Consider the following 120,330-nt stretch of genomic DNA (forward strand, 5'->3'; position numbering starts at 1 on the left):
TATATGTATGTGTGTGTGTGTGTGTGTGTGTGTGTATTTTTTTCAGGAATTAGCTCACAGAATTGTGGACGTTCAAGTCCAAAATCTGCAAGGTAGGTTATCAGGCTAAAACCCAGAGATACTTATAGTCCCAGTCCAAAGGCTGTCATCCGTCAGAATTCTTTCTTGCAAAAAGGAGGTCAGTCTTTGTCCTATTCAGGCCCTCCCACATTATGGAGAGTGATCTGCTTTACTCAAAATCTACCAATTTTTTTAAAGATTTCTTTATTTATTTTAGAAAGAGAGAGAGCAAGTGTTGGGGGGGCGGTGAGCTGGAGGGAAAGGAAGAGAGAGAATCTTTAAGTAGACTTTCTACTGAGCGGAGGAGCCTGATGCGTGGCTCGATCTCACGACCCTGAGATCATGACCTGAGCCAAAATCAAGATGGACACTCAACCAACTAAGCCACCCAGGTGCCCCCATAGCCCCCCAATTTAAATGTTAATATCATTTTTTTAAAAAATACCACTTTCACAGAAACAGCTAGAATATTTGACCAAATATTTGAGCATGGTGGCTTAGCCAAGTTGACACATAAAATCAGCCCTCATGGGGCACCTGGATGACTCAGTGGTCGAGTGTCTGCCTTCAGCCAAGGGTGTGATCCCGGGGTCCTTGGACCCCACATCCGGCTCCCTGTAGGGAGCCTGCTCCTCCCTCTGCCTATGTCTCTGTCTCTCTCTCTCTGTGTGTATTTCTCATGAATAAATAAAATCTTTAAAAAAAATTAGCCCTCACAACCTCTAAATGTACTTATCACTTGAGACCCAGTTACTGAATACCTGGGCAAAGGGCAACAACATCATTTTCAGAGAAAAGATAAAAGAGATTAAATAAATCTACAAATAAAAATGTTCTTCAAAGTCCCTGGGCCTGAAGAAAAGAAAGAAGTTATGGGATCAGTTAGAAAGAATGATTTCTTCACATAATAAAATCATTTTAACATTTCAACTTTTCTCACATTGGGCCAGGTGGATGATTATATGAGAAAAACAAAAGTTTCATAAACAAAATATTAGATTGAGCCCATGTATAATTGCATAATATTGTGTAATGGTTAACTTTATGTGTCAACTGAATTACACAATAGCATCCAACTGTTTGGTCAAACACCAGTCTAGAAGATCCTGCAAAGGTGTTTTTTATTTTATTTTTTTTTAAGATTTTATTTATTCGTTCATAGAGACACAGAGAGAGAGAGAGAGAGAGAGAGAAGCAGAGACACAGGCAGAGGGAGAAGCAGGCTCCATGCAGGGAGCCTGATGAGGGACTCTATCCCGGGTCTCCAGGATCACGCCCTGGGCTGCAGGCGGCGCTAAACCGCTGCGCCACCAAGGCTGCCCCAATGGTATTTTTTAGATGTGATTAAAACTTAAATCAGTAGACTTTGAGTAGAGCAGATCACCCTAAATAATGTGAGGTACCCTTCTTATGCAATCAGTTGAAGGCGTTAAGTTAAAAGACTGAGGTCCCCTGAGGAATCAGGAATCTGCTTCCAGACCTCAAACTCCACACTGCAGCATTGACTCCTCTGGGATTTGTAGTCCATCGCCTGCCCTGCACATTTCAGACTTACCAGTTCTCACAATTGCATGACTTGGGGGTTCTGTTTCTCTAAAGGACCCCGAAGCAGTGAGGGAGAGGCTTTTGACACAAATACACCCAGTATCTAAAATGCTGCTCTTCCAAAATAGGTGTGCTGATCTTTCAATAATCCTTCTATGTATTTTTTTAATGTATACATTAATGCTGATTTAATTTTGTGTTTACCTAAGACATTAAACTCACAATTGGCCAGTACAAAAGTCTGGAAGGAAGAAGATGTAAGAATGCCATAGATTAGTTTACTGTCTGGCACACAGTAGGCACTTAGTGACAAAAGTTCACCAATTAATCATATATTCTGTGGCATCTCAAGGAGAATGTTTTGTTGCCTCTACAATAGAACCCTGTATATGAAGAGGTTTCTATGCTCTTCAATGCCTCCAACAGGATGTGAGCTCTGTTTAAACACAAAATGGTAGATGGACAATATTCCTCAGCTGATAACCAAAAAAAAAAAGGAGACATTGTGAGTGGCTTTTACCAACCTCCAGCCACCCATGTCTCATACCCGGCAAGTCTTAAAGATTTTCAGAAAGCAAATTTTACTAACTTTCTTGGTAACTAATTCTGGAATACGTAAGGAAGAAACCTACCTGCATACTAGAAATGATGTTCGTTTGATGGCACAGAATATTAAAGTGAGTTTCTAACTCGGCTAACAATATGGTAAAATCAAATATATGCACATGCAAAATTATTAAAGATTTGTTTACACGGGACTCTGATATTTGCCATGAAAATTCCTACAATTAAAATTTGACTTAAAAAAAATAGGAGTTTTTTTCCCCCCTTTCAAAATCAGTTTCAAGAAACCCCTGATAGAATCAGCTAATTAATTCTTGGCTTCTTTAACTAACACCACAGTTGAAGTCACGTGCTATAAATCAGTTTCAGTTGAGATATTAAAATCAGATTATAACAGAAAAGCCTTGTAAATATTTGCCTCCAAATGAGTTTAAGAATAAATATATATTCAGTAATTCATCCATATTTAGCAGATATTAATAAGACAAAGCGTAGCTTTAAATTCACTTATCATTTAATACAAAGGAGGAAATAGGAAAAGGCCTGATTAGCTTGTTTATTCTTGGGCTTGGTAATACCTTATTAAAATTTGAAGTTCAAAATTGATATAATCAGTCAAATGTCAGCAGAAATATTTATTCTGTAAATGAAGCTTTAGTTAATAGAACTTTAATTTGGAGTATTTTACATTTTCTTCTCCACCATAAAGAAAAAGGAAAGCGGGGGTGGGGGAAGTCTTGATAGGAATGTGAAATGAACATGGAGGATTGAATTTTCCTTCTAGATCTGTGCTGACACTAGAGGTCAGCAACCTTCCAGAAATCATATATCAAATCTTCATTTACTCACTATAATTTACAATTTTGTGTGTGTGGCAGAAGAACCACAAAATTTTAGGTTAGGAAGTGGTCTTATGATTGACCTAATTTGCTGTTTTTTCAGAAGTAATGGGAGTGAGGTCTGGTGGGGCCCAGAGACTTGGCTGGTCTCAAGTTACACCGAGGTAGGACTGAACTCAGGACTCAAGACACTTTGAGTCAATCAATAATGCTTAGGGTTGGGGCTGCTGGCAGCCATCCATACCCTGTGTTCTATAATCGTGGCTCATTTTGTGCATTGATAATGTTGCAAGTCACAGAGGAAAGTGAGGATTAGTTGTAGGTTTAGAAGAACCACGATTCTTGGAGAAAAGACCAGGATGATAACCCAAAAAGTGTACAGACAGCTTAGGATGCCAATTTCAAGGTTCAACTAGGTCTTTCTTGGTCTAATCTCCATATGGGTCTGGGGGCTTGGACACTTGCTTCATTTCTTGCCAAATTTCAATGAATATTCTCACAGAGAAAGCTGCTCCACTTTCTAATTAATCCAGCTCTTTAATGGGTTCATAGCACTCAGAACTACCTCTTGAGATGCCCTTGGCATTGGGACCATCATGGCCTCAGGCCAAATAACTATGACCCTCCCTTCCCTTCCTTGTGGTGCAACCCATCAGAAATTAACCTCAATGGGAGGAAGTGTGGAGGAGTGGCTAAATGCTGGGCTTTGGGAAAGCACAGAGCCTTTTGGAATCCCCACCCTGGCAGTAGCTATGTAACTTTCGGCAAATTTCTTAGCTTCGCTAAACCTTAATTTTCTCATCTTGAAAATAGGAATTGTGTTAGTACTGGCCTCACAGGTTTTTATATGCATTAAGTTCAATATGGATAAAGGGCTTGTTTGTAAGTGAGGGATATTTGACCTATCTGATTAAAATAAAAGTAAATGGGACAATGCTGGGGAGGAAATCTCTAAATGTAGCTGCCAAGTCCAGGGTCTGCCCCTCTCACTAAAGTGGGCCAGTCTCACCATGTCCCCCTACTGAGCCTAGGAGAGGAAAGTGTCTGCTTCAGCATCCCCGGGTCAAGTAGTGATGACTCCTTAAATCTGCCCTTCTTACTATGGGCTCCTTCTCCCAGACAGCAATGAAGGGAAGGGGTGAAAGTCCCAAATGTACATGTCTGTGGTTGGTACGTGCTTAAAAGTTCAATAAATGTCACCTATTCTTATTGTTGCTGTCATTACTACTGTAAGTCACATTCACCCTTATCTTGCTTATTCCCAACAACATTTGAGCTTTTTACTGACAAAGGATTGGAGGTTCACAGAAGTTAAGAAATCTGCCCCCATGATTTGGGCTGAGCATTCATCCTTATACCATTCTCAATTTTCCCATTATCACCAGGCCCCATGTCCTGGTTTATCAATACATGGGACACATCAGGAATGGCTCAAAGGCTCCCCTGTGCTGAGAAGGCAGGTGAACCCGGAGAAATTGAATTAGCTATGACATTGAGATTGGTGCTGGGTCAGCATAAAACCAAAATAATTGGTTGATAATTTGTTTTAGTATGGAAAGAAACACTTTTTTTCAAATGACTAGGTTGTCTATAAGACATTGAATAATCAATTTGAATCTTATTGATAAATCCACATGATTTTGGACTTTCAGGACCACATCAGTCATGACTTCAGTATAACGATTTCGAAGAAAAATTAACCTCCGAATCTATTCCAATTCAGGTTCCTAAATATTTATTTATTCTAGAATAGGAAATGTTGAACCTCTGCCATAGGATGCTTTCAAAGCTTCCCCTCCATCAGGTTCGGCAGACATATTACATTAGTGAGACAAAGACCTCCTGATTTTGCTGAACTGGGAGAGGTTCAAACAGCCATTCTGTTTGTTTTGCTTTATTTTCTCCCCCTCTGGACAACTGTATTTTTTGAAAACACAGAAGAAAAACTTAAGTTATGACTACTCAAAAGTCAATTAGAAAATCAGTTTAAGTGGATATCTAAAACAATCTAAATGCTATAGTATCAAAATTAAATATTCAGCAATGATAATTTTTAAAAGAAAAATAATCACTGTCATAAGTAAATAAATACAAGTGAGGAAAACTAAGTACAAATTACTTTTGAATTTGAAAGGTGGATGAACTACATACTGGAAAACTCAAGTAATGAACTGCCACCCAAAATGATCCATTCACAATTCACACATTTCAGCATAGAAACTGACTTCTAGGGGGCTCAGTCAGTTGGGTGTCTGCTGTTGGCTTAGGTCATGATCTCAGGGTCCTGGGATGGAGTCCCACATCAGGCCCCTCTCCCTCTGCCTCTTCCCCCCTGCTTGTGTTCTCTCTCTGTCTGTCTGTCTCTCTCTCTCTCTCTCTTAAATAAATAAATAAATAAAATCTTCAAAAGAAAAAGAAGAAGAAACTACTGTCTCTCTCTCTCTCTCTCTTTTTTTAAGATTTATTTATTTGAGAGAGAGTGAGCAGTGGAAGAGGCAAAGGGAATGTAAGAGGGGGTCCCTGGGTGGCTCAGTGATTTAGCATCGCTTTCAGCCTGGGGCATGATCCTGGAGTTCCAGATGGAGTCCCACATCCGGCTCCCTGCATGGAGCCTGCTTCTCCCTATGCCTGTGTCTCTGCTTCTCTGGGTGTGTGTGTCTCTCATGAGTAAATAAATAGAATCTTTAAAAAAAGGGGGGGGGGGGAATGTAAGAGGAAGAATCCTCAAGCAGATTTCCCACTAAGTGCAGAGCTAGATGGGGGTCTCTATCCCAGTACCCTGCGATCATGACCTGAGCCAAAATCAAGAGTCGGATGCTTGACCAACTAAGCCACCCAAGCATCCCTGAACACTGTCTCTTAAGTATCTTTCCATTTTTTCCTGAGACACATACCAGACTACAAGAAGATAAGCTTGTTCAAATGAGATTGTTAGTCTTACCATGCATTCCTTCTTCTCAACCAAAAATGTAGAAATTGACTTCCATTTTGCTAAATTAATATAATTTATCAAAGGTAACAAGTTTTTCAGACCAAAATTTTTTAAAAGTGGTTTTCATATAATAAACTTATCAACATCTATTTTTAATTTTTACTCTCCTTTTTTCAATAATACTGTCATATAAATTTTCTTAAGTTTAAAGAAAAATTATGTTTCAATAAAAACAATGTATTTGTAGTATTATTAATGAGAAAAACAAGAATTATCATGAAGTAAATCTATGATATCTTACAAATAAAGATAACCAACTCTTAGATCCCATAATTCTACACATTATATTAACATTAGTACCAGGTATAATTCAACGTCTCTAGATCTATATCTTCACAAGTATGACAGTTATTAATACCCACTAGTTTTAATTTCCTTCATTTTGATTCAACAAACATTTTAAGAGTGCCTACACCACAAACAATATCCATTACCTAATTCCATTAAGTTGATGACAAAGAGAAGTTGGGGAGATTTTTGTTTTTAATATCTGTACTACTTTTTTTGAAAATGTGCACATGCAAGTTCTTGATAAGACATTACTATCACAGTGAGGATAATGGGATAAAACCCATTTCATATCACTTTGAAGACTGGTATTTGACCTATTAATAAGATTACAACCTCAGTTTTCAATACAGCTGTCTCTGATATTCACAAAACTTACCAAATTATTATGCTGAGTGATCCAACATGAAGCAAGTTAGATCACACAATGTCACAGTTGGGTAAAGTGGATTGAAGTAGAGCATTATGGTGATCTCAGTGTGTGTCAGTGAGGAAGGTTCTCAGGGGATGGAACAGACTCTAAGTGACACCTGTTGCTTGATGTCTTCTATATCACTAAATCCAACCAGTCATTTAAGATCTCACATTTGATATTTCTTGTATTACTCTTGCCCCAATCCACTTTCCTTCTCTAAATTCAAGTAACACTTTTTTTTTTCTTACCGCTTGCCTTTAAATGTAATACTACATGGAGTTATATTTTCATTTGGTTCCAGGGTAGAAAGGTGAGACATTTGCCTTGTCCTGCCCTTGAACCGAGACTTACACCATCATGCTGCCTAGTTCTCTGCCTTTGAAGTTGGGCTAGAATTACACTACAGACTTTTAAAGATCTCCAGCTTGCAGAGGGCAGATCATAGAACTTCTCAACCTCTAAAACTGCATGAGTCAATTCCTCATAATAAATCTATCTATTATCTATCTTCCCTAACTACATCTCCCTAGCCATATATCTCCTATTGGTTCTGTTTCTCTAGGAAATCCTGACTAATCAACTGGTCATCTTTTTTTTCCAACCTAATAAAGATGTTAGGTACATGTATTAGTTGGCTCAAGCTGCCATAACAAAATACCACAGGCTGGGTGGCTTAACTAACAGATAATCATTTTCTCACTGTTCTAGAAGCTAACAGTTTATAATCAAAGAGCCAGCAAATTCAATGTGGTGAGGGCCCTCTTTCTGGCCTGCAGATGGCCCTCTTCTCATTGTGTCCTCACATGGCCTATCCTCTGTGTGCATGTAGAGGGAGAGAGCTCTGGTCTCTCTCTCTCTCTTTTTCTTCCCCTAAAGATTTTATTTATTTATTCATGAGAGACACAGAGAGAGAGGCAAAGAACAGGCAGAGGGAGAAGCAGGCTTCCTGCGGGGAGCCTGATGTGGGACTCAATCCCAGGACCCTGGATTGAGCTGAAGGCAGATGCTCAACCACTGAGCCACCGAGGCACCCCTTTCTTCTTTTTCTTATAAGGACACCAATCCTATTGGATTAAGGCGCACCCTATTATGACCCCATTAAATATTAATTACCTTTCTAAAGGCTTCACATACCATCACATTAGGGTTAGAGCTTCAACATATGAATTTGGAGACAGCGGAGACACAATTGAGTCCCTAACGATACATGCCTGTTTAGTATAAAGACTACTTTTACCAACCTCTTTTGAAACTAGGTTACTAAATTCTCATCAATGAGATGGAAGTGTCATAAGAAAACTTCTGGGAACCAATTTAAGAAACAGCCCTTTGTTCCTGCTTCTTCATCCCTTCCTCCATTTGGAACATACAACAAAGACTATGGGGACAGTCATTCCCAGTCACACCCTGGGAATGACTGGAAAGAGCATGTGTCCCTGAGGGTGTTGGGGAGAGGAGTTGCTACCTCTGCCTAGTGTATCCCCTGACTTTGGTAAGTGTGAGAAATAAATTTCATTAAAGTCATTACTCTTTGAGATTTTTCTGCTACTTGCAGCCAAATGTAATCCTAATTAATATACTATATTTACATAGCTAGGGTGAAGTAGAGATGTTAGATAACCATCAAATGCCTAGAATTGATACTTTAAAGGGGGAAAAACTTTAGTTTATTTAACATACGGGTTTCCAAACTGTGGGTGCATTTGCTAAAACCAACATAACATTAACTATGAATTTTAACTCTCTTAAGAGCTCACATGTCTCCAGCTTGCCTCAGGCTCAAGCCCCCCATCATTAACACCAGGCTTGCTTTACACATTTCATTACCTGCCCAGCTTCTTACATATTTGAAATTGCAATGACTGATTTATCCTAATCCAAATCCTTTATTTTACATATGAAGGAGCAGAGACCAAGAAAAGCAAAGTAACCAGAGATTATAGAAAAAGAAATATTAGCATTCCAGGCTGCTGACTCCAGCCCAGGCATCTTTCCATTGTTTGGGCACAAATAATCAAACCCGTTTGAATCACCCTGGGAAGAAATGACCATTGGGGGACCATTCTCTCTGCATCCCAGCGGCTTCCCAATGGGGCTAATCCCTTCCCACCATAAGTTCCAGCAGGCGGGTCAGGGACAGAACACTTGTCCCCACAGTAGGAGTCCACGATAGATGAAGGTATCTCTACACCCGGCTACCTGCACCTTCCCTCCACATGCAGGCACTACTGGAGAGGCTTCATGTCTATTTTTTTGGCAGTTCTTTCAGCACTCAGTTTTTATCACACAGATTGAGGGACCAGTGTATTACAGTCTCAACTCTCTGTCATCTCATATCACATTAATGTGATATCATTTTTGTCTATTAGAGTGCCATACCAAAAAAAAAAAAAAAAAGAGGTGTTAGAGCATGACAGCACCTGTCAGAGGGTTGCAAATTTTCATTTGAAATATTGGATTAAACCAGTTTCATGTGACATTAGTAGTGGCAACTTGTCCCTGTAGAGTAAGTTCATTTATTTGTACTATGTAAATGAAGGTGTCGCATGCAGACTATCATTAAAGAAAATGTCCCATTACAGTTATAGAATCAAACAATTGTAGCATTGAGCAGAGTTTACAGGCCATGATATAGCATTCCTCTGCTTGGGTGGCTTGCTAGCTCCTCATTTTTCGGTGTTGACTTCACCAGTCACCGTGTCCACCAACACTTGCTAAGCTTCTCCAGCCATATGGGTGAACATTGATAATACTTTGGTTACCTTCAAATAGGGCTTTAGAAATATTACAGTCTGCTCTGTCATCTAGCTGCATCTGTATTTATGTTTCTTGACTGTGGATTGAAAGAGTAGGGATGATCTTGCCTGCTTCCTCTTCATCATAGCATCCATGATCAAGCTTTCTTCTTACCAAAATCATAGTTTTTACTGACTGATGATCTAGTACAATCTTTTTTTTAACTGAGACAAGTCAATAAAAAAATTATTCAATGAGACAAATTATTTTGTCATATTCTTCAAAGTGCATGCCCTTATTGTACAGAGTAACAGTCTCCCTCATGATTTATAAGCACATGATGCTGACCCTAAATGAAAATTTTTAAATTAGGACTTTAAATCTAAAAGTAGGATGCAAAGTTATCAATCTAGAATTTGAAGACTTTAGTTTACCATCACATGATATTACCATTTGGTTGAATACATAATATTATTTTCTTATGAAAGTAATATGAGCACTCAGTGGAATTACAACCACCTTCTTTTTTTTAAAGATTATTTATTTATTTATTCATGAGAGAGAGGGGGGCAGAGACACAGGCAGAGGGAGAAGCAGACTCCATGCAGGGAGCCCAATGTGGGACTCGATCCCAGGTCTCCAGGATCAGGCCCTAGGCTGAAGGCGGCACTAAACCGCTGAGCCACCTGGGCTGCCCACAACCAGCTTCTAATGTTGATAATTGTGCCAGCTTCTTTCCTCCTGGATTCCATTTTCTCTAATATGGGATATGACAAGCGGAGTAGAAGGAACTTTGAGGTCAGCTCAATTCTCTGGGGTTCAATGAGCAAAAATGACAAATTTAATAAATTCAAATAAATGTCATGATAAAAAAAATAGAAATATAGCATTTCCTTAGAAGCCCCATTCTTTCCCCATTGAAGGAGGCCACTACCCCAACTTACATGGAAATCACATCTTTGTTTTTCTTTGTACTTATACCATATGAGCATGCATATTCCTAAATATTATGGTTCGGTTTCACCTACTTTGGAACTTCTTTTGTTCAGCATTATGTTTGTGAGGTTCATCCATGTTTTGTTTTCAGCTGCAAGTTTGTTCATTTTCAGGGATGTGTATTACGCCACTATGTAAGTACAGTTTATCCATTTTATTGATAGTGGCAATGTAGGTTATTTTACTGTTTGAGATAATGCTCAGTATTCATAATACTGTTAAAAAGAATCTTGTATATACATACATAACGATAGCAATTATAAAATAAACAGTAAAGTTCCACAAAAAAGAAGTTGATTTTTATTGCAATTGCCTGACAGTCAAAATCAGTTTGGAAATAGTGACATATTTATGAAATTGGGCCTTGCAATCCACAAGCGTGGTATAGCCCTTCATTCATTTAGGTCTTCTTTTATTGCTCTTCGTAAGATTTTATAGTTTTTGGTGTAGAGGCCTTGGGCATCTTTCATCAGTTGTATTTTTAGGTATAATCATCATTCCAAATGGTATCTTTTTCATTTTAATTTTCTGATGATCTGTTGTTGACAAATAAAACTTCAATTTATTTATGAATATTTTGTATATTACATAAATACACTGTATATTTATATATTTGTATGGGGTTTTTTTTAAGATTTTATTATTTAAGAGAAATAGAGTATGTGAGCACAAGTGGCGGTGGAGAACAGAGGGACCAGCAGACTCCCCTCTGAGTGCAGAGCCTGACACAGAGCTCAGTCCCTGATCTGGAGATCATGACTTAGGCCAAAATCAGATGCTTAACTGAGCCACCCAGGTGCTCCTATTTGTATGTTTTATAGACTGAATGCTTGTGCTCCCCTCAAATTCATGGGCTGAAGCCCTAACCTCCAATGTGTTGGTATTCGGAGGTGAAAACTTTGGGAAGTAATTAGATTTAGATGAAGTCATGAGGATGGGACCTTCATGATGAGGTTAGTGACCTTATAAGAAAAGGACTAAAAGGACTAGATTTCTCTTTCTCCTCTTCCCTCCTTTCCATCCTCCTCTCTCCTTGTCTCATTCACTCTGTCTCTTTCTGTCTCCCTGTCTCTGTCTCTGTCTCTGTCTCTATGTTTCTCTCTGTGATCTCTCTGCCTCTCTCTGTCTCTGTCTCTGTCTCTTCCTCTCTCTCTTGTTCTGTCTCTCTGAGCCCACACGCCAAAGAAAGAAAGGCCATGTGAGCACACAGGCAGAAGGCACTGTATACAAGTCAGGAAGAGAGCTTTTGCCAAGAACCAAGTCTGCTGGCACTTTGATCTTGAACATCCCAGCCTCCAGAACTGTGAGAAATAAATGTCTGTTGTTTAATACTACCCTGTGGTATTTTGTTAGAGCAGCCTGGATTGACTCAGATACACTGGTCAGCCTTCTTGGTGAACTTATTAAGTCTAATTTATCTATGGATTCTTCTAAAATCCCTATATATGTAATCATACTTATATCATTTTGGCTTTTTAAAATGATTCCTTTTCCAATTATTAGGCTTATTTATTTTTCTTACCCAACTCCACTATTTGAGTACATCAAGTAAAAACTGAATGGAAATAGTGACAGCAAAACTCTTGTCATTTTCTGATCTCACAGAGAAAGCTTTCACATTTCATCCTAAATATGGTGTTTGCTATAGGCTTTTTATAGATCCTTTTCAAGTTAAGAAAGTTTTATTCTATTGCCAGTTTGCTGAGTTTTCCTAAAATTATAAATGCATGTCAAATTTTATTTTAAAATGTCTGCATGTCTGCAGATGATCATCTGATTTTTCTCCTTTATGCTGTTAATATGATGAATTACATTGATTGATTTCAAATGGTAAATCAACTTCACATTCCTGTAATATACCCAATTTGTCATAATGGATTATCTCTTTTATAATTTGCAGGATTAGATTTGATATTATTCTGTTTAGAAGTTTTACATCTCTGAGTAAGAAAGACCTGCAATTTTCCCTTCTCATGGTGTCCTTGCCAAGTTTGATATCAAGGTTACATTGGCATCTTGAAATTAATCCTGGAGTATTCTCTCTTTTTTCATCTGTGAAATATTGGTAATATTTATTTCTCAAAGGCTTGCTAAAATGCACTTTTTTTAAGTGGGCCCCATGTTGAGTTCCATGCTAAGCACTTGCTTAGCATGGAACCCACTTGCTTAGCACTTGCTTAGCACTTGCTTAGCACTTGCTTAGCATGGAACATGGGACTTGAACTCACAACCCTGTGATCAAGACCTGAACTGAAGTGAAGAGTCTGATGCTTAACCAACTGAGCCCCCCAGGTGCTTCAGTAAAATGCACTCTTAAGCCATTTGGATCCAAAGTTTTATTTATGGGAAGGTTTATAATTACTCTTCAAATTCTTTAAAAGTGAATTATACTTCTGCTTTATTTGTTTTGGCAACCTGTACTTTCCCACAAATTTAACCATTTCATAAAAACTTTCAAATATATTGAGATAAATTTGTTTATGATATTCTGCTCTGATATTTTTAATGATTAAAGGATTTTTACTGGAGCATCCTTTGATGTTCCTGTATTTGCTAATTGTGATTTCCCACTTTGTTTATAGATCTGCTTCACTGGTGTCTTTAAAGTTCTAAACCCTTTTCAATTAGCTACCTATTATTATATATTACTATTTCAATTATTTATGAATTATCCTATTTTTGTTTTCTTCTTTATATTTTCAGCTTATTTCTTTCTCCCACTTTGAGTATTTTTTTTATTTTTTGTTTTTAAGATTGATTGATTGATTGATTGATTGATTTAAGATAGAGAGTGAATTGGAAAGAGAGAACGAGCACAAGCAGGGTGGGGAGGGGCAGAGGGAGAAAGAGAAGCAGACTCCCTTCCAAGTGGGGAGCCTGATGAGAGGCTCAATCCCAGGACCCTGGGATCATAACCTGAGCTGAAGGCAGACACTCAACCGACTGAGCCACCCAGATGCCTCTCTTGCTTTGAGTTGCATTTGTTATTCTTTTTCAAATGTTTGGCTTCAAAGTTTAGTTCATGTATTTTTCAACTTTCTTCTTCTCTCACATAGGCTCTTACTGCTATAAATCTCTAAGTGTGGCTTTACAGTATCCCACAAGTTTGGTATATATAGTAAGTCTGTTACTCATTACCTAATTTTAATTGTGATTCCTTTGCTTTGATAGATTATTTTGGCTTTTTACTTCCAACTTATAAGAACTTTGTGAGGCATTCTGTTGTTGCTTTCTAGCTTAATGGTTGTGTGGTCAAAAATATAGGCTGCATGAATTTCAATCCCTTGAAATCTCTGCCCCTTGCTGTGGAAAACTGCATTGTTGCTTAGAATATGTACCGCCCCTTCCTCTGATGCTTCTCTTTGCAGTAGACTTACACACCTGCTACAACTGATGTCAGTGTAAAGCCATATAACCTGCTCTGTCCAACGATGTGTAAGTGGAAGTGGTGTCAGATACTTCTGAGATCTCTTTCCCCTCTGCCAAAAGATAGACAGAGGCAGCTGTGCCAGCATGAGTCATATAATGGAGACATGGAGAAGAGCTAGAGGCATTCTCAATCATGTTTTGGGCCATTTAGGACTATAGCATAATCTAGAGTGGTAGGCCAGGCAAGGGTAGCTTCCCATGGCCTCTACCTCCTGGAATCCATGCCCTTCTGTAAAATTCACCCTGATAATTTAAGGACTTCTTTTCTTTAAACAGAATACAGCAAAGATGATGGGATAGCACTTCTGAGATTAAGTTACAAAAAGACAATGGCTTCCACAATGGCTACCTTCTCCTAATCTCTGGTTCTCTCTCTCTCTTTCTTTGTCTCTCTCCTTTTTACTCTCCATCATTAGCAGCTGCCATGTCATGATGACACCCAGGCAGTCTATGCAGAGATCTGCATGGAAAGGAGCTGCCAGCAACTCCATAAGTCAGTCTGGAAGCAGATCTGAGGTAGGCACACAAGTGAGCTAGGAAGTGGATTATCTAGCCCCAGCTGAGACTTGAGATGATTGCAACTCCAGGAAACATCTTGACTACAGCCTCATGAGATTCTCTGAGCCAGAGCCACCCTGCCTAGCTATCCCTGGATCCCTGACCTACAGAACATATGAAATAATAAATGTTGATTTGAGACACTAAGTTTTGGGGTAATTTGTTATATAGCATTGGCTAAATAATACATATTTTGGTATCTGGAAATGGGATACTGCCATAAAAAAAAATACCTTAAGATATGGGAGTAGCTTTGGAACCAGACAGTTGGTAGATGCTGGAAGGATTTTTAGGAACATGTTAGAGAAGCATAAATTTCCTTGAACAGACTGTTGGTAGCACCCTAGATTTCGAGGACACCATGAGTGAGGACTTACAAGGAAATATGACAAACATATTTTTAGAAACTGGAGGAAGGGAGATCCTAGTTATATAGTGATGGAAAGGTTTGCAACATTATCACCTGCAGTAACATGGAAAGTAGAACATATGTCAAATGAACTGAGATTTCCAAGCAAGTTGTTGAAGGTACCAAATGGCTTCTTTTTGCTGCTTAAATGCAAAAGGAGAGAGATAAATTATGGGAAGGACTGTTAATCACAAAGGTGCCAGGATTTGAAAATTCTCAGACCTTCAAGATGACAAGTGATGCTAAAGCTAAGAAATGGCTTGTGAGTAAAGTTCAAATCCAGGGCACTGTCAGCAAAATATGGTCTAGGGATGGAGCTGAGTATGTATCATAAAATTTTCTGGTGAGACCTCAGAAAGATCAAAGTTGATGCCTCAGCATACTATTTGGCCACACAAAAGGCCCTTCAAAAAGACTGAAGATCTATCTCATAGATCCTCTCAACTGAACTTCTAAAAAGCTTGGTCTTATCTGAAAGGGATTTGGAGTTGTGGCCTTTGTTTAATGGAGCAAATCACAAAAAGATTCTAAGGTGGCCCACAAAATTGTTGAGAGATGTATGTTGGAAGAATTGTGATTGGCTTGTACTGTCAAGTAGAGTCAGAGATAATAGAGAATAAAAAGACATCACTCCCCATCCCTCAAATTCTATTGGCAGGAAGCAGGCTGAGAAACTACTCAGATGCAAACAAGTGCTACAGTTCATGAAAAAGAAGAATGATTTCAAGGATGGAATCAAGAGCCATGAAGAATTTTTTTCAGGTTTGAGACCTAATCAAGTAGCTTCCAAAATATATACCAACTAGATTTCAAAACTGCTATGGACCAACAACTTCTTCACGGCCCCAATTTTCCCCACTTTTGAACAAGAATATCTGTAGCAATTATCCTCTGCCTCTCCCACTACTGCATGTTGACTCTGTGGGAGGGCACATGAATTTTACTCTTGGTTTCACAGATTTCCAAATATAAAGAGCTCAACTTGAGGAGTTGTATTTAAAGAATTATTCTTGGGACTCCTGGGTGGCTCCATGGTTGTTGGCTCAGGTCATGATCCTAGGGTCCGGAGGTCAAGTCCCACATCGGGTTCCCCATAGGGAGTCTGCTTCTCCCTCTGCCTATGTCTCTGCCTCTCTCTGTGTCTCTCATGAATAAATACAATTATTTGAATCAGGTCTAGATATGACCACACCAGATATGGACCTGATTCAAATAATAGCATTCTGAATTTTAACCGAGGTTATAATAGGGTGAGAATTTTGTGGGCTTGAGAAGGTGGAGATGTATTTTATAGGTTAGAGGGATAAGAATAATTGGGGGCCAGAAGGAAGATGTTCCTGTAAGGTCTCCTCTTCCTGGTAAGCATGCCCTTGTATAATCCCTTCCCCTAGAGTGTGGACTGGATTTAGTGACTTGCTTCTACTGCATAGAATGTGACAGAGCTGATGAGATATCACTTCTGAAAGTACATTTCAGAAAAGATGGTGGCTTCCATCTCAAGCATGCTCTCTCATTCTCTTCGTGGCTTGCTATGAGGACATGGGCTGTCATGTGGGATGTGTACTATGGAGAGGCCCAATGGCAAAGTACTTATATTTGACCAAAAGCCAGAGAAAACCTGTGGTCCATCAATAGCTACATGAGTGATTTTGGAAGTGGATCCTTCCGTAGTAAAGTCTTGATATGATTGCAGTTCTGGCCAATACCTTGATGGCAGCCTTGTAAGAGACTTTGAGCCAGAGGCCCCCAGCTAAGCTATTCCTTGATTCTTGACCCACAGAAACCATACAGTAATGAATATTTGTTATTTATTTTAAAACTTAAGTTTTAGTGTGATTTCTTATAGGACAGTAGATAACTAATACACCTCATTCTAAATCAAGCTAAGTGATACTATTGTTTTATGACCAAGAGTATAGTAATTTTCATTAATGTTACATGCATGTTTAAGGCACACACACACACACACACACATTTCAGTTATTGAATGGCTTTTGAACTAGTAAAAAAAAAAACTCTCAGTCATCTCTTTAAATTTCGCTTCTGACCCATTTCCTCCTCCTTTTCCTATGGGATTCCAATTCCAACATTTACTAAAACTTCATAGTGTAAACTCTGTCTCTTAGCCTCTAATATTTCTAAATTTTTGTCTTTCTGTAGTTGCATCTGAGTGATTTCCTGTCAGATATCCCCCAGTTCATTCTTTCTCTCTTTAGCTGTGTCTAATCCCTTCATAAAACTGTCCATCAGGTTTCAAATTTCATTTATTTTATTCTTTAAATTCCATAATTTCTACTGGTCACTGACAACTCCAATATCCTGATCCCTGGTAGTCTGTTTTTTTTTCTTTGTTTTCATGTTCAGGCTGTCTTATATCTCCAAGTGTCAATCAGATAAGTTAATCAAATTTTTACCATTTTCTGGGTATTGTAGCTGCAAAATTACACATAGAAAGAAGTCTAAGCTTTCATAGTTGTTTAATGTTTGTTTTTTCCAGATACTTGGGATTCATTCCAGTTTCAGTGGTTGGGATGCTGTCCTCATAAAGATATTTCTCCTCTGTTGTAACAATAGATGGTCCAAATCCACAGTGGAAGAGGTTCACTAGAGTGCTCCCTCTTCTAGCAGGTCCTGGACACCAATCTGTTGTCTTAGTCCCAAGAGGTTGTCAAAAGCAATGCTCCAGTCTCTCCTGATTTCAGCCTCCTCATTATTATTCTTTACTTGTCCTTTGGAATAAGGATATCTAAAAGCCAATGTCAACCTTTAGACTTCTGTCCTTCCTTTAACCTTCAATCACAATATAAATGATTACATCATTACCAAAACTAACAAGAAGCTCATTTGAATCACAGAGGCAAGGGGAAAGGAACTAACATTTGTGAGCAACTATTAGATGCCCCGTGTTTACTATATGACATGTCATTTATTCATTACTTTTAAAAGTGATCTGTAAGGTAATTCTGTACCCTTATTTTTACACATGAAAAGCTGGGATTCATAGTAATTAATGACTGGCCTAGGATTTCAGTCACCAATGGCAGAAATATAATTTGCATTTGAAGTTTGTTTGGCTTCAAAAATTTAGTTTCTACTATGCTGTGATGTTGTGCATTATAAGGAATATATATTTGGTCTGGGGAGCCTGGGTGGCTTGGTCTATTAAATGTCTGCCTTTGGCTTGGGTCATGGTCCCAGAGTCCTAGGATCCAGCCTTGCATCAAACTCCCTATTCAGCAGGGAGTCTGCTTGTCCCACACCCTCTGCTCTACCCCCCACCCATCCTGTGCTCTCTCTCTCTCTTAAATAAATAAATAAAATCTTTATTTTAAAAAAAGAAATATACATTTGGTCATTCAGATGACCAAAATATATATCTCATATATATTTGGTCTTTGTCCATGGTTCCTGGTTCACAGCATCCAAAACCCTTAGAATTTCCTGGGAGGTAAGAGTCCAGGAGCATCTTTTGTTATAATAATTGGTCTCTTGTCTTCAGTTCCTGAAATTGTTTCAGAGTCATAAAGATGAAATGAGTGCCTTTTCCCCAATAACTGGGTTTATGTTAATAAAGTACTTTGGGAAGCATAGGAAGGATGGGGGCTGGTCATCAGGGGAACCAACCATGAACAGGACTTTCAGTCCCATCCCTTGATTTCTGGGGAGGAGAGAGGGGCTGGAGGTTAATCGACCACCAGTGGTAAACGATTTAATCAATCATACTCATGTAATGAAATCTCCATAAAAACCTCAAAGGAGGGGTTTGAAGAGCTTCTGGGTTAGGGAGTCAGAAAACCTCCACTTGTCACCATGCTGGGCCTCAGACTTCCATGAGGACAAAAGCTCCTTTGTTTGGGACCTCACCCTGTGCATCTCTTCATCTAGCTGTTGACTAGCATCCTTTAATATTCTTTGTAATGAACCAGTAATCTCATGAGTAAACCTGTTTGCTGGGTTCAGTGAGCTGCTCTAGCAAATTAATCAAACTCAAGAAATGGGTCTGATTTATAACCAGCTGGTCAGAGTATAGGGGTAGCAACCTGGGCTTGACATTGGCATCTGAAGTGGAGGGTGGTCTTGTGAGACTGAACCCTTAGCCTGCGGAATCTGATACTATCTCCAGGAAGATAGGGTTAGATTTGAGGTGAGCTGTAGGACACCCAGCTGATGTCCAGAGAATTGCTTGTTGGTGTGGAAACAACCCCCTCCACATACGTGTTGGAATTGGGTGCAGAACCTGTATATGTTCTTTATGCTGACCTCTCATTAGGCTTCCGTTAGTGTTAGAAAGGAGAAATATTCTTATTATTTCAGATGCAAAGAATGCAATAAGCAACAATCCATTCTGCGGGACATACACTACTTAACGTTTTCAACTTTAAAAATAATCATTTCTTTCATAGCTTAACATTATATACTGTTCCAGTAATACAGAGCCTCCAACAGACATTTCCATCTCTTCTGACGTGTGATATTCATAACAATAAAGAGAAAGACAAAGCCATTATTGTGGAATCTGGTCAAGAATAATCTATCCCTGTGCTACTCAAAGACTGCTCTGTAGACAGCCTGGGCTGTCACCCTCCGCTTGAGCAGAGGGTTTTACATTTTGCTGGGAGTTGCTGAGCTCCTGCACCGAGTCACAGGTGGCACAGCATGTGCTAGCCTGGCACAGTAGGACAGGAGTCCGTGAACCACTGGAAAGTTCTTAAAAGTATCTTTCACAGGGAAATAACTGGAAAAGCACTGATCATTTACTAGTGTCAGTATATGTGCTGTTCCAGGCTGGCGCCCCTGCTTTCCTCTCTCACTGGAGCCACCCTAGCAGTGCTGAATCCTGGACTGGTCACTCCTGCCACAAGCCTAGAGACCTAGGAGCTTGTGCGTGGTGCCACCGGCCACGCCTGCCCTTGGCCAGGATTGTATCCATGGAGGCTGGCCTCTCCAGAGGCTACCTGGATAAGAAGCTGATTTGACCAGAAGTAGGGGGAACATCCCCTGGAGTAGCAGGAATAAATTGCAGATGAGAGACTAGAGAGAGCTGGTAGAGAAATTTCTTTGCCTTCCAGTGAGCTGAGCTTGTTACATAGTGACAGCCAACTCATCAGCAAATAGCACACATCCTGCCGTCTGTTTGCCCTCTTTTCCTTCTTCCTGTTTCTTTTTTCCCCCTCACACCAGCTTCCCAGGGACTGCATAGCCCAATGTAAGTTTTTGTCTTAGGCTCTGTTTCTGCAGAAACAGAAGCAGACCAGCGTCATCTGTGAAACTGTTAGAAATGCCAATTCTTGGGTCCCGCTCCAGAACTAATAAGTCAGAAACTTTCGGGATGGGGCCCAGCGATCTGTTTTCGCAAGTCTTACAGATGATTCTCTTGCATGGGAGTTGAAGAACCACTGCTTCAAACTGGCAGTTAGAACTGGAAAACGTTTCTTCCTGTTTCAAAGTATAACAGTATGCTAGAAGCTTGACTCAAGGATAGACCTGGGTGGTGCAGCGGTTTGGCGCCTGCCTTTGGCCCAGGGCGCGATCCTGGAGACCCGGGATCGAATCCCACATCAGGCTCCCGGTGCATGGAGCCTACTTCTCCCTCTGCCTGTAGTCTCTGCCTCTCTCTCTCTCTCTGTGACTATAATAAATAAATAAAAATTTTAAAAAAAGAATTAAAAAAAAAGGATAGACCATTTCTTAGGTGATAGTCATGATGCTAATTTGACAATATCTTACGGGCATAGAATCTAGTAAGAAAATGTAACATTTGTCATAGCACCAGCACAATGGAAAAAAAGGAATGCTGCATATCACATTTGTCACGACTTCTGTTTTTGTTTTTTGTTTGTTTGTTTGTTTTTGTTTTTGTTTTTTGAATCGCCACTTTGTTTGGTCTCTTCATAACACAGACCAACATAAAGAAAACTCAGCCCTCTGGTCCATGCTCCAGCCTTTTTAGAACAAGACCTCCCTTCTGTTGTGCAATTTATTTATTTTCCCTCCCATCGCCGTCATTGCTTCTTGCTCTCCCTTCTGAGATAGCTATCTGCAATAAGAACAACTTCGTTTTAAACAAAGCATATTAAAACTAATTTTTAGACTTTTTCAACATTCCCGGAGATCCATAGAGCCCCCTGGGCTATTGACAACATGGAGAAACCCTGCTCTGGGAACAGGTTAGAATCACCTGGGGAGCTTACAAACCTCCTTGTGCATTGATCCCAGATCAAAGTAACTGATTTAGTTGGTCTAAGGGGGGGGGGACCTAGGTATTGTCCATTTCAAAAGCCTGGAGGGGGGATTCTAATTTGTGGCCAGGGGTGAGGGGCAGGGAAGCTTTGAGGCCAGTTCTTCTAACTTACAGTGTGCTTGTTTTTTGCTTCTTGACCTCACAAGCCCTGAGGCAAACACACTATTTTGTGTTTCTTTCTGCCTTTCAGAGGCAATTTATAAGGACAGCCCCCACTGCCAATACCGCATAATCATCATGAGGAGTTCTAGTAAAATCACATTCTAGAAGTTGACATCAGGGGACAAATCAGAGTCCATTTAAAATTACTCTCTAATTGCACCTTCATCAGATAGAAAGTTTTGTTTAAAAAAAAAAAAAAAAAACTTGTGGAATTATTAACTGCCCTGTTCCGCCTTGCTGTAGGAGGAAACCTGTTTTCAATAACCTCGGCCAAAGCCCGAGGCCTAGTGCTCTCCAAGGTAGATAGGTGGCAGTGTGGGAAGGGTCTCCACGCTCACCCAGAACCGGATGCATCCAGAGCCATAAAGCTCCTGGGTTCAGTCCCAGAGGGCTGGGGGCTAGGTCCTGGGAAGGTTTTGCAGACACAAGCACCCCTGAGCCAGCACCCCAGATTCCACACCGTAGCCTTCAGCCTTCTCCTGCGCAGTTGGTTGTGCTGAAATGTTTGTGTTTGATTCTCACCTTCTATTCCCTTAGTGAAAATCCCATTATCTCTAACATCTGTGTGTCAAGAAAAGACATGAATTTTGTGTAACAACAGAAGGATACCATACTTGTTTTTCCAGGTAGCCTTAGGCAAAACCATTTCATCTCACTTTCTTCGTTTATAATACAAAGACTTAAACTTGGTGCAGAAAGAGGGTAGATGCATTCGGGTGGGAAACTTTTGAAAGAAGGAATAAATCCCTATAGCACAGAAGGAAGTTTATAATGATATATTTAAAACAAAACAAAACAAAACAAGCAGCCTGGGCAAAAAAAAAAAAAAAGTACAAATTTGCCACTAAAATATTATTTGCAATTTATCATTTCTAGATAAATCCATAAAGTGAAAGAAAACTGGGAAGGTGACATACACTGCTTGTGTAAACCTTGAAATTGATTTCAGAGGCATCAGCGCTCACTACAAAAGAACTTCACAGTTTAATTAGGATGGCTCAAATCCAGCATCTATATTTAGGATAAGCTGGAAATTACAGTGTAGAAATGAGAATCATCCAGCAACAGTCTAAATGGGGGGTGGCGGGGGGGGGGGGAATTTATGGAAAAAACACCAGCTTTTCTCAGTTAACTATAAATTTCTTAACTTTTGTTTTTTGTTGGACACAAATTGAATAATCTGTAAGGATTTTACCTGTTCGGCTGAGGAAAAAGTTTTTACTCAAATTCTCTAAATATGAACTTTTAAATCGGCATCTGCAATCCATATTACCCAAATTCTCTTTAATACCTGTATGATCTGCTTAAGTACTGATAAATTTGGCATTTAACGTATAACATATCAAAGGCATCTCATTAAAATTCTGAATGTATATAAACATATTTCATACCATTAATATTTTGGCTTCTTTTTTAAAGTGGTTGGCAGAGTTCTCATGGCACTATATCATTAATTCCTTAAATATTCCTGTTTTCTTCTCATCATTGGTATATCAGCAAATAAATTAGTTCAAACTCAAAATGTGACAGAAAGAACCATATGATTGATTTTTTTTTGATTTTTTTTTTTTTTTACTTCAGGAAATGTTTTAACCGATTTAGTACAAATTATATTGGCTTAGCATCCAATAATTTATTAGAAGAGTACATGATTATTTATGACCCTAATTATGGTTTTTGGATGTCTAACAGGATGTTTTTCTTCTTCTTCCTTCTCTTCTTTACAGTGACCTGGGCCTGGGTTTAAATATGCTTGTCAGTAATTTCACTAAAAGCAGTTTAAATGCTCTAAATAATATATTCAAAATTGTTAAGAAAATAAATCACTTAAGTGAGCTGACCTCATCAACAAGGATGCTCTAATGCACAATGACTATACAGCCAGAATGATGCAGAAAGAAATTAGAATCACAGGAATCGAGTCTGAAATTCTTTCAAATTAAAGTTACTTGCCTTGGCTGAAGGTTTAATCTGAAATTACAAGGAAGGAAATACTCCAGGTAAAATAGCTCTTACTCAATTGTAACTAAAAAATAGATTGCAGATATCTGGGTTAGAGCTTGAGTGTGCACTAGTCACATAGTAGTGAACTCCCTTCTCCTCATTTATTAATTTTGCAATAGTTCAAACACTGGCCTACTCTCCTTCCAATGTCAGGCGTTTTATTCAGTGTGATCACTCAAATTTAAAAATGGCCTGAACTTCACCAAAATGTAATTCTGAAGACCTAATGAAGTTGAGTTTGCTTGTTTGTATGTTAATGTGAATTGACTGCAACTACTTGACAGGTACACCAATCAACTCATTTAATCCTCATAATGCCACTTAGGGATAGTTGTTCACATTCTCCAGATGAATAAACTGAGGTTAAATATGACTCAGCAATTTTGTGCCAAAACCTTCATGTTGAACTCACATCCAAGTCAACATTATTATTTACTGTCCTGTGCCTGTCACTGTTCTAAGAGTCTGATGAAGCAATTCTGGAAAGATATAGCCAATTTATCTAAGAGTTACTTGCTATTAAGATGAAAAAATGGGCACTTCTTATTTCCCTGAAACCGTCTTAGTAATCTAAGGTGAAACCAACAAAGCTGATTGTTCTCATTTGTAGGAAAAGCAAAGCAGAAAGGGGAGCTGCGTAAGGGGTCATGGCTGAAATAAACATCTTGGGCTGCCATGATTTTCTATCCAATTAGTTGAAACATCCTGAATGTTTCATTGCTTATTTTAACTCAAATTGAGAACCTTCAGTCTCAAAAAAACAAAAACAAAAACAAAAAAAAACACTTTCTTAAATAGACTTGAACTGACTTCAGAGGAGAGATGGTGATTTCTATGGCACGGCAGGCAAACCAGACTGGTCAGGTCTTCCCGGCCATCCTGACTACAGGCAAGGAGCAGACCCCAGGGACAGGGGCTGAGGACAAGATGAGCAGCCAGCTGGCTTGAAGCTATTCATTTTCATGTGCAGGTGCTGCTGTGGCTGGCTGGCATCAGGAAAATGCAAAGAACTCAGGTAGAGGAGGGGCAAGGTCAGTTAAAATGTGGAGACTCACTGCAGAAGGCAATGTTATGCCTAACACTGCCACCAGGTGGTCTTTCCTGGGAGAGGTTTATTACAATAAAAACAAAAACCTCCTCTGAGGTTTTCTTGCTAATGATCAGCATCTAATCAGGTCTCAGATCTAACATCAGTTTTCATGTCAAATGGCACTGGGGGATTCAATCAGCCAAATCCAGAATGCATGAGTCTTCAGGACAAATAACCCATTTTCTTCAACAAATTAATGGGAAGGAAAAAAAGAATGTAAGGGAGGTACTGGGAAGGCAGGAGGAGAGGGGAAATACTGCAAAAGATACTTAGGAGATATGTCAATAAAATGCACCCTGTGCGCATCTCATTTGGAGCTTGATTCAAACAAATCAACTGTAATTTTTTTTGAGCCAAGGGAAGATAAGTGGACATAGCCTGGATATCAGATGATATTAAGGAATTATTGTTAACTTTGCTGATAAAAATATTAAGGTTTATTTTTCAAAGAGAGGTGCATTAGCCAATAGATAGATAGCATCCACTGGTGATATAATATAGTATCAGGGATTGTTTTAAAATATTTCCAAAAAAAAAAAGTAAGTGAGGCTGGGAAAAGATGAAAGGAGACTGGAGGAAGGTTGATTATCTGTGGAACCCAGAGGTTTACCATACTGTTGTCTATACTTGTGTGTTTGAAATTATCTTTGATAAAAAGGTTTTTTTCCAAAAATATGCTAATTTACAGAGAAAATTATTGATCATTCTAAATTCAATATAACGCCATATAAAAATGTATGCTGTTTTTCTTAATACAGCCTGTGGCAAATATTCTTGAGCTTATCACTATTCTCTTCACACACAGATAAACATATTTCCTGTGTTAGTTTCTACTCCATGTCATATGTGTTGTTGTAAATACTACACATCAAATCCTACAAAAGAAAGTTAGTTTTTGAATCAACAACTTAATTAAGCAAAGTGTCCGCAATTCCACTTTAAAAATCGAACAATATTGGGAATCCATTTTGTCTTCTCTGGCTAAAGGCTTTTCTCAGTGAAACACTTGCAACTCCATAAGGTCTATATTCCCCCTCTTTATTCATTTCTATGACGTGAAAAGAGAGAAAACAAGCAAAGGGCTGTCTCTTTTTAAAATTCTCATTCCTTGAACACATCTGCATATACTTCTGGAGCACTTGGGGAAAAGCAACCATCTTTGATAACAATATAAGAGGATCTGAACTCTGAAAGTGAAATTCACATTTTGTAATTCAAATTTTATTTTATATTCAACTTGTTACACCCTTACAATAAACCCTCATTTACATGTCAGGAAATGAAACAAAACCAAAGCCTACTCATAAGTTTGGGTACTAGTTCTGGTTTGAATTTCATAAGAACAAGAACTACAACCATAGAGCAGTCACTGATTTACAAAAGGTTGTAAACAGATAGAGGTAATAAAGAGATTTTTTACACCGAATGTTAAAAATTCTACTAAAAACATACCTGCAAAAAATATTCTCTCCGAAAACATTTCTTTGTTTTTGCTGCTTTATTTCGGTTGGTGGTGGGCAGGGGTGGATCATAAGTAAACACAGGGAATGTGATCAGGGCAATAGTAAGCCTCCTCCTTAAGAAAGCTTTTACTGTTTCTAAACCAAAAAGACCACTTCAGGTAATTAAATGTGATAAAAAAAAAATCACTGGGTATATTTCAGTTTTCCCCAAATTGCCATTATCCTCAACCCAAGAGAGGGACTGTTCCTGCATCACAGCAGTCAGGAAGTCTCCATCTCTGATCGCATAACTCTGCAGAAGAATTTGCCAGCCCCTCTCTCTGGTCTCTTGCTGAACTGGGACTATCCTCACCCAGAAGACAGGGGCTCCACACCACAGCCTGGGTGCAAATCCCAAGTTGATCATCTACTAACTCGGTGAGCAGAGAAATTTCTTTTGTCTTCCATTTCCTGCTGCTCTAAAATGGATGTAAATCATACCATTGTTGTGAGGATCCAGGCAACTCTACACTATTTAAGTGCTCAGGGAAAACAAGAGCACAGAGCGCTCAGACTGTCTGCCCACCCAGGCTGGCCCGCCCAGGCGCACACGCACGAAGGTGACGTCCCCCTCAATATCTGAAAATTCTTGAATTTTCAATATGTATTGATGGATGAGAACAGGTGATTGAAAATGAAACACCCTGCATGGTAGACTGTAAGTTTCAACAGGGAAGGAAACTGTCTGCCCAGTTTCACCGCCACACTAGCGCGCTTGGCACATAGTAGGTTCTGAATAAGTATGCATAACAGGAATGTGCAGTCTCTGGAGAACATATCCAGTTTTATAGAAGCCTACTGGAAGGACATCCAGTGATCCTGTGGGAAAGGTGCTGGGAGGGAGGTGGGTGTTAGGAGAGGTTCCCGGGAAGAAGTGCCTTCTTTTAAATTAGCAGCCAGTTATAGATACTCATAGAGATGCAGAAAGATAAGGACAATACTGACCAAAATGTATTGATTGCTAACGATGCATCTGGTCATCTTGTGCTGCCTTTTTTTCTAATCCTTAAAGAAATCCCAAAGAATTAGGAATTACAATTATTCCCAGTTTACAGATGAGACCACTGAAATATAGAGGAGTTAAATGGAGGTGCAGGGTCACGCTCTAGTGAGCAGTGGAGCCATTCTGGACAAACCTGGGCAAATCGGTGACAGCTCACCTTTACCATGATGCCTCACTGCCCAACCTAGCATCTCCACCTCCATCTAGAGACATAAATTACAAGACACTCATGGAGGAAAAGTTCACATCTCCAGAACTATAACATAAGCACTTACTTTGGGGGGTATTTCTTTTGGCTTGTAGAACAAGGCTACATATTAATAGGTCTTCGATAAAGAATTGTTAAATGACCAAATAGAAGACTCTTACCGAACATGCTGCTAAACTGGTTCCTGAAATATCACTGCCAGATTTATATAACTACTAGCAAAGAGTTATTTGGTAAGCATATGTATAGGAGTACTCTTAAGAATTCTTATGATTCTTTCAAGAACACTTATAAAACTAGGAGCTGTGCAACTTTGGGCAGGTTACTTAACTTCTCTGTGCCTCAGTTTCTGTCACTGAGAAATGGGATCAATAAGACTACCTGCCTTGTGCGGTTTTGTGAAGGTTAAGTGAGAAAATCCAGTGAACACGTATGATCCTACACAATCATCACTCACTTTTGTATGCTCGTGCACTGCTACACTAGAGCTCCCAAGGACTGGGACACTGCCTGCAAGGGGAGCAGAGGAAGAGCATTAGAACACAACCCTCTGGCTCTCCGAGGAAGGTCAGTCTTTGAAGGTCACCTTTCAGGGCCACACTTCCTCTGCTCTCAGGACACAGGGAACCTATCCACCTATGGCTGCTTTCCTTCTCAGGGAAGAGGGGCTGCTGCATTCCCTCCAGTGACCAGACCAGTTGTAGCTGAGAAAAACTGGAGAGATCTCTGAACAAGAGAAACAAGGACACTCACAGCAGCAGCAGACAGGATGTACCTGCTACCCTGGAAAGTGACCAGAGGAGTGGGGACCCCCCCCCTTGCCCATTGGCCTCTGCGCAGCCTCCTTTCCCCCACTCCCTTGCCAATGGCCAACTTTTTGTCCTGCAAGACCAAGACTGAGATGTCAGCAGAAGGCAAGGCTGACTCACACAGGAGACAGCCACAAGGAAGAAAAGATGTTTGGCCCCAGGCACCGGCCTGGCTCCAGCTTGGAGTAACTGTCCCATCTCCCAGTCAGGAGGGTCTGGTAAGCAAATCAGGCCTCCCGCCTGGATGCAATTAGCTATCGACAGGCTCCTGGAATCTGTATGCAAATGTACCCATAATGCCACCTTAGTTATTTTCCAAAGCCATAATTTTGTTTTTAAAAAAACCTCATGCAGGGATAGAAATATCTGAGACAAGGTGGCCTCTGCTGACCACCAGGTCACCACAGAGGTTCCTGGTCACAAACCACTATCCATTAATCACCCTGACAGGGGCAATTACAAAGCGGACGTTCTACAAAGGGAATGTCGCGTTTCCCTGCTACAAGTGAACTGATGAGGGAATGGATAATTGGAAGCATTTTTGGAAAAACAAATACTATAATCCCCTGTTCCCTTTAATTATAAATATAAGCAGGTATGTATTTCCTCCACTCCGTCAATAAATACTTGTAAGACGTGGTATAGTAGGGGAGAAACATTTAAACAATAAGCACTTAGGGATAAGAGTAGTAGAGAAACATTTCAGCATAAGCATTTAAGAGAAAAACATTAAAAAACAAATTCAAGACTTGTGTTCTGCTTCCAAGTGGCTTGCAGCTAATTGGGAAGATGCATTAGTTGCAAGCAAGAAGAGAAATGGCAATCCCAACCCATATGTGATAAATGCTCAGTGAAGGGTTTATACCAGCAGTGGTCTAAGAGCGGAGGAATGGGATGTCCCTGAAGACCAAAGGAGTTTCAGGAAGGGGCTGGAGCATCAGGGCTTTGCGAGCCTTGAGTGACAGAGAGGAGAGGAAATTCCATGTAGAAAGGAGTGAAATTTATTAGGAGAGTCGCCTGGTTTTAGAGGAGAAATTTCTCAGGGAATTGTGAGTCGTAGCATGAATTAGGTAGGTTGGAACTCTATGGCGAACACACTGAACCTCCAACAGTGTATCAGATTACGCTCTGCCATTTGCTAACAAGAGAGATTGATTCTGAGTGACTTGAATAAAAGGAAAAACAGACTCTTTCTTGGGGTACCTCGGATTTCTTACGATGGGGTGGACATGCACAGTCAAGGCTCAGGATGGACAGAACCGGGCTCTGTCTGGCCACCTCAGCGTGGAGACTTATTATTACCCTTCTTGGGACTTAGTTTCCATACATCTGACCTCAATGACATTTCAGATTTCATATTCCTTGGAAATAGGATCTGTCTGCACACATTGGATCAGAAGCCCACACTCTTGTGCCAACAGCTGTCACCAAGGGGCAGTGCCCGTGGCCCTTCTATATATCAGGATAGTCTCTGAAGAAGGGAGCCTGGTCCTGCTCCAGGCATTCACTGAGAGGAGCTGATGGTAAGTGAATGTGTACTAGGTACAGGGCACTTTGCTAGGTAAGGATGTCACCTGACTATGAAACTAAGTCCATTCTCTTTGACATGGGAACTCATGAAGATGTGCAACTGCGAAGAAAAAAAATACAAATACGGTTTTAAGAAGAGCATTCTAGCAGTGAAGTGCACTTTGGATTTAAAGATAGAACCGACTCGAGGACCAAGATGTGCACAACAGTAAGCTGTCCCGAGTGCATGTCAAAGCCATGTCATCCTGAACCCTACACTCCGCACCTCTGATAGCAAGAATTGAGGATGGGGCTCTGGAAACAGTGTTTGGGGGAAGCTCATGAGCATACTCAGGAGCCACTGAGTGAGTAATCCTGCCAACAAGCATTGTGAAAGCTGCAGGTGGAGAAGATGGGGCAGCAACCAGAAATGGCAGTGCCAGGTCAGGAATCTATCAGGATCTGGAAGATGGCAACCAAGGAGAAGTTGAGGTGAACCCAGCAATTCAAACCTGTGTTCAAAAAAGGAGGAAAGGACAGTACCATGAAACAGAATTTAAAAAGCAGGAAGGGACGTTAGACCATATAGATAATGATTCTGTATTCATGTCCCAGCAGGACATCTGAGCAGAGACAGTCAAGAGGCAATGGAGCCCAAATGGGATAAGTTGGTTATCTTCCTGGAGGTTATAACTCATACATGGGTAATAATGTATGAACAGAATCTATTCAAAATGAAATTAAAATATTAAGATAATAATGAAATCTAAACAGCATTTCAATGATGCATCTGGATTCAGATTTAACTAACCGTACTAGGTGCTTTCATGAATGTTATTTTATTTAACCTTCACAATTACCCTGTCATGGAACTGAGCCTCAGAGCTCTAAATTATGTAAATTATTTGAGGTAACATACCCATGGGGATGAAGAAGTGAGAATCTATACCCAGATTTTGGGATCCCTGAGTTCTTTACGTGACATCAAGTTACCTCTCTCCCCAGTTAACAAACAAACCAGCAAAACTACCCATCCAGACAACCAGCAAATAGGACAAAAGTTGATGTTACTGGCACTGTGAACTGTAGATATCTATGTTTTTGATATCCATAAGGGTAAATGCCCTGCTTCTTAAAACCTGAAAATCCACATGAACTGCAAAGCTCAGAGACAAAAGTCAGGGCCTTAGCGGACCCTGCAGTCAGCGGAGAGAGTGTTTTTAGTCCTTCTGCCATTGCTATGTGGCCTATGGGCGATTTCGGTTCAAAGTATTTTTTATTTTGAAGTCTTCTTTCTTTTAATGGAAGGATAACGGACATACAATCTGTTAGTTTCAGGTGTACAGCATGGTGATTCGACCAATACCTGGCGAAATGCTGACCACCATAAGCGTGGTTAGCATCTGTCAGTTCAAGGTCTTTTATTTGGGGCTCGGCTCCCTAAAACACAGTTCCTTTCCTTTTTCTTATTTTAATAATTCCACAGTGACACCTGCTGGGGAGAAAGAACTGCTCAGCCCCGGGTCCCCCCAGAGGGACAGCTCGGTGGGGCCGAGGAGGGCCCTGTGCTTGCTGTGCAACCAGCTGCTGGTTCTCCCTGTCCGTCTGTCCTTTTCTGCAGAGCTGGTTGTGTCCGGCCTATGAGTGGAGGTCTTCTAGGATTAATAACCAGATTCTGGGGCAGCCTGGGTGGCCCAGCGGTTGAGCGTCTGCCTTAGACCCAGGGGGTGATCCTGGAGTCCCAGGATCGAGCCCCACATCGGGCTCCCTGCATGGGGCCTACTTCTCCCTCTGCCTGTGTCTCTGCCTCTCTCTCTATGTGTCTCATGAATAAATAAATAAATCTTCAAAAAATAAAAATAAAAAACCACCCGGGTTCAGGTTGCCCTTAAGCTGAGCGGGAGCTCTCACCAGGCCCCCAGCACCCAGGCCGCCGAGGGGGTGTCAAGTGGGGGGACATCCTTCGTTCCACTCTGGCTCCTTTTCCTGCCTCTGCTTGCAGCCCCAAGCTCCCCGCAGCACCGGGCCCTCAACACCACTGTCTGGCTCTCCATGGCTCTCCATGATACTGTTACTTAATAACAAAGCAAAATTGAAAAAAAAAAAAAAAAGTCCCCTGGCATAACTGAGGAGACGCCTTCCCCAGAAAGTGCCAAAATGTTTTAGAAATAGAGGCAGACAACAGAATCGTCGCGTATTTCACTAGGCAGGATAGTAATTTATGTAATGTATTTTTAACTGTGAGAAGTGATGGGGGAAACCACTTAAATATAATGTGAATTGAAGATTTGTCAGTTATGTAGTTCATGCGGTGGCAGATCTGGAAAATGTTATAAAAATTGAAGGATTACCAACAGAGAATGCCTAAAATCGGAGCTCATATTTGAGTGTTGACTCCCCCTATCGCTGGGAATTTTCTGCTTTCTGGGAATATTTTGCTTTCTGTGAAAGGAATTGCAGTTATATGCTGTCTGTCAAATGTTCTTTTTTTAAATCGCCTTTCTCCATTCTTGTTTTATCTCTCTGCTCTCTGCCTCAGCCTCTCTGGGATGCTGAGATGGCCCAGTGCCCTGTTATCTCCGAGCCCGAATGTCACTGACCTGACCCGACCCATTTGCTTTGGGTCCTGCCCTGTTTTAGGTGGGTGGGCCCTTGGGAACACAATGGGGTATCTGCCCCTATCTGGATCCTCTGCACAGAAGGGTTCATTGAAATAGTCTTTCATTTCTCCTGGAAAACAGGTGCTGTATGTGTCGAGGCCACAACAATCAGCAAAACACAACATCTTAAGCTGTGGCGAGCTCACACTTAGGCACACCCCTCCTTCCAGAGCTATCCAAAGATACAACTCTATCTCAGGACACCTCCGCCCCTTGAGATGTGTTCAAAAAAGCCCTTTGGAAAGTTCTTGGCTTTTCCACGTAGACTTCTTTATAGATGAAATGAGCCCTCTAGTGGCGATTTTTCAAGTTACAGCCTCTCTTTTTCGGACTTGGAGGATGCTGAATCAGAATGTTTCTCCTTTCTTCTAAAGATGCACCCAGGGCCAGTTTCCACTATGATGTGCATCTTGCTCCTTGTTACTGCTATTCCCTCAGCACAATTCTACATTTCCTTTTCCCAGTTTGCACATCCCTGAGCATCTTTCCTTTGTCTATTACAATCTGGGCCTCTCGCAGTCACTGGCCGGCTGCCAGCGGGTTGGTGTCACTAGAGCTCACTGCACTGTGGCCACGAGGACCCTCGGTCCCCACCTGCTCCTGTCCTAGAACTGCAGGCCTTCTGACTTCAGAAGCTGCGTGCTGACCGCGACAGCACCGCACTGGCAACCTGTCCTGGGGACTAATGAACAGAAACGTACTCAGACACGGGCCTCCTCGCAGAGGATGTGATTCACAGCTTGGCCACGAACTGTAGCTACATTACATTTGAGTTGCATGATGTTTCGATGTTTCAACAAGCCATATAGGCCTCCATGTCAGTCACATCTAACACCCACATTGCTGCCTGTATGGTGCTCCAAACAAGCTGAAAAGACACATTTTGACTGTTTAGGACAGGGTGCTAGCAAGTAGTGAAGACCTTCACGATGGTACGATGTGAAGTTGCTAAATGCAAAGAAATCAGAAATCAGCGCTAACTCAGATGTGCGCTGCAGTGGTTGTAAATTGCTCTGTCTCCTTCTAGTCTAAGTGTTTAAATCAACAGAGGAAAGCCACACAGCCTTTTAAACAGCTTTGATGTTCTCTTGAAATCCTAGTCAGTCAGAAAATGGTCCATATTTAGCACCGGCTGTTTATGCCCTATGAAACAAATACAGCTACAAGAGCAAAAAGAATATCCCAGGGACCAAAGTATTCATGATCAAGTGAGAAAAAGAGCAAAGCAAAGAGATGCACATTGATTGAGAACCTGTTTACCAGAAACATAAAAACATGAGCACAACTACTACTGGTCACCCGATGCTATTTGGGGTATTACTAACAGTGAATGCCTGTACTGGCTTCAAGAAAACAGTGGGTGCTTACCAGCTCTTGATTTTTCTCCTCCCTCCCTTGCTCATATCCACAATGTCTCTCAAATTCATCTTCTGGCCTCCCTTCCCCTGCCAATGGTTGGTTGCGGTCTCAGGGCCCTTCCACCCGAACAGCTGCGAGACCTTCATGGGTTGGGATCTCAGGTTGCTCAGGTGCGATCATCCATTCTCCACAAAGCCCTGGAACCACTTTTAAAATGTGCACCTGTCTCATCCCTGCTTTAAAAGTCATCGCTGACTTCCCGGTGACCTCTACCACAGTTTCCAAAGTGTTTTCAGGATTTTGATTTCTTGAGATGTTGCTACTGACAAATGAGAAGGGGTTATCTCCTTGGGGAATGGCAAATGTGCACTGTGTGTTACCAAGCTCGGCAGAGGGGACAGATGGGGACAGTACACAGGAGTTTCCGCCCTGGAGTCCTCTGGAAAGCCTTCCCTTAATTCATCTGCACATCCTGCACGTGTTAGACATACTTACCACATGGCATAACACTCGTGTAGTTATGCGCCTGTATGCCTCGTTCAAATAGGAGCCTTGAGAGAAAGAATCATGTCCAATTACATTTGTTGTCCACTGCACCAGGCAGTGGAACTAAAAAAAAAAAAAAAACCCAAAACCCCTTTCTTGAATCAAGCAAGTTAAACCCTAAGTTCACACGATAGCTGTCCAAAGTGATAACTGAGCTTCACTGTTTTCTGTTTTGACCCTTAAAACTTTTAAAATCCAAATCAAACTGGGAAAATGTAAACACAATGCCACCTATGGAGGCAGAATTGGATAATTAGGTTTATTAAGTAAAAGAGACTAAAACTTGGTGAATTTGTAAAAGGTCACTTGAAAATATTAACCAGTATGTCTTATTAATACTAATTTCACAGTGAAATGTAGCCCACAGGCCAATGAAATTCTACCAAGAATTTCTTCCTACTAAAATATAAGGAGCTGGGACCATGTGTCTTGTTTATTTTCACTTAATTTTATTTCTGATAAGATGGAGGTTTAGGTCAAGATAGAGGACTGTCTTTTACCTGCTACAGATTTGGTACGAAAGTGAGAGAAGAGGCCCACACTGGGGACAGGGTCAGCTTGGCAGGTGAGTGACAGAAACAGTCACACATGGCCCCACACTGGGACGCGTGCTTGGATTAGTGCTCTGCTCTTGAAATTCGTAATAATTTTTCAACAAGGAGCTCCTAATTTCACTTCTCACTGGGCCTGTAGACTGTGTAGCCCATCCAGAGTGGGGAGCGGTCAGAAGCCACTTGTTGCCTCCTTCACCTGGCAACCTCGCTGGAAGTTCCCTGCCCAGAGAGATAAAAATCAGCCTGCATCCTTGGGTCTCTAGAAAGTACGAGAGAACAGCTAGAACCAAATCCACAGGGGATACTAATAGCCCATCAGCCTCTCTTCTGCTACGGAGTCAAGTGTGCAGCTAGCCCGGCTGCTCTGTCACAGCTCATCATGGGTCTTTTGCTCTGGCCTCCACTACTGCCTTAGAAAAAACATCCCACAGTGGGTACTGGTGGTCCATCAAGGTGGCATTGCAATGGCTCCAGAGCGCAACAAAGCCATCTCACAGTATGACTACAGGAAAAAAAATCTGCAGGGCCTGCACTGGCCGTCAATGGTTAAGAGTCCTCTCACATTTTCAAGAGTGGAATCTCCATCCTATTAACAGCAGCAAATCATTCGATATCTGTGGGAGTTAGCCAACACTTTACTATCTGCATTTTTCTGTTCTCTAATTCAAGTTAAGAACAAATCATTTCTCCTATTTGTCTTAATGAGCAACTTTATAATTCTTGACATTTTTGGAATTACAACCCTCTAATTTGGAGAGGGAAAAAAAAAATCCACACACTTCACCTTCTTATGTCGAACATTTGTTTTTAAAACTGAATTGGGTTGGAACTAATGTTCTAAGAATTCTCTATTTCGTATGAAAAAATTAGAAACTCCACAGGGTACCATAGAACCGGGAATGGAAACTACCTACGAAGACAATTAACAGTGGAGGGAGGTACCGCAATAACCCAGAGCTCTCATCTGCGGCTGGCATTCATGCACGGGGTAGGTGACATATTTCAACTAGATAGCAAGGCGATGCTAGGTTTATGCGTTGCACTCAAGAGAGGTCCTCCATCTTTAATGTGAGCATGAAATTAAGTACATTTATAATAAGCACTGGATCTGAGAAGCTAGGAATAGCATCATCCATCAGGATTCCTCAGTATGAAGCCAAGGACTGCACATCTTATATCAGAGGCCGATCCTGACATGATTGACAGCTGAGTTGTGTGGTACAGAGGACAAGGCTGATAGGGAAGGGGTGTCTTCCTGTGTCTTACTCTAAATAGCCATAACTTCTAGTGAGTCCTTTTGCAGATCTCGAACCAACCTCCTCCTCCATAAAAGGAGGAGGTGAACATGCAGACCAGCTCCATATAGGAGCAGGCTTCACATTGTGAAGGAGTGCCTCTGAACACTTGGCTTTGTCCTTGCTACTTATGGGACCTTAGGCACGTTAGGTAACTTCTCTAAACTTTCCTTTACTTCTGTGTAAAACAGAAAGACAAAATCATAGCACTTTTCTCATCAGATTTTTGTAAAGATTAAATGAGATCATTGTTTATAGTGCTTCGCCCAGTGTTTGGCGCATATTAAGCACAACAGCTTTTAGCATAAAGAGATAGCACGACACACATATTAGAATGGCCACCACCCAGAAAACTGACAACACCAAATGCTGGAGGGGATGAGAGCAACAGGAACTCTCATTCATCGCCGGTGGTACAGCTATGCAGAAAACAGTACAGCCCCTGTGGAAGACAGTTTGGACGATTTGGAAAAGTTTCTTACAAAACTGAACATACCTTTACCATATGATCCAGCAATCGTGCTCCTTGATATTTACCCAAAGGAGCTGAAAACTTACATCCACCTGAAAACCTGCACCCAGATGTTTATAGCAGCTTTATTCACGATTGCCAAAGTTTGGATGCAACAAAGATGTCCTTCAGTAAGCGAATAGATAAAACAAACAAACAAATGGTGGTATGTCCACGCAATAGAGTAATATTCAGTGCTAAAAAGAAATGAGCTATCAAGTCATAAGAAGGCATAAAGGAACCTTAAGTGCATGTGATTAACGGAAAGCAGCCAATCTGAAAAGGCTACATGTATGATTCCCACGATATGACATTTCGCTTTATTTTTTTTTAAGATTTATTTATTTATCTTAGTGAGAGAGTGTGCACACATGCATATGCATGAGGGACGGGGGTAGGGGTAGAGGCCAGGGGAGAGAATCCTCAAGCATTTTCCCCACTGAGCAGGGAGCCCAACACGGGGCTCGATTCCAGGACCCCAAAGACCATGACATGAGCCGAAATCAAGAGTCAGAGGACACTTAACCAACTGAGCCACCCAGGCACCCCTTACAATATGACCTTCTGGGAAAGGCAAAACTGCGGAGGCAGAAAGAGATCAGTAGTTGCCAAGGATAAAGAAGGAAGGAGAAATGAATGGGCAAAGCCCAGAGGAATTTCAGGACAGTGAACTACCTTGTATGATATTGTAATGGTAGATACATGTCATATGTTTGCCCAAATCCACTGAATGTACGATAGTAAAAGTGAACCCCAATGTAAACTGCAGATTCTGGGTGATGACGGGTCAGTGGAGGTTCATCAGTACAGTTGCCACAAATGTACCATTCTGGTGGGGGGTGCTGATATGGGGAGGCTATCTGCATGTGTGCCTGTGTGTGGTGGGTGAGAAAACAAGGGGTGTGTGGGACATCTTTGTATCTCCAGCTTAATACTGCTGTGAACTTAAACTGCTCTAAAAAAAATAAAATCTATTAAAACAATTTTTAGCTGTGGCTATTTTTATCAATGATCCTTTCTAACTTCAGATTCTGATGGTGTATGTAACCAACACGTATTTGTTGAATAAAGCTAATCTTCACCCAGCATTTGTGTTATCCTGGCCTCTGGTGGTGAATTTGCAGAGATGTCATAATCCTCGCTACTGCATTTAGCATTTCCATAGCATTTTTCCCAGATTTTGGTTTTCCCTGAGCTATTACAATTATTGAGCCTTTCCCATCCCCCACCCTACACACTTGCTTTGTGTGCAGCTGATTACTATTATTATCCTGAGTTTCCAAAGAAGGAAACAGGCACAATGGGTCCTTATCTAGGAGGTGTTATTTGGGCATAAATAACACCTCGGTGAAACAGGTGAGGCACAATTTGCATCTTGGCATTAAATTAGAAATAGACCCCAGGAATATTTTATTCCTGAAATAACAGCCACCAAGTGGAAAAGCCAGAGTGATTAACTAATGTTCCTTGGCTTTTATAATAAGTTGATAATACATTCAGAGTTCAAGGCACCTGCTCATAGATTGGACTGCTCTGGACCCACCAGGGCCGAGCCTCTTTCGCAGGGTGAACTGAGTGTCAAGGCAGCTCAGTGCACTGAGCATGGGAGAACCTGGATCCTCTAACTCTGCACTGCTGTAGCCATATAAAGCAAGTCCTTGAGCTTTCATCGGTTTTCTGGTTTGTTTTGTTTTTTTAATTTGTGGAGTACTCTGACTTTTCTACCTCCCAGGGCTAAGGAGAAAAAAAAGATATGCGTGGCATATGCTGATAAAAAAGACAACTCCTAAGATGGTTCCTGGATGAGTGCTCCTTTCTTTAGGTGGACTGTTATTCATGAAGTTCATCAATGGACAATCCTTCAGCCTTAGAGCTAGGGCCTAGGCAAAGTGGGGTCAGGGGTTGAATCACAGATGGCTACAAATAGCCACAGTATTACCAGAAATGCATTTTTAAAAAGATCTTATTTATTTATTCATGAGAGACACAGAGAGAGGGTCAGAGATACAGGCAGAGAGAGAAGCAGGCTCCCCAGAGGGAGCCCAATGCAGGACTCGATCCCAGGACCCCAAGATCATGCCCAGAGCTGAAGGCAGGTGCTCAAACACTAAGCTACCCAGGTGTCCCAGAGATACATCGAGATCTATATACACCATGATGATCACAAACCATAGGGCAAGAAAATTAAGAATGTAAGCCCCATCAAGGATTCGAAGCTTCGAATTCTTGCTCAGTGCACATACATACTGTTCAGATTTCATGTATACTAAATTGTTAACATAGGGCTTGCTAGGTTCCTTTGCCAACTCAGGCCTTATTCACAAAAATGGAGTAAGTTATATGTCAATGACTTAGCAAACCCCATTTTGATTAAGGTTATCCTTACCAGTGATGGGATAGATTAATATCCTGTGCCTCATGATGCTCTGAGAAAGGTACATTGTCTCTGGGTATTCCTTCCCAAAATCCATAGCTCCAATATGTCAAAACATCAGACAAAACCAAAATGAGAGACATCTGACAAGGTGCTTGACTGGTACTCTTCCAAAGTGCCAAGGTCATGAAAGACAAGGAAAAACTAAGGAAAGGTCACAGACTGGAGGAGGTTAAGGAGACAGAGCAGTCAAATGCAAAGAGGGGTCCTGGATCAGATCCTGGAACAGGAAAAGACTACCAGAGGGAGGACAGAGGGAAGACCAGCGAGATGCAGAAAAGGTGCGTAGTTTTAGTTAGTGGTATCAAGGTTGCCAAGGTGGATTTCTTAAAAGTTACACTGTGGTTTTCTGAGATGTTAGCATTGGAGGAAGCAGGTGAAGATGTGTGGGGGAGTTCTCTATCTTCTCAACTGCAGCTACATTGTAAGTTTAAATTTATTTCAAATGAAAAAGTTTTTTGGTTTTTTTTTTAATGCATGGTGCTTGATTTTCCAGTCCCCATGCACACTTCCAGGGAGATGCCAGATCCAGGGCTGGATGTAGTGAGAGAGAGAAATGAGAGTTAAGCTGTTTAAATTGATGCAAGGGGTCAAAATTAACATGGCTGTTATTTCTACAAAGAGTAGGTCCATAATTGATTTATACTAGACTGTGAATGAATAACAGAATTAGTTTGATGAGCTCCTACCAGCAACTCTCGTATCCCTAATCCACCACTCCTCCTCCAACCTTCTACCTGCCTGCGAAAGAGGAGCTCCTCTGTGAAATCATCCCATGTTTCAATTTTTGTGTCAACCACTCCAAAGGCACCAGCCCTTTTTTTCTTCATTGTTCTCGTGAAGTATGCCGTTAGGGGCTTAGAATAATAAAGACCGCTGTCATAATTAAGCTCTGGGATGTATTTCAAAGACTCACAGACATTAGAAACGAGAAGGACCCAGCAGGTCATCCAAGCCTATCTTCCTGCCAGTGCAGGATGGCTGTGTGCAATTTGGCAGATCTGTTATCAGGCTATAAAAATTCTAAACTATTCAAAAAATCACCACATCGTATAAATTATGATAAAAAGTTTACCTTATTCCTGGGTGATTCTTGAGGGTGGGAGGGGGGGAAAGTAAGTCATGAATAGCTCCCTAAAAACAATTACTGTTCTATTTAGAAAATACTTTCCAAGGTGAAAACGTGGTTATTTTCTGTTCAATGTGACAGCCTATGCTTATTGTTATGCAAGAGTAGCCTCTCTGCATCTGATAATTCAGAATTTAGCACTGACCCCAGCTGTCCCTCAAATGATATTATAAATGTGGTTTGCAATAGTTCCAACTTCTTCTGGCTTATATTTAAGTGCTGTACTTGAACACAGTTGTATACGATTCTGTCTGTGGCTCCAACCTCCTCGTCCCAATGTCTACATTCCTTGAGAATGAATTCTAGAAAGAAACCCTCTAAAGACTCTCTGCAACCTCATCAAGTTAGGGGAGACCTTTCCCAATCAGAATCATGAATTGACTGTGATGTACATTCTGAATTATAATCCAGTAGAAAAAAGGCAACAACGACTACAATAATAATGAAAGAAGGAAGTATTTTCAATGCACGAAACTTGGAAGATTGAGGAGAATCACTGAAATGGAAGTGTTAATTCATGGCCCAGAAATACATCCTCGAAATATGTTTTGATTATGTACAAAGTGGAAACTTGGCAGAATAAAAGTTGTAGGCAGATACAGTCCAGTGAAAAATGCGACCACTGTATCCATCAAGACCAGATGTTTGTCTGTCATTCTTCCATATTGGGCATTGGGAAATCAGGGCTTGCCAACATGATATATGTCAATATTTTCCATTTTACTTGAGTTTCTTCTATTTGGTATATACAATTTGCCTTTGTTTAATGCATAGGAAAATATAGGTCTGTGTCTTTTGAAATAAAAGGACCATTGTGTCAAAACCTATGCCTAGTGTCCTTTACAAGTGTCCTTTACAAAAATATTTGTTGGGCACATCTTATCTCCGAGTCATGGCAGAAATTCACAGTTAGAAGCATGTAGAACCAGAAGTTCAACATTTGAAAGCCTTCTTCACTCTTCTTCTAACGTGACTGCATGTAAAATGTATGCAGATAGGATCCTGTTTATAAGTGGTTTGTGTTCCCAAAAATTTGTTTGTTGATTGGTCAAAAATTAGAATGCACTTTCCCAAAGTTCTAGCATTGTAAACTGTAGCTTACTTTCCACGGCAGCTCAAAAAAGATCTTGAACTCATTATTAGAGCTGCTATCCTGGGCTTGACCACCTCTATGGACAGAATGCTTAAAACTTAAGTGCTGAAAGTCCCACTAGTTCACACACCACTGGGGCTTAATGCCAGAAATATAAGTGCTTTTGAATCCTGAGTTCCTAGGCTATAGGGTATGATTGGTCATTTGTATGAAATGGTTGTCAAAAAATTGAGTGTTCTTTAAGCCTGAGGATTGTGACGGGGAGTGGGGGAGGTGGGGGCTGCCCGAGTGGCTCAGTGGTTGAGCATTTGCCTTTGGCTCAGGTCATGATCCCGGGGTCCTGGTATAGAGTCCCGCATCGGGCTCTCTGCAGGGAGCCTGCTTCTCCCCCTGCCTCTCTCTCTCTGTGTCTCTCATAAATAAATAAATCTTAAAAAAAAAAAGTCTGAGGATTGTGATGTTGAAAATAACGGGTAGTGGATTAGACACAAGAAATTAGCAATAGCCATAAGACATCTACATCACTAACACAAGAGGCATATTAGAAATCAAATATTCTGGGCAGCCCGGGTGGCTCAGTGATTTAGCATCACCTTCAGCCCAGGGTGTGATCCTGGAGTCCTGGGATCAAGTCCCACGTCAGGCTCCTTGCGTGGAGCCTGCTTCTCCCTCTGCCTGTGTCTCTCCCTCTGTGTGTGTGTGTGTCTCCCATGAATAAATAAATAAAATCTTTAAAAAATATATTCTGTGAGACATAAATGCTTAGATGGGATTGTATGAATAGCAAACCCTCAGCTACCATGGCTTTCTTGATTCCCTCAATGGTAGACAAGCAATATGAACATACTTTCTGTTTCTCTTCAACTATTACTTTTACAAGTAAAGTGGACATTGGCCTATTGGATGAGAAAACTGCCTCTAGGTTTTCCTTTCCTGTTTTGGTTGGCTTGCTGGGTTACCAGAATAGGGACACTCTCAGTCTAGTTTAAACGGAGGAGGGGAATGTTCAAGTAAAATACGTGGTGCAAGGAGGGAAAGTTTTACAAAAAAGGCCAAGGACGGGACACATAATGAGCTAGGCTGCCTAGAACCTGGATCCTGGCTCGGAGGGCCACAGTAGTAAAAGCCTCTGGATCTCATGGAAACCATTTGGTATTAATGGAACTCTTCTATGCTCTCCACGTGGATGTCTTTCTGAGCTGCTGGCAAAAATCTTCATGTGCTTTCTGATGGTCTCTGTCCCCCTAAGTCTTCTGACTAATCACTGTCTCTACTGTCCGCATTAACAACTGTTCATGTATCCTCCAGGCTTCTGCCTCTACTTCTTCCAAACACCTTTTGATATGTCCCAGTAAAAATTACTGGGAAAGCAGCAGTTGGGGGATTAGAGAAAAAGAAAGAAGGGGGTGAGGGAAAGAAGAATCCAATGGACCAGCATTTGCCCTGGACTATAGGTTAAACATCATGGGCAACTGGATCTGTCTGGACTGGCTGTCCTTGGACCAGACAACCCCACTTTGACACAATTAGCTTTACTGGTCCTGTGGCATAAACCAGGGGACTGCTTCCTAGAAAGTATAACAGGAGCCAGCTCTGTGACATTATTAGCACCTTTTTAAAATGAAGTATATTTCAGCAAAGTGCTCTAAGTAAATAAGAAATTCTTCATCCAGTAATGTTCAGTACAGGTGAAAGAGCTAGCACTACCTGGTGAGAAACTTCAGCTACCCCATAACCTCAGCCCTGCACTTAAACTTCTCCTGCTGGGAACTGAAGTAATAACCTGCTAATTAGTATATATGAAAAGAAAAAGAATCCAGTGTATTTGTTAACTTTTGCTCTGTCCTGACTCTTTAAAGGAATGACTTTTATTTTTCTAAATGACCATAAATGGGCCACAGAATATTGTTTAATATAAATATTTACATGCTGCTTCAATTTCTCCTAAGTGACCAGTAAAAGTGACCTTGCTCCGGGCCAAAATTTCAAGCAGCTTGATCCATTTATTCACCCAACTATTCAGCCATTGTTTATCGTTTGTTGTATATTGAGTCCTGTGGACACTGGGTCAGGGAGGAGTTAGCAACACTCCTTACCTTGGGGATCACTCCTAGAATTAACTACTAAGACCAACAGGTCACCTTGAGCCAGAATCAGGAGGGATGTCAAAATCATGACCAGTATTCCTGATGGCTCTTTTTTTTTTTTTTCAAAGATAATATGTGACAACCTAAGAAATGAGCCGGCTGCCTTGTTTTTCAAGCTCTCTAAAGGACTATTTATATTTCACAGGTAGAAAAAAGAAGTGATGCCTCTTCTAAGATTATGCCATGTATTAGCCATGAGTAAAAGCAGTGTCCTCATCCTCAATTTCCCATAAACAATAGCAATTCTATTGGTTTGCTCCACCAGGAATAACTCCATTCCATGTGACCTGAGACAAATGTGACCCTCTTTGATCATTCCTAGGTTAGGCATTTGATTTCTCTGGTTAATAGCTGCACAGAGCCATATCTCTTAACCAAGTCACATTCCCAAACATTTTTATTTCTCTAATCCTAAAAACACAAGTCACTGTTATCCAGTGTATGTACTAGTCAAATCTTTTTGGAAGTTGCTTGTTTGTCTTTCTTGGATATTATGCGAAATATAAATGCTGTATGATAATGAAGGTGAGGCTTGAATCTACTCTTCTATTACTGAACACTCAGCCGCACTTCCAAATCTTATCTGAGGCTGCTTAGGCAGGGGCAAAATGGTTTCTTTTCAAGAAACAATCTTCCAAGATCAATGCACAAAGTATTCGGTTCGAAGAGAAGAGAAGAGAGAAAAGCAAAGAAAAAAGCAGCTCAGACTGGAGGGCCTTGAAGCTGGGGAATTTTTTGAAGTTGTTCACAAATGCAGTATCTACCCTTGACAGGTCATTTCATTCCATTTAGCACTTTTTACTCTCCACGTTTAGAAGCTCTTAGGCAAATGTAGAAGGGAGGAAATCTCACATAGCCGATAAGACAGTATATCAGACTGACAACCTAACTGCATTTCCCCTGTGGTGCAAGCAAGACATCGTTCCAAAAAAGAAGTAACGCAAAAGAAAGAAAAAAGGATCCTAGAGATCACGCCTTCACATTTAGTTTCAGAGAAGAAGACCTGAAGTTGATTTCTGTTTAGATCAGTTGTGTACCAGTTGGAACATGGGTGCCTAGCACTGCCGTGCAGTAATATGATCTGTGCTTTAAATAGCTGCCAAATAGCCATGTGGTGGCTGGCAGCATGCTACGTGTTGCAATGAGAGCGATCTGTTTCAAAGTGAAGCCACATAACAAGGGGACAAGTAAAGCTGATGTGCAGGGGAGCCGTTTTTCATTATCTTGCTGCGTTTTCCTTTTATAGTTGTTTAAATGTATTCTCCATTTTAAAAGCACGCTAATTCAATTTGGACTTTTTTGGGGGGGGGGGGGGTGTTGGCCAACCACATATGGAAACCCACCCAAGTGATTTCTGAGCTAACTTCTCTTCTTTGGTGGTCTGTTTTCTCTAAAGGGAACATACTATTACAATTGTCACCCCTTCTTCCAAGTTTTTCCGGCTCTCATCACACTCTTGGGAAATCTTATATAAGCAGAAGGAGTGAGGTGGAAGATGTTCATAATATGAATATATAGGAATAAGGGCAGGGGGGCAAGAGGGTCCTGGAAAAAAATGGTATCCACTGATATTTGAAAAGTAAAAAAAAATCCTGGATCAGAAATTACAGAAGCATGGTAACTCAAAACTATGATTACAACCATAGAAAGACTACGCAAATTTATTAAGCACCTACTCTGTGAGAGGCACTATTTTAAACACCTTCCACACTCTACTGTCCTTACTTTGTGGGTGGGGAGACTGAGGCAGAGAAAAGTCTATAATTAATCAAGATCATGCCACTAATAGTGGAACTCGGATTCCAACCTTGGCCATCTTTCTCTGTCTCTTCAGAGCCCTCCTGCTTACCTGGAAGGTAATTCCTGCCACTGTAATTGGAGTTGAGTGGGAACTCTGTTAAAAGCCAGCTGCAGGGGGATCCCTGGGTGGCGCAGCGGTTTGGCGCCTGCCTTTGGCCCAGGGCACGATCCTGGAGACCTGGGATCGAATCCCACATCAGGCTCCTGGTGCATGGAGCCTGCTTCTCCCTCTGCCTGTGTCTCTGCCTCTCTCTGTGTGACTATCATAAATAAATAAGTTTAAAAAAATTAAAAATATTAAAAAAAATAAAGCCAGCTGCAGACTGGACATTGCACTGGGGGCTTTGCCCAATGATCTTGCTTGCTCAGTAACTTGCCTGAGGGTATACAGATAGGTTTTAGACTCAGAATTCCATTGTCTTTCTCCTATACATAGCTGGGTGTCCTCTCCAACACAGCAAGTGATAACTTTCAAGAATAAAACCAGGAAGCCATTTCTGCAAGGCAATATCTGCTTTCCACATAGCAGACTTCTATTTTGCCCCAAGAGGGGCAAGAGCCATCAAAGTGGCTTCAGACTCCTACTGCCTCATACCAGATTCTAGGCCACTGAGGTCATCGAGCATGTCACAGGGACCCTGACATACTGTAACCATCCCATTTAATGCTCGAAGCCCAAAGATTACATCAAAGTGAGTTGGTCAGTGGAGGATTTTAAAGTAGCTCACTTTGTGCAATTTGGTTTTTCATTCATGCAACTAATCCAACACATATCCATTCACAGAAATCTTTGTTTTTATTCAAATACATTCAAAATCACTTTCCAACCACTATTAAGGAGAAGCCAATTGGTATTAGAGAAAGAGCGTGGAGGTTCAAACACCTAAAAACACATCTCCCACCCTTCCTAGCTGTGTGGTGTTGGGCAAGTTCCATACCCTTTCTGTTTAGCTCCTTCAACTGCCCCAGTGTAATGACATCACAGACAATATACAAAAAACTACTGGCATACAGGATGTGCTCAAAAATCAGAGTAATCATCATTGTTAATCTTATCTTGATTTTCATTCAGTGGAAATTTAGAGAGCACTCTTTATTTTCCTAATATGAATTTTGATTGTCCACAATTATTTAACTCCTTATAACCTAGGTGGATGGTCGCTACTATTCCTCCATTGTAAACTATGTCCACATGGACAACAGCAAAGTGTCTCCAAAAACACACACTGGGTTAGCATGCTTTTGAGCTGCACTGGCTTGGCTGTAATTGAAAGAGTGTAATAAAGACACAAACATGTTCAAGCTATAGCTCTAAGTAAAATAAGTTTACAAAACTTTAATCTGTGTGACCCTCTTCTGGCTACCCATTATAACTATATACACCACTTGACTCTAGTGGTGGAATTATAGGTGAAATTTATGTCTTTCTTTCTGCTTATTTATGCTTTCTGAATTGTCTAATGAATATGTATTACTTTTGTAAAAGAAAACAGCTTGGAGAATTAAAAGATTTCTTTAACGACTTTTTTTTCCCCTTGTCCTATTGTGTCTGTGAATAGGCAGTAAACAGACCTTGGAAATTGCATTTTTCTGAAAGCTTGATAGGTAGTGAAACTGTAGGCTTTGGGGTTCACCATTTTATGATTAAGACAACAACAAATCATATTAATTTGGAAAATCTTTCTATCTATAAAAAAATAATGTGGACAGATGAAAGTATTGGAAATCATGAACTGTACTGGTGTAAAAAACTGTTGATCAATCAAAAACAATATTGATTAGTATAAGATATAGCCCGATTCCTGGGGGCTTGAGATGCCTTACTGCTTGTGCTCGTGATTAGTCAGGCCAATTACAAGAGTAGAGACTCTTCTTTACTTCCTTTAAAAATAAATGGGTGGCGGGCACTGAGGGGGGCACTTGACGGGATGAGCACTGGGTGTTATTCTGTATGTTGGCAAATTGAACACCAACAAAAAATAAATTTATTATTAAAAAAATAAAAATAAAAATAAACTCCCCTAATTTTATGACTGATGAATTAAGAAACACAAGAATTTCTTTGAATCCAAACGGAGTCAATTTTTAGAATCTGCCTTCTGATCATTTTATAAACCTTTCTTCATATTTTATACCTTTCCTTTTACCTTAAGGTATTTCCCCAGATCAGAAATGGACTACCTAAAACAACTAATGCAGAATTCAGATCCAGGTTCTAGTGCAATATCCAGTACATGTTTTATTATTCTTAAAACAGGAGGTCAAAGATTCCCATCCTGCTAGTGGAGGCTTTCTAACAGTCACAAGGATTCTTCTAGACTGAAATAAAACTAATGCCATCAGATATAAATAAGAAATCTCCTTCTCAAATACTTATCCAGAGACGCAAGTCAGGGAGCATCTAACTTTACCAGCGTGATGGAATCTTATGGATAAGCAGCAACATCCTGACATACTGATTCTGCTGTCATTTTCTATTCCCATTCAAAATATTAACAGATCTTTCAACTGTGTTGACTCCCTGGGGTCTTATTGATATGCTTGGTTGATAAGCAGTGAAGAGTATTACATTTGACCTATACAAGGTGATTTGCTCAATTTTCCATAACCCTGACACCTAATGTTGGAACTCGTACGTGATAAATGTACGACAGGATTTGGGTTGTGTTTGTGGGTTTTGTTTTGTTTTGTTTTGCCAAGTATAATATAGTGAGTGCTTTCCTCATCCTGAGTGTCTTCAAATACATGACCTTCTTTAAAGGGAGACAGGTACACTGTCCCTCCACACATACATCAGCCTACCCCATGACCCAACTCTTGTCATGGTCCTTTCCCACATCACCCTCTCCTCTGGACAGAATGACTTTCAAAATAGGCAAATTAACTCTTATTTTACCAGGTCTTAAGAATGCTTCCTCCAGACCTCACACCTTTTACTCCCCCAAGTCCCCAAGTCCATGACCCTTTAACTCTCCTTGAAGACAGTCTTCTAGAAGCTGCCCAGCATGTGTTCTCCACATTCACACCTCTCATCAACTCCTCACATAGATCAGATCCAGCTTCTTTCCTCATCACTACTCCAAGATTTCTGTCATCATTGTCACCAACAAACACCAAGCTTCCACAGCCAGAGGGCCCCTTTCTTTCCCCTCACTTAGCCATCTTCTCAGCAGTGTTGGTAAAGTTCAAAACTCAGTCCCTTCTCAAAACATTCTCCCCACTGGCCTTCCTCCATACCACATTTCCTATCCATCCTTCTTTGTCTCTTTCTGGCTTTTCTTCAGGCTTCACCTTCTCTTCACCCTATAAATGTTGGATTCTCCAATGCAAAGAGTTCCTCCTCTCTCTAGCCATCCTCCTTCGTGGCTTCATCTTTCCCATGACTTTAAATGTGGTGACTCTCAAATGTGAGTCTCCAGCTTAGATCGCTCCTCTGAGCTCCTGACTAGTGTTTCAACTTGAAGATTTCACAGACTTCTCAAACGTTACATCATCAAAGTGGACTATGGATTCCATTCCTTTCTCTCTCACACCTGTTTCCCTTTGCCTTTCCTATTCCAGATTTCTCCATCTACCCACTTACTTAAGCTAGAAATCTAAGAGTGATTTCTGACTTGTCCCTCTCTTCATCTCATATCTGATCCACCAGCAAGTTCTTTCCATTTTCTGCTTCAAAATATATTATAACAGCCTCAAGGGCTCTGAATGATTAGGCCTTTCTTCTCCAGCCTCATTATAGAACTCTCCCATTTATTGTCTAACCACACAAGCCACCTTGCTATCCTTAGAACACATCAAACTCTCCCACACTCAGACCTCTGCCACTAGGCCCCCTCCCTGAAAACTTCTCAGGCCATCATTCATTCAGATGGCCCCTTTCTACCTTTTATGCATCAGAATACTTGGTGTTCTCTCCAATTCAGAATTCTCTCCTTACAAAGAACCTCCCTGAATGTAATCATGGTTTATGTCATCATGTCTTGTTTATTTTTCCTTAGAGGATTTATCACAATTTATAAATCATAGTGGGTTTTTTATTCATTTGCTTGTTGTCTATATTATGTCCTTGAATCCTCGCTTGAAAAATGAAAATACCATGTCTGTCTTGTTTAGTAATATATACCCAATATGCAGCACCATTTGTGACATGTAGTATGCACACAATTAACTATTTACTGAGTAAACCGGTAAATATTTTAGATGAATATACTCAGCCAAAGTAAGGTGGCATAACTTGCCAAACCGTAAGTTTAAAATTCATGATTGGATTGCAGGTCTTCAGACTTAGATTTAAAACCTTTCCCACTACACCAGAGGATCCTCCCTACCAGCAACCCAAATAAAGAGTTCATAAGGCATCCAGCTGGCTTAACCTTTGAAGGAGGATTCAAAAAATGTATCAACTAAGGCATCTGCTTTAGAAAGGAATTATTTTATTTGGCAAAAATTTTACAATTAAATAAATATTCATTAACAGCCAGATATTAGTTGTTAGAAAATGTTCAAAAACAGGGTCATTGCCATTAGGCATGCATAGGGTCAGACACAACCAATCTACATGCATCATCACATTTGCCCTGGATCCAAGGAAGAGAGGCTAAGATGCTATTTACGGAGTTTCCCTTGTATGCCTCAGTCACCACTGGGATAAGTTTGCAATAATAGCATAAAGATAAAATATGCCGTCCCCTTCAGTAAGCCTAAAGAGCTCAGGTATATCCGAGACAGACAGATATTTGCAAGATGCTCATATAATATAAATACAGGCATTTATTATATACAAACGTGTATATATTATATATACAAAATGTTTTTAAAACATACATGTATTACATATATGTGTGTATTCAGACATGTCTATTAACAGATATATATGTAGTGTTACCCAAATCCACATATACACATGCATAAATGCCACACACGTACGTAAATATACATAGGTTTGTGGGTATATGTTTACAACACACACATACATACACAGAGGTTAATCAAACTTCTGTTTGACATTTCTCCAGGCTTTTACATGTACCCATAAAATTCTTGAGAAAAAAAAGACCTTTTATTTTGGGGGAATGAAGACAATATATCAATACTGCATATAGTGTCTATATATGCCACACCAAAATATGAGGCAACAAGCATTATTCTATATATAGCATTCTTTTTAAAGCTGTATTGTTCAACTACCTATTTGTTTAGATAGTTTACAATGACAATACAATCTATAAGCATTGATAAAATTTTTCAACAGTGGCAGTTTCTGTTTAGAATAAATGGAAAAAGAAATGCTAAAAAAAAAAACAAAATCAATTACCACATAAAAGGGGAACTATTTACATTTTTAGTGAATTATGTCACAATAACTCCCGGACTCCCAGAAGAATGGGAATATTAAAATTTTTGCTATATGTATACTTATTTTATCCCAGTGAGCCTTCTCTCCCCTAAATTATCTAGATAATCTCAGGATCAGTACGGGATGCCAATTACTCCAACCACACTTATTTCATAAAGCCAGCTTAAACTAGCCCTGTCATTTGTGTAAACCAAAAAAAAAATCATTACTTGAAGAATTCAAAATCATTCTAATTTATTTGCTTATAGATGTCTTACAAATAAAACAGAATGGTTAGACACACCGTACGATTCTCTATATCCAAAGGTGTATCATTTTATAAAGTTCAACCAGCCAATCGCCCCTTCAACTGTTCACAGTCAGAGTCACAGTAGTGGGAAAAAATGACCCTTCAGAAGCCAGAGTGGACTCTTAATACTCCTCCACTGTCATTTCAGATGTGTTTTTTCTTATATTTTCCACCCCTCAAGACCAATCTAGGCTGATCTTCATGTTCCTGAAGACAGAGGTCCTAGCACTTGCCTTGGTTAGCTAGCTCAGAAACTCTAAGTTCTAGCTGGATGTTTGCTCTGCCTTTTCTCTTACACTGCTAACAAAGTTAAATGTTTTTATGCTTGCTTTATGCTCATATGTTATAATATGATATAATATAATATAATATAATATAATATATATGATGTTTAATATTTCCCCACTCTCCTTGGATTTAATATCTAGTATACTGTCTTCCTAAGTTTTTGCTGGAATTTCTGTAACCTACCCTCAGTCATCACAGAGGAAATGTCTCTATGTATTTAATGCTTTCAAACAATCAACAAAAATGTAGTTTCTATTTCATCTCTGTTGTATGAGCCCCCTCATTCCTCATGGCATCCCACCAAAATCAAATTGGGGACTCATCCTCTTAATATATTTCTTTCCATGTAGCCCCAGCACTGTGGGTCTTTCCCTACAATTCTACCCTCCTGACGATGTATGTACAGCTTATTTTTACTAGCACCCCATATCTGTCTAATCCTATGACATTCTAAGCCTTTTTGTAAATCTAATTTGTTTTCTTTCACGAAACTATAAGTCAACTTATGTGTTCACCGAATTGACCATCAAAATTGAATTGACCATCATCAATTGAGTAAAAACGTTAAAATAGTACTTGGGGACATAAGCTCTATTTCTATCCCCCAAAAGAAACTCATTTTAAAATTTTTGTTTATCTCAATTATATTGATTTCTATCATTCACTTTATCTCTTTCTATTCAAATTTATAATTCTGGGTAGACACACATACACATACACAAGTATGTGTTGATGAAAGATACACAGGTATATAGACAAGAACCAAATACTGACACCTCATCCACCATACACCTTTATACGTGGATTTAATATTTAAAGTGAATAAGTACATTTCATATATTAGTCATAAAAGTGACTAAATGGCCAGTAATAGCATACCTGGTAGTTTTTTTTTTTATAAGTCTTACCCGCAACCTCCAAATTGAACACCATCATTCAGCCTTTCTGTATGGTTTGTCCAGCTGGTTCCACTGCGTATGCTACCTGCTGCCCAACCAAACTGAACTCCTTGAACAAGTACAATATGGAAAAATCATAGCTTTCTCCAAAGTCCGAGGGCATAACTAACTGTTCTTTTATTTTGCTCTTCCCAGAATGTCGCCAAAAAGACATCTTATTTGTTACATTGAAACTTGATGCAAAATCAACACTCTTAATAAAATTTTAACATGGTATTTGGAAGCTTCTGAAAATTAGTCAATACACTGAATAGAGACAAACATACTATCCTAAATAAGACATAAGGCTGTTACAAGAATATATGGCATATTTCTGCTATTTTAAAGTATATTACTTATTGACACAGCACAAACAACTCACCTTCCTTCCTTCCACGGATTGCTGGTAAGTAGATTGGGAAATGCATCTGAATTAATGTGACTGATATGCATTACAACTATGAAATACTTCCAAAGTATGTATCTGTGTAAAAGTGTCATACACATCAGATATTCAGCCAATTGCCTTATGATAAATATATGGTAGCCGCATAAGTGTATTAGAAAATGAAGATAACCATCTGAAATTTATAAATATTCAAACCTTTACTGAAAGCAGCTTGTATGTGAAATTTAAATGACATATAATACACCAGAAAAAAGGCTCCATTCCAAAATTCTACAAAAAGGAATTGTATTTACAGATGACATGAACTAATCAAATACATCTAGCATCGTCTGGAAAACTTAATGGCATGCCATAACTTAATATCACAGTAAATATGCATAACAGAACCCATAATTATTTTTCTAATAATCAAGCCAAAAGCAAAGAAGTAAATGGAGCAATATAAAAATGAAAACAGAAAAAGACAAAGGCAAGTAGCATAAAAAAACATTTATGATATAACTCAGATGGCTTGAGAAACCAGTTAAACCCCTGAAGCTATGTTTTTTTGTCTTGTATTTTTGTGTTTTTTTTGTTTTTATCACATGCTAGTCCTATCTGTCCCTAAACACTAAAATGCCCTCATGATTCTGCAGATACATCAGACTGTGGCTATTCCTCCAAAAATCCCTCCCACTGAAACAAGTTAATGGAAAGTACAGATGTGTCCATAAGACAGGCAATCTCTCCATCAGGAGAACTGCTGAATGGAAAGCAATCGCCCCTCTATCCCACAGCATCTTCTAGGTGGTCACTCTTAATTTGCCTCTGAGTCCTGCCCTAGGTATTCACAACAGCTGCAGAGTAAAACGTTGTGTCCAGAACAAAGCTCTCATACCATGCGGGTTCTCTGTTCCCTCACCAACACCAAACTGCTCCTTGGTGGAGGTTTCCAAAATGCAAATGCAAAGTGGGCTTCTCAGATGGATTTGATTTCAATCAAAATTAGTGCCAAACAAACATCTTTGATATGCAAAATGTCTGCATGTCTACACCAGCAAATAAAAAAGAATTATCCACCAAGCAGCACAAAGTTTTCTTCCAAGATGTTAAAGGAAATAGCAGATCTGTAAATGTTAAAATACCTGTTGTAAAGATGAAGAAACTAAGAGACAATAATTAAGGGAATCAAATGATCAGAAGAACTACAACCCATAAAGTCTTGGGAAAAGTTAATATTTCATAGTCTTTAATAAAGCAAGGCTATTATCATTTCATATGGAAATATTTTGAAAGTTTATAGCTAGTGCATATTAAAAGCACATTTCATCAATAAATTTTCACATGCTGAACATATTAGCATATAATTTTAAATAAGAATTTCAAAATATCAAACAGAACGAAGTACTAAGCTAAGGTGCTTGTTTTTTTTTTACATATTTTCAACCATATTACATATTACAATTAATCCACTGAGCTCCTAAAAGTCCAATCTGCTTTATGTGTAATTTGGTGTACAGATTTGCCACTTTTTTATTTTTATTTTTTTAGATTTGCCACTTTTAAACATAGTTTAAGGTTTCTGTAAGCGTACACAATTCAGTGAATTTAATTAGATAGCCAAACTCCTGTCGGTAAGAAAGTGGAATAAGTACACACTCTCAGTCTGGTTGTGGCCCATTGTAACTGATGTGTTTGCCTGGCTCTCGCCACAAGCACACTGCTATCTATTTTTAAGTCATAAATAATTGGCTTACAGGAGTCAGTGAATATGTATGTGGATATGCATGTGTGTGGAGAAAAGATGGAATAAGTTCTCTGACAACATTTGTTTTCCATTCTTAATTATTCTCCAAAGATTTTTTCGAAGTGAATGCCAAGAAGGAGACTTTAAATCAAAGCTTCCCTGGCCCAGGTAGTGGTGTTATGTCATTATCAGACCTTTGTGACCTGCATGACCCCTAACAGGTGCAATGAAAGGGAGACCCATGCTACCTGCTTCTTTGAGAATTAGGTTAGTGATGGCACCTACATAGGATGGAAACTTGTGGTTATCTGGAAAGATTCTAGGACCTTCTTATTGGAGGAAATCACAAGTAAAATGTAAAAGCAAAATTGAAATACCAACTAAAAAGCTCACAACTAATTCTATGCTGGGATCACCAAAACAAAATGAAAAAAAAAAAAGTTCTGTCTTAAAACCTCTCAAGAAAATGCTTGTGGCAATAGTTGGATTAGTGATGTATTTGAATATGCCGACCAATAACCAGAAATAGTAATCCAGCAAGCAAAGAAAAAAATATCCCCGCCGGGGCCAGAAAAAATGACCAGCCATACAGAACAGAAGGGGTGAACTCCAAGCAGTCTCTCATTTTCATGTTTTTGTAGCCTTCCATGTCAGCCACTGCCTGGACCCAGATGACATACAGCATCACCACCAAGGAAAACAGGATGCCTGAGAAGGACAAAACAAAAGACCTTTAGTCTTTCTGAAGAGGTTTTCCCAAGAATGCTAACCAATCATTTGCCTGATGATATGTCTCTAAAAATACCTTTCTAGCCAAATCACCTACTTTGTGTCATACCCTTTATTATGTGCTTTATATGCACACTGTTATCTTTAATTTTCATAGCATTGAGACAGGTTATGGCAACAAGTACAATGGCAACAGCTGACATGCATTTATTGAGTAGTTACTGTATGCCAGGCTCTGTATTAGGTGTTTGTGAACATAAGAGTCAAAGATCCTGCCTGGAATTTCTTCTAACACTTTCCATCTGTACTATATGCCTGATTTGGGGTGAACACTATAATACATTATAGTATTATACTATATATATATAACTATAAATATAATAAATATATACTAAATATATATAACTATATATTTAATATGTATTTCAATATATACAATGAATTGGCAAAATAGATACTAATGGCCCTCAGTTTTAAGTATGTGCAAACACAGCTACTAATTTTCAGATTTTCAGCTCAGGTCTTTCTGACTATTATTATATTATTATAACACAGCCAACTTGTGCTATGGATAATTTTGTCAATGAAAGAGAAGCCAAGGTAAGTACCAGACAAGAACAGAGATGAAAGCACTGAACTAATGTAAAAAAATAGACATGATTCCTTCAAATTGAAATATAGATGCTAAAGACTGACCTATAGCATAAAGGCAACATTGCCTGGAAAGAATGAGGAAAAAAATTAATGAAAAAATTCTGTGGAATGTAAAACCACAGGTTTAAGAGCAAGAGTCTTGGTAGACAAGAGAAAGAAACGAAAGGAGAACAGACGGAGGTAGGGAGGGAGCACTATGACAGAAGAGCTTTACAAATACTAAAATTTGAGAATATTGCTAAGCATATACTTTTCCATGTGGCTGTTACTGAAATAACAGAAGGGAGCAGCACCATGATGCTGAGCTACAACCCCAGGAAAGTCAGCCAAGCTGATTCATTGGTGAGTGAGTGACAGGTCTTGCATGCATTCAAACCACGCACCCTGAGGGATTCAAATTTATACCTGAGCAAAATATACTTGAGGTCATTTTCTAGTTGCCCAAAAGTTCAATCCAAACATGTCAAGGACCTATTATAGTCTTTGAATTAATGAATGGAACCATCATGCATAAAATCTCCATATTCTAATTGCAAGTCAGTCTGAAAGGTAAACATAACCCTGTGACTAGAAGCAGAGATGGAGACACATTGGCAGGACAGAGTATCTTTTAAGAGCCCAGCCATTAATCACCCTTCTCCAGTTAATTGTGCTCCAACAGTATTTGGGATGTCCTCTCTCTCTTGGGCCATCAATTGCATAAAGAATCCTGAGAAGTACACACAAAAGAAGAAGGGCTCATAAATATGCCGAGGTGAGTCTTAAACTTTCTCATAATCGTGATACGAACTATAGAGCAATGAAGAATCAACAGAGATGCTTCACTAATAAGAAACATTCTTCACACTGTGGTCTGTAATGTAAATGCAAATACTGGAGCACAGAAGAGTGCAATTTAACCACTGAACAACAGCTATGTCAGAGAGAAATAGTAAAGTCATAGCCGGCGAGCAAACTACTTGCAAAGCCGTACCTCAGATGTTGACAACAATATGGCAATGCCATGTGTTGTCGAGCAACTCTGTGCATTTCAATACATTTTTCTGCAAATATATAGACACTGTTCTCTCCTAATGTAAAGGTTTGGCTTAGTTATTTGCATACTATTTGCCTAATGCAAACACACTGCAAACCTTTGTTATTATCTGTTGCTATGTTTCTTATCTCTCTTCAATCATGTGAATCTCTCATGCTTTCAGATATTTTTATAAAAAATGAAAGTTGCTTTTGTGAAAAACCAGTTGCCTTATGCATATTTTCTTTCAAAAGTTGCAAAACCTATTACTGAATTGAGTATTTTAAAAAACGTATGGCAAGTAATCATGTGGATGATTCTTAATAAGGAAGAATTAACTTATATTTTAAAATTGCTGTTATTTGAAGAGCATTTACATCCTGAAAACAATGAAAATAGGCATTTCTATCACTACAATCTTTAATTGTTCACTAACAGAAGAAACTGTCCACTTAATTTATATCATATCAGTTTATAATTATATCTTCCCATGGGGTAAAAGAGTGTTTCCCTACCTATTAAATTGCCAGTATTTCATACCAGTGTGTATATGTGCATGTGTGCACTCACATGCAGAGAGAGAGAGATAGGCAGAAAGAAAATGAACTAACGGGCATTGGAAAGTATTTATACCAAAGGCCAAACGTTTAGCTGATGTGGCAGCAAGACTTTATGTTGGGGGCTTTACATAAGGCATTTGGCCAACAGAAGAGTCAGAAGACTGTTACATAGAGGTAGACTAATGAAACAAATAAATATATTGATTGAAATTAATTGGAGTCATGTTATTCACTGCCTAAAAAGGGAGTTACAAGTTTGAAAAGGAGGAAAACTAAAATAAAGCCTATGATGTTTGTTTGGAATTAAATCTATCAGTGTGAATTTATGGTGATAGATGGATAGATAGATATAGAAGTGTGTGTGTGTGTGTGTGTGTGCGTGTGTTAAGATACACTCGTGTATATATACAAATGCATATATGTCCTGGCTCCGTGTCCCGAGAGAATCTGAGAGCAATAACACCCCAGTTGCATGGAGCACATTAAGTGTCCATATCATGGCTTCTAAATACCAGGAACCAGGTATCTCAAAGACATAGGTGAATCCAGGCTGGAGTGGAAAGTACAAGGTAAATCTGGAATGGCAGATGTGCTCTAGGAATGGCGGGAGTGTTTCAGAAGCTAGCTGAGGGGCTTCCCTTAGCCAGTTCTGAGGCGATCAGACTATCAAACAAATAATGATAATGAAAAAAAAACAAATAATGATAATGACACATGATACCTTACTAAATAAAAGAAAAATCCATGAGCCCACCGTGATATAAATAAATGAATGAATAAATTAGGCAGGGAGAAGGGAAATCTTTTCCTTAGAGAATGCTAACTTATAAATGTAGAAGGAATATTTCAATTAGAAATTACTACTTGGCAATCATTTAGGTAATAATTCAGGCAAGAAACAAAAATGGATGCTAAAACTAGTAAACGAAATTCAGTTGAGAAATAAATACTACACAGGTTCAAAGTCTCTTCCCACAAGACACTTAACAATTGTAAAGGGAAAAACAGTAATTTCATACTGTAATTTTATAGTAAACAGTAAAATTATTGCAAACAGTAATTTTATATTGAAATATCACCAAAATATCCCCAAAAATGATCAAAGTGAACATCACCAGTGGCATGACATATTGATGTCACTAACTACCTTGTAAGATACAATGAGAATAACTGTGTTATTCATCACATCATTGCATCACTGCAATGATACAGCCAAAAATGAAGAGCGTAAATCCAACCAGAAGGAAATATCAGGCACACCAATTCAGGAACATTCTAGAAAATCACAGGCCTGTACTCTTGAAGAGTCAAGGTCATGAAGGTCTAAGTAGGACTTATTCTGGTCTGATGGAAATTCAGATGACATAACTACTAAATGCAAAGCATGTCTCAGGACTGGAGCCTTTTGCTGTAAATGACATTGAGATAGTGAAAGATGAATGGAATCTCTGGGTGGAAAGAGTTTCAACTTCTATGTAAATCTGAAAATATTTCAAAACAAAAAACAAAATGAATGAATAAAAAAAAGCATAGTGGGAATCTGTGGTTACGTGTATAGAAAGTGCATATCCTGGGAGGATGGGAGGAGAGTATGTGTGTTCATATATCCAGAAAGACACATCTTCTTTTGGTGGGCTATTATGACAATTAGTGAACAGTAATATTGCTGATTTGGCCCACCTACCAAGTGGAGAGTCCCATTTGGAGGAACACTAATGTTGGAGGAACACTAATTTGGAGGAACACTAATGGAAAATACTATAGAAAAATCTTGATTATTATCCCCTGATATCTTAAAGAATTCTCATTCATGAAAACATTAAATAATATCTGTCCTGAGTAACAAGTGAGTTACATTTCAAACCCATTTGCCATTATGATTTTAGCAGGGAGAGAAAATATTGCTAATATTTAGGTAATAACTTATTTTTAATTAAGTTATATTTAATTTTGGTCATATTTTGAAAGCATAATTTATTTCCAATTAAATTTTAAAATACCTAATTTTGAAGACCAAAAAAATTAATAAAACAGCTCACTGGAGGCATAATCAAAGTAAGGTACCAAATCCCAAGAAGATTTGTGATAATAAAACCATAGACCAATAATTAAGTCACAAGAATAATGTGTTGGTTCTCTTATTAATTAGCAGTATGGGAAAGAACCATTCGATTGTATGATTTTATATGGATCATCTTACCAAGTTGAAAACTTTTCCCTCTAAATATATGATTTCGATTTGGAAAGCATTTTCTCTGAAACAAAGTTCACATAGTCACTAAGGGCCATTAGGAACGCAATTGCTAATGATAAACAATAAGGAAATGTTCACAATGTGGAAAAAATACAAAAGAATTTACCCAACATCAAGTCACAGACTGAAAAATAAAACTGGATGTCCTCAATATTTCATGGAAACAAATATGGAAAAATAAGGCATAGCATAAAGATTTTGTATACTATATTATAAAAACCAGATTTAAAAACACATTCCTAGGGAAAAGTTAGCCACAGAAATGGAAACTCTTCAAAAAGACAGGCAAATGTCAAACCCCTATATTCTTGCTTAGAAATATATCTACAAACAAAAGCCTGGGCAGCCCCAGTGGCCCAGCAGTTTAGCACCGCCTTCAGCCCAGGGCGTGATCCTGGAGACCTGGGGTCAAGTCCCACATTGGGCTCCCTACATGGAGCCTGCTTCTCTCTTCTGCCTGTGTCTCTGCCTCTCTCTCTCTCTCTCTCTCTCTCTCTCTCTCATGAATAAATAAATACAATCTTTAAAAAAAACAAAACAAAAAACAAAAAAAAAAAAGCCTTTTGGAATAACTGAAAAATAATAAACATGATCCTTAACTGCTTAGGTATAAATTAACTGCCTTTGAAATGTGTTTTAACAACGTGAATCACAGGCAGCTATTGGAGTACTTAGGGAAGAATCATAAATTTAAGATGATTCCATTGGCCTCTTTTAGTCATGCTTGCACACAAATTCAGTGGCAACTCATTTTAGCTTTCAATGGGCACAGGAAAGGCCAAAGCATTCTGTAGTCAAGAAAATGCATTATGAAGGAAGTTAAAGTGAACAGTGAACAATACATTAGAATCAGAAAAAAAATTGCCTTTTCTCCCACTGTAGGCAGCATGTACTCTAGAGACAGGGCAATATCCAGCAAGCACATCTAGAAAAACAGAACTAGAAAGCAAGCTTCATAAAATTTTAGGGATGATAGCATCAGCTTACTCCTTGTGTCTATTTTCAGAGGATGGTATGAGGTCTGCAGTCCCAAGGTCAAACCATCCTGTGGCATAATTCAAAGGGATACCCTGATAACAGGTACAACACATTAGGATGAAGACAAATATATCTTATAGCAGGGTAAACATTCCAAGGAGGTGGAAGGAGACGAAGTTACTTTTCCAGGGGGAGATCCTGGGAAGGCAGAGAGAGGATTCATGCTAACTATAGAAATAAAGAAAAATCTGGAGCATGGGTAAGAATGCAAAGGATAGTAGCACTAATGGAATGGTAAACCTGGGTCTGACATGCCCAGAAGGAAGATCAAAAAGGAAGTTTGATAAGCTATGTATTTACTATCATTTTCTAAAAGGAAACAGCAATTCACCAAGAAACATATAACAAGTGCCTTCTCGGATCTGCATAGGAGCACTGGGCAGCGTAACTGACCACGTCCCCACAAGGGGCCTTTGCAGAAGACCCACAAGTAGTCTTCATATAAACATTTCTGAAATCAGTCCACACTAATATTTGAAGGTACTATATTAAGCCCCAATAGTTTGCAGGTTGTTCTAATAGGTAAAAAGCCTTCCAAGTTCATTGTTTCTTTCTTTTTTAACTGAGATGTAATTTATATAGCGCAAAATGTAGGAGTTTTAAGTATATGGTTTGATGAGAATGTATGGTTTGAGAAATGCAACCATCAGTGTAGCCACAATCCATTGAAAATAGAACATAGTCATCACTATCATCCTAGAGAGGTTCTGCATGCCTCCTCACACCTCTTCCCCAAAGCATCTATCAGTACAGCAGAGTTTTGCCCTTAGAACCTCATAGAAATGAAATCACGACAGTGTGCAGTTTTTTTATCTCTTTCTGTTCATACTCAACATGATGACAGAAAACTACCCATGTCGTGCGTGTGTTAGTAGTTCCTTCCTTTTTACTGCTGCATGCTATTCCCGTTGTATGAATAGACCGCAATTTGTTCATCAATTTATCCTTTGACAATCATTTGGGTTCCTTCTCGGTTTTGGCTACAATGAATTAAGCCACGATGAGTGTTTTGGTTCATGATGCTCAAACTCAAACATAGAATCTTGAAATGATGGATACATTTCCTCAGACAAATGATTTTCAAAAAAGAAATAGGCAACAACATCTTTTTATGAACCATGATTTTATGTCAAACTGATAAAATGACGCCGGGCTTACAGGTGCTAATGGCAGTGACCTGAAGCGCACCCACTCAGGCTTTCCCCCACACCCCTCAGCCCTCCTAAGAATACAGTCTTCCCTTCTCTTCCTCATGTATCCCTTTTGTCAACAAAACTTTTGACAGCTGCTCAATAGTGCTCACAGTGCAATTAAACTCTCCAAGTGCTTGGAGCATGGGGATGTTTTGTGACTCTTTGTCTTCTCAGTTCCCTGATTCTTATTTTTAACTGTCATTATGTATTATTTGAAATATACAAAATATGACATATGAATGAATGTTATGAAGTTTCATTATAAAATTAACCCCTGTGAACTGGTCTGCAAGGTAGGAACCAGATGGCAATCCTGCATGTTTGTCTTCTGAGACTTCTTTGGAAAGACAGTTGCCCCTCAGGTATCTAGGGAGTGTCTCTAGCCTTTAATTTAAAGGATATAAAAGTACAACCAAGGAGAAAGAGCTAGACCCTTCCTGAGAATGAGCAAGGGTTTAACCTCTTGGGATGGAATAATAGTGCTCCTTCATGATATGGATGACATTGGAGTCCATAAGCAATATGTGTTTGGGGCCCAAATTCATAAAAGACTTTGAATAATGCCTGCAAATTACAATTATATATAGGGTCATGATATTTATGTATACGTTTTAAAAATAGAGAGTATTAACTTATAAAATGTAAACACTGAATGCCGCAATATTTTCAAACCAGTTTGTCATGTATTAACTTTTCATATACTAAGAAGCTTAAAAATTGCAGTGTTTGAGACCTTTTTCAACTTCTAACAAACCAATGTGTCAGGTTAAAGGAGGAAACATGATATGAGTGTAGGCTATTCTCATAGATCCATTCCAGAATCTAAAATGCATACTTATTTTTCAAACATTACATGATGGGGAAGGAAAATTTGCCAATTCTACCTTTTCTGAAGACTTGTTAGACTTGTCATTACATCGCAACATACTTTCAAAGTAATTATGTATCTGTTAGTTCACTCACTAAGTTAGTTTTTCTGGGAAATACATTAGAATGTCTTAAAAATAATTGAAATTGTACCTTTTAATAGTCCTTCGTTACATTAAAAGCTATACCTTTCTCTTATATTTAAATTGTGCTAATTTTTATATGTCATATTTCAGAAATTTTAAAGCTGCTCATGCATAATGGTCAACCATAAACAATTTCCACTCTTCATTTTCTTAAATTCAATTTCCACTGATGTTTTTCTAATTTTCTGACGCAGTCTGAACACCTTATATAACTATAACTTCATATCTGTATATCTTCATTACATTTATTTGATTTCCAAATATTCATTGCTATCCAAACTTTACCACACACATTACTGTACAAATATATTAATTGACTCTTCTCTTTCATTTTCTGGCCTCATGTTTTTATTTAGTCAACCACACCTATATAATGTCTATTGGAATTCTCAAGTATTTATTACTTTCTTAGATTGGCATAATCATTGTAGGCATTAAACACCCTGTCTATCCAATACTCTGTACTCTCTTGAGAAACAATTATTGATAGAGAATGATCCTGAGGGTTTATCCATCTGCACAAGTCATTAGGGATTGCATCTGGAAAGTGGATTTTCATTTAACTCCAAGGAAGTGTTTACTCACAATAGATGAGTTTCAAAAAGCAGGAGGTGGTTGAAGGGCATAGGCCTGGACTCTAACTGCCCTGGTTTAAATCTTACCTCAAAGGTATACAGGCTAGAAAGCTTTATACTTGACAAGCTGAGTAACCTTGAGCAAGTTCTATACTTCTCTGTGTCTCAGTATCTTTTTTGGTAAAATACAGATCATGCAGGTGCCTACTGCAGACAGTAGTCATGAGATTAATGGAGGTAACACACACTAGGCGAGGTGCCTGGAACAGGGCAAGCGCATAATAAGCATTGGCTAGTTTTGTTATTATCATTATTTTTATTGAGCTTTGGCATTAGCTCCTGATAATGGCTAGTAAATATTATTCTCTTAAATCTTTTAAAGCGTCAGAGCTTCTCATATGACTGGGCTATTTCAGGACTAGTCAAGAGGCAAGGGGATAAACCACTACAGTGCCTTCCAGTCTGAGATTTCATGAGAAGTGCCCATGTCTTACTAGAATCTTCCACCAGGTGGCACCAGTCACCCCATAGGCCCATCACGACATTTTAGGAAGGTTAACAGGTGAATCCAGACCTGTGTTCACTTATACATATTAAGGACATTTTCTGTTTTAAGTGTCCAGTAAGCAAGCTTTCTGCCCATCCCCAACAACATTATAGTTACAGGAAGTAAAATTCCTTCTAGGACAGACTTAGCATATGTCAATCTGGTCATTCAGGGGAGTCTTACTAATGTATTTCTCTTTTCTACAAGTAAGTATAAAGGGTGGGAGAAAAGGCCTCAGGAAATTCATAAAATTTTCAGTAAAAAAAGCAATATGCCTTACTCATTAACCACTAGCCATTTCTGAGCAAAGTGATTATTTGGGAGAAGGGTATGGAATAAAACAGAATATTTGCAAAGAAATTAAATCCCTTGCAGAACTAAGTTAATAGTAGATGTTAATGATACACATACTTTAAAAAAGCAGAATGAAGCAGATGGAAATTCATTCTGCCTTTCCACCATACCAAAAACTAACCCCAAACTAGATATGCCATTTATAAACCAGAACGAATCTTGTCGTACTACACATCTGAAAACTCCCTTTCAATGTGGAGGTTAATTATATCCTATAATAAAATATCATGTGAGTAAAGGCATTTTAGGCCTACATCTCTAGTTCTCAGAAGAACCACACAAATACATTTTTAAAGGGGAATGGGGACCATTTACTCATGTTTGCAGTTCAAGGTTTTCCAAAAAGTCCCACTAAAGCTGTTACTGAGCTGACCTCTCATACCCTAGATTCATCTGGGCAAGGGCTGGACCATCCTCTCAAATGTCTCCCATAAGGACACATATGCACAACCAGCCCAGGTCAAAGTAAAGACTTAGGAGCACAGGTCTCTCTACGCAACCACTCTGTGTCTCTTCTTCACATTCCTCATCCCTTCTCCAGCCTTCATTTGACTGAGGTATTGGAAACTCACAAAACTGGGTCTCACTCATGCCCTCTGAATTCTTCCTCTGGGAACCTGCCTCTTCACTGTAGCATCATACATCCTATCATACTGGTGCTCCGTTCAGTACTGAGTGGGGACAAGTCTGATCCTAACAGCCCGTTACACACATTCCAACTGATAAGCAATGTGAGGAAAAATAAACTTTCAAAGAAGTATCTGAGAAAGAAAAGTTATATGCCTTAAAGTATTTTTGTAAATGAACATTCTTCAGAGCTCTTTCCTCTTTAATATTGACCAACACTGATTTATTCTAGCACTTGACATTTCTATGAAGTGACATATTGAGGTCATTAAAATTCCACATCAAAATTGAAAGGAGGCCTTACCACATTATTATATTATCAATATCCAAAACAATGCTTTTCTTGAACAAATTCCCAAATATGGCAACCAAAGGCACAAAGCCAGGGCAAGAAGCAAGTAATTTTAGAAACATAAGAGTGACTGGTTCTTCCAGAAGTACTCAGAAAGCACATCTAGTGTACAAAGCTTTTGGACTGAGCAAAAGAGAAGTAAATCCAAGCTGCTGTTTTGTGTTTCATAAAAATCGGAGACAGGAATTCTAGTACAACAAGCACATTTGGCTCACGTATCAGTAACTTCCAGTTATAATGAGTCACGCCTTTGTTTCTGTCACGTAACTCCAACAGAACAGACCTATGAATGAAATGTTAAGTCCTGGACTTTGGTGAAATGTTCTGTTCCCCATTGGGAGGTTATGTTGTGGTTTTCTCCCGAAAGCCTACTTTTGGTGCACTAAGAAAGACACAGAAGCTTTAGAAAAGCCATTCTGGCAAGCATTCACTGGCCTTCCAGGCCTGTTCTGCTAATAGAGAGGCCCCTTTGCTTGTCCGTGTAAGTGGCTGTTTATAGCCTGGATCTCTCACTATATAGACATGGAGACAGCAGGTGCAAGTAGGGAGATGCGTGTGCCTGTAAGTTTAGAATGCCTGCCTCTGGGCTGTCAGCAATTCTTCCCTAATCCCTTCCTGCTCATGGTCTTCTGTTTCCTCTGCATATTCTTCTCTTGCTCTACTTTATCTAGAGGAAGGTGTGAGGAGCATGGTACGACACTGAATTCTTCCTGGAAGCCACGTGTTCAGTTTCAACAACAACAACAACAAAAAAAGAACATTTACAATATGTCCCTTGGCTGCTGTGTCTTTTTTTTTTCTAGGATTAAGGTGAAAAAGTATCTTGTAGTTTTCATCACATCTATTTTATCTCATATAGAAATAAATATGGTTTACTGATGAGCTACTACAAATTCCATTGATCTTTTGAAAGAAAAGGAAAACAAACCACAAATCCAGTTTAATTCTGATTCAATAGTTTATATTAAAAAAAATAGTTTATATTATATTTTGTAGTCAGATTTTTATATTCCTGTCATTACTGCTCACCTTTTCTATTCTACTTTTTTTTTATTCTTTTTTTTATTCTACTTTTTTTAAGAGGGTTCACATCACTATAGTTTCAGAAAGCACTGTCCTCCAGATCCAAAGGGAGCAGGGAGGGGTCATGAAAGGATGTGCTTCAGACGGTTTGTCCCACATGGCAGAAAGTTTTAAAAATTCACCCCAAATCACTCAGTTTGTATCCCTGGTGACCAGTAATGGCTTGAGCAACAGCCTTCTGGGCAAGGAGTATACTCTGTGGTCACAGAGTGGGGCAGGAGTCAAACCACTGCTTTGCCGCCAAAGAACTAATTGTTCCAAAGGGCTAATTACACAGCAGAGGTACCCTTTGCTTCCATTAATGCATCCTGCGTCTGGAATAAAGGCTGCTATCTTCCTCTGGCTTACAAGATGTCCGTGTAGTCTCACCAACTTGAGGGTCTCACAAGGGAGTTAGCTGAGATTCAGAAGCCTTTCAGGCACCTCAACCCAGGAGGGACTCTGTCTAGCACTATATTCAGCAGAAAAATGTAATCTCACTTTGTCACTCAGGAAAAGGCTATTTCAATTACAAAAGAAAAATATTTGTACCCTAATATGGTGGGAAATACTGATTTCAAGTTTTTACGGCTTATTACCTAGTAATGTCAGTATCCCGGAACTTCCAGATCACATCATTATTCTTTCCCGTACACTTAGAAGTCTTACTCATGCACAGCAATTCCTGTATTGATGTTGCTTTGCCCAGGCACTAGGAATATTCAGCTATGTTTAATTTCCTCCGTATAACTTAAATGTTTTATAGTGGTATGCTCACCCATTCTAACTTCTCCTGCATCTTTCTTATCACCTCCAATATCAAAGAACTAGGAGAAGACAAGTGTCAGCCCCTTTGGATCGGAAAGTTCTCTGGGAGTCCACATTAAAACAAATTTCAGAATTTGCTTAGTTTTTATAGAGTGTGCGATGAGATTCACTGAAATAGGTTTGGTGTTAATAACATCCTGATGATTACCATGCACTTGTTCCAGAACTGAACCTCCTCGGGGAACACATGGCTTAGCCTGCTTGAAGAGGAATCTGCCCAACTGCAAGGAGTGGCAACATATGTCCTCCAAACTTTGCTCTAAGCCTGTTGACAGAGCAAGAGGAATACCATGGACCCCGCCCCTTACTCATACCGACAACTGTGACATCAGCATGACTCAGTCATGCATGGAATGCCCAAAAACGGTCTTCTTACTAATGCCAAAGAGACTTCATACATGCACACACCCAGCATTGGCCATTTGGAATTTGGCTATTCCCCATCCTAAAGCCATCTGTCCCAATAAAGAGAGAGTGTGCAATCTTGTTTGTGGCATTGATAAAGCTGCCACGGCAACCCCAGGCCCAAGCTGCACCTGTTCCTAACTGCCCAGCACAGCACAGAGCGTTGGCACAGGGCAGCATGGGAGCTCAGTTAGGCAGGGAATGACAAGGCAAGCCATAAAAAACAAAGAGATTCTAGAGTACCAGACACATAAAACGAGATCCCTTCATTTTGAAAATATAAAATCTAAACAAAGAAAGCATTCTAAGTTCAATTCAGTTTAACTCAGTAGATGACTATGTGCATAGTTGCATACTAAATGTGATACACAAACATTTGGCTGGCCGAAAAACCTAGTGTTTACTATATATTTTCTAAGTGTTCATATAGCATATAAGTTTCCAACTTTGATTCTGAAAGGATAAGTTGCTTATTAATATTACCTGAGAATCTTAATAATAAACAATGAAAAGATTTTTTAAATTCTTCTATCAATAAGTACTGAAACTTAAGAATGATTTATTGGCCCCATAACCACCTTATAGAGTTGTTTCACTGTAAAAACTGCCTCTAGACTGTAAACTTCAGTTATTCCTGAGAATATCACCTTTTCTGCCCAAGCTAATTTTGTCTCATCCTACAGAATTTCTCTCTCTGTTCTTTGGAAACAAATGGCCCTACACAAACAAAGAAATCTGCCATGAAGGAAATTAAAAGTCAAGTTTGAAAGGAAGTGTCCTCATAATTGTCCAGTTTGGTTGTTTTCAGAATGGGTCCCAGAATACCATGGACACCTCTCAGTTCCCAGGGGCCTTTTACATGAAGACCTGAGCAAGGAGAACCCCAGCCCCATACCCACACAGAGCAAAGATTCTCCAAAAAAAAAAAAAAAAAAAGCCTCACTGGTCACAGGCATGTGAGTACAAACTAAATACTTTATCTTCCTACAGAGTTCTCAGCCAAATGTAATTCTTTGGATATACTACCTTCTTGCACAATTTAAAAATGACCAACTTTTTTTTCAAAAGCACTAAACACACACAGGGACACACAATTCTTTGATCAGACTAAACCAAAAATAAGAGTGTTTCTGAGTTTAAAACAACTGTGCTGTCCATAATGTATACTAAACTCACACTATTACAGTTGACCTTTGAACACTGTAGGGTTAGGAGCACTGACCTTATGAAGTTGAAAATCTGTCTACAAATATCTTAACTCCCCAAAAACTTAACCATAGTTGAAAATTTGCCTATAACTTTTTTTTGCCTATAACTTTTTCTTAAGATTTTATTTATTTATTCATGAGAGAGACAGAGAGAGAGAGAGAGATACAGAGACATAGGCAGAGGGAGAAGCAGGCTCCATGCAGAGAGCTCAACATGGGACTCCATCCTGGGTCTCCAGGATCATGCCCTGGGCTGAAGGTGGCGCTAAACTGCTGAGCCACTCGGGCTGCCCTGCCTATAACTTTTGATATCACAAAGACTTAAGACTTAACTGTAGTTAAAAATTTGGCACAGCGGTTTAGCGCCTGCCTTTGGCCCAGGGCGCGATCCTGGAGACCCAGGATCGAATCCCACGTCGGGCTCCTGGTGCATGGAGCCTGCTTCTGTCTCTGCCTCTCTCTCTCTGTGTGTGTGACTATCATAAATAAATAAACATTTAAAAAAAAAATTTCCCTGTAACTTTTGACTCCCCTAAGACTAAGAGCCTACTGTTGACCAGAGAAGTCTCACTGATAACAGTCAATTAACAGTATGTATTGTATTATATACTATATTCTTACAATAAATTAAGCTAAGAAAAGAAAAGAAAATGTTATTAATAAAAATATAAGAAAGAAAAAATAGATTCACAGGATTGTACTGTTTTTATAAAAAAAAAATTGTGTTTAAGTGGACCCACACAGTTCAAACCCATATTCCAGGGTCAACTGTATATATTTCCTTTGTTGGGAAAGATTTATAAAGAAAGGTAAGGAATGAGAAGAAACAAATATTTACACACTCTAGCAGACAGCTCTTGTTTCTGGGAAAACCATGGAAAACCATGTACCTTCACAAGACCTTTGAACAAAGTAAAGGTAGAATGTGGTTTGCAGGAGGAAAAACTATTTGGCTCAGAAATGTTCAGTTTTATGGCATATAAGGGGTTTGGTCTTATGGAATTATTAATTAAAGAAGACGATTATAAATTGAGATTGATGTGAAAGAAGCCTGATACAAAAGGCCACACATTGTATGAATCCATTGATATGAAATTTCCAGAATAAACCCAAAAAGATAGAAAGTAGATGAGTGTTGGGAGCCTGGGTGGCTCAGCGGTTGAGTGTCTGCCTTTGACTCAGGGTGTGATCCCAGAGTCCCGGGACTGAGTCCTGGGATTGAGTCCTGCATCGGGCTTCTGGCCTGGAGGCTGCTTCTCCTCTGCCTGTGTCTCTCATAAATAAATACATAAAATCATTTTTTTTTAAAAAAAGAAGATAGTAGATGAGTGTTGACTCAAGCCCAAGGGGAGGAAAGGAGAAGAGACAATGAGGTCTCTTTGTGAGGTAGTAAAAAATATTCTGGAATCAGAGAGTGGTAATGTTTGCACAACTCTGGAAATGTACTAAAAATACATTTTTATACTGCATTATATACATTAAAATGATAAATTTTGTAGGTAAACCCAGGCCCTTGAAAACAAGGTCCTTGGAAAACTAGTGAGGAAAGAAGTGAATAAAAGACAAAAGAATGACAGAATGGGTTAAACAGGACTCTTATTCACAGGGTGGGTTTGGGTTTGGGTGGTTTTTTTTTTTTTTTTCTTTTTTGAACTCTTTGGACAGAGGATCCATATCTGATTATTCTTTTTTATTCCCTCTACAGAATTAAGCACAATATTATGGACTAGGTATGCTTCAAGGAACTGTTAATTGGCCATCAATTAAATGATGACGGACAACATCAGGAGCTGTCTTTGCAATGATTTAAAGAGAACAAAGCTATCTATTCTATTTCTTTCCTGTCACTACCATTTCATACAGAAACACTTTGTCCTTCTGATTTGATGCTACAAAATAGCATAGTCATGTACAATGTGGTCTTAGTCATAGTGAAGTTCGTCTCTTTTTCTAAAACTGTTACCTTTACAAATCATCTGTGCTTATATGTTTTCAGATTAATGTTCTAGCTTTTACTTCCCAATTAAATGAAAGACACTTAACATTCACAAGATACACCTAGTCAATTATTTTTCTATTTTTACTAAGATCACTGTAGCAGGCATTAAAAAGACTAGTTGGAAAGCTGACTAAAACAAATGCAGGTTTTGCCAAGGACAGAATGTGTTTTGATAACACACATGAACCACAATTTAAAAAAGTGAATGATGACATTGTAGAAAGAGACGCTTTTCTTTTTTTTTACCTGTGATAAATAAATCATGCCAGTTTGTAATTATCATCATGGGGCTATCTTTTTAGGAATGCACAGAAAAGTTCACACATATCCTGATGTTACAGAGAGACATGTTATGAACCCATTTTACGGATAGAAAAGAAACAGGTTAAGAGAGATTAAGGAACAGAACTTTCCCTTCCCGTGCTGTCTTCCTACAACGTGGATACAGGGAGCAAATGCTGTGGAGCACACAGGAAATGCTAAGTCCCTGGAGGAGGGTCTGCATACAGTGGGCACTCAAACAATACTGCATATGAATATCATTGTATTACTCCTAGTAGAGGCCTGAAATCTGAAACTAGAAAAGGAAAATATGAGGATATGGAGAAAAACATGGCTGGAAATCACACTTTTTGCCCTGCACATACCTGCAGCGATGTACCCGCCTCCACCGGCCTTATAGAGAACGTGACTTGTGAAGGGGGCTGCACAGATGATCAGAAAGCTCGCAGTCACCACGGCGACGACACCCAGAAGCATCAGGACTGCCCAGAAACCACGGTAAACTGGAAACCCCAAGGGGAAAAGGAGAAAAGAAAAACGCATTTAGATTGTGAACCCCACTTAGACTGTACCAGTCAGTTTCTTTCCACTTTATTGTTCTGATTTTAGCCATAGCAAGTTAGAATCCCAAGCCATGGGTCCTAGATTATGATCCAAAGGAAATCTTATTAGATAACTCTATACTTAGTGATGTCAACCTTCAATTCACTCATCCTTGTTATTTGTACCCCACACACTCTCAGGACACTCTGGGAGCTCATTTTCTGAATATATTTTCCATTTTAGAAGTGGAGATGTTCTAACATTCTGGAAAGAGTTACCCTGAGTCCGTACCTAGTTGAGTCACAGGTAGGTGTTTCATACCAAACGTACAACGACATGAAAAGGCATTCACATTTACCAACACTGCTTCTTACAACCACTATCACCCCCTAGAGGCTAATAATCACCCCAATTCCCTAATAAAAAAGTATACTTCTGTTTAGACTGTGACTTTATTGGAAAATAGTCTTCAGGTAATAAAAATGGCAAACAAAACAAAAAATAAAAGTTTGTACAGAGATTTTAAATCAGATATATTTAAGGCATACTACTTTCCACCAATATTTTTCTTAAAAAGACTCAAAATGAGAAGCGAGAAGTTAGAGTGGTCTCTTAAGCATGGACCAACAAGGCTGAATTAATGGATGCAGCTGGTGATAAACGGATTGTGGGTTTGGTGATACATAGTAATCAAATAAAGAGGAATTCTAATGATCATTTTTGAATGGGATAATTACCGATCTATTAAACAAATTCATCATTTCCCAAGGGCTACAACACTAAAATAAGTTCCTTTTGGTGTAAATGAGGGAAAGCTCCATAAAATACATTAGTCAAATTACATTTTTTAATGAAAACATAGGCTTTATATAAGAAAGCAAAAAATGATTTTTCTCCACAAGCCCACCTGGCAAAGAAAGAAATGTGCCCATCAGCTGGAATCTTAAAGCAAAGACTATGGCAAGATGGAAATTTGTAGGAAGGAAGCACTGCATTTAAATGGGAAAGGAAGGCTGGAAATGTTGTGTGGACACGTCTGAAAGACAGGAGTAAAAGGCCGGCTTATACCCCGCATGCCCATGCTGTTCACTTGACAGTGGCTTCCAGGTTTGCAGTGCTAGGAATATTCTATGGCTGCTTTCAGGCTCTGCAGGGTGCCAAGCAGTGAAGGAGTACTGATCATATTTGAGCGTGGGAAGAGTGGCAGACAGTGAGCCAAACATGTGCCATCCGGGTCCTATCAGAATTTGCTAGAGAATTGGCAAGCTTCACATTTTACATTTTCATTCACATACACAGAAAAGATTTCCTGCACATTGGTGAGCCACACATTTTAGACTTGTATTCCCTTCGTTTACCTAAATGTCTATTATGTGGTAGGTTCTGTGGCAAGTGCTAGGGGTGAAAACGTGATTAAGAGCCAGTCCACGGAATAAGGAATAAGGAGCCCATTCTGTCGCTCCCCTGACCACAACTAAAATGTGGACACACATGGCAAACAACCACCTGAGGAGTCTGAAAAGTAAACAACAGCAAGTGTATTCAGGAGAGAAGTCAAACCTTAAGGAAAGATAAAATTGGCTACAAAGAGTTTTCAGAGTATTTCCTTTTTTCCTCCTGGATTTGGCCTGAAGGCAAGCCAAATTGGGAACTTTATAAAAGGTTCAAACAGCAAAACAAAAACAAAAAACCTGGAGTTAAGATTATTATTCTGGCTAGATCAACAGGAAAGAGGGTCAGGTCCCTATAAGCCAGAGTATGGGGAAAGTCCTTGTGTTGAATTTTCTCTTTTTATTTTCCCAGGCAGGCCTTAAGGCCTCAAAAGTAAATCTACACTGCTACCCCGGGCATGGGGGGTGGGGAATGGACACTTAAGATCCCAAATGATGATTCAACGTTTTGACTATAAGAAGCAGAAAAATGGGGTGCTTGGGTGGTTCAGTGGGTTGAGTGACTGACTCCTGGCTTTGGCTCAGGTCATAATCTTGGGTTGTGGGATTGAGCCCCACATCCACTCCCCCTGCATCAGGCTCTGCGCTCAGCGAGGAGTCTGCTTGAAGATTCTCTCCCTCTGCCCCTTCTTCCCACTCATGTGTTCTCTCTCTCTCTTTCTCTCTCTCAAAAAAAAAAAATCTTAAAAAAAAGGAAGCAGAAAAAGGGACACCCCCCTCCCCAGTTTGCAAAGGGTGAAGGAACCACTGCTATGGGTTTCCTCTTTCTTTCACTGCATTGCATGAAACTGGGCCATGGCCCAGGAGGCCAACTCTGAGAAACTCATCTTCCCATCCATAAAAACTGGAAAAGTGGGCCCTGGAAGCCTGAGGAGTGGAAGAAACCCCACAGACGAGAGAGAGAGCCAGAGAAGAGAATCTCTAATCTGTGTTTGATCCTACGCAAGTGATGAGTTCATGCTCCAAGTTGTACATGCCCAGAAAATGCCCAAAGAAGTACAATGATGGTTTTGAGAACTAAATTACAGTATAAAAATCACCCAAGTACCAGAATAAGCCCTGAGTGATATACAAGCCCCAGGCAGACCCAAACAGCATGGCAAATGCATTGAAAAGTGAACTGATCTTGACATGACTATCACAAAAGAAAAGGACAGATCACACAGGTGGATTGCCTGTTCAAACAACAAATCAATATTCTCCAGAGAATTTTCACAGTATGCCAAGTCTAACGATATAATATTCAAAATGTCCAGGTTAGAATCCAAAATTATTTGATGTACTAACAACCATGAAAATCTGACTAATATCAAAGGAATGAGCAATCAGCAGACGCCAACCCAAAGATGGTTCAAATGTGTGAATTATTACACAGACTTTAAAGCAGCTACTAGAACCATTTTCTATGAACTAAGGTGAACATTCTTGAAATGAATAAATGACAGAAATTCTTAGAAATAGAGTCTATTAAAAAAGAACTAAACTGAAGTGAAAAATATAATATCTGAAACTTAAAATCCATGAAATGAGCACAATAGCAGAATGGAGATGAGAAAGACAAGTGAACTTGAGGTGATAACGGTAGAAATTATATAATCTGAACAACAGAAAGAAATGAAATTGAAATAAAAAATGGCTAGACTCTCAGAGACTTGAGAGACAATGTCAAAAGATGTCACATTTGTGTCACTGAAGCCCCTAAGGCAGAGACAGACCATATTGGTACAGAGCAAACATACATAGAAATAATGTCTGGAAAATTCCAAGATTTGCTGAAAGATAAATTTATAGATACAGGAACTCAACAAACTCCAAAGAACATAAACCGAAAAAAATCAGCCCAGACACATATTAATAAAATTACTGAAAACCATAGATAAAGAAAAAGTTTTGAAAGTAGTCACTGGTGGTTGGGGTGGGGTGATATATTAAATCCAGGGAAACAACAATCCCGAGGACCACATTTTCTCATCAGATATGATGGAGGCCATTTTTAAGATGACAAAAGAAAAGAACTATCAACCTCAAGTTCTCCTTCTAGTGAAAATATCTTTGAGGGATGAAGATGAAAAAAAGCCATTTCTCAAGGAGGAAGACAGAATTTATCAAAGCAAACCTGTTCCATAAAGACGTAGGAAAAGGAATTTCTTTAGGTTGAAAGAAATGACACCAGGGTACCCTTGAAACTTCAGGAATAAAGGAAGAGAAACAGTAAAGGTGAATATCTGCATAAATATAGCCTACTATTTTTTCTCATCTTAATTTCTTTAAAATATTCCTGCCTCTTGAAATACAAAAATATATTGTCAGCACAGTACGATAAAGACATGAAGGTTAGAATCAGATACTCTAGAATCAGAGTAACTTCTTTACCATTTACATGTGGTATAACCTTGGACCAGTTACTTAAGCTTCCTGAACCTCTCTCTCTTTTGTAAAATACAGATGTTTGTATACCTCCTTTAGAGTTATTAGAAGAGTTATTAATAATGTATGTGAAGTGTGTGACATACAATAAGAAATCAAAGAATGACATTTATTTTGTGGTTGCTTTCATTTACATTATTATTTAAATTGCATGAACACTACACAGCATGTGGTACTGTGTTCAGTAATAGGAAAGTGAATTACTTCCCTCAGAGAGCCTTAAACACTGTTTTTGTATACCATCGATGTCTGGAAATCCCTTTAGATTCCTGCACACAGTGCAATAGAGAAGTTGTGTTTGACATACTGTCTCCCGTGGGAAGTTTCCTTGTCTGCTAACCTCTAAGAAGGCAGGGGCCATAACATGTGACTCTACTCCTAAATACTCAAAATACAAACAAATAGGGTCAGATACCTAACACAAAGACAGCTCAAGTAGGGTGACCTCTGGCCCATGTCTTATGACCTACGTTTTGTAAAGATGAGTTGGGCCCATCATTGTGATCCCTGGAAACCTGGACAACTGGAAACATGAGGCGATTAGTAGCAGGGCTGAAGTTTAAAAATCCAGAAGAGCCATATGCAGGCAGGAGAGCAGGCATTACAAATCGGGCCACAGAGAGGACAGAAACAGCAGGACACGCCTCTCCACAGAGAAAAGCTGAGGGACTCAAAGGAAAGAAAGCACCTGGTGAGGGAGAGAAAAGGAGCAAAACAGAAATGTGGATGGATGCTCCTCAGAGCTGCTGTTGCTCCTGACAGCTACCAGTTCCTGTCCTGTCATTTGCTCTAACAGAATAGCCTGACTTTTGATTCTGAGTCCCCTGTAAAAGGCAGGAGCGACAGATCTGTATTTAAGGGAAAGAAGAAGTTGTTCCCTGAAAAGTTGTGACCATACCGAAATCGCTTCCAAGAGAGTGATTCCTTATTGCAGTTATGTGTGATTTATTTTTCTGCTCGTCCCTCAGCATTCAAAAGTGTGTTAACTTCAAGTTTATCTCAAAATTTTTTGGAACTTCCTGTTCCTTAGCTAATTATATTACCTACTTCAAATATGTGAGACACTTTGATTCCAGAATTAAAATGTTCACTCCTAATTAGGAATCATCTTATGGAATTGGGTAGAGTTCTTTCACCGTCTGACATAAGACTGAGGCAATCAGAGAATCTTCTACATAAAGTGAATTAAGTATATGTGTTTTGAGAGTCAACATGATATTGGGTCCTCCCACTAATTGTGTGACTCTGACAGACCTTAGTTTTCTAAGATGGAAAACAATATCTGTCACATAAGCTTATAGAAAGAATTGAGAATATATAAGAAAAGTAGCTGCATGCAGTTAAATACTCAATACATTTGCTATTACTCTTATAAATTACTACTCACTCTGTAATAAAATGTCCTTGTGAACAACGTAGTTCACACACAAAAGATATCTACCAACCTCATGGATCTAGGATGGGGACAAGCTTTCAGTTCTAATATATCTACACCTTTGAAATTTTGTCAGGGAGGATGTTTTTGTTTGGTTAGTGGTTTGTATTATGACCCCTAGATTGTGAATTTATCTCAGAGAACACTTCATTTGTTTCCTTATTCCTTATATGAGCCCATTAAAACTGCGAAATTTTGTCTTTGAAATCTTTGGACCATGCCAAGTGACATCATCTCCAAAAATCCATTTGTACCATTAATTACAAGTCAGTGCTTAACTTACACAATATTGGATTTCCATTAATTCCTATTAGAACACGAGGCAAGATTTACAATGTAAATAGATTCACATGTAATCTATATTATCACAATTTGGATTAATTAAAGAAAAGCGTCATCTGAATCTGTGAAAGGCCAGAATTAATGACTACTTTTAAAGCAATGAAGTTCTGTTGATTCTAAATAAATTGGTGAATTGACCTGACAAAGTGCTCCTTGCTCGAGTGTTGTAATGAGGATGAGTAGTAATTAGTCTAACAACAGATGTTATAGAAATGGTTCTTCTAGAGTTTATTTTCCTAAATAGATTAAGCTTTTACCCAGGATATCCTGAAACAGCCTATCAGTATATTCCATGCAAGTATGTCACTTCATATTTTTATAATTTTATAATATTTTCACTAGTATACAGTTATTTTCTTTTTCAGTTTTCATTAGTTTTAGTCCTGAAGTTTTCATTTCAGGACTATCCTGTTGCTTTTTAATGGCAAAAAAGACATATCAAGTCATTAGAGATTGTCTAGTTTGTTAAATAAGAATGTATACGGAATGAAAAATGTTCACAATGCATTTTACTCATAAAAAGTACGTAACATAAAGAGTATTAACCACTTTGCAAATCCAAATTTCAGACTGAAACATACATCAAAAGGAGCTTATATCTTGGATATACCTAAAAAGTCAAATTCCAAAGAGACATAATTAGGAAGTGTTGGGAGACATCTATTAAGCATCCTTCAAGAAGGAAACATAAAAATCACCCCAAACTGTAGGACAATGAAGGTCATGAAATAAAGCAGACTATGAATTGTATACATCAATATGTGTGCCTAGGTGTGAGTGTGTGTGTGTGCATGTCCACGTGCACACCTGTGCATGTATGCAGATTACCACCGACCGCAGACAGGAAGCTAATGGCAGAATTGGCACCTGCTCTGAATTCCATTTAGTTTTCCATTGGAAAACTAAAACTGTAAGGTATTTATTTTTCCACTGAGAATGTAATAAACATGCACTAAAACTCATTAATTTTGATGATGGGTAGAAGCAGCCTGAAGTTTTAACCCTGGGTTATTTTATAAGAAGTCCCATTCCCAGCCATTCACATCCATCCAGCAACTCAAGGCAGTGTCTCCCAAGAGACTGCAAAAAGAGACCCTGCCAGGCTTGCTTGGCGAATGGGTGCATGGTTAACAACCGTAAGTCACTTAATTTAACAAACATACTTTGATAGCTCTCTAGGCACCAAACACTGCCAGAGTAAGACATGATCCTTACCCTCTCAAGTTCAGTCTAGTGAGGAGAAAACAAGTAAGTTTAACGCTGTGGTAGGTGCCCCAGCAAAGGTATGCACAGCAAATCACGGAGCTGGATGGACTCCTGCCCTGAGAATCCACTATTTCAGTGTTGAATGGTAGTGAGTAAAGCCCTACAGTTCTGAATAGAGTTGGACTATTGGAAGGCAGGAGGAAGGTCAATCCAATTGGAGTAGGCAAGAGTTCCATGGATCGGGAAATAGAAACCAGCTCCCTGCAGCTGCCTCCCATGTGGATGAAGGGGCCAGAAAAGAAGAGAGAAGGGTAGTCATGGCCTCATGTGCCACCCTGAAAGAGTTGGTCCTTATCATACTGGTCCTGGGGAACCCCTGAAGGACAGTTACCAGAAATCATAGCCACATTTGTACCAGAATACCACTCCCATCGCTGTCCAGAGAATCAACTGGCAGGAAAAAGAACAGAACACGGGCAGGAAAACTAATCAGGTAGTTATTATAGTAACACCCAAGTGGGGCCTAAAGCCAGGAAGTCAGGATAGAAACAAAATCAGCTTTAGTGATAAGCTGTTGTCACAGGAGGTGAGAAACCAGCAAGAATAAAGCCTGTCTTCATAGATTTTTCATTTGTATGCCAGAACAGTTTGTTCGGTTAAGATATTAACAAATCTCCTCTTGGTTTTGTGATATTATAATGTACACACCAAATCTTCCATACAGAGTACAGAGGGAAAAAGTCAACCCAAATGATCACAATTCCAAATTCGTAGTGTTTTGATAAATTATTTTATTGTGTATATAAAAATGTAAATATTGTATTTGCAGTTTAAAGATAAACTTAAGTGTTATTCATTTTTCAAAACTTGCTATCTTGCCTCAGACACCTCACAAAGCTAGTTCATAAAGCTAATCCTATGTTTCGACACATCCTCAAGCACACAGTGTGAAGTGCTATAAAATGTTTTATGAGAAGCCAAAACAAAACACGCCACCCCCCTCCACCATCCTCAGCAGCAAATGAAAACCTCCAGCATATGTTGCCGTAGCTTTAGGCAAGACGCTTCTGTTACACAGGCCAGCAAGCCTGTCCTGCATCTCCATACACTACTTGTATTGGCAGCGTTGGGCAGGTCTAAAAATACAGTCATGCCTTCACCAAAGCAGAAGGACAGGCTGTACAGTGTGTCCGCGTCTGAGCTCCGCAACTGTGGACGTGCCAAGCCAAGTCACGTGCTCTGCATGGTCCATTGATTTTTTTCAGAACAAAAAGAACATTGAAAGGCCTGATGGAGTTTATTTACCTCCCTACTATAAACACAGGCAGTGAAGGAATAGCTGAGAGGAAGGAGTGTCTTGGGTAGGAGGGGCAGAGGCCTCACCTTCCCTGCTGGCTGTGACCTTGGCAAAGTCCCTGACGCAGGAGAAGCATGGGTTTCTTCACATGGCCTCAAGAGCTTTCCAGGCTTGAGAGTGCATCCATGGTCACTATCTCGTTTCTCCTCCTAACGATCTTGGGGGATAGGGAGGGAGGTTTGCTGGGTGCTGCACTTTGCAGTATTAGAGGTAGAAGTGATGGTGGCTGTGATAACAGGGCTACTAGTTCAGTGCAGCTTGATCACAGAAACAGCCAGCAGACTCAAGGCCACAGGAGTGAGGAACTCCAGGCACTCAGAGGTGAGGCAAAGGAGGATTAGATTGTGTCACCCCAAAATATGCCACCTGGGTAAGATTACTTTGACCTGGAATCAAATCAGTGAATGCAGAAAGAAAATTTCCTCATCTGACCAAAAGCAGAAACTTTTGAGAAATGAGGACTGCCACAAGTCTACTTTTCTAGGGGAGTTTTATGGCCATAAAGGAGACAGCTAGTTGGCACCAAAGTGGGTCGTTGAACAAATCTGCTAAAATACCTTTATTGCCCACTACTTCCCCCATATATTCCCCAGTCACTTTCCGGGTTTGCCACCCTGAGCCCAAACCCCTTTCTCCTCTGTCTTGTCACATCACCACATTCACTGTTCTTTGTTAAAAAGGCTTTGATAAATAAGCTCTCAGGCCTATCTGCTTCTTTGATTCTTCATTTTTCTATGAAGGCTTCCATATATGCGTATATACTAATAAACTTTTTCTCATCTACATCTTTTTGCTTTGTTTTGTTTTATAGTCTAATTTGCAGGGCCACACTCACTGAACCTAAGGGGATAGAATAAGGTTTTTTCCTTCCCTAGAGAGATATCATGTACAAGGACACTCAGATCCTAAAACAGAGGACCAGATTAACCTCTAGCTCCAAGGTCTTCCTCTGACCCTTGCTGCATCAGAGGCCCTAGACTAGAAGCCTCCATCCCTGCCTAAGCATCAGAGTTGCCTGGAGGATTTTAATATCATACCCAAGCCAGGATTCCAACCGAGACCAATTAGGTGAGAATCTCTCAGGGTGGGCACATGCAATTGTATTTTTTAAAGCTCCCTAAGGAGAAAGAAATACGCAGCCAGGTGGAGGGCCACTGGACTCTTGGGTCTCTCTGGAGCTGCCAACATGATTGCAAAGATGCTGTATGCCACAGAATGGCTCAGCCTTTCCAGGGTTTTTTTTCTCTCTGTCATCACAACAATCCCTACTCTGTAGTTTACCATAGGGCTGGAGAGGTTAAGTTCCAAAAATTAAACAGCCAGTAAATGACAAGGTCAAGATTTGAACTCAGGGCTGTCCAAGCTCAGTCTCAGGCACCAATAGTTTCTGTCTTCATTGTTTTGTTTGTTTGTTTTTTCAAATAAACTGCCAATGCTGCATGGAAGCTTTCCAAGTTCAAATCCCTCCCAGTTTTAATGCTCTCACCTGATCCTCCAGAAATGCTGGAAGTTTACCTGTTTCCTGGGGGGAAATGCTGTTATGCCTCTAGGCTTTTGCAATACTGTTTCCCCTCTCTGGAATGAATAAGGCATCCTACTTGTCCCTTGAGATTCATTCAAGCTCCTTCCTTTCTTGAAGGAACATAGTGGAGTTACTTCCTCATTTCCACCAAAAGGCAAGAGAGCCTAGAACCACTAGAAGTAGAGAGCGAGACTCAAGAGGTGAAACACCCCTACTTGTGTGACTTTGAGCAGTTACTGAAGCCTCTCCATGCCTTAGTTTCCTTCCCCAATATGTAATAATAATAATAATAATAATAATAATAATAATAATAATACCTATATTATGGTGTTGTAAGAGGCCTGAAAGAGTTAACACAGGGAAACACTGAGCAGAGTGCCTGCCCTCCTTCTCAGTCAGTGTTCTTGACACCTGCCAGTCACCAGACTTAGTGGACTCTGGTCTATCTTGCTCACTTTATATATCCACCTCCAATTCTTGATTGTGAGCTCTTTTGGGGCAAAGTCTCAGTCTTGCTTATCATTCTTATCTTAGGGGAAGCTTCATGCCTGGAGTGTACTAGATGGTCAATAAAAATAGGAATGAGTGAATAGTCAGTAATTTATCACTCAGTACCAACTGAAATCTCAAGTTACACAGCCAAGGCCTATATTTAATGGCCATGGGACAAAATGAAGCAAACTTATTAACTTATTCCAGGAAGGAACCCATGGTCTCAGTCTCACTACGACAATGGCTAGGGAGTCTTTATTACCTAAATCCCTACTTTAGGCACTTGGAAAAGAAGAGCTGAGAGATCAAGTAATGAGATATTAACAGTTGGGGACTAAGCAAGGGTACTGATGACTATGTGACTGCCCTTTCCCTGTTCCTGAGTACCCCATGCACAGAAATGAATCAAGAACATCAGAGTCATGTCAGTTTTCCCACCTGACTCTAAAATACTTTCCTCTGAGATACATTTCCTCATTCCCTGTGTCCCTTAAAAAAAAAAAATCTGATATATACCAGATAAGCCTTGTTATCCTTTATATTCAGGTATGAAAAGAACATTTTTGGGACCACTTTACTCTTCTTTTGTACTTTTTGTAACATTCTTTTCTTGGAACATTAAATTTGAACCTGCTTGCCCAAAGCTTTTGTACAGACGATAGAAAATAATTATCGCAAAGATTTGCTTACTTTAAGTATTCCACTGTAAGTATTCTAGGACTTCTGAGTCTTCATGTTCATATCTTTCAGATGATTTGCCTCTATAAACCTCTAATATCCTAGAAACCACATTTATCCAGGGAATTGTATGATCTTTTATCATATTGCAAGTATATGGCTAAGAGCATTTCCTTAGAGATGTGACTCAAAAGTGGTTTTTACTGGTTCTGTATAGGAAAGTTAGTTTAGGAATTCAATAGCGAGGAAATGATTTGATATATTCCCTCTATTTTTATCATAAAATACCCAACAAAAGAAGTAACTAACTAAATTGAATTCCACTCTTTCATCTACCTACACTTAGACATTGATTGAAAAAAATCTACCTTGTATCAGGCACTGTGCTAGGTAAGCACTTCCTGGTGATATGACATGAATGAAAGTACAATGTGTGTTATCAAGCAGTCTAATAGGAAAGAATTACACAATCAGATGGCTATTGGCTGTGCAAAGAGAGAAATCAATGGTATATTACACAAGGGAACTTGGCCCAACCTTGGCATCTGATGGAAGGCTTCCGGGAGGAGGCAATTCTTAGAAGGGAGGGTAGGAATGCAAGAAATGCAGGCAGAGAACAGAAAGCACAAAAAAAAAAAAAAAACCCCACAAAGAGGAAAGCAGGTGTGTGCAAGAAGCTTAGTGTGAAGGCACAGAGAGAGAGAAGCTTTGGTGGCAGGGGAAGTGGCTAGAGAAAGAAAATAGAAGGCAGATCACAATGGTCCATGTAGGATACAGTCATTTTCCAGGAGAACATTTTCGGCCCATATTATGTGAAACTTTCCCTACAAATGATATGAAAAATCACAGAATTAACTTAAATCAAAATAAACTTTTGGTACACACGAAGTTTCTATCTGTCAATAATCCAACACTGGCATTAGGTTTGCAGTCTGGTTCATAGGGGCAGGGTTTTCAGTGAAAAAGACAAAAATAAAAACAGAAAAATACATATTCCCTTTTCTTTCTTATGGAAATTTGTATTTTCCTGATTTTTTTTTCCTGAAGGAGTAAAATATACTATGATAAAGCCACCAAATATATCTGATACTACTTCATGGAAACTAGCCTGCCTTGTAGGGAAAATGAAATGGAAAAACCTTATCAAGAAATTGGAATAAAAAAGATATGAAGCAACAAAGTTTCTAGGTAGAAAATAAAGGTATTGAGATGAGAGTAATCACCAACTGCTGTGGTGAAAGATTTTACAGGCAAGTAGTGGCCTGCCCCTCCCAGCAAATGCCTTTAGAAAAATACGTGGCCAGCTCAGTAGAAGGACCTGCGTGGTGTGAGATAGCAACCATGCATGCAAGGAGTGCTAGTACAGCCAGTGAAGATGAGAGTCGCATGGGGACAGACAAGATAGCTGGGACACAGCTGGCACCGCTGGCACAGCAACACCTCATTTTACTCCAGAACAAACGTTCCCACTTCGCTTGTTCATGAACAGACTGACAGTCGTATTTTCTCCACTTAGCAGGAAACATGACCTTTGGTGTTCAAAGTCGGCATTCACCAAGTATAGTACATTAACCCCTCCTAGGCATCTTTCAGTGACTTGGCCTCCTCTGGGGGTCAATCTGAAGGAATGTGGCAGAAAGCCTACTGGCAGCCTTGAGTTCTCACCAACCTACCCACTATTTGCTGTGTGTCCCTTAGAAGTGAATCACTTAACTGGCCTCCCTAATTTTCTGTTTGATTCTTGATAAAAAGGTAGAAGTCTCAGAAGTCACTTCCAGCTCTTCTGGTTAGAGCCCCAGCAAGTAGATGGTCAGTATTTCCCTTTGATAATGAACTGCATAGATTGAACTTCCAAGTCTCCGCTGGAAAGGACCAGCCTGCAAAATTGCCCATTTTAAGCAGAAAATCATTGAAAAGATCAAACATAGCATCCCCATAGCTACTCCGTATATGGTCTAGTGGGGGATTTGGTTTTATTTATTTATTTGCAGTGATAGGATACATCTTTGGAAAACTTCCCTCTCTAGCTACCCAACATAGCAAACTGTTACAGCAAATACCCTCCATATTGCATAACAACAGCTGTTGCTCTGGAAACAGGTTAACACTTTGCTTTCCAGAAAATGCATTGCTTCCCTTAAAAATACTGAATTCAAAGCTCTGTGGATGTGAAAGATAGCCTTAGCCACTTACAGACCTGAAGGGATAAATTCGTGTATTGGGAGAAACACTTTCAAGATCCATCATATTTTAAAATAATTAAATTTAAAAGTCATTTTAATTTTACTTCTATACCCCCAAACTTGTTTGTAAAGAGTAACAAATAGCTTAAAGACAGGACACCTGGGTGGCTCAGTAGTTGAGCATTTGACTTTGGCTCAGGTCGTGATCCAGGACTGGTCCCGCATCGGGCTCCCTGCGTGGAGCCTGCTTCTCCCTCTGCCTATGTCTCTGCCTTTCTGTGTTTCTCATGAATAAATAAAGAAAATCTTAAAAAAAAAAATAGTTAAAAGAAACACTGACATTGACTCACTGTACCAAAACTAAAAAGTGAAAAAACAGAACTTAACAGTTCTTCTCTAATCAACCAATGGATTTTGTTTTAAAGTAAATATTGCGGGATCCCTGGGTGGCGCAGCGGTTTGGCGCCTGCCTTTGGCCCGGGGCGCGATCCTGGAGACCCGGGATCGAATCCCACGTCGGGCTCCCGGTGCATGGAGCCTGCTTCTCCCTCCGCCTGTGTCTCTGCCTCTCTCTCTCTCTCTGTGTGACTATCATGAATAAATAAATAAAAATCTTTATAAAAAAAAAATAAAGTAAATATTGCTTGCTAGATTAATGAAACATAATTTCCCCCACAGTGTTATCAAGAAGACTACTATGGAAATGTAGGCATCTTACCACAGAGCATGATCTTGGGGTTGAGAAACCTAAACACTCTCAGTTTCCTTGGCTTTGAAATGGCAGCAATAAATCCTACCTCATAGTGCTGTCACCAGATCTAAGGGAACAATATATATAATGTCAAATAGGTGGGCCACCACAAAGATGGCACATAGGAGAGGTTCCTCATATGCTCTCCAGTCCATTGAGCTTGTAATAAGAAATGAAGTAAGCCATTTTGTTGTGATATCAGTAATACTTAATAAATAAATTAAGACATTGGGGCCCCTGGGTGGCTCAGTCAGTTAAGCATCTGACTCCTGACCTCAGCTCAGTTCATGATCTCAGGATAGTGAGTTTGGGCTCTGCCCAGCATGAAGCCTGCTTAAGATTCTCTCTATCCTTCTCCCTCTATCCTTCCTACCTCTCTCTCGCTCTCTAAAAAGAAAAAAAAAAGATAAAGAAAATGTTTCTTTTTTATATATCTATTAATAAATTAGTAGGTTTAAATAAGCAGAAATAAGGACAGAAGCAAAATGCTTTGAAGTAATTGTGATGGTGTCTCTGAAAATCTCAAGGCTCCAATTACTGATAAATTCACTGGTTCTAATTCCTTATGCCAGCATGGGAATTTATCAAGAAATATTTGTGTTTATCATTCATATCCTATGATTTACAGATGGAAGAAAGAAAAAAGTGAGTTCAAAATAATGTAATCTGTTAAAAGGAAAATAAGAGTAGTGAGTCTTAGAAGGAGGAAACACAGCTTGGGAAGCAGAAGGTAAAACTGCTGGGGACAGACTGTTAAACCTAAAAGTCAGGCCACACTCCACTCCTTACTCTGCCTCTTAGCACATTTGACCAAACTTGCCACTCTTTCCTCTGAGAAGAACTCAACCATAAAACATCCTTGAGCTCAGCCCTTAGACTGACCTCCTCACTCCCCAAATGGTCTCATCTTATTCCATAGCTTTAAATGTATCTCCACACAATGACTCCCAAAGGGCAAGGCCTGTTCAGATTTCCACCTTTAACACTAGACCCTGTGATCCAAGAACTGACATAATGTCTGCACTGGGGAGCTTAACCTGACATGTCCAGAAACTACCAAAGCTTCCTCTTAAAAACCAGGTCTACCTCAGCCTTCTGCATCTCTGATAATAGCAGCAGCATCCCTCCAGTTGGTAAAGACAAAAAAGGATCACTGTGGATGCTGCTCTTTCCCTCACACTCCACACTCAATCCATTGGCAAATCTGGTCAGTTGTTCCTTCGATATATAATCAGAAATGGTGAACTTCTGCTTTTTTCAATCCAATTAAAATCCCTGGAGAGTATCTGTGAAACAAACAGAAGATTCAGAAAGATAAGCAGAAGAGGAAGACCAGCTAGGGAGCTTAGAGTCCAAGTAATGGCACAGTGAGGGGAGTTTCCAGAGTTTTCTTTTTGCCTCATCCATCTTACACTTGACACTAGACAAGTAGATAAATCAAAAAATGGCAACAAACACAGGTCAGTCTAGACAAAGTGCCATGAAAGGGGCAGTCTACCAAGACAGAAAATGTTTAGACAAACACCACAGAAGATTTCAACAAAGTCTGAGTGAGGAGTTTAGATTCCCCTTCATCAGAATACATGGACTACTCCAGCATCCATGCTAGGTGGTGTCAGGGAAGAAAGGGAGTGAAGACTTTCATCATTACAGATGGTAATATTCAGCCCCCATCCTGTGGTGTCCATGGAGATGGAAAAGCCAGTAACCTGGAAATGACAACAATCACAGACAGGAAGAGCTCCCCAAAATAACAATTTATCTTAAAAACAAGCTGAGGGGCTGCTGAGTAAGGCAGGAAATTTTTAGGAAATAAGCAAACTATACTAGTAAACACTACAGAGTAAGACTTTGGCTCTCAACTCTACTCTCATCAGCAAGACCAAGAAGGAAGCCTAGACTTTAACACTTGACAGGCGATAACAAAGTTCCCCAAACTCTCCCCTTACATACACACACACACACACACACACACACACACACACACACACACACAAGGATGAAGGATGTATTTATTGGAAAAGGCTAAATAGGGAGTGAGAACTTTCATCTTTACAGGTATAATGAGGTGACCAATCACAGTGACAGGAGAGATGATGGGTAGAGCCTGGACTTACACCCCTATAAGGGTGAAAATGATACATTCCTTCCACCTAGGGTGCTATCAGAGGAAGCCTAATGGAAAGTCAGGTCTTAAACTACCACCCAATAGTAATGACACCACTCCTGCATATTCCCCATGTCAGTGGAAGCCATGGAAGAAACTGTAATGATTCAATCCTACAACTTCTGGCCAGGATGGTATCAATGGAAGCATAGGGGAAAGCCAGAACTCTCACTGCTATCCAGCAGTACCGCTGCCTCTCCTCATGTTAACACACACTAAGTGGGAAACCTGGAATTCCACTCCCACCTGATTTTTATTGAGGCAGTACCCACCCCTTCTCCTGCAGAAGCAGTGTCAAAAAGCCACCAAAACAGAAGATCCGGAGTTTCATAATACCCCCAAATTCCAGGTTTTAACTGAAAAAAAAAAGGCTACTCATACAGAGAACCAGGAAAATCTCAACTTCAGTTAAGATCACTCAGTAGGCATAGCATTTGCACTACTAGGTATTTATCCAAAGAATACAAATACAGTGACTCAAAGGGGCACCTGTACCCCAATGTTTATAGCTGCAATGTCCACAAGAGCCAAAATATGGAAAGAGCCCAAAAGTACATTGGCAGATGAATGGATAAGGAAATGTAATATACATATGGGAATATTACACTGCCATAAAAAAAAAACCAAAATCTTACCATTTGCAATGATGTGGATGGAACTAGAAGATATTATGCAAAGCAAAATAAGTCATTTAGAGAGACATAATTATCATACTATTCCAGTCATATATGTAATTTAAGAAACAGAATAGATGAACATAGGGGAAGGGAAAAATATAAGATGAAATCAGAGAGGAAGACAAACATAAGAGACTCTTAACTATAAGAAACAAGTTGAAGGGTGCTGAAGGGGAGGAGGTGGGGAGATGAGGTGACTGGGTGATGGATACTAAGGAAGGCACATGATGTAATAACACTGGGTGTGATATCAATGATGAAATACTAAACTCTACCTCTGAAACTATTAATACAATGTATGTCAATTAATTGATTTAAAAGAAAATTTTTTAAAGATCACTCAGTAGATGCCAACAAACACTATTAGCTAACAAGGATTTTTAATGAGCCATGATAAAAAATGTCCCAAAGAGAAATACAGATATGCTTGAAAAAATCTTGCCAAAGAAATAGAAGATATAAAGAAGAGTCCAAAGAAAATTTTAAGAATAAAAAAATGTAATGGCTAAAAATAAAAACACAGTGGATGGTCTGGAAAGTAAAAGGAAGTAGAAAAAGGAAACATACTCAAAAATATTAAAGATAAATCAAAATGGAATAAAATTCTAAGAAAATTCAAGTGACCCATAGTAAGGCATAAAGAGAAGACAGAGAAACAACAATAACAACAAAAAATCAGAACAAAGAGAAAATAAACTTTAAATGGCATGTCTAACATAAGAATATCAAACTACTTGAGGTAGAAACTGATAGAACTGAAAAGAGAAAAGAAAGAATCCACTATTACAACTGAAGACTTCAACTCATCTCTATAAGAAATGGGCAGATCCAGGAGGCAGAAAATCAGTAAGGTCATATTTTGGCTCAGCAACAGAATCAATTAACTAGATATAATAGACATATGCCTACAGACTACTTACTACTTCACCAATCAACAGTTTTCTCAAACTCATATGGAACACTGACTAAAATAGACCACATCCATTGGATCTACCATTAATTCAAGACCAGAAATCACTCTTTAACAAATTTAAAATAGAGATCAAATAATGTCTGCTCTCAAACCACAACAGAGTTAAATTAGAAATTGATAATAGAAAGATAACTGGAAAATCCCAAAATATATTTGAAACATACTTCTAACGCAAGGGTCAAAGAAGAAATCTCAGGAGAAATTTAAAATATTTTCAACTAAATGAAAATGAAAACGCAACTTATCAAAATATGTGGGATTCAGAAGAAGCAGTGCCTGAAGGGTAATTTATAGTACCAACTGCATATATTAGAAAAGAAGAAATACCTAATACCAATTACCTAAGTTTAAACCTTAAGAAACTAGAAAAAGTTGAACAAATTAAATCCAAAGTAAGCAGAAACAAAGAAATCATATTAGAATAAAAAATCAATGAATTTGAAAACAGAAAATTAATAGAGAAAATGAGGGAAACCAAAAGATTGTCTTTGAAATGATCAACAAAATCAATAAATGTCTAGCCAAGCTATCTAAGAAAGATAAAAGAGGACACAAATTACTACTATCAGACATGAAAGAGGGAACATCACTACATTTTTGCATGGACGTTAAAAGGGCAATAAAAGATAGATTTATCATGGTGATCACTTCATAATGTTGAATCACTAAGCTACACACCTGAAATTAATATAACATTCTATATCAAATACACTGCAATAAAAATTAATAAGCAGCCAAACAATGGGAGAATAAAGGAATACTATGAAATATTCTATGCCTACAAATTTGATAATGTTAATGAAAGGGACTAATTCCTTGAAGGATACAATCTGCCAAAACTCAACAAATAAAGGCCAATATCTATTAAGAAATGGAATTAACAATTAATAATCTTCCTAAACAGAAAGCACCAGGCCCAGATGGGTTCACTGGTGAGTTCTACCAAACAAATATTTAAGGAAAAATTCTATCAATTCTCTATAATATCTCAGAGATAGAAACAGAGGTAACACTTCCCAAGTCACTCAAGAAGGTCAACATTATCCTGACACCAAAATCAGACATTACAAGAAAACTAAATACCTCTCATAAACACAGACGCAAATATCTTCAACAAAATATTAGCTAATTGAATCCAACAATTTATATAAAGAATTATGTACCATGATTAAGTGGGATTTATCCTACATATGGAAGGCTGATTCAACATTTTAAAAAATTAATATAATCCATCACATCAGTAATCTAAAAAAGAAAACAAAATCACATGATCATATCAATAGATGCAGAAAAAGCATCTGGCAAAATCCAATACCCATTCATGATTAAAAAAAAAAAAAGAAAAGAAACTCTCAGGAAACTAGGAATAGAGGGGAAATTCCTCAAACTGATAATGCATATGTACAAAAATCCTACAGCTAGTATTATACTTAATAGTGAGAAACTTGAAGCTATTCCACTAATACTCAAGGATGTCTCCTCTTACCACTCCTTTCCAACATCACACTGAAATCCTTGCTAATGCAATGAGTACTGAGATGAGAAAATAAAATAAAAGGTATATAGATTGGAAAGGAAGAAATAAAACTGTCTTTGTTCATTGATGACATGATCATCTATATAGAAAATTTAAAAGAATCTTTAAAAAAATCCTCAGGTACTAATAATAGCAAGGCTGCAGTAAGACTGATACACAAAAGTCAATTGATTTCTTATATACCAGCAGTGAACACATAAAATTTGAAATTAAAACCAAAATACCATTTATATTAACAGCCCTAAAGTTAAATAGTTAGGTATAAATTGAACAAAATATGTACAATATATATATGAGGAAAACCAGAAGATGCTGTTGAACAAAATCAAAGGAATAAATAAATGGAGAGATATTCCATGTTAATTGGTGGGAAGACTAAGTATAGACAAGATGTCACTTCTTCCCAAATTGATCTATAGATTCTATGCAATCCCAATCAAAATCCCAGCAAATTATTCTGTGGATATCAACAAACTGATATTAAAGTCTATACAGAAAAAAAAAGTTTATACAGAGAGGCAAAAGACCCAGAATAGCCAGTGCAATATTGAAGTAGAACAAGGTTTGAGGACTCACACTATTTGGCTTCAAGATTCACTCTGAAGCTATAGTAACAAAGACAGTAAGAAAATAATTGACACATATAGATCAATGGAACATACACACAGCCCAGAAATATATTCATATAAATAGAGTCAACTTATCTTTGACAAAGGAGCAAAGAGTATAAATTGAAGCAAGGAAATGCTCCTGGAGCAACTGGACATCTACATGAAATAAATTGAATATAGATACAGAACTTACACCCTTCATGAAAATTAACTCAAAATAGATCATAGACCTAAAAATGAAACTATAATAGCTAAGTAAAGTTAAACTTTAAAAGTCCTAGAAGATAATATAAAAAATAAAACCTAGATGTCCTTCGGTATGATAATACTTTTTGGACATAATACAAGAGCAGAATCTATGAAAAAAAAGTAATTGATAAACTTGATTTCATTTAATTAAAAATTCTTCCAAAAGAAAACATCAAGAGAATGAGAAGACAAGCTACAGAGTAGGAAAAAATACTTACAAAAGACACGTCCTTATAGGACTGTGATTCAAAATGTACAAAGAACTCTTAAAAATAAGAAGACAAAAAAAATTAAAAAGTATACAAGGATCTTGGGGATCCCTGGGTGGCGCAGCGGTTTGGTGCCTGCCTTTGGCCCAGGGCGCGATCCTGGAGACCCGGGATCGAATCCCACGTCGGGCTCCCGGTGCATGGAGCCTGCATGGAGCCTGCTTCTCCCTCTGCCTGTGACTCTGCCTCTCTCTCTCTCTGTGACTATCATAAATAAATAAAAAAATTTTTTTAAAAAAAAGTATACAAGGATCTTAACAGAAACAAAGAAGATATAAAGATAGCAAATAAGCTTATAAAAAGATGCAGCACATTATATGAGATCAGGGAAAAGCAGATTAAAGTAACAAGATACCACTACACACCTATTAAAATGGTCAGAATCCGGAGCATCGGAAACATTACATTCTAGAGGAATAGAGCAGTAAGAAATCTCAACACTATTGAAAATGCAAAATGGTTCAGTCACTGTGCAGGAGAGTTTAGTGGTATTTTATAAAATGAAAGAACTCTTTGCCATTCTATCCAGTAATCAAGCTCCTTGGTAATCACTCAAAGGATTTGAAAAGTTGTGTCTGCATAAAAACCTGCATGCTGATGATTATAGCAACTTTATTCATAATGTCCCAAACTTGGAATCAATCAAGTTGTTCTTCAACAGGTGAATGGATAAATAAACTGTGGTATAACTAGCCAACTGAGTATTATTCAGAAATGAACTACCAGTCCATGAAAAGATAAAAAAAAAAATTGAATGCATGTTACTAAGTGAAAGAAACCAATCAAAAAGGCAACATGCTGTATGATTTCCACAAAATGACATTCTAGAAAAGGTAAAACTATGAAGGCAGTAAAAAGAGCAGTGGCTGCCAGATGTTGGAGTGGAGCAGAGGTGTGAGTAGGCAGGGTGCAGAAAATTTTTAGAGCAGTAAAGTTATATTATATGATAATGTAGTCATGGATACAATATGCATCATTATATATTTGCCTAAACCCATAAAATGTACAATATCAAGAGTAAGCGCTAAGATAAGTTTTGGACTTTTGGTAATTACAAGGTGTCAGTGTAGGTTAATCAGTTGTAACAAACATACCACTCTGCTGGAGGATAATGATAATGGGAGAGGCCTGCTTGTGTTGGGGCAGTAGACATATGAAAAATCTCTGTACCTTTTCTTAATTTTGCTGTGAACCTAAAATTGTTCTTAAAAATTTGTCTTTAGAAAAGAGATGCCTTAGCAGACTTGATAAAAAAATTTTCCCAACTATACGCTGTCTATAATTCATTTCAAATATAATAATATAGAAATATTGAAAATGAAAAAAATACACCACATAAATATCAATTCAAAGAATGGAGGAGTGGCCTTATTAATGTCAGATAATATAGATTTTAGAATAAAGAAAATTATTGGCAACATTAAATTATGATAAGAGGGTGATTCTACCAAAAAGACATATCAATACTAAATGTGTATGCATCTAACAAAAAAGCAGCAAAATATGTGAAGCAAAAACTGATAGAAATGAAAAGAGAAGCAGATAAGTCCACAATTATAGCTGGAGACTTCGATATCCCCTCTCACCAATTACTAGAACAGCTAGGTAGGAAATCAGCCAGATCAACAAGGTCATCGACCAGTAGGCTCCAACTGACATTCACAGCACATTCCATTCAACAATAGTACATTTTTTTCGAATGCCATGGAATGTACAGAAAAATAGACCATATTCTAGGTCACAAATAAAATCTTATTAAATTTAAAAGAATTTAAATTGTACAGATTATGGTACTTAATTACAAGGGAATCAAACTAAATATTAATAACAGAAAGATTGAAAGAAAATCTTCAAACTCTTGGAAACTAAACTCACTTCTAAATAATCTGAGTCAAACAATAAGTCTCAAGGGAAATTAAGCAATACACTGAGTTGAATGAAAATAAAAATAAAACTTATGAAGTGTGGAAAGCCGGGGCACCTGGGTGGTGAAGTCTATTAATCATCAAACTCTTGGCTTCCTCTCAGGTCGTGATCTCAGGGTCATGAAATCAAGCCGCATGTCAGGCTCCATGATCAGCACGGGATTCTGCTTAAGTTTCTCTCTCCCCATTCTTTGTCCCTCCTCCCACCCTCTCTCTAAAATGAATAGATAAATCTTTTTTTTTTTTTTAAAGTGTGGGAAGCAGCTAAAGCTGTGCTGAGAGTGAAATCTATACCTTTAAAAGCTTATATTAGAAAAGAGGATAAAAGATCAGTAATCTAATATTTCATCTCAAGAGAATATAAAAAGAACAAGACAAATCTAAAGCAATCAGAAAGAAGGAAATAAGAAAGTATAAATTAATGAAATTTAATATGTAAAATCAATAGAAAAAAAAACAATGAAAAAAAAAAAGTAGGATCAGGAATGCCTGGTCGGCTCAGCAGCTGAACATCTGCCCTGGCATGATCCCTGCAAGGAGCCTGCTTCTCCCTCTGCCTATGCCTCTGCCTCTCTCTCTGTGTCTCTCATAAATAATTAAATAAGTAAATCTTTTACAAAATGTAGGATCTTTAAAAAACTCAACAAAATTAACAATCTTCTAACAATATTGATGAAATAAAAATAAGACACAAATTACCAATATCCAGAATGAAACATGGGATATCACAACAGATACTGCATACATAAAAAATGATATGGGAATATTTTGAATGACTCTATACATATAAATTTTATAATTTAGATGAAATGAACCAATTCCTAGAAAAATACAAACTATCACAAACCATATAATGTTAAATATATAATAGGAATAGCCCTATAACTATTGAAGAAATTGAATTTATAATTTTAAATTCCATGAAAGTTAAATCTCCCAACCTAGATGATTTCAATGTTAAATTCTATCAAACATACACATTTAAAGAGAATTAACGCCAACTCTCCACAATCTCTTCCTGAATAAGGCAGAAAAGAAGACACTTCCCAATTTGCTTTATGAAATCATTATTACACTAATACTAAACCTAGGTAAGCAGTAAAAAAAAAAAAGGAAAGGAAAACTACAGACCAATGTCCTTCCTAAATACCGATGCAAAAATCCTTAATAAAATATTAACATAGAATTCAGCAATGTATAAAAAGAATTATTTATTATGAACATATAGGATTTATTTCAATGATAAGAGTCTAGTTCAGTATTTGAAAATCAATAAATGTAATACACAATACTAATATGCTAACGAAGAATAGTATTGTGATCACACCAACTGATGCATAAAAAACCATTTAACAAAATTCAACAACCATTTATGGCAAAAGCTCTCGGGATATAAAGAGTAGAGGGGAACATTCTCAAGTTAATAAAGAACACCTGCAGAAAGATCTATAGCAACATCATATTTAAGGAAAAAAATACTGAATGGTTTTTCCTGAAGGCTAGAGATGGTGGCAAGAATGCCTGCTCTCACTGCTGCTATTCACCATGATACTGGAAGTTACAGCCCATGCAATGAGGCAAGAAAAGGAAATAAAAGGCATATAAATAAGCAAGAAAAAAATAAAATGGTCCCTATATGCCAATGACATAACTGTCATATGTAGAAAATCCCAAATAATCTATAAAACAAAACCAAACAAAATCTCCTAAAACTACTAAGTAAATTCAGCAAGGTCTGAGAATACAATATAAACATTTAAAAAATCAATTATATTTCTATTATCAATAAACACAGGGAGACCATAATTAAAAATATAATGGTTATGATTGCTAAAAAATTGAAATATTTAGGTGTAAATCTAAGTGCACAGTCAGGATTTGTAAGTTGAAGACTACAAATTGCTAATGAAAGAAATTAAAGGTCTAAATAAATGGAAAGATATATTGCATTCAGAGATTGGAAGTCTCAACATAAACAAATTAATTCTTCCCAAATTGATTTGGCAATTCCATCATCCAAGAAAGATTTTTTATAGATATAGACAAGATGTCCTAGATTTATGGGACACCTGGGTGGCTAAGCAGTTGAGCATCTGCCTTTGGCTCAGGGCATGATCCCAGGATCTGGGATCAAGTCCCACATTGGGCTCCCTGGGAGCAGCCCACTTCTCCCTCTGCCTATGTTTCTGCTTCTCTCTCTGCATCTCTCATGAATAAATAAATAAAACCTTTTTTAAAAAAAATACTGTCCTAAATTTTATATTGAAATGCAAAGGATCTAGAATAGCTAAAATAATTTTGAAAAAGAACCTAGTAGGAGGAATCATTCACTCCAACTTCAAGGTACAGCTAAAGTAATCAGAATAGTATGGCACTGGCAGAGGGCTATAGACACATAGGTCAATAAAACAGAATACATAATCCAGAAAAAATCCAACAGAAATATAAACAATTATATTAAGATGCATACAAAAGCAATTCAATGGAGGAAAGATAGTCTTTCTAACAAATGGTGTTAGAGCAATGGGATAAGTTTGAAAAATTATAAATCATACACCTTATACAAAAGTAACTCAAACGGAATCATAGATTTAAATGTAAAACATAAAACTATAAAATTTTTGGAAGAAAAGTAGAGAAAATCCTCAGAACTTGGGGCTTGGGAAATAGTTCCCAGATATGACACCAAAAGTATGATCTATAAAAGAAAAACTCCATAAATTGAACTTAATCAAAATTCGCAACTTTTACTCTGTGAAAGATCTTATTAAGGTGATGAAAAGACAAGCTACAGACTGGAAAGAAATGTTTGGAAACCACGTATTCCATAAAATACTCATATCTAAAACATATAAAGAACTCTCAAAATTCACAGTAATAATCATTTTGTTTAGAAAATACGTTGATAACTATTGTGCTCACTTTGGCAGCACATATATTAGAAAATATGTTGATAATTATTATAAATGTTTAGAAACTGATACAATGAAATACGTTTAAAACATTTTTTAAAAAGGGAAACTCATGTTTTAAAGGTACATAGCAGTCTGGACATGAGTGGTGTTTTGTTGTGTTGTGTTGTGTTGTGTTGTGTTGTGTTGTGTTGTGTTGTGTTACTGCTATTGTCCACCTGGTAGATTTCCTAACTGGTTGTTAAATAATTTTAAAAGGACCATGCCAGACTCAGACAAAATCGCTCCTTCCTAATGTCTTAGTGTCAGCCATCTGTAATCCAGCAGACCTCCTAACTGGTCCACCTGATTCCACATCGGGCTTTCTACAGTCTGTTAAGGATGCAAGACCTAGAGAAATTCTTTTACAACAAAAACCAGGTCAAAACTGTCCTTTAGACCCCTTCACCTCTTGTTCACAACATGAGTCAAGGTCCTTACAATGGCCCAACCTCCTGCTATGCCCTCCACCTCCCTGGCCATTTCCCCTACTCTCTGCTCACTCCATCTCTTCCTTGCTGTGCTGCCTCTTCTGCGTTCTTTGCTCATATCAGGCATATTCTAGCCTCTGGGTCTTTACAACTCATGTTCTCTCTACCTGGAACACTCTTTTGGATATCAAATGGCTCACTCCCTCACTTTCTACAAGTCTCCACTCAATATAATTTTCTCAGAGCCAAGCTTCCCTCTGACCATATTACAGAGTTCTCATCGCCCTCATTTCTGCCAGCCCCTCATCTCCAGCCTCTTTCCATGTTTTATGCTTTTTCAGAGTAGTTGTCATCTTCCAATATGCTAATTGGCTTATTTTATCTTGCCTTGTGTGTCTCCCCTCTCCAGAATGTCAGCCCTACAAGGACAGAAATTTCTATCTGTTTTGTGTGCTGCTATTCTCCAGAACCTAGAACAGTGCCTGGCACACAGTATGTGCTCAATAAGTATTTGTTGAATGAAATTTAATAAAAGTTACTAGAAAAACACTGGCAAAGCTTGGCTACTACAGATGGTAACATTAACTGACTTGTACTAGGATAATGGTGATCATGATAATGATAATGAACACCGCTTTGAAGTCCTTATTCTTTGCCAGAAACTCTACCAAGTAATTGATGTGACTGCACACACACACACACACACACACACATACACACACGCACACACACACCTCAGAGAACAGGAAGCATTTCACTAGGGAAAAGTTACGATGAACTCATGTGCCCTCATGAGGACTTATTTTCAGTGTTCTAAATTGGTATGTTGCCATAGCTGACATTTATTGAATACCAACTACATGGCAACTACTCTGCTAAGCATTTGGATTATTATCTCTCCTCATTTGAACAACTGTGGGATTTAAATACTATACTAATCTCCCCTTTACCAACAAGTACAGTGAGTTTTGTGGAGATAAAGAGTCAGAGCCAGGAAATGGTGGCTCTAGGTAGTGAACACAGACATACTGGCTGAAAGTCCAGCTTGTAACTCCCATAGACACCTTACCACAAGCCAGCCCCTGTGCTAAATACTCTCTGTACAGCATCCATCTAGTCCTCAGAAGAGGGATTGAGGAACCAGGACAGCTTAGCTGGATGACAGAACCCTACTCAACCAGGGATGGGCACCTCAAAACAGACATCACTTCTGTGATCACCTTTTTTAATATCGAGATTGCCTCCACAGACATTCTATTTCCTTTTATTTCCCTCCAAGTACTTGACTGACTTATTTTGTTTATCATCTGTCTCCCTACCATAATGAAAGCTTCACTGGGGCAAGAATTTAGGGCTGACACTAAAGCACCCAGAATAGTACCCAGGATTTAATATTTTCTCCATTGGATTGAGTAAATATTTTTCCTAAGAAAAGATCCACAACTCAGAGCAGAAGCAGTAATATTTAAAGATGAGAGAGACCAAGTTCAGTACCTTGTTCCTTTTTTTGTCTGCATATTCTACATGGAAGAAGGAAACTAATGTGCTTTTCATGTGCTTTTGAGCCCAGACTTGGAGCTGGGCACAGAATGTACACAGTATGAATATAATTCTGAAGAAGAGCTTGGGTCCTCAGAAGTGTTAGCAATGAATATCTAGAATGTTCTCATCAAAGGTGGTTTTTTGCCCACCTTATACCCCAGAATATTTGGCTATATTGAGACATTTTTTGATTGGCACAACTGAAGGGTGCTACTGGCATCTAGTGGGTAGAGGCTAGGGGTACTGCTAAACATCCTACAATGTATGGGACAGTTCCACAACAAAGAATTGTCTGGCCCAAAATGTCAATCAATACTGCCAAGGCTGAGATAGCCTGGCACCCAGAGGTTCTCTGTGGTTGGATGAGATTTCTACTTCTGAGTGTAGCTGACGTTTTAATAGGTATAACGGAAGCCTCTGTAGAGGCTGGAGCCTGTCCTCCATGACAGGAAGACAAGCCACACTACGTAAATAACCACAGTCTTGTTTACAGAAGGTAATCTCCCCCATTAGTGCAGGGATGTTACATAAGCTGCCAATCAATCCTTAGATATACATGAATAAATTGTAGGGAACACAAAATAACACCCTCTGAAAAAGTGATTTTTAATTACAGCTTTGATGTTGGGCCCTGGAACTGGAAAGCCAACTGTATCCTCATGAGCTGCAGTTTTGGAAGGCTGAGCAAGCTGCCCTATGAGTCCCCTCCAATCTGAATGCAGTAGAGCCCTCACTGGGTCACAGATAAAAAGTCAGCCAGAAATCGGGAACTGAAGCCACCCTGTAATATCATGCTGTACCTGTGGCCATCACTGTGTAATCCCAAATGTTTGAATGAATAGTAGGATGTTAAGGTATTTTTAAATATCTAGGTACTTGACATTTATGACCAAAAAATAAAAAAGGAACTGTATATTCCATTATGATTTGCAGTGTATGTTTTCTATATAACTAAAGCAGAACAGAAGGCAGTTTGGTAAATTTAAGACAATATCCAGACTCACCATATTTTCAACATGAGAAAATTGGTAAATAAGACCCAGCTACACCAGCATTATTGATCGGGAAGCAAGACCCCAACAAAATTAGATACCTAGCACATGTTGATACACCTTCTTAGTTATTTAAGTGTTTACATTAACTTTAGACTCGAATCTTAATTCATCTCTGTGCTGTTTAAAATTGTCAAATATAGGGGATCCCTGGGTGGTGCAGCGGTTTAGCACCTGCCTTTGGCCCAGGGCGCGATCCTGGAGACCCGGGATCGAGTCCCACGTCGGGCTCCCCGTGCATGGAGCCTGCTTCTCCCTCTGCCTGTGTCTCTGCCTCTCTCTCTCTCTGTGTGTGTGTGACTATCATAAATAAATAAATAAATAAAATGTTTAAAAAATTGTCAAATATAATGGTATTTATATTTTATTTTGCCTTGTATAGTAAAGCAAGATGTTGTGTGTATGTGTGTAGTGTGTATGATTGTTTTTATAAGGACTTTGTACTCTCTGTAAATGTTGTGCTCTTTTGGTACTACTCCAAGTCCAAGTGCTGGCTAATCACAAAGGTCTCAACTTCCTCACTTCCGATTCCCTATACATCCCAAATGAGGGTTCACACCCCCATTATCCTGTTGCTCTGCCCCCTTTATGAGTATCTCTGCTTTCTGACTTCTCCTCTTGGGAGAGTAGATGGAGGAGCAAGCCTGAGGTAGGGCTATCATCAGGTGACAGAAGGTAGGGGAAAATGGAATGGTTCCCTGGGGGACAGAGGGCATTGCCAGGAGAAGAGGGCAGGGCCCTCAGGTCCAATCTAAGGGAACAGACCGTGAGCAGGAGTGGGATACAGAGCAGCAGGCCTACAGGTCTCAGGCCAAACCAGCAGGACACATAGGTTAAGGTTTAGAAAGAGATGCCTCTGTAGCTGAGGCTTCAGTGGGGACAGCTGTCCGTGGCCACCAGAACTCTTGAATTATCCTGTCTCACCCAATTCCTTTGTGCCCCTCTCACTCTCATTCACTCTGCATTTGTCACTGAGGGCTGTGACCTCCTTCCCAAGACTCTCCCTGCCACCAGCCCCTGTGACAGTGTTGACAGTCTGCTCATCAACTTGCTTTCCAAGGCTTCTTTTTCATTCACCTTTATGGACTGTCTCCGCTTCTTTCTTTCTCTAAGTATAATTGATATTTTACCACCTCATTTTCTATGATTTTTTTCTTAAAGATTGTATCTGATATCAAAAAACCACTTCTATAATTCCTCATCAGTATCTGCTGCTCTAACTAATGTCTTTCGGGGAAATCAGTATTGTACATCAAGTTACACGCTGAATTATTTCAAAATGATGTTTTAGCATAAACTCAACTTTAAAATGTTGAAATTCAAACCAAATTCCATCCCCCACTTCCAAATATGACCCTTCCTCCTATTGTTCATATTTCTGTCCTCCTTATCAAATTTTCCTAGCTGAAATCATTCATAGTTCAGTACCAGTTGGCAAGTAATGTGGTACGATGGCATGATACAACAACAAAGAAAACCTATTCCTACCTTCTGATTCACACTTCCGTAAATATAATCCAAAGAAGTAATACAAATTATGAAAAATGTTACATGTATAAAATTATTTTTATGTTTTATTATTCATTTTTTTCATGAAATTATTTTTAACGTAGAGGTAGCAACTAACATTTAAAATTTAAGAAACCATTAGGTTAAAATGTGGAGAAATGGTTGCTAACTTAGAAAAGATGTATGTTTATATTTATAATAATCAAAACTATGTACAATATGCATATAAAAGGACTGACAAGAAATACCCTAAAATAATATTTATCATTTAGACAGAGATGACCATCCTACCTTTTATTACACATTGTTTAAATTGAATTATGCCTTTTCAAAAAGGAATTTCTTCATCATCTTATATTCCTCCAGCTTTCTTTTGTATGACTACCAAGTTTTACACATTAACTCTTTAAATATCATCTATATCCATTATTCCCTTTTCATCCTTGCTACCCCACCCTTGTCTGAGCTCTTTTTTTTAAGATTTTTTATTTATTTGTTTATTCATGAGAGACACAGAAAGAGAGAGAGAGAGAGAGGCAGAGACACAGGCAGAGGGAGAAGTGGGCTCCATGCAGGGAGTCTGATGTGGGACTTGATCCCAGGTCTCCAGGATCATGCCCTGGGCTGAAGGCAGTGCTAAACCACTGAGCTACCCAGGCTGTCCTTGTCTGAGCCTTGATGACTGTTGATCCTTTATGGAATCAGCACTGACTACCAGCCCTTCTCCCTTTCCTCCTCTACGATCCTGACTAAAGAGCCAGGCAACTCCAAGTTGCCTCCAAGTTGCCAACTCCAAGTTGCCAACTCCAAGTTGCCAACTCCAGCTTACAGAGGCCACATGACACTGTCCTGGTGACTAGCACTTTGGTGGAAATCTACTGGAGAATTCTAGGGATACTCTGCTCTTCTGAAGATGAAAGAGCATGGTGGCAACTGTGCATCTGCCAAGGATGGTGGGAGGAAAGCCTGAAAGTGCCTGGGTCCCTGACAGCATCATTGTGGCAGCTGCTTTTGACCTTGTTGTGGAACAAAACTGCCCTTATTTCTTACTAGTTAGTTTTCTGTCACTTACATCCTAACACATGGCTTTCCTACATGATTCTTTCCTGTTCTAGTCGGCTATAGTCTACTTCATCCTACAATTTTGTATAAGGATGAAGGAAGAGAAGACCAGAAAAGAATACAAAATAAATAAATATTGACAATAAAAGCAAAGGGCAGCTGACATGTGAAAGCAGTGCTGAAGATCTAAAAGTTATAAAAAGTATGAAAAACAATTTAAGAGTAATCTAAGTCCACTTAATAAAGGTTTGAGAAATTCCTACACACACCAACAGCTCCTTAGGACATCAATATTAGTACCACAGTATAGGGTAGTAACAAAGACTCTCCCAGAGTATACATTTAGCATTCAGTCTACAGTGGGTACAACCAGTGAGCCAAACACACAAGACATCACTGCCATGGAACTTAGAGTTGAACTAGGAAGGAAATACATGAACAAAATAATTACACAAGTAAACAAAGTCTGTGCTATGGATATTCAAATTAAAGAATGACTCAGTCAGTAGAGTATTCAACTCTTGATCCCCATATAGTAGTGGGATAGGGGACTGGCAAGGAAGGCTTCTTTAGAACACTGAAGTGTGTACTAGCTTGGGGGATGAGGCTGCTTGTTAGAGAAATGAAGGGAGGAGGTGTGGGGAAGAGAGGAACAGCTTTTGGGGAAGAGGGATGCCTCCTACAGGCCCTAAAGCATGAGGGCAAACACTGATTCTGAGAAACTCAAGGAAGGTCATGGTGTGTGTTCTTGTTCCAACTCACCAAGAACAGAAGAAACTATGTTCAATATATTCTTCTTACGAAGAAAGTCAAGAAATTTTTGCATTAAGTAATTCCATAGAGACATGTAAGCATTTACTAAGTGCCATGCACTATACTAGGTTCTGGGAGTATACAAATGAGTAGGATACATTCTGTACTTTAGGGAGTTCCAACAAATAATGAAGGGAGTAAGGTAAATAACTGTAGTTACATATAATGAGCACTTTGATTGGGGGGGGCAAAGGCTTTTGGGACACTGACAAAAATGACTAATTCACTCGGGCTGAATTATCTAGAAAATTAGTCTATGTTCTGTACATCATTGCCAATTGATACCAAATAAATGCACCACGACTGGGTTTAATCATAAAACAAACCAGAAAATATAAATTCTGACAGATATCAAAAGGTAATGAAATTGTTTAAAGGATTTCAAAGTATATAATCCTACTTTAACAACCTCTCTAGGCTTGGGCAAATAACTAGATTCGAGCATAACCAAATTTTAGAATATGTTTTTGAGACAAAAATAAAGGAAACACTAAATTAGACCTGATTATACACACAGGTCAGGATCAGATAGAAAAGTAGAAAAAGCCAACATAATGTTAAAATTGGTCTTTTGTTGAGATCCTGTGAAGAGACTTATACTTAAAAAAATTTAATGGCTAAAACTAAAATTTGCCCTTTGACTCACTGTAGCTTTTAAGATTATCAATAAACAAAATCCGGAGACTTGGACCTTTGCATTTGTTCTGCCAATGATCAGCTGTGTCACAATAGTCACATGGTTTCTCTGGCTCTCAGTCTCCTTATTATGAAATAGAATAATTTCATCAGTAGCATCCAATAATTATAAAATAATCTTTCCAGAAAAATTAGACACCACTATATTATTTTCACTGATTTCAATACTGGCTAACTGCAACTGCAAGAATTCAGGAGAATACAAAGCCATTTTGCCAAGCTGGAATATATCAGATTTTACAAACAATACTTTGAATTTAGCCAAGATAAATTAGCAAATGTATAATGCCGGATAATTATAAGGCTACATGAAGCCAAAGAGTGGCTATGGAGTCTAGTAAAGCCCAGATGGCCTCACTAACTAGAAAACACGACTTTTAGTCAAGTAAAACTCTTCTAATGATATCCATGGCCCTTCTCTTGGAAAAGGGAACCGTAAGAAAAAATCACCCAAATATAATATCAGATATCATTGTACTTTATTATGAAGGTACGTGAAATATGTATATGCTATTTCTGCTGTAGGACATGTTTCTTCCCATCTCAGTGATTTTTGCTAAAGTGTTTGATAAAGTTGCTTAAAGTGAATAGGGAGTTACAATATGTGAGCCAAAGAGGAGTCTGATAATTTAAAACAAAAAAAATTGGAATATGGTTTTGTCATTAGATCCAAAAAATGACAGTAATTATATGCAGTGCTACATAATAATTCTAAGCATAATTGCAGTATAATTTTTGTGACATGCACTTACTATCCATCTCCATCATAATTATTATGTTTAGATCATGTCACCTTGTTTTTCAAGTTCTCTACTATTTCCTTGAGGTGCAGACTTTTCAAATATGTAGATTCATTTTAAATATATGGTGCCCACGATACCTATCTCATCACAGGGCCTGAACATATAAATATCAATAACAATACTAATACCTATGCAAATACCTAATGTTGTGGAAAGTCAACTCTGTACCATTTATCAGTCCATTTTACAAAAGTAAGAATGTCAGAGGATAGCTTTTTTATAACTTTTGTAATACAAAATGTTTATCCTACTCTTTCCCACGCCATCTCTTCTCTTCTCAGTTAGAAGGTCCATGTAACACACTATGCAAAAGGCTGTGACAAATGGGAACTGTCTTGTGCAATTTTTAATGAGGAAGAGTACCCACACCACACAATCTCAAGGCCAAAAGCCACAGCCATTTTGAGCAAAAGCAACTTTGATGGACAAGCATGGCTATATGTCAACTTGCCTCTTTTCCTATCCAGATCTCATGCACACTCCGTGAAATGTCACGTTAATCATGTGATATAAGTAAATGTTTATATTCTGTGCATTAATTTGTTTAGACCACTCATATGGCCTCATCTAATTAGTTGAAGGCGTTAAGAGTAAGGGCTAGATTTCCTAAAGAAGACATTATTCCAGAGTTTTCAGCCTTCAGATTCAAGACTATAATAGCAACTCTTAATCAGTCTGCTGGCTTCCCTTACAGATTTTAGACTTGTCAGCCTCCACAAACACATAAGCCAATTCCTTAAAATCTCTCCATCAGTCCATCAAACAATCAATCATTCTGTCTCCCCAAACTCCACCCCCACCTATATATCTCCTACTGATTCTCTGGAGAATACTAATATGAGATTATTTGGAACATTAAATATATTACTTATTCTCTTTAAAAAAACAAATATTTTTGTATCTGTTTATGACATTGGTAAATTCTGAACCAACTCTTAGTTTTAAGATTATGATAAACACCCTTTATTAAAACTTCATGAGGGGATCCCTGGGTGGCGCAGTGGTTTGGCGCCTGCCTTTGGCCCAGGGCGCGATCCTGGAGACCCGGGATCGAATCCCATGTTGGGCTCCCTGTGCATGGAGCCTGCTTCTCCCTCTGCCTGTGTCTCTGCCTCTCTCTCTCTCTCTCTCTCTGTGACTATCATAAATAAATAAAGAAAAAAATATTAAAAAAAAAATAAATAAAAAAATAAAACTTCATGAAACCAGCTGAGAATAAAGCTGACATATTGAGCCTATGTACTTTCTATAAAACTAGATTTAAGTATATATTATGTATTTGCCATATGAACTAAGTTTGTGTACTTTCCATAGAACATATAGTATGAAAATATCAAAGAAACTAGGTAATCATGGCTCTCAGTTATGATATTTGACTATTCTTTTTCTATAAGTTATCACACATAACAAAGTTCAATCATTTTGTAGGAAAACAGGAGCATACTCAATTTGTATGTGCAACAGCTGCAAAAACAATGTTTTAAAAGTAGGGTGTGTATTACAATTATTTTTCATTGTAAGACTAGTTTTAGGTCAGTTAAACCCATAAGAAGCAGTTCTTCCTAATAAACATAATTATTTCCACATTGGAAAATACACATTGGAAAATACAGATAGATACCAGAGAAAATGTTAAAATGATACATGTTAAAAAAATTTTTTTCAGAAAAACAAGTCCCTCTCCAAGGGATTCTGTGGATAGAATTACTTACTAACAGCAGAATCATACGAGGTTGAGTTGTGCTCGCCTCTCATAAAGGGATATGGTGACAGGTAAGCATGTGCGCAGTTCTTGGATGGTGGCTGATTGGCTAGGAAGGAGACCAAACAATGGCAGTTGTTATTGAGAAAATGAATGAAGACTCATTCTTAACAGGAGAGAAATATGGGATCTCACAAGCTAAATAAATTGCAGGTTAGATCAACAGATTCAGAGAACTGTTGAGTGAAGGAAAAAAATTCATATCAAGAAACTCAGAGGATCTGGAAAGCGGATTTATCCAAAACATCTAGCTCAGGACATAGTTCAATGCAGAGAATGCACCTGACATCACCTTAAGGTTAAAGGCCTTACCCTTCATTTATTTTCACAACCATATTCTCCAGTTCCTAACATGACGCCTAGTGCATGGTAAGTATTCAAAAAGTAATTGTTTTAAAAATCTAATAAACTTAGATGTAGGGTGGTTCAGTCAGTAAATTGTCTGCCTTTTGCTCAGTTCGTGATCCAGAATCAGCCCTGCATTGGGCTCCCTGATCCTCAAGGAGCCTGTTCTCCCTCTGTCTCTGCTTCTCTGTGTGTGTGTGTGTCTCTCATGAATAGATAAATAAAATCTTTTTTTAAAAATTAGACTTAACCTTGATCAGTTCTGCTTAACATTAAAAGTATTCTATATTCTATTTTTAGGGAAAAATGGAAATAATAGGTTATACAAGTTAATAATTCAAAAGCATTTTTAGTATTTGGAGAAAAACAAGAAAAAAAATTTAAGATTCTATTTATTTATTTGAGAGAGAGAGAATGAGACAGCACAAGCAACGGGAGCTGCAGTCAGAGCGAAAGGGAGAAGCAGGCTCCCTGCTGAGCAGGGAGCATGAGGTGATTCTCAATCCCAAGACCCTGGGATCATGACGTGAGCCAGACAGATGCTGAACCAACTGAGCCACGTAGGAGACCCAAGAAAAACTTTTATGTTGTTTGAAAACTTCAAGATTTCACTGCGAGGAGTGAAATTCTTCCTTTCTCTAAGTCCTTGGCAAAGTCTTCTTCTTGCACAGTCTGACTTTTAGACTCTGTTAGTCTAAAAGTATTTAGACTAACTAACTAACAGAGTCTAAATACTTTTCATTGGCAGATTGCATGCTTATTCTCTTCCCCAAAATGACTATAAGATAGCCTGTCAACTATTTCCTGCAAAATTCCATTTCATCATTACTTGGTTCCTTTTATGTATGCCAGCTTGTTGTCAGCTTGCTTAAGTCTTCCAAGATCTCATATTTTTATTATATATTCTTTTATTGTACAATCTTGACTACTGTGTAAATGCCATATTTTGATATATCACAGGAGTATATAAGGAGACTAATAATTTCAACCTATAATAACCTTTAGAGTAATAAGCAGTTTTTATTGTTGAATGCAATAAGATAGAATCTAGTTATTTTCGATGAATCGATTTTCAAAGATTAATATAATATAGGAAATACAGTGAAAAGAATGCATTGTATTTTCAAGAGGCTACTCTACTTCAAAAGAGAACTTTCAAGTTTCTATGAGAGAATGCAAACATCAAAAGCCAGGCGTTTCTTGATATTGCCCACAAACATGCTTAAAGCCCAAACAGAGTGAGCTTTCATCCACTGCTGTCGGTAATTAAGTTTCATTATTAAAAAAAAAAGATTTTTTTTTACTTTAAAGCCATGGATATAAAACAACATATCTCTATTTCTAAATTTTTAAATTTGCGATTTCAAGTGTTGATACCCAAACCCCTCCCCCCCCAAAAAAAACAAAAACAACCATTTACTTGCAATACAGCAATAATAGACACTTGAGAAAAACACCATAGGTAATATATAGGGTTTTTTTAAAATTAGGGTTAGTGTATTTTAAGTAAGAGCAAGGAAACAACAGATAATTCAGTTTTGCATTGATTATTCAGACTTCTACTTTAGGTTGGAAAATAAAATAATTATTCATATAGCCAATTCTACCTCCTGAAAAAGAATCACTTCATGAGTCTTTTGGAAGATGTCCTTTCAAGATTCTATAGTTAAGAATCCAATCCTATCTTGTAAGTGATCTGTACTAAATAAGAAGCTTTTCATTCTTATTTTAATGACAAGGGGGAAAATAAATATAAATTGCACTTACTGTACCAGAACTTCCAAATACTAGAATCATTCCCTTCCACAATCCCATTAAACCAACATCTCCAGAAGAATCCTTCATGGTGGAAAGTGACGTTCTCTATCTGCACAGGAACACAGATGAAGTAATGAAGTAACTTGCTGTCAACCAAAGTACGTAACTAGGAAAATATCAAAGCAACATATTTTATCCCAAATAATAACGGTCAGTAGTTTTCTACCTATCTCTTCTGTAAAGAAATAGGCACTCCACTACTGTTCTCTGATTTCAAGAGGATACATAAGGCTATCTTCACCCTACCAAGTACATCAATATTTGGAAGAAGAAACGCACATTCTGTTCACCTGAACACTTCCCCACTTCAGTTGCAAGAAGCCAATAATCCGATCCAAAAGCCACCAAAAAGAGTAAAACCCCCAAAGCACCAAAGAGAGCCCCAAAGAAGATGGCAATATTTAGTCTCATTTTCAAGTCACTGGTTTCCCTTTAAATAAAATAAGAAATTAAGAAATGTCAGACACCTAGCTTCTCAATTAAAAAAAAAAGAAGAAGAAAGATGTTTTGAGTAAGCAGGATCTTCTTGAGAAGCCTCCCCTAGCTCATGTTGTGGTGCCTTCTCACTCACACTCAGCCAGTGGATTTGTGTTCCCTTTGCTCTCCCCTGGAGGCTCTCCAGCCCAGCAGCTGAGAATGGCCAGCTATTTTAGGATACTGATTGAGGAGCTGTCTCTCTCCCATGGGGATCAAAAAATAGCTGACCTTCCCTTAACTATAGAGAGGAGTATCAGGAGCTGGCTAGAATGACCATTATTGCTGTTGGGTAATCCATAGAAGTGGAAAGAAGATGGAGTGGTATGAAGTCATTGGCAGTATTGGCTCAACATCTTAATTGTCTGAACGAGCTCCTCTTAGTCTAGAATGACCATTACTATCCCAAAGCCAAAGACACTTAAGAATCCCTTTGAAGATAGATAAATAACAGCTATAAGAAACCACAGAGAGTTCTCTTAAATACAACTGAAGTTGTAATTAATTTCTTAATTCCTTTTGGATATTATTGGGATACAAAATAATCTGTGGGTCAAGTGGTCTAATGTAACATGCAACACAGAGTACAGTTCAGGTTTATAAACTACATTCAGATGTATACTTAAAAGATCAAGAATAAAGTAACATAAACTATTTATACAAAAAAAGTACTTTCATGCCACATATGCTATTGGCATAAAAACAGTATTTTGTACAGCAGCTCCCAGATCTTGTAGAAGTTACTCCAAATAACTATCCCCAAAGTGGCCAGGCGAAAAAAAAAAAAAGGCTCAAAATATATTGTTTTCCGGATTAAGATGAAATAATCTGGTCTACTATTTCTTTTGTTCCTTTTGTTTTAAATATCTGACTCCCTCTTAATATGTCATACTTAATTTTCAAAAATTTTATTTAAATTCAGTTAGTTAACAAATAATATATTATTGGTTTCAGAGGTAGAGGTTAGTGATTATATAATATATAATACCCAGTGATCATTACATCATGTGCCCTCCTTAATGCTCATCACCCAGTTATGCCCTCACCCCACCCCTCTCCTCCAGCAACCCTCAGTTTGTTTCCTATGATTAAGAGGTTAGTCTCCCTTTCTGATTTTGTCTTGTTTTATTTATTCCTCTCTTCATCTATGGTCCTGTTTGATCCTTATACAAACCACCTAATGAATTGACACTTCCTTCATGCCTTGTTCCTGTTTTTTTATTTTTTTCATGCCTTGTTTCTACAGTTGTTCCCTTTTCATGTCTGAATATGCCAGAGAAGATTTTTAAGTATTTGTGTAATATTTTAAAATGTGTACTATCTCTATGGCTACTGTTTTTTTAAATACATATTCTCAAAAATGACATGAGTTACTGCATCTTCTGAAAAGGCATCAGCTCTACCACCTTCCTTCACCACTTCTGCTTGGTATGGGACAGATCCTTAAATAGAGTTCAGTGAGGGCAAGAGATGACTCTTCAGTAAGGATGTAGGGCCTTGGTCAGTTCCGGCTACATGAAGTCGGAGGTGCCTGAAAGTCACCCGAATTCTAAGTCACAGAATCAGTGGCTGTGAGGGTTAAATGGAGTTTGACAGTACACCTGAGATGATTCTTCATCTAATGCTCAAATCTCTTTTGTAAGACACCCCCATGGCATCAAGCCCTGCCATTTCTAGCCTGTCTAAAGGACATCAGTAATGTCCACACAACCCTGCCTTAATTTCTGGCAAAAGCTGCTTCCCTAAAGTTTCCAGGATTAATCCTACTCAGTGCTCTGAGATTGCACAGCACGAGTGTCCATTCCTGTCACATGACAATTTTCTGCTATCTTGAAGAAAATAGAGTCTAACACCTTACTACCACCACCTTTCCAATTTGGAGGCTGTGATAAGCAGAGTAATCATCTCCTAAAGATATCCACACCCTAATGCTAACCATAATCACATAATCTGTGAATAGGCTATTTTCCACTGCAATATCCTGGGCTGTACACAGGTAGGTCCAATCTAATCACATGAATCCTTAAAAGAAAAGTAGAGAATCTCTTCTAACAGAGTGGTCAGAGAAAGAAACGTGACAAGAAAAAGGATCAGAGAGTTGCTGGCTTGAAGGGACCACAAGCAAAGTAATGTGGGTGGCTTCTAGTTCCTGGAAGAGGAAAAAACAGATTCTCCCTGAAAGCTTCCCTGAGAAAGAAACATAGCTTTACCAACACCTTGTTTTGGGGGATTTCTGACCTCTGGAACTACAGGACAGTAAATTTGTATTGTTTTAAGCCAGCCACTAACTTTTTATTAATTTGTTACAGCAACAATGGGAAGCTAATACAGATGCTATTTTCTAGTCAATGCAATATGCAATCAAATTAAGTTTTTTTTGGGTGGGGCTGGAGTAGGAAATACAACTAGAAATAGTGCTTATTGAGAACTTAGGAGAGTCTAGGCATTTTGCCAGATATAAGGTTACAGTACACAGGCCCTGACCTAGAGGAGTTCATACCCTACTGGGAAAAAATGATTCGTTAAAATGAAGTACATAGGAACACCTGGATGGCTCAGTGGTTGAGCATCTGCCTTCAGCTCAGGGAGTGATTCTGGAGTTCCAAGATCAAGTCCCACATCAGGCTCCCTGAATGGAACCTGCCTCTCCCTCTCCCTGTGTCTCTCATAAATAAATAAAATCTTAAAAAAAAAAAGAATGAAGTACCTAGAGGTTGTAATAATGAGCTTCTGGCCAACCTAGACACATTCTCCTGCTCCCCACCCATCCTTCTAGCAGCATTGGTGTGGTTGTGTAGCTGTGTTTGTAGGCATATCAAAAAGGTTTGTAGTAAAGATCTATGCATTAATACTAAATATTTAACACATACATTCACAAACACACACACACACACACACATACAAGCAATTAGATTTTTAAAATAAGCAGAAAGGAAAAAAATCTTTAAAAATAAGCAGAAAGGAGTGTAGGGCTTTGTTATAGTTCATCTCAATTTTGATCTTTGTCACACACACACACACACAAACATACACACACAAAATCACCTTTCTGGACTGGTCCATCAACGAATAACATTTCCTTACTATTTATGGTTTATCCAAAAATGTATCAGCATCATTATAAAAATGTGTTTATTAAATCAATTATAAGTAACCAATCTAATTTTTTCCACCATTCACTTGTAAACATCTATTTGATATCACAGAGTACTTCTGACATCTTGAAACTGAACCCCTTCAGCTCCCTTATCACAGTGTTTGACACACAACAGGCACTAAAATAAAATAAAAATCAATTTGTATTAGGACTCTTGGCTGAAATGCAAATACATGACCTTCTGGGCTATCCAACTGGCAATCTATCCCAAAAGACATGGCCCTGATCTGGCATGGCCTGTTCTTTGTGAAACTTGGAGAGACAAATTTTAGTGGGGTATGTGCTTCCTTTGTAGATACTCACAAATCATGTTTTTGAGAATCTCCATTGAGACTCTTACTGAGAAATGAAACAGAACTTAGCATCCAGGGGTCAAAAAGTGTGTCTCTTTTTTAGAAAATCAGTCCATTTGCCCATCATTTGCAACTCCTCTAATTTTGCATGATCCCTAAAGTATTTCTAACAGCCATTGAGCATCTCTTCCTTGGGTTCTTTTGGCTGCCCGAACAATTGCCCATACACCAGGAAGATGGCTAAAAACTGCTGGGTTATTATCATCTCTACAGATTTGGGCAGAGCTTCTCTTTTTCCCTTCACACTCCTTTCTAGTTGAAAGGACAGGAGATGAGGAGAGACAGACATACTCAGGCACCAACCTCAACTCATAATAATCCTATAAAAAAGTAACTCCATTGCCTATCCTTTATGTGAATATTACATCTATTTTTATGTTGATATGATTATTGCACTGAATCCACAAGGCCACAGCATAAACATGGTGTCTCAGGTTCAATCCTCTGGGAGAGTTTGATTGTCAAAAATGTGAAGTGAGGTACTGAGGTGAATAATAATAGCTGATATTCATGAGCATCTACTATGTGGCAGACACAAAGCTAAGCATGTTAAATATCTTGACTACAAGTCAGTCTTCATTAGACAAAACGTGATACAATCACTTTCTCTCTGGAGGTCCACTCTCTTGGGCAGAAATCATAGCATTTAAGTCTTCCTGGTGGTCAGAATTAAAGATTCTCTTGCTCACATGAAGATGGTGAGAGGTAAACCAAGAGAGATCTGCATGGTGTCTCACCACTAAAGGCAACTGACAATAATTAATGGGTCACGCTTCTATGTTTATACCCTAAACATTACCCTATAGCTTTGTTACAACTTTCAATTGTTCTCTGTGCCCTCAAGACTAAATGAAGAGGCAAGGTAGTTGAGTACTGACTTGGGACTGGTCCTCCAGAATACAATGAGCCTGGGTGCAAGAACAAGACCCACAGGTACCACCTCCCTTCCCTGAATTCTCCCCCACTGCCAGTCTTTTGGAATGAGGATATCATTGAATTAAGAAGAGTAAGAATTTTCTTTCATAGATAGTGATCTTGGGCAAATCATTCAAATCTCTGAGCTTCAATTTCGTATATGGAGAATAGGAACAATACTTGAGAGGATAACTGGGGGTATAAGGTAAGAGAACATGTGTCAAATGAGTTAGTGCATCACACACATTAGGTTTCTATCTTGTCTTTAGCTGAAGATCGGTTTTTGGTTAAAAAAAAAAAAAAAATTAACAATCATAATATAAAATAAAACTCCCTGTGCTAGCATTCCAGATAGGACTCAGGTTTATTTCAATAGACACTAACCTCTCACCAAGTGCCCCAGTGTCCCCACACCCACACACATGGTCCTCCTTCCTGGGCCACCAGCAGCACTTCCCCCAATCCCTGCATATTCTGTTCCCTTTTGATGAGAAGGCTCTTCTCTTCCATCTGTCTGATGAACTCTTCTTTAATCCACTCAACAAATATGCACCAAGTCCCCGCAGTGGGCTATGTATTCTTTTAGGTGTTGAGCACCAGCAGCACTCCCCAAGGAGATTGTATTATACAACCTATAACACTTCATTCTTTCTCCTCTATAGACACTTTTTGAATCCCTATGTTTTGGGAAAACTTGGATCAAGAAATTCTCAATGAACAAATGAATAATGAACAAACAAGTAAATGAAAGCTCCGTTATAAAATTTGCCATATTAATCTTCAAAATGTTATCAAGAATATTGGTCCCTGCATCTACAGTTTCTTCTTAGGGAGACCAGGAGGAAGTTTCTGAATATTAAAAGAAGTTTTGTTTCCACAGACCAATACCGTAATTTTTAACCTCAGAGGCACTATAAATCTTTATTCATTTGACGCATATTTATCACATGCCTATTCTAAGACATTACTGTGTCCCAGAATGGTGAAGATCTCTTAACTTCAATGAGCTTATACTCTCATGGCACTGAGAGTGCTTCTCTTCTCACCTGGGTACCTAGAAAGCTCAGAAGCAAAATCTACAAAGGTGATGTCCCAGCTAACCCTTCCCCTACCTGCCTTCCTTAGTATCTTTCCTGACTTTCTCTATAACACATACTTGTTTAACCTATTATTTTATATATATTTTATATATGTTTATGTAAACTGCTTCAAATACTTTAGAGAATAACATAAAGACTTAACAATGAAGCAAACAAATGTAGGCACTTTGTGAAATCAGATATTAAAAAGCACAATGCACCTGGCTAAGAAAGCTGGTCATGTTTTGTTGTCCCATTCTGAAAGCCCCATGAACTCTTTGGTCACCCCTGCTGTTTTCCTCTCATCCTGATCATTTCTACTGTCCTAATTTCATCAGGAGATCCTCCTGACTTCCTGAAAATAACTTCCCTTTTAGAGTCTTTTGTCACTTAGAGAAATTATGACAAAATGTTTTTAATTTTTTAATTAAAAAATGTTTAAAAATCAATCTTTTAAAACCTAGAGTATATGAAGATCATTAGTACCACATTACCACCAAGATAGTTTGGTAAATTTCCTTCTTGTTTTTTACAAGTTAAATAAAACGTGACAACCAAAGGCTGGTTGTCATAAACAGTGAAAGGCTCTCTTGGTGTCCATCAAAAGATGAATGGATAAAGAAGATGTGGTTTATGTATACAATGGAATGTTACTCAGCCATTAGAAACGACAAATACCCACCATTTGCTTCAACCTGGATGGAACTGGAGGGTATTATGCTGAGTGAAATAAGTCAATCGGAGAAGGACAAACATTATATGGTCTCATTCATTTGGGGAATATAAAAAATAGTGAAAGGGAATAAAGGGGAAGGAAGAAAATATGAGTGGGAAATATCAGGGAGGGAGACAGAACATGGGAGACTCCTAACTCTGGGAGATGGGCTGGGGGTGGTGGAGGGGAAGGTGGGTGGGGGGTGGGAGTGGCTGGGTGGCGGGCACTGGGGGGGGGGTGCTTGATGGGATGAGCACTGGGTGTTATTCTATATGTTGGCAAATTGAACACCAATAAAAAATAAATTTATATAAGAAAAACAGTGAAAGGCTTTGATTATTTTGATCCAGTCTCTCTCTCTCTCTCTCTCTCTCTCTGTCTCTCTCTCTTTTTCTAGTTAACTGTGTTTTTTGATTGGTAAATACACTGAAACTTAGCAGAAATCACAAGTCATGTTTACTTTGTGAATGATAATGAGCAAAACATTCATTTTTCTAAGGTCATGATTTCCAATCCTGATGCTGCAATAGTCTTAATTCTCTCAAAATATCTAATGAAACTAAACAGTCTCAAAACAAAATTAATTCTGGTTCACTTTAGTTTTAAAAAAATCAAGAATGACAATGCCCAGAACCTAAAAATGCTGAACAAATTTGTAAACAAATACAGGCATATGTCAGAGATACTGTGAGTTTGGTTCCAGAACACAGCAATGAAGCAAACAAATATCACAATAAAGTGAGTCATATGAACTTATTGGTTTCCTAGTGCATAAAGAAGTTATGTTTATAGCATACTATAATCTTGTAAGTGTGTAAGAGCATCATGTCTAAAAAATACAATATGTATACCTTAATTAAAAATACTTTGTTGCTAAAAAATGCTAAGCATTATCTGAGCTTTCAGTGAGTGGTTATCTTTTTAGTGATTGGGGGTTCTTGCCTCCATGTTGATGGCTGCTGACTGATCAGGGTGGTGGCTGCTGAAGGCAATTTCTTAAAATAAGACAACAATGAAGTTTGCAACATGGATTGACTCTTCCTCTCAAAAATGATTTCTCTGTAGCAGGTGGCACTGTTTGATAGTATTTTACCCACAGTAGAACTTCTTTCAAAATTGGAGTCCATCTTCTCCAACTGCGGCTCTTGCTTTATCAGTTAAGTATGTGATATTCTAAATTCTTTTCTGTCATTTCAGCAATCTTCACAGCACCTTCACCAGGAGTAGATTCCATCTCAAAAAACCACTCTCTTTGCTCATCTATAAGAACAACTCCTCATCCATCAAAGTTTTATCATGAGATTGCAGCAATTCAAGTATAATAATAATGAAAAAGTTTGAAATATGGTGAAAATTACCAAAATCTGACACAGAGACATGAGTGAGAAAATACTATTGGAAAAATGGCACCAACATGCTTGTTTGATGTAGGGTTGCCACAAGTGCTAATTTGTAAAAACAACAACAACAACAACAACACAGCATCTATGAAGCACAATAAAGTGTCCTGCAATAGAACAAGGTATACCTGTATAGAAATCAAATGCTCACAAGCTTCTATAGACTTGAGAATCCACTTTCCAGAAAACTGAAATTTTTTTTCGGGAGATTTTGTAGAATAATATAGATCCACAATACTTCTGAAAACCAAAAGCTGTTAGCAAGAGACCTAATTGACATAGGGGTGTATATAAATTATAGTGTGAATTTTCATGTATTTTATTGCATAAGCATGAATGTGTTTGATTACAGGGCTTTCCGAGGTTACACTGTGAGTGTTAGGCAATATAGAACATATTACTTTTCCAAAATCCTCAAAATTCTGACTTCTAAACACACTTGGCCTGGGGTTACAGGTAAGGGACTCTGGTCCCACAGTCTTAAACATAAGACAATAGACTGTATGATGACCCTGAACATCAATTGCTTCCCTATTATAATTACTAAAACAGATTTTTACTGCCAATGAAACGCTGTCATCTGTCTCTGTGACTCTACTGACTTTTAGGGGGAGAGGGAGAACGAGAAAGAGAGAGAGGGCAGTAGGGGAAGGATGGAGGGCGAAAGAGAATCCTAAACAGGCTCCGTGCCCAGGGTGGAGCCTGACATGGGGCTTAATCTCATGGTCATGAGATCATGACCTGAGCCTAAATCAAGAGTTGGATGCTTACTGGATTAACCACCCAAGCATCCCTCTAATAACCTTTTTAAATTTTGTTTTTTATGCTGGTTCTTGGTTCTTGTGTGTGTTGGCAGGAAAAATTTAGTTGACCAAATAAGCAATATTATGGAGTTGAACTAAATTGGGTTGAACACTGCCATCTGCTGGCCACAGGAAAAATTTGCATACTATGGTACCCTACGGTTGGTTGTTGAGATTTTAAGAGAACACAAATATTGTAGTGCAAAGATTTGTTATTTTCACAGTATTTGATGCTGATCAGCAACTAAGATGACACCACCCAAGTTCCAAGGCCCTGATGAATAGCTCACACCGAACACAACTGCAGCAAGATCCACTGGTTCATTCACCTCATTAATTTAGGCGGCTTATACTCCATTAAATTGAGAGCTACTTACACAAGTAACTCACACAAAGGGAGTTGTATTACATTAACATCCTTTGCTTTGAAAAAGAGTTCACTATCTAGCTCCGGGTTAAATTCCATAAAGAACTCAATTAGTGAACTTAAGTGCATCAACTCCTGAAAGAGATTTAAAAAAAAAAAAAAAAACTTAGAACTTGTTAAAAAAAACTTGCCTTCGATTGTAATCAAAACACAATAAACATTTCAGAAACAAAATTGGGTACCAAAGGGGAAATTTTTTGATATATAAAACTAGAAATCAAACTTATGTAACTTAGCAGAAGGTGTATTTGGATAATAATCCAAATACATATCTTAAAGGATTGCTATCTTGGTTTTAATTAAGTCATCCCTTTGCTCCATTGTGATTCTTTCTTGAAAGTATATGCTGCACTCCAAGCACCAGAAGCCTGTGAATGAAAACGCTCCCGTCTCCTGTCCCTTGGTTGTGAAAGTGCTTTGCATGAATCTTGTGTGCTGTGACCTGAACTTGAACATAGAGAAAAACATTTTTACTCTTGGCTCTGGGGTGTGTTGTCTTTTCCTCACATACTGGGTCTTCTTTATCAGTAAGGTTGATGGTGCACTTTTAATTCCTACTTCATATGAGTTTGCCAAAGCAAGAGGTTCAAATGGGGTCAGTGTCTGCAAGCCAGTTCTGGTTATGTGCCCCAAAGGAAAGATAATCTGTTCCATGAATCAGAGTGCAAGGCAGGGAAATGCCACCATATCTCCAAGAAGAGAAAATAGTCAGTGTTGTGTGGGTATGAAAATCCAGTCAGAGCTGTCTGCAGAGAGGTCATTGTCTGCAGATGCTGGTAGTTTCTGTATAGAGGACTCTACAGACATCTCTTCATGTTTTCCTCAGCCAAGTCTTTCAAGTTCTGTTCACTTAATTACATATGCAGTATGGAGTAAACACTTGAAAATCAGACATCAGGATACTCAAATAATGCAAATAACAAATGACAATGGTAACAAAATAATAACATCCAGCATTTGCACAGCATTCACTTTGTTCTAAGCACCATTCTAAGTGCTTTGGGCTTATTAATTCATTTAACCTTCACAATAACCCACTAAAATAAGCACTATGGTTTCCCCTATTTTATCAATAAGGAAACTGAGGCAACTCTGCATCTCTCTATGGCACGGTTTCTTATTATGCTAATTTGGGTGGCACCCCCACCTCCACTGTGACTGTAGTTGGGCACAGGGACTATTAGGAGGTAATTAAGATAAAATGAGGTCATAAGCTTAGGTGGCACCCTAATGTGTTACCCCCAGAACATAGAACTAAAGCCAGGAGTTATGCTCTATGCAGATTTCAGTTCAACATCAGTTGTCAAAGAATTTTAGCAATATTTTTTAAAAAGTAGTAAGTTCCGTTTTCATCTTGGAAGTGTAGGGGACCGGAAAGAACATTCTGTCCACCTTCTCCTCAAGCAAAAGGTTAGACAAACTTTATATGAATGACTTTTCTTGAACCCATGAGAGAACTGAGGCTTCAGGTAAACAACTAACCAGTTTGTGTCTCTGGGGAAAAACAAGTGCCTGTAGGGGGAAAAAGAAAAGGAGAAAGGATCCAAGCATTTGCTAAGCTATACTGTATGACACTGAGTGGAATACAAGCTCCGACGAATATTCAACTAAAAATTTCTAATGAATTGCTATGGGCCAAATGTGGCCAGCATTAAAATCCTCCAGGTCCCATAAACAGAGGGATTTGCATCTACTTATTCGCATCAATGAACCCTACCAGCTATTTATAAAGACTGGGGAAAATCTTGGCCATCTTCTCATCTCAGTGTTGCCTTGGTGCATAGAAAACTAGCCACTGCCAAACTCTACTGACCTGCCTCCCCCTGGAACAAAAGCCTTAATCTGCATGAAGAAGATCCACAAAACTGTCACATTAAGGCACAGGTGAAAGCCCCCTGTAGCTGACAAAGATAAAAGGTTTTTTTAAAAAGTAAGGAAGAAAGGGAAGGAAAAAGAAATGAAGAAAGAAACTTTTTCCCAAGAGAGAAGCAGGAATAGGCTCAGAGTACACAGAATTGTTAGAGCGGTGAGGCCATTCTGGATAGTATTATAATGGTGGATACATGTCATGTCATTATGTATTCTCCAAACCCACCCACTGTACAACACAAAATGAACATGGATTTTGTGTGACAATGATGGGTCAATTCAAGTTCACTAATTATAACAAATATACCACTATGGCACAAGATATTGATAATCGGGGAAGCTGTGCACATATGGAAGCAGGAGATATATAGGAACTCTGTGCTTCCCACAGATTTTTTTTTCTGTGAACCTAAAACCAATCTGAAAAACAAGTCTTTCCAAAAGAAAAATCTCTCTTCCAGGGCACGTGCATGGCTCAGGTGGTTAAATGTCCAACTCTTGATTTTAGCTCAGGTCATAATCTCAGGTCCATGAAATCAAGTCCTGTGTTGGGCTCCATGATGAGCATGGAACCTGCTTAAGATTCTCTTTCTCTCTTTCTGCCCCTCCCATTCCTGCTCATGTGCTTTCTCTCTCTCTCTCTTTCTCTCTCTCTCTCTCAAAAAAATAAAAGCCCAACAAATAAACAAAAACAAAACAAAACACAAAAACCTTTCTCCCTAAGCTGGGAACTTAAATATGTTGGTGCCAGGCCCAGTACTACAGCTAGATGAGAATATGAACACTTGTGAAGGTCATGCCCCCAAGCCTCAGATTTATGGTACCTGGCTAAGACATACTTGGAACATCAGAGAATGCTCCCCCCTTGCCAGCCACCAATATATTAACATGTGTCAAGTAGAAATAACAGTGGAATACATCTAGGAACTTCAAAAGAAAGACTGTCTCTGAGGGACAGTACAAAGCCAGCC

At 38.7% G+C, this 120,330-nt stretch overlaps 1 protein-coding gene across 1 annotated transcript; it reads right to left on the reverse strand.

The window, feature by feature from the left end:
- Positions 1-52,340: 52,340 nt before the first annotated feature.
- TMEM182 (transmembrane protein 182) lies at positions 52,341-108,776 on the reverse strand. Its single transcript, XM_025992741.2, has 5 exons — positions 108,447-108,776; positions 108,117-108,216; positions 105,955-106,053; positions 70,954-71,091; positions 52,341-54,601 (listed from the first exon to the last, which is right to left on the reverse strand). The coding sequence occupies exons 1-5, from the start codon at positions 108,576-108,578 to the stop codon at positions 54,381-54,383; spliced, it is 690 nt and encodes a 229-aa protein (XP_025848526.1). The 5' UTR covers positions 108,579-108,776; the 3' UTR covers positions 52,341-54,380.
- Positions 108,777-120,330: the final 11,554 nt, after the last annotated feature.

Source organism: Vulpes vulpes, chromosome 16 (assembly GCF_048418805.1).
Source record: "Vulpes vulpes isolate BD-2025 chromosome 16, VulVul3, whole genome shotgun sequence".
Lineage (NCBI taxonomy): Eukaryota > Metazoa > Chordata > Mammalia > Carnivora > Canidae > Vulpes > Vulpes vulpes.

Coding starts and splice junctions, on each gene's coding strand:
- TMEM182 (XM_025992741.2), bottom strand. CDS start 108,578: ATGAGACTAAATATTGCCATCTTCTTTGGGGCTCTCTTTGGTGCTTTG. Junction 108,217..108,446: donor AGTGTTCAGGTGAACAGAAT/GTGCGTTTCTTC, acceptor GTTCCTGTGCAG/ATAGAGAACGTCACTTTCCA. Junction 54,602..70,953: donor AGGCGGGTACATCGCTGCAG/GTATGTGCAGGG, acceptor TGTCCTTCTCAG/GCATCCTGTTTTCCTTGGTG.